Raw genomic sequence first — 144,179 nt, forward strand, 5'->3', positions numbered from 1 at the left:
CCAACTACAAATCCAACTCTATCTGAGCGTAGTGTCTTGCTAGTGCAGGATTCATGTACATCTTTCCATAGTTATTGTGTTCTTTATAGGTCCTAATACTGTCCTTTTGAAAATTAAAGCAACATTCAGAGGAAGAAGACTTCCTATTAAAAACGAAACATACCACAGGCTCTGAAAGCAATTCCAAAGGAGGGATTCTGAAAAGATTTTGAAGATGACTGCTTTGAAAAACAACAAAGTCAACATTTTGGGATGGATGTTAAATGAGACTCTCATTTTCATTAGTCTGGACATCAGGTGATGAATCCTTTGGCTAAGGCAATACAAAATACTAAATGACCCTTAGTCCTATGAAGCCCCCATATGATTCTGCAGCGTTAGTGGTGAAGTGGCAGAAAAGGAAGCTGAGGATATTAAGAGCCACAATTTTTAGACTATCCATAAACATTAACTTAAAAGTGTTAGTACTCTGAATGAGAGACCATTGTCCAATGATCAATTAGTCAACTTACTACTAGAAAAACAGAATCACATCAATATTGACATATTCACTATAAAGGAAACCAGATCAAAGGATATGAACAGGCAGTTCTCAGATAAAGAAATTAAAGCTATCTATAATCATATGAAAAAAATGCTCTAAATCACTCTTGATTTGAGAAATCCATATTAAAACAACTCTGAGGTACCACACCATACCTATCAAATCAGCTAAAATGACAAAATAGGAAAATGATAAATGTTGGAGAAGATATGGGAAAATCGGAACCTTAAGGCATTGTTGGTGGAGTTGTGAACTGATCCAACCATTCTGGAGAGCAGTTTGGAACTATGCCCAAAGGGCTATAAAACTGTGTTTGATCCAGCAATACCACTTCTAGTTCTGTATCCCAAAGAGATCACAAAAATGGGGAAAAGACCCACACATAGAAAAATATTTATAGCAGCTCTTTTTGTGGTGACAAGGAATTGGAAATTGAGGGGATGTCCATCAATTGGGGAATGGCTGAACAAGTTGTGTTATATGAATGTAATGGAATACTATTGTTCCATAAGAAATGATGAGCAGGTGGACTTCAGAAATACCTGGAAATATTTACATAAACTGATGCTGAGTGAAGTGAGCAGAACCAGGAGAACATCGTACACAGTAACAACAAAATTGTGGAATGACCAACTTTGATAGATTTAGCTTTTCTCAGTAATGCAATGATCTAAGACAATCACAAAAGACTCATGATGGAAAATGCTATCCACCTCCAGAGAGAGAACTATGAAGTCTGAATACAGATAGAAGCATACCCTTCTTTCTCTCTCTCTCTCTCTCTCTCTCTCTCTCTCTCTTTTTCTTTTGGGTTTCTTATTTCTCGTGGTTCCTCCCATTCATTCTAATTCTTCTTTACAACATGACTAACGTGAAAATATGAATGTATATGTACAGCCTATATCAGATTGCACTGGATCTCCTCCATCAGAGGGGTGAGAGAAAACCTTTAGCAAGCATCCACCTCTCTGTGGACGTTTACTGTCAGAGAGTCACTATTCTGAGTAACTTCTATTTTTACATCTCTGTTCTCATGGCAAGAAAAAGTATCAATAGAAAGCTGAAAAATACACTGGAAAAAGAAATTTGGAAGATTGAACAAACAGAATTTTGTTACTACTTCATTAACTTTAAGAGATACTTTTAAAAATCCAAACTGTACCTAATAGTTTCTAATTTCTTAAACAATACTCTTTCTTGTTAATACTTTGAAATGTTTGTGTTCATTGATAGATTAATTTTATTAATAATAAACATTATTATCATATTATTTAATTAATTAAAGAAATGATTATTAAATTAATAAGAAAGAAAAACAAGTTAATACAATCTTTTATTTTAATTCAGAGAAAGGCTTTTTTAAAGAATAAAAACATCACATATTTTAAAAAATCTTAGTGTCAATTCATTAAAGGTACAGAAATACAAAGAGCTATAATGCTGAAGACAAACTTCATCTACTTCACAATTTTGCCTCTTGCTGATCTAGCTACTAGGAACTCTGAAAGGTTCAGGTTCCTAGAATTGGTAAATATTTACCAGTTTGCCAGCTAATTGTTCCATATGTTCTATCTCCTCTCAGGATCTATTCATGTAATACTCTAGATTTATACCATCTTTTCCTCATAACTGCTCTGTGTGCTAGGTAATACAAGTAACCTACTTTACAGATGAGGACGCTCAGAGTAGTGAGGTAATGATTGAGATCACATGACTAGTAAATGGTACAGCTGAAACTCAAATTTCTAGCTCAGAGCTCTCTCCACTACGAGAGAGGTTCTTCTGGAAGAGAGGAAACCAGTGGTGATGCATGTGAGGTATTTTAGGAATTTTTCCTTCCAAGAACTGCATTTATGTAAGTAATAATAGTAACAACAACAACATAATCTGGAAAACAACATAGAAGGGGGGAAAAGGAAGCTCAGAAGGGGAGATGGAAATAAAGAGAATAATTTTATTACTACCTTGTTAAAGTTAATAGACTTTTTTATGGAAAACCAAATAATTGAAGATTATACTTTTGGGTACAATCTGTTTAATTTTTTTTGTATATTTGGATGTTTTTGTTTGATGATGGTTGTTAAGTTTATAATAATTAAATTTATTTTAAAATGTTTTGAAGACAAACAAGAAAAAGATGATAGAAAACAAGAAAAAAATCATTTAATGCTTTAACAAAATACAAAATAAAGCCACACAATTACAAAAGGAAAAAGAAAAGAAAGAAGACCCTTCTGGTTTGTGTAGCTCGAATCCTTCCTTGTTTCTCTTTGTCACTCTCCTGAACACACCAGATTGACACACTGCCAACCATCATGAATCATTTTCCACTTTGGCAGATTGGACTTTGTAAATCTCTTCAGACTTTCCAATTACTAACTTGAATTTGCAGCAGCAACATCTCAAGAATATGTGTATTTTTGTTCTTGAGTCATTTGAGGGCTTATAACATTATAAGAGAGTGTTACAGTCAATCTTACTTGGGGGTAGGGCTGAAGGGAAATGCTACTTCATTGTATGAAATTCAACTCCAAACCTCAAGACTTTAACTAGTTTTGATGTTCCCTTCTTACCTGTAGTTGGAAATAAGCTCTGACTTGTATTTAGATCTCTTCTTAGATATTTGTAAGTAAAGATGATTCAAGTGCCGTGGGAAAAGAGTACAAGCTCCTGGAACTGGAAACAGTGTTCTGTGTTCAGCAGTAGACTTTAGGTAAAGGAGGTGATGGTTGAGCAGTCACTCAGATGAGAAAGAATGGTTCCTTTCCTGCATAGCAATGTACTAAGGAAAGGGTGGGGGACCTGCAGCCTCGAGGCCACATGTGGTTCTCTAGGTCCTCAAGTCCAAACTGAATCAAAGTTTGGCTTCAGTTGAAGGGCTGCACTTGAGGACCTAGAGGATTACGTGTGGCCTTGAGGGTGTAGGTTCCCCACCCCTGTAAAGGGCTGAGTAACACCAGTAAAGAGGGAAGGGAGGGGTACCTGATAAGGCAGCTAATGGTTTGGATGATAGTGTTAGCTGAATCTAATAAGACGAAACCTAGTAGGGATAAATATAAATTTAAATTTATATATCATATTATATAAATTATTGTATAAATATAAATTTAATTTAAATATCAGGTACACCAGTATAAGTTGAGAAGAGGCAGAGGTAGGCAATAGTTCTTTTGAAAAACACCCGGAGTTTTGGTAGATTGAAGCTTAATATGTCAATATTGCGATATGGTTAGCCTTAGGCTGTGTTATGAGAGGTGTTGAAGAGAAGCAAGAAATTGGGGGGAAAATCTTTGCAGCAAGTTTCTCTGATAAAAGACTCATTTCTAAGATATATAGAAAGTAGATTCAAATTTGTGAGAATAAGAGCCATTTCCAAATTGATGAATGCTCATGAGACAGTTTTCAGAGGAAGAAATCCAAGCTATTAATAGCCATATAAAATGCTCTAAAGCATTAATAATTAGAGAAATGCAAATTAAAACAATTCTGAGGCACTACTTTATGTCCATTACATTGGCAAAATTGACCCCCCCAAAAAAAGAAAGAAAATGACAAATGCTAGAGGAACTGTGGCAAAATAGATACATTAATGCATTGTTGGTGGAGTTGTGAACTTATCTGGCCATTCTGGAAAGCAATCTGGAACTGCCTCCCAACCTAATAAACTGTGCATACCCTTTAACTCAGCAATGCCACTACTGGATCTATACCCCAAAGAGATCAAAGGAAGAGGAAAAGAACCTACATGTACAGATATATTTAAAGCAGCTCTTTTCATGATGACAAAGAATTGGAAACTGAGGGCGTGCCCATCAGTTGGAGGATTTCTGAACAAGTTATGGTATATGAATAAGATAGGATACTATTGTGCTGTAAGAAAGGAAAAAAGATGGTTTCAGAGAAATCAGGGAAGATTTGTATGAACTGATGCAAAGTGAAGTGAGCAGAACCAGGAAAACAATTTATGCTGTAACAATGATATTGTAAAACAAACAACTTTATAAGACTTAGGAACTCTCATTGACACAAGGACCAACAAAAATACTAGAGGATTCATTATGAAACATGCTACCCACCTCCTAATAAAGAGGTGATGGACTCAGAGTGCAGACTGATGAATATTGTTTTTGAACATTGCCAATGTAGGAATTCGTTTTGCTTAACTGCACTTGTTTATAACAAGTTTTCTTTTTCTTGTTTTTTCAATGAGTGGGGAGAGGGAGAGAATTTGGAGCTGAAAAATAAAATAAAATTGAGAAAGAGAGAGAATGAAAGAGAGAGAGAGAGAGAGAGAGAGAGAGAGAGAGAGAGAGAGAGAGAGAGAAGAGAGAGAGAAAGAGAGAGAGAGAAAGAAGAGAAAGAGGAGAGAGAGAAAGAGATAGAGAGAAAGAGGAGAGAGAGAGAGAAAGAGAAGAGAGAGAGAGAAAGAAGAGAGAGAGAAAGAGAGAGAGAGAAAGAGAGAGAGAAAGAGGAGAGAGACAGAGAAAGAGAGAGAGAGAAAGAAGAGAGAGAGAGAAAGAAGAGAGAGAAAGAGGAGAGAGAGAAAGAGAAGAGAGAGAGAAAGAAAGAGAGAGAGAGAGATTGTCCAGAAAGAAAGAGGAAGGTTCTTCTGCACTTGATTAGAGTACAACTGTAGTACAGTGTTCAGTTATGAATACCGCATTTTAGGATGTATGCTGATAAGCTAGAGCGTGTCTAGAGGAAAGCTACTAGGATGGTGAAGGACCTTGAAATCACTATATATGAAGACCTGTTGAAGGCAGTTATGTTTAGCCTGGAGAAGAAGAGATTTTTGGGGGACATGATTGCCGTCTTAAAGTATGAAAAGGACTATGGAGTATAAAATGAGCTAGAGAAAGAAATAGCAAATCACCCCAATATCTTTGCCAAGAAAACCCAAAATAGGGTCACAAAGAGTCAGACACGACTGAAGCAACTCAATAAGAACAACACCAACAAAATGGAGTGGAAAAGAAATTAAACTTATTCCACTTGACCTAGGGGTCAAACTAGGAGTAATGGTGGAAATTGCAGGCAGATTTGGATGTCATATAAATCTAGCATAGATGCTAGTGGCATTTGCTGCTGGAATTCACAGAGACTTAGGCCTCCTAGCCCTCCCTGTTCTGTACCCAGTCGCGAAGTCTTTTTTTTTTCTTTTTGGTGAGGCAATCAGGGTTAAGTGACTTGCCCAGGGTCACATAGTTAGTAAGTGTCAAAATGTCTGAGACTGGATTTGAACTTAGGTCCTCCTGACTCCAAGGCCAGCACTCTATCCACTGCACTACCTAGCTGCCCCTCCAGTCATGAAGAAACTTTATGACTCTGTCCCCTTCCCCATTACTTTTTGTAATTGCTTCATATATACTTATCATGTATATATATATAAGTACATATTTTTACCCCGATAGAATATAAGCTCCCTGAGGACGGGATTGTTTTCAATTTTGTCATTGTGGTCCCGGGCTCAGCATGGGGCTGGAACATTACAGATGGTTAATAAATGCTTGTATGGTTAATAAATGCTGGTTGATTAAAGGTAATCTATTATCATTAGATTCTTCTTTATGTCTGACCTAAATCTCTTTTAAAAGAATTATATTGGCTCAGGTTCTTTAAGAGTCTAGCCAAGTTAAAAAAAAAAAGAAGAGTCTAGCCAAGTGCTCAGATTCTTAAAATCTAGCCAATAGCTCACAAATGTTCGGATTCCTTAAGAGTCTGGCCAATGTGGCAAATCTTTAATAAACTTTGTCTTTGGCTGAAAAAAAAGAATTACATTAAAATTTTATTTTAATTTATTTCTATGTCTTCCTTCTCTCCTCACTCCTCTGTCTTCCCCTCCCCATTGAGAAAGCAAGAAAAACAAAATCACCTATCACAAATATATATAGTCAAAGAAAATGAATTCCCAAATTGGCCACATCCAAAAAAATATTTCTCAATCTGCATCATGAGTCTAGGACCTTATTATAGGAAAGTGGATAGTATATTCCGTCAAGAGTCTTCTGAAACTGTGATTCTGACATAAATTGCTTAATACTATGAAGTCTCTCATGGTAGTTTGAAGAAGTTGCTTCTTTTGAAAGCTTAGTAAAAGGATAGTTACCACTTGGAGATTTGATAGAGGTAATGAAATTTGCTTTACTAAACCATGCAGTTTAGCAGATTATAGGAAACTATAGGAAACAGTTTCTGAGTAACCAAGTAAAAGTTATTCTAGAACTTATCTTCACAAGGAGATTTTTCTAGCAAGTAATTGATTTGAAGCCTTGCTTCACTGGTGCCCATGCAAAGTCAGTTTAATGAGGAGAAGGTCCCCATGTTGTTGAGTGGTCCCCCGTGGCAGATATATGAGAAGACATGGATGAGTCACGTAAGATGAGCTGGCATGGACAGATTGTGATCTAGCTCATTGGAGAAAGTAGCCACATGGATGAGATCACAGACCCACTGGAGTATGACAACAATTGATTGGGAAAAGTTTATGGAAATTCCCCCTTCAGATTTCTGTTTAAATGGGACCTGTCATTAACTTAGCTTAGAAGATCTTTCCTTATCTAGGAAATGCATGTTACAAAGATGTTACTAGTCTTAATGGTTAGTAGTTATAATAAAATAGTTTACATTTATGTAGTGATTTTATGGTTTACAAAGTGCTTTCCTCAGCACAATCTTGTGAGGTAGGTAAAAAAAAACATTGTTGTCCAGTCATTTTTCAGCCCTATTTGACTCTTCATGACCCCATTTGGGGTTTTCTTGGCAAAGATACTGGAGTGGTTTGCCATTTCCTTTTCATTTTACAGATGAAAAAACTGAGGCAGTGTTAAGTGACTTACCCAGGGTCACACAGCTAGGAAGTAGATGGGGTCAGATTTGAACTCAGAAGAATTAGTCATCCTGATACTAAGATCAGTGCTCTATCCACCGCACCACCTAGCTGCCCCTATTGTTTTACACATGAGAAAAGTAAGACTTAGGGAGGTTAAGTGATTTTTTTTTTTACCCAAGATTACACAGCTGGTAATTATAAACACCAAAACTAGATGTTTGGTCTTCTCACTTCGAAGTCTAGGGAACTATCTATTACACCATGAAAAAGTGCTATGTACTTCAGATGAGTATTACCAAATCCTCCAGAGAACACAAAAGCAACCCAATGTACTACTGCATCTTTGGTGTGAGGCAGAAGAGAGGGTGCAATAGTCTATATACATATAGGGGATTCTAGGCAATTCATTCATATTTTAAGAATACCTTTGCAATCTTGGGAAAGCTTAAAATTTTCCAATATTTTATCAAGTTAAAAAGAAAATATAACTACTCAATATGGAAATTTTGTCAACTTTAAAATTAGGCAAAGTTTTTTGTTCCATTAGTCATAGAAGTTCTTTGTTCTCTTTGTCTTTTAAAACAATTTAAATAACAACAAACTTTCTTACATATTAAGTCCTGGTGTTAAAAAAGAATCTAAAATCTTGGCTTCAAGTTTTTTTGGCTTCTACTAAACACTTTGGTTGCACACTGCCAACACTTGACAAGATGTTTCTTTGCCATCTCCTGACTTTTGGCAAAAAGCCTTTACTTTTCTTGCCCTCAGTTTCTTCATCTATAAAATGAGGTCAGATTAGGGGATTGTCAAGGTCCCTTCTAGTTCCACATTCTATTACTGTGGAGCTAAGTTAAAAGTCTCTGGGGCACTAGAATGAGTCTCTAAACTCTGCTGCTAGAAGTTGTGGGGAAGATGAGGGGAGGAATTGTTATTGCCTGCCCATACAGGCAGTGTATATCATTTGGTTTTTCCCATCATGGGTTGACCTTGAGGCAGATGCACACCAGGCCCTCTTGTTGACAGGTTTTTCAAGATATTTGTTTCTTCCATAATCAAAGAGCAAACAAATTTTTAAAAATCACCAACAACCTACCCCCAAAAGAAAGAAAGCCCTGACAATTCTGTCCTCCCACCCCCTATACAAGACAGTGAATAGGATAGGATCCTTAGCATAGGAGGGAAATTAGTACTTGAATATAGCACCCTGGTTTCTGCTTCTGACATTATATCAGACTTTGTGTTTTTCAGTCATGTCCGACTCTTCATGACCTCCTTTTTGAGGGGTTTTCTTGGCAAAGATGGTGGAGTGGTTTGCCATTTCCTTCTTCAGCTCATTTTACAGACAAAGAAACTGAGGCAAACAGGGATAAATGACTTGCACATGATCACTCAACAGTAAGTGTCTGACACTGAACTTGAACTCTGGAAAATGAGTCTTCTTGACTGAAGGCCTGGCACTCTCTCCACTGCTGCCCATTATCAGAATAGATTACATTTAATCTGGTATATGTTATCTTCAGAATCATTATCATCATTATCATCACCATCAAAATCTAAATGCTTATGGATGATGCTATTTTCAGAATAAACATGTTTTCTGTTTGACAGCCGCTATACCTGTAATAATCACATCCTTTCCCTAACCCTGTGGCTCAAACAAAATAGGGATGTCTGAAGAAAAGAATGTTCTTAGCTGAGTTTTCTTTAAAGTTAGCTCCTTCTTCTAAAGGGCAGTATGCTCAGAAGAGAATTGACCCTATGAATCCACTCTTGGACTCTGTATCACAAAATCCCAGAATCTGAGAGTTGAAACGGGCCTCAGTGTCATCTACAATCCATCTCAGTGTCCGCATGGGAAAGGAATCCCCATTGCGATGTACTCAGGAAGTAATTATCCAGCATGCGCTTGAAGCCCTCCAAGAAGAGAAAACCTACACCCGTTGAGGCAAGCTGTTTCACTTCTAGATAGCTCAAATTATTAGAATTTTTTTCTGACATCCCAGCCTAAACTGAACTCATTGCATCTTCCAGCTAATGCTATTGGCTCTGCCCTCTGGTACCAAACAGAACAAGTTCAATCCCTCCTCCAAATGACAATCCTTCAAATGCTTGAAGATAGTTATCATGTCCTCAGTTAGTCTTCTTTTTGAGCCCATTTCCTTCAAGTGATCCTCAGATGATACGGACTCAGGGCCCTTCCCCTTCCTGGTTGCCCTCTTCTGGACATCCTGTGGCTTATCAATTTCCTGCTTAAACTGTAGCTCTGAGAACTGAGCACAGTGCATCAAGTCCAGTCATTCCCAGTGTAAAAGTCATTCTCCTCTTCAGAGAAAACAAACAAAATAAAAATTGGCCAATTCTGTCTTCCCTCTTTTGTTGGTTTTTGTCATCATTATTCCATCCTTCCAAACAAACAAACAAAAAAGAATCCTATCCTTTTTTTGATTGCCCTCTTTCTCTAAGTATTAGCAAAAACAACAGTAACCCCCAAACCCTTTTGATTGTCTTTAATTTCCCTCACAGTCTCAGCTCATTCATTCTGAGTTTTAGTATTTTTCCAGGTCCTGGTCATACATGCTTCCATCTCCTATATATATATTTTTTTTTTGAAGTTTTTTAGGCAATTGGGGTTAAGTGACTTGCCCAGGGTCACATAGCTAGTAAGTGTCAAGTGTTTGGTCTGAGGTCAGATTTGAACTCAGGCAGGGCTGGTGCTCTATCCACTGCGCCACCTAGATGCCTCTGTATATTTCTTTTTAAAAATCTAAATGGGCTGGTGTGTTCTTTGGTCTTTTTTGGACAAATCCCATTTTTTCTTCTCCTTGGAATTGTTTGCCTTTGTCTCTTCAGAATTCCTTTCTTGTGTGTTTCCCTTCCCTCCAAGGCTGGCCATCCCTGAATCAAGACAGGATGTGGGATGCTGCTAATCTTTTATCCGAACTCTTTAAAATCTGTACATGTTACATACGTGCTGAGGTTTTCTTTTTTTCTTAATTGCAAACTCTAGGAAGGAGGGAACATTTTTTACCAAGATTTCCATCATTGCCTTTCCAGCAACCAGTTCCTCTCTATGAGTGAAAATCAGATCAAGAATAAAATTTCCACCTTTCATTCTTAAAAACCTCCACTTGGCCTTGCCATGCCTCCAGGGTATCACCTTCAGGGGTGGGGAACCTGTGACCTTGAGGCCACATGTGGCCTTGTAGGTCCTTGGGTGCAGCCTTTTGACTGAGTCCAAGTTTTACGGAACAAATCCTACTATGGGGATTTGTTCTGTGAAGTTTGGATTCAGTCAAAGGGCAGCACTTGAGGACCCAGAGGGCCTCAAGGCAGCAAGGCCGAAAGTTTCCCATCCTTGCTGTATCCTTCCTTTTTTTATATATAGTTAAGCTTCTAGAAAGAATCCTCCATCAATTGTCTCTACTTTTTTTTCAATACCCACTAATTTCTCAATCTCCTCCAACCTAGCTACCATCATTTTACCAAAATGCCTCCTAAATGATTATCGGTGAGCTTTTAATTGCTAAATACAATTACCTTTTCTCAATCTTCATCTGTACCTCTCTGCAGTTTTTGACACTACTGAACACCTTTTTCTTCTAAGTACTTTTATCAATTCTTGGCTTCTGTGATTCATTCACAACATACAATTAGTTGTTGTCTTCTGTATCTAGGTTTGTTCATTTCTCTCCTTTACATGGCCAACCTGGTCCATGTTCTCATCACCTTTCACCTATACTACTGCAGTGGCTTCCAAATGGGTCTCCCTGCCTCAAGTTTTTCTGGATGTGGATAGCATTTTCATCATGAGTCTTTTGAAATTGACTTAGATCATTGCATTGCTCAGAAGAGCTAAGTCTATCAAGGTTGATCACTGCACAATGTTGCTGTTACTGTGTACAGTGTTCTCTTAGTTCTGCTCAGTTCACTCAGCATCAGTTCATGCAAGTCTTTGCAGGTTTTTTCTGAAGTCTGCCTGCTCATAGTTTCTTATGGAACAATAGTATTCCATTACATTCATATGCCACAACTTGTTCAGCCATTCCCCAGTTTCCTCAGTTTCCAACTCTTTGCCACCACAAAAAGAAGCTCCTGACTTCTTAAATTATCTCGCTGAAATCTCCTAAATAGCTTGTTTCTTCCTGGACACTCCTGCCTGCCAGGCAGCTCTCCTTAGAAGTATTTCTTTGAAATATTTTCTAACTGACCTGAGTCCAGTCAGATGTTAAACATTTTTCTGCATTGAGAGCTAGGTCTTTGTCCCCTTCCATCCCCCAATCAAAGGCTCCTCTTCTTAATACTAAAACTTTACCAATGTTGTTATATGGTTGTGAGTCATGAAACACTTCAGTCTTCGAAGAAGTGAAAATGAATTGTCAGAGGGTACTCCAATGTATCTATTTCTCCCAGGATCAAAGAGAAAACCCTCTGTTTCACATTCAAAGTCATTTACATCCTAGCCCCCTCTTACCTTTCCAGTCTTTTCATAACTTATTTTCCCTTCCAAGCTGCCCCATCCCACTCTGTGATTCAGTGACATCAGTCTCCTTGCTGTTCCTTGCACAAGATACTCCATCTCCAGACTCTGGGCATTTTCACTGGCTATTCCCCATGCCCAAAATACTCTCCATCTTCATCTCCACTTTCTGACTTTCCTGGCTTCCTTCAAGTCTCAGCTATCACCCTATTTTCTATTTAAAAAAAAAAGCCTTTCCTGATGCTCCTTAATGCTAGTGCCTTCCCTCTATTGATTATCTTTGATTTATCCCGTGTATGTATTTAACCTCTGTCCATCCTCTGCATGTATATTGTCTATGCATAGTTGTTTCCACGTTGTCCCCCTCATTACATTGTGAGTTCCATGAGAGCAGGGATTGTCTTTTGTCTTTCCTTGTATCCCCATGCTTAGCACAGTGCCTGGCAAATAGTAGTCACTTAATAAATGCTTATTGACTGACTGACTGATTGACTGATTGGAGAGGCACATGGTATGTGTGTATAGTTTGCAACATATTACATATGAAGAAGTATGAGGAACTGGAGTAAAGGATGACATGAAGAAACATATGAGCAAAAAAGACGGACTGGTCATATGGTGAAAGCAGTAAGATAACCAAGGGATTCCTTCACCTATTCCACTGGTAACCAAGATGTCAAGAGAAACTGAAAAAGGCCCCCAATATTTTGTGAGTAAATCCACTGTAGTGAACTTATGGAGACCTGTTTGCCTCAGTTTCCTCATTTGTAAGAGAGGGATAATAATAGCAACTACCTCACAGGGTTGTTGTGAGGAGAAAATAAGATGATAATGGTGAAGTGCATAGCACAGTGCTGGTACATAACAAGCACTATATAAATGTCATTATTGTTGTTATTGACAATTGCACAGATCAGTCAGGCATGAATGAATTGTGATACGTGCTGTTGAAAGAGAATACGTATACTGATGAGCTCATAGATCCATTTCATGCTTTGGTTCCTTAGGCCTAGGGTTGCAGGGATTTCCAAGTTTAGAAAAAGATGTCAAATTTATCACAGCTCCCTCATATTCAGGTTCCAAAATGGCTCAGTTGTACAAGTCTGCACATACAAGTCAGGGCACTGACCTACAATTTTCCCTGACTGTTCCTGGACTAACTCAGGGCATCAAAAGATCTGACAATGGTTATGTTTGTGAAGGATCCTAATGATTTCTACAGCAAGTTCTAAACAGGTGGCCTCAAAACTGGCCTAGGAGTAAAAGGGCTTGGGATCATGACCAGAGCAGGCCTGGTATCAGCTTCAACCTCTACCTTGCCCTTCATTCCTCAATATCCCAGTCCAAGCCCCAAATTACACTGTAACTTCCTGTTTCCTCAGAGAAAGGTAGCCATCAATCTGGCTATCAATTTGAGCTAAGAGAGTTTGCAAAAACCCTCTGCAAGACAGGCAAGAAAAAGAAGGATTAATTTATGTTGGTCATTGGAATGGAAAACTATACTAGAAAAGGAGAAGACTTTGGAAAAGGGAGGAAAAAAAGCTTTTCACCCACTCTGCACTGTGACCAGAGAATTAGGTATTACCACAAGAGAATAATTACCCACAGCCTCCCAAACTTTTCTCTAAAGGAGGCATCCCAAGTTTTGTAGACTTCTGGAAGAAATAGATGACTTGGCTTTGTCCTTATTGCCACAAGATACTTTCTTATTATGTGATGATCAATTCACCGTCTGGAAACTAGCTACCCTGCCCTTGGTGCTCCAAACCAAGCCACATTCCACACAAGTTATGCATTTTAACATCTTCTGTAACGAGCAAATAATGACCAAACCACTCTGGCATTGAAGAATTGGGATCAGAGGGAGGAGAGAAAGAGAGAAGAGAAAAGATGAGAGGAGAGAAGAGGAAAAGAAAAAGAGAGAAACCCTTTTCTTCTGCTGCATGGTTTAATTTTGACTCAAATAAAGAGAACTTTTCTAAAATTTTTGCTTAGAGGTACCTGAATGATACTTTAACCTGGAACATTTCTTCATTTAGATCTCAAAAAAGGAAGTAGGGAGAGAAGAAAATAGAAAATAGGCAAGAATATTGGAATTCTGGGGAGAGGAAAGATCTGTTACAAATATAACTCGGGGTGGAATATGAACCCAAGGAGGAGAATTTCCAGATAGTATAAGCTAAAGGGTTTGCCAAAGCCTAATACTGTCCATGACTCTCTGTCTCTACCTTGCTACTCTCCTTTCTTCTCCCTCCTCCCCCAGGCTTTTTGGAAACATGATAAATATTTGGGAAGTGTATCTCCCCCCTCTGTGTCCTACCCTACTTATGTCCCTCTCACTTTGTCCTTCCTTTTCATTTTGTTTTCCTTATCCTTAGGAAGAAAGGAAAGAACAGAAAGAAAGAGAAAAAGAAAGAGAAAGTGAAAGAAATAAAGGGAGAGAAAGAAAGAAAGAAGAAAGAAAGAAAGAAAAAGAAAGAAAGAAAGAAAGAAAGAAAGAAGAAAGAAAGAAAAGAAAGAAAGAAAGAAAGAAAGAAAGAAAGAAAGAAAGAAAGAAAGAAAGAAAGAAAGAAAGAAAGAAAGAAAGAAAGAAAGAAAGAAAGAAAGAAAGAAAACAGATGGGGAGAATGAAAAGAGATCCATCCTGGAAGCATAAACAATAACTTTGAGGTTTCCAGCTGCAGCCAGGCAAAGACACTGAAGGGAAGGGGCTGTCCTGAGCCTCCTAGAGTCAAGAAGATGAATGACTTTTGTTGTGGTTTGGTTTGATTTTCTTTGTGCAGTGACTTGTGGGATAGAACCCTGGGGTTTGAAAATGCTTCCTTGGGGCAGCAGGTCTGTTTTATAATGATTTGTAAATACAGGAAGAGGACCATGAATGGGTGCAGGGTTGGCCTTCTCCTCCCCCTGCTCCAGTCCCCAGCTTCCTGGGCACCTTTGCAACCTGCTTTTTGCCCCCAGCCAATTATGCTTCCCTGAGGTTTTAAAAGTTGAAATACACACCCGCAGTTCTTTGAGGGGTGAGGAGGGGTGCAAATGTGTTTCTAGGACAACTGCTTTTGTGGTGAGGTCAGTGTTCCCTGAGTTATTACCTTGCTTTACTTGGCCTGCGTGAGAGGCAAGGATGCCTTACAGGAGCGTGTTTTTGAAATGTCAGATGTCTGCTTAGTTACACCCAGAAAGGCAAATTTAGTCCAAGGTTCAGTTCACATAGGAGAGTTTTCACTCTGTAGTGAGCTTGTTTGCCCTTTTTTTACCCCTGCTACCTGCCCTGTTTAACCAGGAAGGAGTGTGTTTTCCCAGTGTCTGTATCCCCTGCCTGGCACATGGTAAGTGTTTAATAAATGCCTGTTGACACACTGATAGTCGAGGCAAGGGAAGAGGGAGAGGCCAAAGCTGACGTGAGAAGGGTTCTGTTCCTTCTCTCTCACAGCCCTCAGGGCAGGAGGGTGGCTGGGCCTGAGGGGAGGAGGGACAGAAGGCTTGAGTTGCCCTCTTCTGGCTGTCACCCAGCTGAGCAGTGAGGGCCTGAGCCTCTGGAAAGGAATGGCTCAAGGAAGCCAAGAGAAAGTGTGCAGCCTGGGGCTGTGTGAGGCTAGTGTGGTCCTGCGTGCCAACAAGCTCAGTAGGTTTTATCTGACAGCTAATTCGGCTGGTAGGGAGCTGCCCGGCTGGCAGCCAACCGCAGCAACTGGCCCAGAGCAGGCGCGCTCCAGCAGAGGTTAGCGACTTTTGAATTCCCCACTCAGTGGAAGGGAGGGGCTGCTTCCCTGCCACTCACTTCCTGGGCTGGCCTGGGGCAGGAAGGCAGCATGCAGGGCGTCTGGCCAACTGAATCTGTAACTTCTCTTGGACGGGGGTTCTACATTCCCACAGAGGGCGGGGAAGTTAGTCAGTAGTGTTGGAAACAAACCTGAGATCTCCGGTCTCCTGGCTCCTCATTCCTTCCTCCCTATCTCTTCTCTCCTCTTCCTCTTCTCACCTTTTCCCCAAAACTAGGGTAGCTATTTTCAGCCAAGTCTCCAGCCCGTACTCTTTTCCTGCCTTCATCCTTTCCTGGGTTATTCCTCTCCCAAGACCCTTTCCCAGAAGCGGGGTTTCTTTCAAACTCTGTGATTACTCTAATCACCTGCATGGGTAGGCTTTCTGTAGGGATTTGGCTTTAAGACTAGGATTTTTATAGCTTTTTTTTCATTTTTCTTCTCCCACATTCAGGTCCAGCTGATCTGGCCTAGTAGCTGCTCTGGGAATCCAAGCATTCCATCTTCTATCTCAGTACTCTCACCCATGGGGGCTGCTCCCGCATGTCTGGAATCTACTCCCTTCTCAATCAATCAACAAGCATTTTTTTAAAATGCAAAAATGAAACAGTCCCTGCCTTCCAGGAGCTTATGGTCTGTTGGGAGAGATGCGTACACACTATTAAAATACTTTTTTTCCTTCAGGCTCAGCTCAGGTGTTACTTCCTCTTTTAAATTTTCTTGACTACCTAAGTTATTAATTCTGTCTCTCTCTCATTAAATTATCTGATATTTACTTATTCTTATATATATGCTGAATGGTTTCAGTAGAATGTAGACTCTTTGAAGGCAGAGGGTGCTTATTTCTTAGAATGTACTCTAGTAAAGTGTCTTTCACAGCGAAGGTGCTTAATAAACATTTGCTTAATTTAATTAAATTGACTTGAGTTTTCTGTCTCCTCTGTTTTGAGCAGGTCTGGCACTACATAGGTAGCATAGTTTTCTGCCTACTTGATGTAATTGGAAGGGTCCAGAAAGCTATTCTGGCCCAAAATATCTTTTCCATAGTCTGACACATTCCGGAAATTCACACCAGTAGACTAATTTCGTTGGGTAAGACACCCTAAGGACCATGTTAAAAATGAAAATACTAGTGACAAGGGGTAAGGATCAAACCTATTGGGACCTATTTAATAGATTATTATGGCTTAGTTTATCAGATTAACTAGCCCAGATAAAATGAGAAATAGTCAACAGAACAACAAGCATTTATTTAGTGCCTTTTACACGCCAAGTAATGTACTTAAGTGCTGGGGATACAAATAAAAAGCAAAAACAGTTCCAGAGGAGACTATATATACATATATACATACATACATACATACAAACAAACGCACACACACATATACATACACACACATTTTAGAGGAGAAATCACAAGTAACTGAGGGGCAGGAAAACAACAAGGCAACACTAGTGAGAACAGCTTAACTCTCTCAGTAGGGAAATAAGATCTTAGTAGTTGGCTCAAAAGAAAGCATAAGCTTTCAGCAGAGAATTATGGAATCTGCCTTCTGTCATCTGGTGCAATACAGATGAGCTCCAGGGAAAGATGGAGCCCATCATGGAAGCCATTTGGACATTTGGAGAAAAGATGAAGTCAAATGTTACCAAAAGCTTGAGTTAGCCTTACCTGGTTAATGAATTTACTTCAAACAAATTGGAGAGAAAATCACAGGTTGGTGGAACTAGAAAGGACTTCAACATCTTCTAAACTGATTCTCTCACTTGAGGCCCAGAGAGTGGAGGTGATTTGCCCAAGTTTGCACAACTCATTAGTGGCAGAGCTAGAATAGGACCCCATGGCTTTGGATTCTTTTGACTTGAAGTCCAGTTGCTCTTGTTCAGGAGCTTGTAATGTGAAGCAAAAAGCTCTTTGTACATATATCCTAGAAACTCCGTGTATATTCAAGATTATCATGACACTTTAATTGTAATGTCTCTATAGGTGACATGTGATTCTTTTCTCCTAAAACAAAGGTCTCTAATCCACTTTTTTTTAATATGGTCACCCTCAGATTTGACATTTTACCTCCCTTTTCTGTGCATTTGCACTGGCAGTCCCCCATCTCTCCCTTCATGCCTATATACTTCATTCTCATGACAGCCCAACCTAGAAAGGGGCCATTGGGCCTCTACTCCAGAGTGTTGATGTTGGGGAGGGGTCATTTCCTTCTCCTGGTGGTAGGTGGCTTGGGACTGGTCAAAGACCACTGTGAGGAGAAAGCCTCCCTATATCAGCCCCTGGAGGGAGGATGTATACTTTGCTTGGTCCTAGACCACTCACCATTCTTGATGGGAATCTTCCCTAATAACTGTACTAGCTCTACTGCACTTGCTCAGGGTGGGTCTGGCCTGGAGATTCATGCCACGTGAGATGCCTGGAATCAGTAGTCTTGTCTGTATATTCTGGCTTCAGGCCATCCCCACTTCCCAATTACATTTCTGCCAGATGCTGCAATGCTTAGTTATGACTTATGTCCTCATCTTTACCTTTCAGGATTTTTCTCTCCTTTCAAGGCTAGCTCAGGTGTCATCTCTGTGAAACTTTCTCTTATCACCCGATCTGAAAGTGATCTCTCTACTCAAATTTCTCCAAAACACTTTGTTTGAGTGTGTTAGAAAGTGAGTGAGAATTCTACCTTTCCTTTGCCTACCCTACACCCTGCCCAGAGAAAAGGAAGGGGGCAGAGCTGTAGAGAAAGAAGGAAGAAAGGGAGGGATAAGAAGGGAAGCTCAAAGGACATGCAGAGGTATTAAGTCACACAGCTTGGAGTATGAACAAAGGTGACAATAATTATGAATCTTGTTCACTATTGGAGGCAGCTTTTGACTATTGGTGTTCCTGTTCATCCTTTTCTCTATCCCCTTTCCAAAGCGGCACCCATTGAGAGGTTCTCTTTCCTGTAGGAGATGGGGATGTTGAGTATCATGGCCTGGCAACTCCACTGGGAAAATTGAGGTCCCTCAACTGGGGAATAGTTGCCTTTAACAGTCCCTATACTAAATAAATTCTTCCTCACTGAGTAATTTGGTATGTTTGCTGGGCCCCTGGTTCATCATTAAAAGCTAGAGCCCATGACACAGTGCAAGTCAGCTTCCTTCTTCAGTATACAGCATATTCTTTATTTTTCTTAGACTGCCTATTTTCAGCCTTGATCCCTAAGGACCTTTTTTCCTCTTAGTATTTCCTGTACCTGACTCAATGCTTTGTGTGTAATAGGTGCTTGATGTGGAAATGGGGGACCTGAGTTTGAATCCCAACTTTGCCACTTATTTCCTGGTTTGCTTTGGGAAGTCAGTTGGCCTCTCTGGACCTAATTTTTCTCATTTGTAAAATCAGGGAATTTAGACTCGATGACCTCAAAAGATCCTTTCCAGATCAAATCTATTATCCTGTAACATTATGTTTATAGAATGAATGAATGAATGAATGGATGGATGGATGGATGGATGGATGAATGAATCTGGACTTGTTCCAAATCCAAAGTGCCAAAAAGTAAGTCTTAATGACTAGTCTTCAGAATGAGCTCTGTCCTTCAGTCTATTTGTAAAGCAGTGATGCATTCACTACAAAGCCCCTGTAAGTTGAAATTCTTATAATTTTAGTTTGAATTTATCTGAGGTCAATGTTCAACTTGAATATTGAACAAAATTGTAGTTCTTAGGAGAAGCCATGCTTCTTGTCTGTGTAGATTCTTTCCTGTTTCCCCCCCTGCTCCCAAATTGAAAACATAGACATCTTGTCACATTATTTATTCTAAACTTGTCCTTTCATCTGAAACAGCTTTTCCTACCCCCTGCCCATCTGCAAATTCTACAGGGGATTTGTGGGCTGGGAAAGAAATGAGGATTTGCTTCAAAGAGCCCTCATGTAAGAACTGAGGTATTTTATTGGACTTGGTCCTAAGAGAGGTTATTTTCTTTCCCTACAAGTCCTGGAAATTCTGATTCCTCTGGCATGAGAAAACACCAGTTTCAGTCATTCTGAATGGAGACACCACCCAGACCAACCAACCTGGAAGTTGGCCTTGTCTTTAGCAAGTGGCTGGGGCATTATTCACACAGGAAGTTTCAGATGGGACTGAGTGTGAAATGGGAATCAGAGCTGGCATCGCTCATCTCCAGTAATGGAGACCTAGCCAGACAGTTGAATGGTCAATGTGTTCTGAGACTTTTCCTACTGACTGAGGGGTTTAGAGATGTAGCACAAATCCAAAAGAAGAGGAAGGCTGTTGTGTTATGCCAGGGCTGAAGCATTTCCTGGGCAGAGTTAGTAATATTAAAACCAGACAATGGAAAGAATGTTTTGAATCCTTTGATTCATTCTAACTTAGGGAAAGGTGCAATGGCAGCACCAGATTCACATTTGTTTTCCTTCTGTGGGATGATCTGAAAAAAAAATTTGTTACTCGTCCAAAAAGAATCACATGCTCCTCTGCATTTCCTATTGCTTTTATTCATGTCACACACAAAACATACCTACTACTTTTATTTGAATGAGTGAGGCAAAATAGGCACCACATGAGAACAGCACTCTATTGGCATTATATAAATAAATATTAAATAAGTTACATTTTGCATAATTCCCCATGTACAGGTACTGAAATTTGTTATAAATTAATTAATTAAAACGAAAATAGATAACATCTCAAACTATTGATTGGTAGATTGGATACCGTTCCCTAGTCTCATTCCAACCTTTCAGTGCCCAAATCTTAGATAGCTTCAATGTGCCATTATTTAGAACACAAAGTAGACCTTCATCACAGCACTTAAGGCCCAAGCCTAAAAATTGTATTTGGGATATATGGGCAGGTTATCAACAATTTGAATTTGGTGGGTTAGACCATAAGACATGGCGGCATGGTTCTGTTTACTCCTCATGCCTTGATGGGTTAGGTTGGGTCACTCTACTTTTAGACTTGTGGTTCATCTGGGAATTTAGGGACAAATTAACATTGAAGGTTGGGAACAGTGAATAGCCATGTATTAGCTATTTCCTTGTAGTAGTGTGGGCCTTAAGAAATGAACCCAAATCCATGTTGTAACCAGGACATGGATATCAGCAGAATGTAAGCTCCTTTGAGGGCAACAATTGTTCTGTTTTTTGTCTTTGTATTCCAGGCACCCAGGCCTTCTTGCGTTCTGAACTTTCTAGTGCAGAGCACACAGTGGCAAGCTATGCAACCTGAGAATACTTAGCAAATATTGGGGGAAAAAGACAATGACAATGTCCATAAGATTACCAAGGAGAAAAAGAAATCTTATTCCACATACATGATCATTTACCTCATGTGCATAAACTTAGACCCAAGTCCTGTGAGACCGATTCTTTCAAAAGGTCATAGATACAGAGCTGGAAGGGACCTTAGATGACATTTGGTTCAACCCTTTCCCTCCCTCCCCCCCATTTTGTAGATGAGAAAACTGATGTTAAGGGCTTTTTCATGGTCACACAGGTAATTTAAGTAGTTGGGCTGGGTGGGATTCAACCTCAGGTCCTCTGATTCCAAGTTAAGTGCTCTTTTCACTGAACCATATTTAAAGGGTTTGTCCCTTTTTTCCCCGTTCAGTTGTGAAAACTCCCTTCAAAGCAGCTGCTAAAGGAAAAAGGAGGGAGCATTTGCTGGAAATAATTTAACGTCCCCCAGGTTCACATCTCCAATTTGCCTACCACCAAAATTTTGCAGTGTTTAATTAGTTCATTTGTACAAAAGTTTTCTGAGAGGTAGGTCAGAGTTGGTGGCCCTAGTTATAGGTGAAGGAAGTATGAAGGTTGAGTCACACTGAATGAGCAGTGTTCTTGGGGTGCAGGGCTAACTAGGCCATGCTGTTTCCTGTGTGAGTACAGCATGATTCCACAAAGGTCCTTCTAGCTGTAAATCTATGATTTCAGAAGGATTTCATATGACAGGGAGGGCCTGAATAGTAATGCCTATCTTACCAGAACAAGCTACCCAGGTAGTTTTCTTTTATCCCCTTGGTAGTCATGCTTTAAAGACATTTGCCTGAGATTTTTAAAAAATAGCTTGGTATTATGTGATGTGGCAATGGTCAAAACCATGCGTCCATTTTATACAGTAAAACACATTCTGACTAATGGCCCAAACAAGACTTTGGGACTTAAGGTGTAAACCAAAGCAGTGGCAGTAGAGAAAGTTGTGTAAAAGAAAGAAAATATTAAGTTACCCTCTAAACCTGATCAAAAAGGGGGATGATAAGAAAAACAGAGGTCATCTTAAGCTTAAAGCAGAATGCTTTTTTTTTTAAAGATCATTCTTTCAATTTTCACCAACAAAGAAAGACCTTCTAATGGGTTATTGGTAATCTCTTCTGCCAAATACAAAAAGCTGGTTTTCTCTATCATACTGCAGAGGTTCATTCAAAAGTGATTTATTTTCTTTGGTCAAAGATTAGTTTTAAAGACTGAAGAAATATATGTGCATGTAAATACATATGTAGGCATGTTTTAAACAAACACATGCCAGAAAGCATTTAAAAAAAATATTTCAAGATATTTTGCGGGGGTAGTGGGGATGGTGTGTGATTTAAACAAGTCTTCCTGGCTGCTGGGAAGGGGGTCTTGTATCTGCAATTATGTTCATCTATAGTTAAGCAGGTTTTTGCCTAGTCATATCAATGTAAACTAAGGCATATTGCTCCAAAGTAGAAGGAAGAGGGAAGCGGGCCTAAGAGAAAAATGGTTGGATATTCTCCTAAAAATTTGGAGGAGACAGTTTAGAGCTGGTGTTCTTAAGCTTTTTTTTTTGTGCCATGGACCCCTTTGACAGTCTGGTAAAGCTTACCGACTCCTCAGCAATGTTTTAAACGCATACCATAAAATACATAGGATTATGGAGGAATCAGTGATATGGAAAGATAGTTATCAAAATATTAAAAAAAAATAAATTCAGGGAACTGGGCTTAAGAATCCCTATTTTAGGGTGATCATTATAGACGTATCAGTTTTAGTTGCTTAAACTAGAAATCTTTGATCCGGTCCTTCTTAATTACTTTATCCTCCTCCAAGTTCTAACTTGTTTGCAAAAGGGAAATCATGATATAGTAACTCATGCTGAAGAAGGTTTAAATGTTTACAAAAATGATCTCATTTGTTCTTGCAGCATACTCTGAAATACTGAGGGAGCAGGCATTATTTTCCCCATTTTGCAGGAGGGGAGAAGAGGCACACGCACACAAAGTCAATGATAGGATCAAGGTCATATATACAATTAGGTTGTAGAGCTTAGGCAAAGACAGATTCTTCATTCCTTATCATGATATCATGGAAAGAATACTGGAGACTGGGTTCGAGTTCTACTAGGTGACTAAATTGCTGTTTGTGGCAAGTAAGTCACTTAAATAATCTCTGTGCCTTAGTTTTCCCATCTGTAAAACAGGGATAATAAGACTTACCCTACTGGCCTAATAGGAATTAGGAGAGAATGAAATGAAATAGTGGATATGAAAACAGTTTGGAAAATTAAAAGCACTATACAAATATAAAGTATTATTTTTTCTGACTAGGCTATGATGCTTCTGAATATATTGATTTTCAGCATTTAATTCTTAGTCACTTCTCCACAATGTTTTGCATGTAAAAGTACTAAGAATCCACATATGCCATGGTGGCCAAAGTCATGACAGAAACATCTTGATGACAAACTGAAGCTGATTTGGAGGTAGTAAAGGACTATCTGTTAGTGCTTTATCATACCAGACATGAATACTCATTAAAAAGAAATGAATAAACAAGTGAATGTGGCAAGAGACATACAAAAGACCATTGTGCTCACTGGTGACTCAATATCCATTCCTTATAATGATGTCAGAGTCAGGAACAGTGCAACAGATTACTAAGGGAAGCTGAAGACTCTTATAGGCTTTAGATGTAGAGGAACCTTAGAGCTCAATCATTTAATCCTGGGGTTCTTAACCTATTTTATCGTTATTTACTTTGTGTCAAGGACCCTTTTGTCCTTGGTAAAACCTATGGACACCTTCCCAGAATATTGTTTTTAAATGCATAAAGTAAATTTTTTTTTTGTTGAGTTGTTTTTCAGTTGTCTGACTCTTTGTGACCCCATTTGGGGTTTTCTTGGCAAAGATACTAGAGTGGTTTGTCATTTCCTTCTCCAGCTCATTTTATAGATAAGGAAACTAAGGCAAACTGAGGCAAACAGTAAGAGACTTGCCCTCAGCTGACACTCTATCCACTGTGCCACCTAGCTGCCCACAAAGCAAAATACATAGAATGATAAAGGAAACAAATTATATTGAAATATAGTTATCAAAATATATATATATATATATATATATTTGTTTTAAAAAGGTCAAAGACCCTAGGCTAAGAACTATTGATTTAACCCAAATCCCTTACTGTATAGATGAGAAACTACAGAAGAGACCTCCTATGAAGGTCTTTAAAAACAGGAAAGAGAAGTTTGCATCAGACAAAATTGTGCTGGAAAACAGGTGGATGGAATGCACATCAACTCAAGATCCCTTTCAGGCTTGTGACTGCTTCTAAGAAGAGATGGGTTCTATCTCGTCTTAGGGGAAAATCCTTTTCCTCCATTTCAAGGGAGGCAGATTTGTGGAAAGGGAGGAATAATGGTATGTTCTATATTACCCACTAGGAGAGTAGGGTGTGACTCAACACCTTGTGTTATTCGGTTATTAGAGGATCTTATTATTTGGAGTTGGAAAGGACCAGTGCCACTGCAAAAGCAATCTGAAATTTGGAGAACTCAGCAGCACGCGGAGGAAAGGTCACCTTTCAGTCAGCCTCAAAGGCGCAGTTTGTGGCTCCCAAATATTCCGACTTCTTCTTGTGCTTCATCCACATTTTCCGGAGGATGTTGGGGGTGCCACAGCCAGTTCTGCCTGTCAGCGGTACAGAGGCTTCTGCTCCCTGGGGAAAAGCTGGATCATCTTCAGGTATTTTCCTGGCCAGTCTTCTAGGTCTAAAGAGAGGGGTGGAGGAGGGAACAGAAAGAATTTCTACTCTTTGCCTCATTGCAATCATATTGAATCTCTTTCCTTTTGCATCTGGAATGCCCCTTTCTGGGGAAGGAGGAGAAAAATTCTTCTGCCCCTGTCATATTACCTTTTCCTCAGGCTGATGCCAGCAAGAACAGAGGTGGCTAGATTATTCCCGTGGAGCAGGCTCTTTTCTGTGTTGAAAAAACTTCAGTCCTTCCTATTGTCTTAGCCTGACATTTATAATCTGACTGCAACCTACCTTTCCAGCCTTTATCAAAAGCTGGACTTATAATTGTTATTCTATAGTGCAGAGTATGTATGCAAGCCTACTTACACAATTATTTGTTTTTGTCTCCTCCACTTCAATGGGAGCTCATGGAAGGCAGAGACCATTGCTTTTTTTTTTTTTTGATCTCCTTGTATCTCCAATGCTTAGCACTGTGCCTGACAAAGGTGCTTGATTTTTTTAAATCAAAATCTGTTTTTTGAATACTACGTGGGATATCAAAGAATAAAATATTGTGCCCCTATCTGTAAAGAGTCTATGACAGGGGCAGCTAGGTGGCGCAGTGGATAAAGCACCAGTCCCCTCAGGGGGACCTGAGTTCAAATCCGACCTCAGACACTTGACAGTTCCTAGCTGTGTGACCCTGAGCAAGTCACTTGACCCCATTGCTTCACAAAAAAAAAGAAGGTCTGTGACAGTCCCTTCACACCCCCCTACAATAACTGTGACTATATAAATAAAGACCACTTGAAATGACAGCAAAACTCAGGAGAAATGGATGACTTTAATTTTAATTTACAAATTAATTAATTAAAAATTAAATTTAATATTAACTTATCAGATCATAGATTTAGAGTTAGATGGGGCTTTACAGGCTATCTAGCCCATCCTGTCCCTTCTGGCATAAGTGCTTGTTGGCCTGATGGACTGAATGCACTCCCACCTTACTCAACCTGTTCAAATCTTCACTTTCTTCCAGGCTTCATTTAGATGTCTCTTCCTTCAAAAAAAACCTCTGATGCCCTGAGGTGATAGTATGACCTTTCTAGGGTCAATTTTTCCTCGAATTTGCCTTTGCCCCTATCATACTCTACCTTCAATCAATAATCAATCAGCCAGTATTTATTAAGTGACTACTATGTAGGGAAAACAAATAGAAAGAATGAAACAATTCCTATTCACATGGCGCTACCTTGTATCATGTTTATTTATTGAACATTATATTCCCCTCTACCCACTGCAAACTATGGGGGTGCTAGAGGATTCCTAGTTCCTGGTACAATGGCTTGAGAATGGTTTTGTGGGTCAGTTGTGTCCGAGTCTTCATGACCCAATTTGGGATTTTCTTGGCAAAGGTAGTAGAGTGGTTTGCCGATTCCTTCTCCAGCTCATATTTCAAGATGAAGAAACTGAGGCTAGCAGGGTTACAGAGCTAGTATCTGAGGCTAGATTTGAACTCAGGAAGAGGAGTCTTCTTGATTCCAAGCCTGAACTCTATTCACTCTGCAAATACCAGCAAATGGCAGATGTTTACTAAATGCTTGTTGAATGGAACTGCATGGGGTAGGTCAGGTGCTTCAAGGTCTCAAGCCCTACTTCTATCCTGCTCACATTGAGGAGGCTTGGCAGGGCCCAATAAAAGCAAAGAGATGCAATATAGCCTGGTTCCCATTCTTTACAGAGTGAGGAGGGCTTCTTTTCCTTCCTTATCTATACCTGCTCTGAGAGGTGGGGATTTTTAAAAGTTTCCGTGGGAGGCTAGGGGAGAAAAAGGTCTAATTTTTTTTTCTTTTCAGCGTCTGGTGTCATGGAACTAATGGAAATGTATGTGTATTAGAACCAGGGGTCCAGACTGTTTTCAAATGCTATGATTTTCATTTGTCTGCTTGTCTACCAGTAGAAATCAACTGTGACTATTGGCATGCAAAGTAATATGCAGCTCAGTGCCATACTTTGGGGAAAGTCTCTTAACATAAGACTGGGGACCCAGCTGCTGTGATTCTTTTGGCTTCACCCCCAGGTGTTGGCTAAAGTCTGAAGTCTGTTTTTAAATCTTTCTGAAAAATTCTTCTAGTTGGCCAAGTAGTTTTTGTTCACACTGATCTCATCAGTTTTTTTTTTTAACTGTTATATAGCATTTATTTTCTGACTCATTTTGGCATTTAATTGTATCAGTCTTAGATTCATGGTTGCAGCCGTGTTTCTCTTGTTTCTTTGACTAGACTGATAACTCCTTGCAGGTAGGCCCTCTTTCACAGATGTAATTCAGTTTGACAGATATTGACTGCCTGATAGTGTAAGGCACTATGCTAGGCACTGGGAATAGAAAGATTTGCAATGGATAAGTCCCAGCTTCCAAATTTGATTTCTACTGCTAGATACTATATGTATATTATATTATATACTATATTACAGAGAGAGAGATCATTTGTAGAGAAAGCAAATGCTAACAACTGGGGTGAAGGAGAAGGACTAATTAATTAAGGAGGTGGTCCTGGTGTTGCCTTGATGGGAGATGAGGCTTATGGGAGGTGGAGGTGAGAAGGGAGTACGTGGGAGATGGCCCTTGTGCATGCATGTTGCACAAAGGTGAGAGCTGGTTGTTCAATTTGGCTGGAATGTAGAGTGTGTAAATGGGAGTGATGTAGACTTCTACCTGTCTTGGTATTTATCATAGTACTACTGAGCACATACTAGTGTTTTAACTTGACCTAAATGAACTTGATTTGAATTAAAGAATTTTGTTTAGCATCTTCCACCCTTAATTCACAAGGTAATTTTGATACCAATACTTTCATTTGGGGCTCTAAAGGGGACATAGTTTGTATTTATTTATTCACGTAGTTATTTTCTGTAGTTGTCTTCCTCTTTAGAGCATGAGTTCCTTGAAGACAGACTTTTTTTTGCCTTTTTTTTTTTTTGCATTCCCCAGGCTTTAGTTCAGGGCCTGGCACCTAGAAAATGCTTAATACATGCTTGTTGACTGGCTTTGAAAAAAATTCACAAAAAATAAAACCAAATTGATATATATATCCATTACCAAAGAGTCTGAGCTCTAAAACAAGCACCCAAGTTAATGGAGTTATTTCCATCAAAAAGTACTTCAGCCCAATCCTAGAGAAATAACTAATGAGGCAGCTCTAGAGAGAGGAAGTTTACCACCCTCATTTGGAGGTGATTTATGATGGGCAAGGTTTTTGAGTAGCTTGATGACCTCTGACCTAGCCCACCTGCTACTCCTTCCAGACAGGCATTTGCCACGAAGCCTCAAAAACTCAGAGAACTTACTCTTTTGTCAGACTGCGATCACTTTCTTCTGCTGCTGCAATTTCATTGGCAGGAGGCTGTTTCACGGTAATCCTGGGCACTGGTAGTGAGGTCTGAGATATCTGTGCCATGCAGAAGGATGAAAGAAAAGTGTCAGGATATGGCTATATACCCATGTTTCTAATGGCATTGATTGAACTTACTTAAAGGGAGACTTTGTAAATTGAATTTTTAAAAGTGCAGAGAAAGAGCAGCAGAGAGACAATCATTTAATGAAAGAAGAGTTTTGGCACTTGGAGTCATCTTTGACTATTCCTTCTCCTTCATCCCTATTATTTGAATTTATCATCAAGTACTATTGATTCTTCATTTGAAAAGACTGCTAGAAAAAGACTGCTAGGTACCTCCTTTACCATCCCACAACAATGACCGGGTGAAGGCCTTTGTCACCTCTTATCTGGACTGGCATAACAGCTTCTCTGACTCCAGTTTCTGAAGCAATAGCAACTCATATTTGTATGTATCTAAGGATTTGCAAAGTCTTGCTTCTGAAAACTCTGTGATAGAAGGAGTGCAAGTACTAATATCTCTATTTTTGTTGCTATTGTTGTTTTCATGACCCAATTTGGAGTTTTCTTGGCAGAGATACTGGAGTGGTTTGCCATTTCCTTCTCCAGCTCATTTTACAGATGAGGAAACTGAGGCAAACAGGTTAAGTGACTTGCTCAAGGTCACACAGCTAGTAATTGTCTTGAAGCCAGATGTGAACTCAGAAAGCTGAATCTTCCTGACTCTAGTCCCAGAACTCTAACCACTGTGTCACCTTGCTGCCACCTCCATTTTACAGAGAAGACAGAAGGAGATTAACTGACTTTCTTGGAGCTGTGCATCAAAGTGGAGCTTATGTTGAGGTTTTTCAAGATCTCTTCACACCTCTGAGCTCATGTCATCTTAAACTGTGAGCTTGACTCCAATCAATCAATATTTATTAAGTGCCTATTATGTTCCAGGCACTATACAAAGTGCTGGGGATGCAAAAGAGGCAAAAGATAGCCCCTGTCCTCTAGGAGCTTACAATTTAATAGAGGGGACAACATGAAAACAAATATATGCAAAGCAAGCTATATACAGGATAAACAGGAAATATTAAAAAAGGGAAAAGGAATTAAGAGGAGTTGCAGAAAGCTTCCTATAGAGGGTGGGATTTTAGTTGGGACTTAAGAGAAGTCAGGGAAATCAGGGTTCAGAACAGAGGAGGGAGAGCATTCCAGGCATGGGAGACAAACAGAGAAAATACTCAAAGCTTAGAGACAGAGTGTCTTATTCATGGAACACCCAGGAGGCCATGTTACTGGAGCAAAGAGTACATGTTGGGGAGTAAAGTGTAAGAAGACTTGAAAGGCAGAAGGGGGCTAGATTATGGAGGTCTTTGAATGCCAAGTGGAGAATCCAAGGCAAGCAGGCTGCATGACAGATATTGTTTTGTTTTGTTTTGTTTTGGCTAGGCAATGGGGTTAAGTGACTTGCCCAGGGTCACACAGCTAGTAAGCATTACATGTCTGAGGTGGGATTTGAACTCAGGTCCTCCTGAATCCAAGGCCAGTGCTCTATCCACTGTACCACCTAGCTGCCTCTGCATGAGAGATATTAACATCTAAAAAATGAAAGAGGGGTTGTAGAATTTGTTCAGATACAAAGGAGTCCTTGGCAGAAAATTTAAAAAGGAATTCTTATCTTAAGTGATTAGCTGAGGTTTTCTTATGAAAGCCTCATCACTCTTTCAAATGTAACTGGTAATTAACCAGCTATTCTCCAAATGATTTAGTGAAAGACTATTTCTTCATGGGGTAATTAACTTTATCAAGTTAGTAGGCATTGGACAGATGCTTGTTGATTGATTGACTTGGCAAACTGAAGGACTGCCCGCCCCTCTTCCCCACTACAGGCCCCCTAGTGTGAGCTAGTGACAAGAGGGAACAAAAACATCCCCTGTGTCTATTCGTGACCAACTTGGCACCATTCCCTACTGTATTAGACCAGTTGCATTAGAACTGAATTGTCTTAAGAGAGAGTTGTTAGTGATATGTAACTATCCCTTGCCAAAAGAGATTATATGGTAAGGTAAAAACCAAGTGGTTTTAAAAGCAGAGAAGTTTTCAATAGTGAGATGCCTTTCTATCATTCTTAGGTCTAAAACAAAGGACACTCAGTGTCCCTGTTCATGGCACATAGGAGGACAGGCATAGCACAGCAGGTATAAGTAGCTTAATTTATCTTACTTACCAGAGATTTTCCATATGCTCGATTCCCACACAAAATTAATGGTTTGGGTTCAGAAATCCCCACTGCAGAGCAGAACAGAAATAGCATTATCATTCAGTGGTACCATGTGTCCTGCCTCCCTCTATTTCTGTGTATGATTCTCATAGCCAACACTCAATGTAAAGACAGTTGAGGACTTTGTGCTAGGTGCTGAAATCAGAAGGCAGGGTGAGGATCTCCAGGAAGGCAAGTGGAAATTTTTTGGGTGTCAAGTAAGATAATAACCTTTTCTCTTAGCACTTTTTTAATGGAGAAGTAGGAAAAAAAAAAAAGGAATCACCCCCATGCCCCTGTAATTTAGTCCTGGGGTCTAGCATCATAGGAATTTTTCCAATTTGCCTTAGAGAAGTGGAAATTCCCTAACTCTGTCAGATAGTTCAGTATTACTAACCTTAGAAGTATATCACAGTGTCAGAGAAATAAAGAGTTGCAAGGCACCTCAGAGACTGTCTATGATAATAATAATAGCCACATGTTTTTTGTAGCACTTTAAGTTTAGCAAAATACTTTCCTTATAATTACCCCATGAAGAAGGCAGACTGATTGAATCCCTGATCAAAGCATGTCAATAACGTCCTGACAAGTAATCATCCAGCTGATTCCTGGCGATATCTAGCAATGGGGCACTTCGCTACCAAGAAATCAATGGATCAGTGATCACAGGGTCTCCGCGTATTCTTTCTTTGAATAAGAAGGACCCTTTCTTGTGTCAGAGTTACTCCTTTGGAGGAGGAATAGAAGAGTCCTGTATGTATGTTAGATGAATCTTCATCTTATAGGTGTCCTCTACTTCCTGACTTATCAGGCCTTCCAAGATTAGAGAGCATCCTATGAAAAAAAGGATCCATGGTCTTTCAGAAACAGATGTATCTACTGAGAGAATCTTGGTAATTTTAAACCATGATTATGTCCTAGAACAGTGATTCTCAAAGTGTGGCCCAGGGATTGAAACCCTTTTAGGGAGTCCATGAAGTCAAAACTATTTTCATAATAATATGAAGACATTTTAATTTCTAATATACTAAAAATGTATAGATATAACCTACTTAAACAAAAGCTGTTTTGGGAGGGCTCCTCAATAATCTTTGAGAGTGTAGATGGGTAGGGGCAGCTAGGTGTTGCAGTAGATAGAGCTCCAGCCTTGGAGTCAGGAGGACCTGAGTTCAAATCTGGCCTCAGACACTTGACACTCATCCCTATTGCCTCACAAAAACAAAACCAAAAAAAAGAGTGTAGATGGGTCCTAAGACCAAAAAGTTTGAGAACCACTGTTTTAGCATATTCCAATATGATTTCCAATTCTCAATACCACCTCTGCCAACTATTGCCTTTTGGAATATGGTGATAGAATCAACGAAAAGAAAGATATAACAATTTAAGAGAGTAGTAATGATAGCTGTGGATATCTTCTGATTCTTTTTTACTCAGATTGAAACATAGATCAGACCAGAGAGGGGATAGAATTTTAAAATGCATTTTAATTGGATGATTTGATAGTTAATTTTTTGATGAGGGGTGCTTATTAAGCTCCTTGAGGTAAGGACAGCTTTCCCTTTTTTTTTCCCCCCAATCTTTACATTCTCATAGTCTGGGGTAGCTAGGTGGTACAGTAGATTGAGTGTCAGGCCTGCAGTCAGGAAGATTCATCTTCCTGGGTTCCAATATGGCCTTACACACTTAGTAGCTGTGTGACCCTAGGCAAGTCACTTAACCCTGTTTGCCTTGGTTTCCTCATCTGGTAAATGAGTTGGAGAAGGAAATGGTAAACCACTCTAGTATCTTGGCTAAGAAAACCCCAAATAGGGTCACAAAGAATTGGATATGACTGAAAAATGACTTGACAACAACAAATTTCCAGAGCCTGACACTGACTTGCCCATTGTAGGGACCTAATAAAAGTTTGTTGAATGTGGTATCCCTTTTGCATCAAATTCCTAGTGCTTCCCACATATTACCCTGCTTATTCTCACAACATCTTAGTAAACTAGGTCACAGGAACATAGGGTTTAGAGGGCCCCTAATGGTTAATTCATACCTCTTCATCCAGATTAGGAAACTGAGGACCAAAGGACAAAATGTTACATACCCTGTAAATAGCAGAGCCAGGATTCAAATCTAGGTCTCTGTCTATAAATCTAGTGCTCATTCCATTACCCATTAAGCCATACCAGATGCTTAGCTGGAGTAGATGAAATGTTACTGGATGAAGTCAGTTGCCATTTTTAGAAATCCAAAAAAGTTTTTACTGATTCAAGAAGGACAGTAGACCCCCTTCCTTTCATGCTGGATAAAACTGAAAATTCGGGAGCCTTGTCCTTTAGTTCATAATTAAATTTAAAAAAAGGATGCTTAGATCTGAGGGCCTGTAAAACTCCATCTAATTTGTATCTGGATCAACGTGGACCCTCCTTATGATGGGAGAACTGAATACTTGGACTCATTTTTAAATGAGTCATCTTTTGGAGGGAAACAGGAAAGAATATGTTGGCTTGGAAAATCTTCATGCAAGCACATCCTCTTTCTCTCTTCTCCCTTTTCCACATATGGCAAGGCTGGCATCTTCTGTCATATTGAGGATCTTGGGGAATGAGATTCCTCCAATTGCTCAAAATCAGACAGATAAATAGACTTCCCTAATCTGTGCCAGTATTTGAATTGCTGGGATGATCTAGGTGAGACTCCCAATCCTCGTTGCCCCACATATGATGGGCAGATGCTCAGAACTTAAACCTATATAGACCTCATAGATGCTCAGAAGGGTAACAGGGCTTACTTACCATGTCTGCCTGTGTTTTTGGCCTGGGGCTGTCCTTGTGGCCCATTCTGGAGGCGGCCAAACCTCCTTTCTTCGCCTTCTCGGCAAAGGACCTGGAGTCGATCATTCCTGTGGGGCAGCAGCTCCAGAGGCCCATGGATGTGATAATCAGTCACTGCTACCACCTACAGGGTAGAAAAAGAACTGACTTCTTCATACCTTTCGCTCTGAAGAGTTATGGTCATCTCTTTGCATGCCTCCAACCACCCTAGGGAAACTTTTATGCAGAAGGTCAAAATTTTTTTTTTATTGATGAGGAGTTTTGTCTTTTTCCTGAATCTGGTTAAAGCTTTTTGTTCAGTTGTATCCACCTCTTTGTGACCCTGTGGACCACACTGTCCATGTCCATGAGGTTTTCTTGGCAAGATATTGGAGCAGTTTGCCATTTCCTCCTCCAGTGGATTAAGGCAAATAGAGGTTAAGTGACTTGCCCAGAAAGTAAGTGTCTGAGGCTAGATTTGAACTGAAGTCTTCCTGACTCCAGGCCCAGTTTTCTATCCACTGAACCACCTACCTGCCTCCTCTGGTTAAAGCTTGGAGACTTAAAAATGCCTAGAAGTTTAATACTTTTTTAATAATTGGGGAAAACTTTCCTTTGCCTTAATGTTGACTAAAAATATTCATGGGATCTGAGTGGGAAGAACCTGAATAATTTTCTAGTCCAGGGGTGGGGAACCTTAGTGGAGTTAGGATTCAGTCAAAGGGCCACACTTGAGGACCTAGATGGCCACATGTAGCCTCAAGGCCACAGGTTCCCCACCCTTGTTCTAGACCAACCCTTACATACTCACTACCTCTTTTCTATTCCTTTGTTTGACAATTTTTTTTTATTTATTGTAATGAAACCTGCCTTTCTGAAAATTCTACCCATTGGTCTTAGTTTTGAACTCTGAGGATAAGAAATCCTTCTTATATACTGTGATTAAACTATTTCAATGCAACTCTTGGTCCCTTCTGAAATCTCTTCTCTGCCTTAAACATCCCCAAATGCTTTGAAAAATCCTCATATGGCATGAATTTGAATCCATAAGGGTTTTCCTTACTGTTTTCTTCTTTTATTTGTTTGTTTTTCTGGAAAGAAGAAAGATCTTTACTCTGGAAATGACAGGGGAGAAAAATCACTAACAGGAAAGTGTTACCCAAGATAAGCAAGGAGATAAGAGAATATGTAGGTGACCTTAATGGATTCAGGTCATATGTCTCAGTTGAACTATATCTTCCGCTCTTGATAGGACTGGCAGATGTGATTGCTGAATAACTGCTAGTAGCATATGAACTAGAAAGATACCACAGAATTTGTTGTTGTTGTTCAGTCATGTCCAATTCTTCGTGACACCATTTGGGGTTCTCTTGGCAGAGAAATTGGAGAAGTGTGCCATGTCCTTCTCCAGCTTATTTCACGGATGAGGAAACTGAGGCAAATTGGTTAAATGACTTTCCCAGGGTCACACAGCTAGTAAGTATCTGAGGCCAGATTTGAACTCAGGAAGGTAAGCCTTCCTGATCCAAAGCCCAGGGCTCTATTGGGTCACTACAGAGAAAGGCAAATGTCATCTTGACTTTCAAAAGAGGGAAAAGAAAAGAGTTTGCAAATTATAGGCCAGAGAGCTTGATTTCAGTTCCTGGGAAAATTCTTGAAAGGACCATTAAAGAGGTGGTTAGAGTCCATTCAGAAAAGGAAATCTGAGAGATTACAAAGAGGCTACACGAATCGTTAAGAGCAGCTCATACCAGACTAACGTCATTGCATTTTGGGGGGAGGGTTATTAAACTAGAAGATGAGGGGGAGGCTGTAGGTATAGTTTACCTAGATTTTAGCAAATCTTTTGATAAAATATCTCATACTGTTCTCTAGAAGAAGATGGAGAGATAGGGATTAGGCAAACAACACCATTAGATGGATTCAAAACTGATTGAATGGCTGGAGTCAAAGAGTAGTTATTAAAGCTTTAATGTCTATGGGGCAGGAGATTTTGAATGGAGTACCTCAAGGAGCTGTGCTTGGTCCTGTGCCATTTAATATGATAAAAATCAAGGGCTTGGATAAAGGCACAGATAGTATGTTCATCAAATTTGCAAGTGGCACAAAGCTGAAGGGATAACTAATTATGGATGACAGAGACAGAATTTGAAAGGCTGCTGAAGGAAGGCTAAGGTGTTGGGCTTAATCTAATACAATGGAATTCAATAGAGAGAAATGGAAATTCTTACACTTGGGTACAAAAAAAATCAACTCCACAATTATAGCCTAGGGGAGGTATGAATAGACAGAAGTTGTCCCGAAGAAGATCTGGGGATTTTAGTGGACTGCATGCTCAAGAGTTGTTGTCAGTGTAATGTGGCAGCCAAAAAAGCTAGTTCAGCCCAAGGGGTTTAGCTTCCAGTAATAGTGTAGAGAGCTATATTTTAAGCAGGACATAGATAGAATGCTGGATAGTGTCTAGGGGGGCAACTAGGAATATGAAGGGCCTTGACAAGTTCATGACATATGAAGATCAGTTGGAGAAACTACGCATGTTTAGCTTGGTCAAAGAGGAGACTCGGGGGGAACCTGATATCTGTGATCACATATTTGAAGGGCTGTCTAGTGGAGGAAGGAGGAAACTTGTTCTCTTTGGCCCAAGGGGTCAGAAGTTGTTTTTTGTCCTTCATTCTTGAAGAAGGCCATATTAGGGAGGTGATGCCATGACGTGCAAGTGAATTGGATTTAAGCGTGGGAGAGCTGTGCAAAGTCACCAGCTTTACTTTTTCCTCCAGAGCCGTCTGGGTCCAGTGGCGAGGTATAGATGGAGATGGTCCTAGAAGCAGTGGGAGGCCTTGGCCTTTTTAAGCTAAGGTCTTTAACATGTCTCAAGTGTGTCTGAGGCATTGCCATTCAGTGATTAAGGCGAGGTAAGAAATGAGGCGAAGAATGGCCTCTTTACCTAGTCAGAAAAGAAGAAAAATCAATCTGAGAGGAGAAAGACCTTCAGGGTTTCTGACCAAAACAGAAAAAACTGCTTTTTACCAGCCCTTGTGATAAGAAATGACAAGAATGCATATATTCCTGGGGAAAGCAAAAGTTCTGTCTTAGCCCTATGGGCCAGGGTCTTAGGAGTCTGAGCTGTAGTTATGTTTTCTGAAAGACAAACTATCTTCAAGTAAAACCTAAAACTCGTCTTATGATGATCGGAGTCTCCTAGGTCCTGATTGTTCTGTCTTGGTCATGATTCTCAAGTAATGATTCTCAAGGCATGTTTGGTAACTGCAAGCATGTTTCTATTGTTAGAATTCCAGAGCCACTGTTAGAACCTCCCAGCCCAAGATGACATTCTGTCCATGGGGATTACCTAGTAGAAACAATGGTTGGAAATTGCAGGGAGGCCAATTTTGGCTGGCTTTTAGGGAAAATTTATTAACAATTAGAGATGTCCAAAAGAAGAATGGTTCATCTCAAAAGATGATGGATCTCTTTTCCTTGAAGGTCTTCAAGCAAAGGTTGGACGACAGCTTGTTGGGGTGTTATGGTAGGGCTTCCTTTCAAGTATGGGTTAGACTAAATGGTTACTGAGGTCCCTTTCAACTCTCCAATTCTGTGATTCTTCCTGTGGGTGTGTTCCAGAAAGCTTATGTCCCTTCCAATATGTGGTGCCCAGACTGAAGCATCATACTCTAGATGGAATTTGATCAGAAACAAACTGGTGTGGGACCATCACCCCATCATGAATCATTTATTCACTCAGGAATAATATTTACATATTTGTTTCTACTTTCCATGTTTTGGGTTGAAGTGTCTCGAAAGTATTTGCACTCTATAGCTATGGAAAGGAGGCTCTAGTAAGTCATTTTGACTATTATAAATACCAAAATTAACTACAAAGGGCCTATGAAGGAAGATGTTATCTGCATCCAGAAAAAGAACTGATAGAGGTATGCAGAATGAGTTTACACACACACACACACACACACACACACACACACACACACACACACACGTATCTGATGGTAGCCATCTCCAGGGCAAGGAGAGGGGAGAAAAAAAAAGGAAAAAAAGAAAAAAAAAGAAATTTACATGATAACTTTATTATATATTTAAAAGGAGTAGCAAATTGTTCATAATAGACTTGCAGTTTCATGTGTGTTTTTTTCTATTATACTGTTATTGAAATGTTTATTTTATTCCATAAATTAAAAATAAAATAAATACAATTTAAAAAAAGAAAGGAAAGAGACTCCAAAGTCCCCCTTGTGGCCACACATACCTTCCTCACTCCTATTAATTATTCTAGAGAATTATTCAAATGGCAGTTAGTGAAACAAAGTTTAACTTGGTCTTATGGTGGGTAACTGAGCCTTAGTCCAGCCTTCAGCATGTTAGAGCACAGTTTATGGCTAGCTTCTGTTGCTGGAGACAGTCATACAGCAGGTACTTTTTACTTCTCATATCTCATCTGTGTTTGTTGCATCTAAGAGCAGTTCCAAATCTTCTGAGATCCAGATTCTTACCCCACCCATAGAGTAAAAGGGAACAGAATCTATTTCAGCATTTGTGATCTCTTTGGTCAATTTTACCATCAATATATCATTGTTTAGGGAGTTGATGTATAGCTACTTTGGTTTATCTAGGTCAGGAAATGAACCATGCCATGGCCCAGTTTAGGTTTCTGACTCAGTTCCAGCCATTTAGAGCATTTGCATCTCACTATTTGCATTAGAAGAAAGTCGTTTTTCTTTCCTGGATGTAATAGAAAGTCCAATGTTCATAGAATTCTGCAGTGAACCAGGGAAATGTCAGACCTTAATCCAGGTTGAGTGGCACCACTAATCCACTCTCTGAGATAAATTGCTCATTTTGTAGCTGCAAGCCTCTGCAGTGGGTGGTCCTGCACACAGTGCTCCCAGCTCAGAACCCTGCATAGCCCCTTTTTTCTCAACTCTTCCTCTTTTCCATTAGTCAAGCTTAAGGGACTTGGCTCAGGTCATGTGACTTTGCTCTGCCAGATCTGGCCCGATTAAAGCTCTTGGCATGATTAAAGACAGTCTTTTTTTTGGTGAGGCATTTGGGCTTAAGTGACTTGCCCAGGGTCACACAGCTAGTAAGTGTCAAGTGTCTGATCTGAGGCCGGATTTGAACTCAGGTCCTCCTGACTCCAGGCCTGGCGCTCTATTCACTGAGCCATCTAGCTGCCCCAATTAAAGGCAGTCTTAAAGCCAAGGTGCAAACAGAGACCCAGTAGGTGCTGGGCATTCAGGGCAAAATTTTCAACGAAGTCAATTAACTTCTTTAGCTTAACCATGAACCAAAGAAATAGGTACTCCCTTATAAACTGGTAAGAGAAAGAATCCAAATAACTTTTATTTAGAGAACTACTTTCCCAATTTAAAGTACTTTAATAGGTAATCTAAGTTTCTTTTCCCAACATTCCTAGGAGGTAGTGAAGGGGAGAAAATACCCATTTTGCAGATGGAAAAATTGAGACAATCCCAGCTCTGTTGCTTACTAGCTGTATGATGTTAGATAAGTTGCTTAACCTCCTAGACCCTCATTTTATTTCATTTGTCATAGCACTTTCACTACCTGAATCACAGTTTATTTTGAGACTCAAATAAGATAATAGATGTAAAAAACATGAAATAAAGTTCTTGGTGAACTGTGAGCTAGTTTAATTGAACCAGTGTGGTCATATTATTAAAAGAACACTGGGCTTGGAGTCGAGAGGAGTTATTGTAATATAACTAACAATTATATAGCACTTTGGGTTTCCAGGTATTTTACATGTATTATTTCATTTGGTCCTCTCAAAATCCCTGTGAAATAGGGGCTATTATTTTATTATCCCCATTTTACAGATGAGCAAAGTGAGGCTGAAGAACCTTAAGGGACTTGCCTCAGTCACACAGCCAGTAAGTATCTGAGGCAGGATCCATACTCAAGTTTTTCTGGCTCTCCAGTCCTGGGATCTGTGTGCTATGCCACCAGCCGCTTGAAGGCTGTGCCCGTGTTTGTGAAGTAATGGAGTTAGAGCTGACACTCAGAATTTCTGGATTTTTGTTCTTTTCAAATATCCTTTGGTTTCCCCAGCACCCCTTTTGATGCATTTCTCAAGTGATACTGGAGCCAAATCTAATCCTTTAACATCAGAAAATAAAGGTTTTTTTTTTTCCCACAGCTATGGTGGGCTAGGTCAAGAGACTGGCTGCCCTCTTACTAGGTCATCTGCATGCATGTGAAGTACTCAGCCATGCGGAGGCATACGTGAGGCTTGCCAGGTTAGGGGGTGTGCCTGCTTGCTCTCCAGGTTATCTGCTATTTTGCTTCCTTGTCAAATTAAACCTGTGTATCTAGGGATGCTAAAAGAATTTAGAAAGAATAAAGGTTTCTTGTCTGTATTTCGGAGAGAGAAGATATGAAAAGCACATCATTTTACCCTTACCTCCCTCTCTTTTTTCTCTCCTGACCCAAACACCTTAATCTAGCTATGGTGCTCAAAGCCATACAATATCTTGGGGTTATTCCATGGGGGCCCAGAGTAGAGCACATTAAACCCACACCAGGAAATGGACCGCTGAAAGGTTTGATTGTGTGGTTCTTTGCTCCTGAAAGGCTGATTTATTTTCTAGTTTCAACAGTACAGCTTGTTCCTGCTGCTGGCTTCAAACCCGAATAAGGACACCCTGATCTTTCTTAGCAGTAGGGGTAGAGAGGAGGCAAGGGTCTAGGGACCCCATTTCTTTGATATGCATGTTCCTTGAGTTAACAAATGGTCTCCTTCCTGAACATAGAGCAATAGAAGCTAAAGACTTTGACAAATACCAAAACACCAGTGTATAATGCAATCAGATAGCTTGGATATATATGGGAGGGGTCCTTTGGTTCCTCAGTTTCCATTTGGTTGTCAGTCCAGGAGATCAGTTAAAAAAAAACAAACCCAAAACAACAAGGCAGACTTGGAAATCAAGTGTGTAAGGAGGATGTGCCAAGTATAAAATGTGGGGTTCTTGTGAATTAAGATCAGAAGAAAGTGTGGCTGGTAATCACAGGTCTCAGAACGAGTCCTGAGTGGGAGAGCTATGAAAAAAGGGATGGAAAAAAATGTGGAAAGAGAATTCTGAACAAGTTAAAAATTGGCAGTAAAGTCTGTCATATAAAAGAGAAGCATATGGCTATATTGCAGCTTGAAGGTTTTAGAGCAGATATAAGAGTGGGTTTCTGAATAGAAGGATTGGTAAACGTGGAATATTAGTGACAGTAGTTTTGGAATTTCTCACAGAGTCTTTAAAATAGGGTAGAGTGTCATCTGTTTGGATGGCTTAAATAGGGTCTTGCCTAGAAGACAGGAGAATGGACTAAATTAGTGTTTGCCCTTCTATGGACTTCAAGATACAGCCTTATTGCTCAATTGAATTCAACAAGTATTTTTAAAGCTCCTACTATGTGTAAATCATCGTGTTGGGGATACAAATAAAATTAAAAATAGTCCCTATCCAAAAGGAATTTACATTTTCCTGAGTGATGTGTATGTCTGTGAATTTTTATGCATACAAGGTATCATTAAATTATTTTGTACTTTGAGACTTAATTATTGGGTATGAGAGAAATGATTATTTCTCTCTCATATTAATAATCAATTATTAAAATTGGGGACACCTCAGTATTTCTTCCCCCCCCCCCATTTCCTTGTTCAGTCTCTCAAGGACAGAGCTGATGGAAGATAGGATTAACACTCTCCTCATTCTGGGTATTGCTACTCCACCCAAATAGCTCAGGCTTAGAAGGGGGATAGAGATTCTTTGTCTAGATTGCCCAGTGCTGGGGGTGGTCTTAGTATAGGGATAGTGGCATGATGTCACTCTCAGTCCCTCATTGGAGTGAGCTCATGTCTCTTTGTAAAGTCCGCCTCTCACTAATTGTTAACCAATCAGAGTCGATAGACACCCTCAGGAACTCTCTTCTTCCAATTTAAGTTGCCCAGAGATTATGTCTCTCAAACTTTTTAAATGCCACAGATGGATTGGTGATTTCACTGAAAGGGGCATTCCCTGTACGGTGCAGACCATAGGCTAACTACACTTTCTTATACTGAATGAGTCAAGTCTGAGGCCTGTAAATCTACGATAGAGGATCCACCAGGTGATCAAGGGGCCTTTATATCTTAGCATTGCAGAGATACCAATGGAAGCATGGCCAGCTATCTATTTTTACAGTCATAAATTTCTCTGATGCAATCATTTACATTGATTTTCCTATACAATTATTTCTTGGTAATATATCATAGCCTTCTCATACCCACCAGGCACCTCTGCAAAGTCCTTTGAGTGAGCCATGGCTTTATTTCTAAAGGCATTCAGACTATCCCATGCTTTGCAACCTCACAGTATCATCAGAAGAACATTGACGTTAAAAATGATGAGTCTTTGTCTCAGGGAGTAGAGATTGGGGTTATTAAAAGCAATGTATGACTTCCCCAACGTGATCTAATGAATTATCCTATTTAATTACAAGCTCACTAGTCTATTGTCTATACATAGTATTTGACCAAGACAGGTATATTCATGGGTTCTATGGGTTGTCCATACAGCTTATATCACCAAGGCATTCTGCACCCATTTGTTTAGATCACAGATCTCATTTAGGAAGCTCTGAAGTGTTCTGGAACTTGAAACAATGAGCTTAATGTCATCTTCAAACAAGAATAACTGACAGGGCAGCTAGATGACCCAGTGGACAGAGCAAAGGCCCTGGAGTCAGGAGGACTTGAGTTCAAACACTGGCTCAGACCAGACACTTGTCACTTACTATGTGACCCTAGGCAAGTCACTTAATCCCAATTGCCTCACCAAAAAGCAAAAATAAAAAAATAAAAAAATAAAGAACCAAGGGTCACTTCCATGTCACACTGAGTCACTGAAGTAGGATGTGTAGTAGCATGAAATAACTAAAGATAATAAACAAACATCTATTCTGTAGACTGAGCAAGTAATATACCTTGCATATGTGTTATTTTTTTTTATTTAAAATTTTTTAAAAAAAATTTCACTTTTTTGGCTAGGCAATGGGGTTAAGTGCCCAGGGTCACACAGCTAATAAGTGTTATGTGTCTGAGGCCGGATTTGAACTCAGGTAATCCTGAATCCAGGGCTAGTGCTCTATCCACTGTGCCACCTAGCTGCCCTGTGTTCTTATTTTTCAAATGTATGTAGATACAGTTGTGATGAATAAAATAAAACTAACTTAATTTGTCAGCATTTCCAATTTAATAAGAGTTGCTTATCCCTAATTAATGGATATTGCTACTATTAGTTTGGATGCTGGAAAATGTTTTAGTGTTAAAAAAGGGTCTTCATGCTCAAAAATATTGAGTGTCACTGGGTTAAATGACTTCTTAGGTTCTTTTTAACCATCTGATACTGAAATCAAAACTAAAATGCAAGGTCTATGGAAGATCTTGTATTGGAGCAAGGCCAACAACATGTTTTCTAAACATAGAAATGACCTCTAACAAGTTCTGATGATAACAGCTTTTAATTAGAAAGTATTTTCTGTTCAATGATACTATAGGATAGGTACCCAAAGTATTAATATCTCCCGTCTCATAAGTGAAGAAACTGAAGGCTAGGGAGGAAAGTGACTTGGCCAGGTACATAAAGATATATATCTGTCTTGTAAGTGTTAGAGGTCAGGCTGGAACCCAGATCCTCTGACTCTAATTCCAGGGAATTTTCCTGTTTGCTTTCTCTAAGTAGCCAAACTTAGGAAATGAAGTTAGAGATAGAAAATATCACCCACAAAGGCCAATAGGCCTCGTCTAAGGGAAAACTGAGGGTAGATTGAATATCAAGATGCAAATGCTTTTCTTTGTCAATAATCAGTCAGTAAACATTTATTAAATACCTGCCACTATCTGGCATTGTGCTAAAAACTAGGGATAAAAATAAGACATAAGACAGTTCTTGCTTTCAAGGAGCTCACAGTCTGATAGGGTGGACAACATAAAAACTATGTACAAACAATACATACAGGAAATAGTGCGTTTTAATTATACAGTTGTCCCAAAAGTTTTAGTGCAGTTTAAGCTTAAAACTGCACTAAGACCTTTGGGACACCCTGTATATTCTTCTTTAAAAAGCAAATATTTTAAGGAAGGAAGAATTGTAAATCTTAGTTACATTAAGAGTGTTTTCATATTTTGAACCTTCTTTAGTTATTTAGAAGATGTTATGATTTAATGCTTTACATTTTGTAAAAAGTGATTTATTATATACTTAATACTAAATTACTTAATACTAAACATCAACACAACTACTTAAATTTGTTTTATAACAGCTTACATTTAATTAAGTTAATATTGATGCATAAAATATCCTAACTTTTCAGTCATTCCCTCTTAGAATCTCCAGTGTTTTACATTTTAAAAGCTATTTACAGTCACCCTTCTAGTCTTTGCAAAGCAAACTAGCATAGTTTTGTGGACAGAGACACAGAAATAGAGAAGGGAATCTTTTGCTTAAGGAAACGATAATGTGGGTGATTCCTGATTCCTAACTTTCTTTCTGCAGTCATGAACTACCTTTGGCTAGTTCAAATGCAGAGTAATGAAAAACTTTTTGATGAAAGGGAAAGGTCTTCTGTAACATTTCCTCAGACAGTAAATCACCCACAATTCAACCTTTTCCCTCACCATTAGTGATTTTTTATCACTTCCCTTGTGACATTTTGAATGGCAGGAATATAATTCTTTTAAAGTGTGGCCTTTAGTTTTTTAAGAAAGATCAGGAAAATTTGATCCTTTGCTGTACAATCAAGAACCCTTCAGTAAATTAAAACCCAATCTCATTCCCAAGATACACTTTTTAAAAAAATGGAAACAAATCAAGTACAAGAGAATAAAAGATGAAATTTTCTTACGCTTTTGGTCAAAAGATGTTGTGAGATTTTGACTTTTCTTCTGGCTGGACTGGACACTGAAAAGTGAGTTAAAGAAAACTCATTAGAGAGAACATAGGATTATAGCATCTAGTGATCTTGAATACCTTTTTCTTTGGAATCTCTATTGAATTCCTGGTGTTGGAATTGGGTAGAGGGAAAGAAAGATCTGGGAAAGTGAAGGCAGGGAAAGGCAATGTGATATGTTAGTTTATTGAGGAAAGCTTTGAAGGTGAAAAAAAGGTTTCCATTTTGTTGGCAATGATGTAGACCATGACTATAGAATAAACACCATTGGTAGGTGAAAACGCATTTAATTGATGTCATGACTAGGTAACATGGTGTAGTTAGTCCAGGACAGAGTACAGACTGGTTTTTGGAAGATGGAAATGGAGAGGAATTGCAGCAGAATAAAAATCAACAACAACCATAACCACAGTCTTGACCCAGGCACTTCGGAGTAATGGCAACTAAAATGGTCTGAGGGTAAAATTCAATTTTGCTGCTTCTGGGAATCTCTTGAACTCTTTCTGTCAAAATATTTTGTTGTGAACAGAGCTGTGCCCCTTCTTTATCTAGCATTTCTTGAACCTGCCAGGCCATCCTGGCATAGTTTGGCAGAAAACACAAATATGTTAGGAAAGCTAGCATATTTGTTCACTTTGGGGTCATAGGATCTTAGACTGGTGCAATGGGGTATTGATCATAGGCCCCAGATCAGCTGAGTTCTCTTTATCCCACTTGATTAAATTATCCTCCTGTGAGATATGCCTTAACACTTTCTTGCCCATTATACCTGCACTTTATATCCTATAATTCATTAAATAGGCTAGGGGAAGAGGGAAGGAGCTCATAAATTAGGGGTCCCCTTATAAAGACCCTCATTATGTTTAGGATTGGATGGGATTTTAGAGGTCATCTAATCCAAGCCCCTCATTGGATAGAGGAGGAAATCCAGAGAGTTTAAGCAACTTGACCAGTCTACCTATAACAGAACGGGAATGCAAACCTAGATCATCCGAGCCAGATCCAGAAATTTTTCCTTAATAATAGGCTAATGAGGATACCAGGATCTGCTAAAGCCGTGCTGGTGTCTCTTAATAATAGCTAGCATTTAGATAGGGCTTTAAGGTTTACAAATCACTGAGTATATGTAAACTCATTCAATCCTCACAACCTGTATGAGGTGGGTGACATATATCTCCATTTTACAGATGAGGAACTGGAGACTCAGAGAGGTTAGATGACGTCACAGCTGGTAAGTGTCCGAGGGAGGATTGAAACTCAGGTCTTTCTGATTCCAAGTTATATACTCTATGCACTTAGCCATCTAGGTGCCTCTTCTTTCTCCTCCAGAGGAAGCGAGGAACAGGGAGGAGAAGTGGTAGTGGTCAAAGAGATGTAACAACCCCCTAGCTTCCTTCGGAAGCTCAGACTATTCTAGCGTTCCACCCATCCCCCTTAAATGTTTTATTTTAATGTTTTAGCTTTGAAAGGCTTGTCCCTAAGGCAATCGCTTCTAATGCTGTTGTCCAGCTTGCCTTGAAATAACCTGATCGCGTCTCAGCTCAGGAAACAAGCATTTCAACTTTAGTTTCTTGGCAGAACCGCAGCTCTCTTTTTTTGTTGGCTTTCAGTTTGAGTCTGTAGGTTTTCCCTCCTTATGATCCCATCAGGGGGCCTATCATATAGACTGACCCGCCCTGACCGAGGCAGGAATTCAAAGCTCATAAAAGCATAAACACTGGTTTTTCCAGCCATCTTTTCTGGGAAGGAAGAAGGGGTTTAAGATTGGTTTTTGAAGGAGGAGAAAGAGAGGTTAAGTGACTCGCTGGGGGTGTCAGAGCCATTGGACCAGGGCCTGTGGGCCCCTAATGAGCCTCCATGGGTAGGTCAGACTTTAAAGGTGTAACATTTAATATGGCTGCTTTGAAGAAGGGAGGGTTGTGTCAGCTAGCTGCTGGGCCCAATTACCCAGCTGATAATCAGTTTCAGCTTTGCAAAGGGAATGGTAACTATATTTTCTGAGCTTCAAATTGAGACACATAGTCAACTGTGCCTTATTGCTGAAGTCTATTTTCCTACAGGTGCACATAGAACATGTTGGGCGCCAGGTCTTTACAGCTGAAGACAATAGAGTCTCTCATCACCACCAGTGCGGTCCAGCCCGGGCCACAAAGCTGTGCCATTTACATAGGAGACTTTTGAGAGCAGCCAATCCCAAACCTTCCTCATCTACACTTTACAATAGAGGGAAGGAAATGAGACTCAGAGATCATAGTGAATCAGATATTTGACTTGAGAATTAGGAAGTTTTGTTGTCATTCAGTCACTTCAGTCAGGTCCAACTCTTTGTGGCCCTATTTGGGGTTTTCTTGGCAAAGATACTGGGGTGGTTTGCCATTTCCTTCTCCAGCTCACTTTACAGATGAGGAAACTGAGGCAAACAGGGTTAAATGACTTGTCCAGGGTCACACAGCTAGTGTTTGAGGTCAGATTTGAACTCAGGAAGATGAGTCTTTCTGACTCTCATCATTGTTATCTACTGCGCCACCTAGAGGCCCTGTGAGGATACTCCCTCAGTCATTTAACTAGCTGGATGAGCCTGGAGAAGCCACTTACCTTTCTGGGCCTTACCATTTGCCATCTGGAAAATGAGGGGGTTGGATTCAACACCCTATGGTCCCCTCTAATGCTAAATCTTATGCTTCTATGAAGTGAATTGCCCAAGTTCATACAGGCAGGACAGAATCCAGATTTGAACTCAGGTCTTCAGACTGAAATCCAATATTCTTTCTACTATATTTTACTATAGGCATGCATAATAAGATCTAATATGAATATGTTTTTGTGGAAGAATTGAGATGATTCTGTGATTCTGCCTGTAATTCTCCACCTTTTGTGACTTGTCAAAAAATTATGCTGAAATAACTAATTCAGTTACTATTTATTTTATTTTTAATAATATTTTCTTGTCCCCCAATTACGTGTAAAAACTTTTTTTTGAAGTTTTGAGTTCCAGATTCTATCCCTCCCTCCCCTTCACCCTCCATGAGACCGTAAGCAATCTGATATAAGTTGTACCTGTGCAATCATGTAAAATATTCCCGTATTAGTCATTTTGTGCAAGAAGACTTGAACAATAAAAAAAAAGAAAGAAATTAAGAAAAAGAAAGGAAGGGAGTAAAAAATAATATGCTTCAGTCTGTATTCAGACAGCATCAGTTCTTTCTCTGGAAGCAGATAGCATTTTTCATCATGAGTCCTTTGGGATGGTCTTGGATCATTGTTTTGCTGAGAATAGCTATCAGTTACTATTTATTGAAACATTAGAACTTCTGGGGTATGGGACAATGGAATAGAATATTTGTGTTTTTTTAAATGGAATATTTAAAATGGGGATGATTCAGGAGAATCTAGGGCATATAGTTTTTGTAACCCTAAGGCAAGTGGAATGTCTTACCCTTTTATACAAACAGGGTCATGTAGCCTCCAGCTGCCACCAGCAAGGACAACAGCATATTCAAGTCTATTCCTGACTCAGGACAGAGAGGAACTGTGGATTCCAGGGGTAGTATTTCTTCCTTAAAATGGGTATAATCCATCTCAATTCTTCCTAATTGGTAAATAGGCTTCCTTCGCCCATTGGGATTCAAATAGAGGTACTTTGCTATGCCTTTAAACCCAAATCACTCTGACTTTCACTGATTGGCCAATAATGGGCTCCAGCCCAGGCCTCACTTAGTCATTGTTTGGGTATTGATGGCTCAAAGTGAGTGTAAATAGCAATTGTTTCTGTTCAGGCCAGAATCTCTGTGCACCTTCCTCTCCTAGATCAATTCTTTATGAAGGCAAACCAGGCCAAATGTTGCCTAAATTCTCACCTAGCCTTTCCTTACTGAATGGGTATTGCCTCAGACAAACTGAGATTTGGGAAAGACCTTAGCTTAAGAAGGCCGAGGTCCTTCCCCGCATCCCGGGCCATCGCCAGTTGTCCTGACCTATGTCTTGCCACCGCATTCTGATGATCCTGGAGGAGAGAGTGAGGCTGATGACTTTGCACAGTTCTGCCTCACTTAAATCCAATTCACTTGCAAGTCGAGACACCGCCCCATGATAGCATTGGTCCTTTTCGAGAACCAAGAATGAACAACAGTCCTTCGCTCTGGTCAGACTAGCCCCCTCACAGTATCAGAAACAGGGCATTCTCACTCCTGCTTCTGGGACTTCTCTCATATTATTCTCCCAGATTAGAATGACATTTCTTGGGTCATGGGATTACAGATTTAGAGCTCTAAGGGATATTGGAGATCTTTAGTCCAACTGCAGCTCAGAATTCCCCAGAACACAAGTCCAACCACTTAACTTTATAGATTAGGAAACTGAAAGGTTAAGTAACCTCTAACTTCTCTATCCTTCATCAAGTCCCATTCTTCTCTGAAACCTATTTCGTAGGTCTGTACTGTAATCTAGCCTTTAATTATTGGCTTTGGATGTTGGTGTAATGGATAGAGTGCCGGATTCAGAATCAGGAAGACCTGAATTCCAATCCTGCTTCAGATACTTATTGGCTCTGTGTCCTTGGGCAAGACATTTAACCTCTCTAGACCTCAGTTTCCTCATCTATAAAATGAGGATAATAGTAGTACCTATTTTACAGAGTTGTCATGAGGATGACATGAAATAACATGTGTGAAATGCTTAAAAGACCTGAAAATACTATAGGTATTCAGTCTTATAAGTCACGCTCACTCTCTGTGACCCCATTTACCATCTTCTTAGCAAAGATACTGGAGTGGTTGGCCATTTCCTTCTCCATCTCATTTCACAGATGAGGAAATTGAGGCAAATAGAGTTAAGTGATTTGCCCGGGGTCACACAGCTATTAAGTGTCTGAGGCCAAATTTGAACTCAAGAAGATGAGTTTTCCTGACTCCAGGCCCAGAGTTTTATCCCTTGTGCCACCTACCTGCCCCTAAAGGACTATATAAATGCTAGCTATTATTATTGTTTATTCTATATTTCATGGGTGTTAGTTGTATTGGTCCAGCTAGATGGTTAACTCCGTAAGTGCAGGGACAATTAATTTTTATGTATCTGTATGCCCTACAATGTTGAGCATGTAGTAGTCCCACAATCTAATAAATACTTATTGAATGATTGCTAAGCCAGTTTCAAATGGAGTACTTGAGAAGGAACTTCACCAAGGAGGCAAAACTGAAATTTCTTCAAAAACAAAGCTGAAATTCCCTCCTAGGAATTGTTATAATTAAATTTACAGTTATAAGTCTCCTTCTGCAGGGATAATACAGAAAATCTGCTCCTTGCTGAAAGCTTAAGATACCTGTAATTCAGATGGAGGCAAAATAAGGTAGGGCTAACAGAGTAAATTGGAGAGGCATGCATAGGGCCACTTTAAATACAACTTGCTGTTGGGTTTAAGTGTCCAATTTTTCTTTTCTAGAGAATGTCCTTGCCTTGCAGTGAATTGCCTCAGAATAAAAATGGCTCACATTTACATAGATGTTTACCATTTGCAAAGCACTTTCTCCACAGAAACCTGTGAGGCTGACATCCATGTTGTGTGTTAAGGCTGTCAAAGTACCTTATATGCTTTATTTCATAACCTTATGAGGCATATTTTTAGGATCATAGATTTGAGCTGGGAGGAACCCTACAGGTTATGTAGTCTGACTCCCTCATTTTACAGATGAGGAAAATGAGGCTCAGGAAGGTCGTGACCAAGGTCACGACCTTCACAAGGTCACTCAGCTAAGAAGGAATAAAGCTTGAGTCAGACCCAGAGCTCTTCCCACTGTATATGTGGCTATAGGTCACTCCACGTGTTACATTCTTGTAGATGAATATATTGGGACTCAGACAAAGTAAGTGATAGTCACACAGCTAGTAAGTATCAGAACCATGAGTCAGGATCAGTTTCAACAAGATGAACTCTGAAGTTCTTTGCATTATACTGCATTCAGTAGAGGTTCTTAACAAGGGTTAAGGTGAATTAAAAATATTTTGACAACTGCATTGTAATATAATTTGTTGCCTTTGTAACCCTATGCATTTCAAAACATGATTCTGAGAAGGGTTGTATGGATTTCACCAGAATGACAAAGGGGTGGGTCCCTGACTCAAAAACTGGTTAAGAACTCCTGATCTAGAGCCATACATTTAAGAAAATAAAGAATGATTGTAATATCTATCAGGATCACTCATTCTTAGTTAAAAATATGTTCATTTCCTTTAAGTGTAAAAGGATCTTTTTAGATGAGGAGACCAGGATTTAGATGAGGAGTGGGATTCAACCTCACTTAAGAATTGCAAACAAGTCTTCAAGTCTAAAATGCAAATGGCAGTCTGACAGCTTGGCTAGCCATCCTCCTTCTGAGTGACCTCAGCCTCCTGAGAACGGAATCCTAGCTGTTTTTCTCCTTCTGATTTAGAAATATACAGTGTGTCCCAAAAGACTTAGAGTAGTTTTAAGCCATTAAAACTTCATTGTTACATAAAGTTACATTCCCTGGCAGTACCTGCATATTCAGACTGAGTCTTTGGCTTCCCCCCCCCCCCCCCCCCAACAAGAAATGGCAATGTCACTGTTTACAAGAGAGGAAGAAAGAATTGTCTGGATGGGAAGTCACACCAGCAGACAGCTCACTTCATTTAAGCCACAGTGCCTTAGACCTAACAATGAAATCCAGAGCTACGCATGAGTGACTGGCTTGTACTCCAATATGGTAGGGAGAGAACAGAGGATGAAGGGAGAAAAAAGGGGACTATTCCTTAAAGGAGGTAAAGGAATTGTCCAGTAATAAGATGATTTCTCTGAGTCAGCTGAGCAGTTGCACAAATCCTTCCTCTAGACACTGAACACAAGCAGAGTCCCCTGACTTGGCCCATAAAGATCCAGCCACTTTACAGTTTGGCCACCCTTATCCTCCCTCCCTGGCTGTTTTGGGGATGGGCAACTGTGGGGCTCTCAGTATGAGCAGTACACAGGTCAGCAGATTACTTGACCTCTTCTTTTGAAATATAACCCATTGACTAGGGCATTTCCTCCTATGTTTCCCCTGGATGTTGTAGTGAAATTATATTTCTGAACCAGCTGCTTCTTGTTCCATTAACTCCTTAGCTCTTTGGGGAAAAAAACTGAAGATTCAATAGGGCTGTCCTGGGGATTTCATCTTTATTTCTCTTTTCTAAAACAATGAATACCTTGGGGTTGCAGGGACTGAACAGTTCTCGGTGGTTTTCTAATGAATTGTTTCTCAGTAAGGAATCTGTGCACCTAAATGTTTCCTCCAGAAAAAAAAAAAACAATAACAACAACAGAAACCCAACGATCAGATGTCACCGACCTGAGAATAAAGCAATAATCTAGCATCTCATTTTCCTTACCCTTCCACTGTATTTAAGAAAGACAAGAATGTGCAAGGCTCTCTTGATGAGCTTAGCTTTTTTACTCACCTTTGGATGAAATCACAGTGGTGAAAACTTCTAAATTTTCATCACTGCAGCTGTAAATCTGATGCATTTTCTTTCAGTCGTCTCTCCCTGAAGCGTGTCCTTTATCTGGCGACGGCTCTGAACTTCCTTCCAGTCAAGAGGTTTCCCTAATCCAATCTGCCTCTGTGATCATTGTCCAGGTCCACAAAAGACAGGCTGATGCTGTGATCTCATCTCATTCCAGATTCTTCATTGCAACATTTTCTACTCCCATCTGTCTTTTTATGAATTCTATTATTGCAAACATTTGCCTGAGCAGGGGAGGCTTCAGCCTCCTCCCAGGCTCAGATGGAACATTTTTATTGTACGATATGTCTGCCGCAGTGAATTTGTGAGACTTTCATAAAGTGAACGGGGATAAAGTGAAATAACCTAGCCTGTTGTATGTGTGTGGCGGGGGTAGGGGTAGGAGGTGAGAGATGCTTAGCTATGGAATTTCACCAGATAGGTATCATAAATGTCAGTACCAGCAATTGTCCCTTATTTTCTCAAGCTTAAGATTTTGCGAAGGTTTTCAGTTTTACCACTAAGGTTCCTTTGTTAGCAGGACTGAAAATTCAATACATTTTCATGTTTACTTGACTTTTATTAAAGTTTCTCTGTTAAACACAGGAATCATTTCTGTAAACCATATTTTCATGCCTGTTCATTATAACACTTGTGTTTTCAGCAAGCTGGACTTTTTGGCATCCACATGAAGCCTCAAAGACTATGCTAGGGATATGATCCATTCTAGGGGGAAGTTATAGGATAACTTATCATATAGTTGAACACAGCACTTAGTACATTGCTATAGTATGTAGTAAGTGCTTAATAAATGTTTTTTGACTGACTGATTTATTGATTACATAAACATACTTTACCTGTACATATGCTTTACATCAGGACTAGAAAATCTGTGATAACATGATAAGTATTTGTTCACTTACACCATCATCATCATCATCTTCTTCATCATCATCATCATAACTAGCATTTGTATGCTGCTTTAAAGTTTGCAGAGTCTTTCACAAATATTAGCTCATTTGAAGCTCATAACAATCCTGTGAAGTTGGTGATGTTATTATCCCCATTTTACAGAAGAGGAAACTGAAAGGGTTGTATAACTTGCCAACAGGATTACAACTCAGGTCTTTCTGATTCCAAATCCAGTACCCTACAAACAATATGTGTGTGTGTGTGGTGTGTGTGTGTGTGTGTTAGAGATCATACTCCCAGGGCACTTTTCCGCACAAGCCTCTATAATATGAGATGGTCTAGGTAAGCCTATTAGCAGATGCCCCTTCAAGCACACTATCTGGAAAATGGTCCCCTCAACCAGCAGTGAACAGGTAGTTGGGAGTAGGTGACGGTAGTGCTGGAAGAACTCTCCCCACCACTCCTTTCTATAATCCTTTCTGTGGGCCTGGTAGTTAGGGATCCTTCCTTTCTCCAATACTTCACTTTCTTAGATTTGTTCCTGGAAAAATTACAGAAGAACAGACAGAATTGCATGAACTTGGAAGCAGGGTTGGGTTGGAATCTGATCTAGTGGAGGGTGGATTTCCTACACAGTGAAAATCATAGATCCATCTAAGTGTCTAAGCCTGGGAAAGATTATATCTTAAACCACTATCAGCTAATACTTAATCAGTTAATTCCTTGGGGGGGGGAGAAGGGATTAATTGACTGTTATCTGAGAGCACAAAGGGAGTGCCTAGAGCCTGGGGTCAAAAAGGTGCTACCAGGGATAGTTATTGTTGTGTTGTTTTTTCAGTCCTGTCCCCATTTGGGGTATTCTTGGCAAAGATAATGGAGTGGTTTGCCATTTCCTTCGCTCACCTTGCAGATGAGAAAACAGGCAAATGGTTAAGTGACTTGCGCAGGGTCACAGAGCTAGTAAATAAATGTTTGAGGACAGATTTGAATTCAGGTCTTCCTGGCTTCAGATCCAGTTATCTATCCACTGACCCCACCTAGCTGCCCATGGGTAGCTGAGCCCTTGGAGTGGTTTAAAAGGGGTATTAAAAGTTTGGGAGGTGGGAAGGACTGGGGGTGGGGAGAGTGGGAAGGCACTGATCTGTACAGAAGGCCCTGGCAATGGGAATTAAATCTTACGATCCTGGAATGAGTTCTATAGGTTGCTCACCCACAGCGTATACAATGAATGAATGAAGCATTTATTAAATGCTTGCTATGTGCAAGGCATTGTGGATAACCACAGAAAAGCAAGACAGTCCCTGTTCTCAATGAGCTTCTTTTCTAATGGGATGGGTTGGGGGAGACAACACATATGAAAGTTTCAGCTGCAAGTCACATGAAAATATTCCATGATTCTTGGGGTGCAATGGCAAGGCAGCTGGTAATGGTTCTTTGTTAGGGTCATTTCCACATATAATCATGCTTCATTTTCAAAGATGTCATTGCTGCAGCCTAGAATTACTCATCCCATTGTTTTAAGATCAAGCCCAATAATTGCGCCTTCATTGATATGATGCTTTCATTTTCATAGACATACTGGGTAGCCAAAAGAAATTTTAACTATGTTGGGGGCAAGAGGAAATCAAAGAAGTAATGATTGGTGCTTGGAGTAGAGGGGACGTTGGTAATAGAAGAAGGTGAGAAGAACTCAATGCTTCTTTTGCTTCTGCTTTGTTTACCAGGGAGAATGGCCTTTGGACTGGAAAGGATAGAAAGGAAAAAAGAGAGCTGAGACCAAATATAAATGAGAAGATAGACAATAAGATAGAAACTAGCTGCCCTCAATGTATTCAAGTTATCAAGATTAGTGAGCTATAGAAATTTTACAGTACTGAAAACTGGCAGATGTCATTGCTTGAACTGCTTTTGGTGGTCTTTGAAAAATCGTAGAGGAACAGGAAGGTTCTGCAGGAGTGGAGAAATGGTATCTTCATTTTCAGCACAAGGACCAGAATGGTGATATCCATTCTTGGGCAAATTCTTGAACACATTATTTCATGTTCTTTGCTACTCCAAAATATGCTGCTATAAATATTTTATTATATATGGGGCCTACCTTTTCTTTCTTTCTTTTGAATCATTGATCTCCTTGGAGTATAACCTAATAATGGAATCTCTGGGTCAAATCAAATAGATATTTCTAAGCACAATTCCAAATTGCTGTTCAGACCTGATAGAACAATTCATAGCTCTATTAACAATGTGTGTGACCCCTTCACCACTAACTATTCCCATCTTTTAGCATATTGAACAATTTATTGCTTGTGAGGTGAAACTTCATCACTATCTTGATGGACATTTCTCTTACTATTAGTGATTTTTTCTTATACTTATCTATAGTTTGGAATTCTGAGAACTGTCTGTTCATATCCTGTGACCACTTACTTATTGGAAAATGGCTTTTGTCCTCGTATAAAAACCGTAAACAATTATTACTAAAAGTCTGAACAGATTAGGCCAGATTAACTTTTTTTTTTTGACATGGTGAGTGGATTAGGGGAATGCTGTAAACATAATATGCCAATTCCTTGTAGGCTGATGTACAGTTAAAGGGATTGAACTGATTGAATGCCCATTCCCAGAGAATCATCATTAATAAGTAGATGGTTATTTGGAGGGAAGGGCAGCTAGGTGGCGTAGTGGCTGCAGTTTGGAAGACTCATCTTTGTGAGTTCAAATCTTCTCAGACACTTACCAGCTATGTGACCCTGGGCAAGTCACTTAATCCTGTTTCCCTTAGTTCCTTGTTGGTTAAATGAGTTGGAGAAAGAAATGGCAAACTATTCCAGATCTCTGCCAAGAAAACCCCAAATGGGGTCATGAAAAGTTGGACATGACTGAAAAACAACTTGCCAACAAAAAACTTAGAAGGAGAACTACAGTGGAGTGTGCCAGGGATCTTTCCTCAACCCTGAAAGGTGATAAGGAGGAAGTGCCTTCCAGACATTGTGGATAGATTATGCAAATGCATGAAGGAGAGAGGTTAGAACATAGCTAGCACTCCAATTGGGTAAAATGTGGAGAGGGTGAAGAGCAACGTGAAGTAAGACTGGAAAAGAGAGGTCAGGGTCAGAGTATAGAGGTAGTTAAATTCCAAGCTGGGGAATTCTTATTTAATCAGAACAGCAATAGGGAGCCCCTGAAGGTTTTTTTTTTTGTAGGGAAGTGAGACAGTTGGACATTAGCCTTAGAAATACTATTTTGTCAGCTATGTGAAGTATGTTGGATGAGGGGAGACTGGAATCAAGGAGACCATTTAGGAAGGGATTACAGTAATCTAAGTGATAAGTGAAGAGGCTTTGAACTATGATGGTGGCCCTGTAAGTGAAAAGAAGAGACTAGGTGTAAGACATATTGTGGAGGCAGAATTGCTAAGGCTTAGCAACAATTGGATATGGGATGCGAGGGATGTGGGTCATGGATAACTCCAAAGCTATGACAGTGCTGTGCTAGAGCAGGCTCCTACCTGCTGGAAAGAGCCCACTGGTAATTTTTGTGTGTGAATATTTACATCTTGGAAATAACTATCTGAAATTATTGGGATCTTGGAAGTAAGATTACAAATCTGGGGTAGATTTATTGTTTTGTTGATTTCTAGATTTAAGAAATTGATGGAGAAAAAATTAATGCAAATTAAGCTTTAAAGTATGTTCTGCATACATTCCAGCCCCCCCCCGAGCTGGTTGTTAAACATTTACCAGCATACCCTTGAACCCCATAGGTGACTGGAACAAACTCTATTTCCTGTCCCCCACTGACCACTCCTTAATTTCCATCCTCCTCAATCTTATATCCCTCCCCCCACAACATCCCACTCAAGATCTACCTACCCTTTCCACTGTGTTCTCTGGAATGAATGGTCCATAGGTAACAAACTTACTTTCATCTTAAACCTTTTTCTTCCTTATTCCTTTCTTCTTACTCCTTCCAAGATCCTTCTGATGATATGGCATCGGGGGCCACCCTTTCCAGCACGGCTTGCACTTTCATTTATACCTATTCCCCCTCCTACTTGCCTTCTTGTGGGGGGTGGCGGGGTGCAAATAAGGGTGGGGAAGTTGGAATACTCCTTACTCCCCACTGCCACTCCCAGGCTTCTGCCCGACCACCATCACCTTTCTCGTTTGAAGTTCATTAAATCTATATTTATCACTCAATCAAGATTTTGGTAGCTGTTATCTACCAATCTCCTGGACACTCACTCTCCTTCCTCAGTGCCTGGCTCATGGTCTTCTTCTCTTCCTCAACTACTGCCCTTATACCGGGTGACTACAACATACATTGATATTCCCTCAAACCCACTAACTTTTCAGGTTCTCAGCTTACTCATTTCTCATAACCTATTCCTCCATTCCACTTCAGCTACACACAGAGATGGTGATGCCCTTGCTTTTCCCCTCATCCGTACGTGTCTCACTTCCATGTTCATACACTCTGATCATACTCTTTTATTATTCCATCTTTCCCTCTACCTTATGACCCCTAACTCTTTTCTGCAACCTTGCCATTACCCTACCTCCTCAGTCCTTTCCCAGGCCATCACCCTTTCACTGCCTACACTTCTCTCCCATCCTTAATCTGAGCCAGTTCAACTCTAGACTATCCTCTTCTCTTGGGTTCCTTATCCTTTTATCCTACCTCTCCCTGCCAAGTCCCAACCTTGTATTATCTCCACCACCTGTTGCCTTAACTCCTATTCACCTACTGCTGAATGAAGCTGAAGAAAATTGTAAAACCTTATTGACTGGATAGAAATATGTTACTTAATCTCAACCTGGCTCCCAAGTGGCAAGGCCATTCTTTTACAAGATCCTTTTAGGTGATTCCCTAGCCCACTGACCATAGAGGCTTTTCTAAACCTTTGCATCCCTCCTCAAACTTCCTATGGTTCTTCCTCCTTCAACTCTCTCAGCTGAGAACCTTGTCTCATACTTCACTGAAGAAAAAAAAAATCTGAAGCCCTATGCAAGCTTCTTTTCCCATCCTTTTCCTTTCACACAATTCAGATGCCTTCTGCTACTATCAGGAGATACTGTCTTTTGTAGAGGTGACACTTTTTCCTAATGCAAACCCTTTTATGTGCACAAATGATTTGACTCCTTCCCACCTTCTCTAGTAAATTTCCCCCTCTATCATTCCTACTCTCTCAGGAATCTTCAATCTTTCCTTGTATACTGGCTTCTTCCCTATTGTCTTTGTCCATCCCTATCCTCAAAACCCCCACTCGATCCTACCTTTCCTGCTAGCTGTAATCCTATATCTCTTTCCCTTCATGGCTGATCTGGAAAACATTCTACAATCAGCGCGTCTGCTTCCTTTCCTCTCACTCTCTGGAGGCTGGTTTCCCTCGTACCCTTCCAGGCTTCTTATCACTTACTCCCCTCCACTTACTCTGCAATCCAATACCACCAGCCTCTTTACTCTTCTTTACACATCACTCCATCTCTTGACTCTTGACATTTTCACTATCTCCCATGCCTGGAATGCTCTCCTCATTTCCATTTTTTGGCATTCTTCAAGTCTCAGTTAAAATCCCTCTTCCGCAAGAAGCCTTTCCTGGTACCCCTTAATGCTGTTTCTGTCACATGTGACTGTGAACTGCTAAAGAGAAGAGACTGGTTTTGCCTTTCTTTGTATCCCCAGTGCTTATCACAGTGCTGGGCACATAGTAAGTACTTAACAAATACTTATTGATTTGACTTGTAAGATAGTAGTACCTTTAACAGAAATAGAGAAATTTGGAGGAGGGGTGCAGAGGGAAAGATGATGACTCGTGTTTTGGACATGTTGAGTTTGAGATGTCAATAGAACGTCCAAGTAGAGACATCCATCCAATTGAAGGCAGGGCCTGTTTCATTTCTGTGTTTGTATGTTCACCTCCTGGCAAGTGCCTGTCTCATAGTAGGTGCTTAATAAATGATTGTGGAATGAATGAATTACAGTTTTAGAGAGCTTAATGTAAAGAAAGACTTATTAGCAGTTAAAGGTGTTCCAAAGTGGAATGGGATGAGAGGAGAGGCAGCAGGGTATTATTCTCTCAATGTAGGTTTTTAAACAGAGACTGGAAGACTGTTCTTTGCTGTTCAGTCATGTCTGACTTTTCCTGACCCCATCTGGATTTTCTTGGTAAAGATGCTAGAATAGTTTGCCATTTCCTTCTCCAGCTCATTTTACAGATGAGGAAATTGAGGCAAACAAGGTTAAGTGACACAGTTAGTAAGTGTCTGAGGCTGGATTTGAATTCATAAGATGAGTCTTCCTGATTCCAAGGCCAGTGCTCTATCAATTGCACCCCCTAGTTGCCCTGACTGTTCAATAGGGTCATTATAAATGAGATTCTTGGGCTGGTACAGATTTGTATGAGACTGTCTAACTCTGCAATCTCTTCCAACTCTGAGATTCTGTAATCTTATTTCATGCTCACAATGAAATAAATAGGGTAGTGATGTGCTGATTAACATTTAACAACCAGCTCTTCTGAAAAAGGTAAAGGGGGGGGCACAGCTAGGTGGCACAGTGGACAGAGCACTAGCCTTGGAGTCAGGAGTACATGAGTTCATATCCAGCCTCTGACACTTACTAGCTATATGACTTTGGAGAGACAAATTAAGTGGCTAACAAGATTTGCTTTGTTGACCCAAGGAACTTTGTTTCATGGGATAATAACAATAATAATAAAAGCTGGCATTTACATAACACCTATGTGCCAGGCACTGTGTTATTGTACCAGGTACACAGCTAGTAAATATCTGAGCCCAAATTTGAACTCATGTCTTTCTGACTCCAGGCTCAGTGCTCTAACCACTCTGCTACCTAGGTACTGGGACACTGCCATCTCACCTGTTAGTACTCATGACAAGCATCAGCAAAGAGATAAGCATGAAGATAACTTCAGCTTATATGTGGAGTCACAGAGGATTAACAGATAAGGAAATCCTATGAAGACCTTGCCAAGATTCTCTAAACCAAGTCAACGTAATCACTGATGCTTGCTGCCTTGAGTCAGAGGTGGGCATAGAGGAAGAGAGTGAAAAATGTACTGGAAAATATAGTTAAGTTTTAAAAAGTAAAAGAAATCAAGGGCTTATACTTTGAAATCTCCAAATTATGTATTATATGTTAAATATTAAATATGTAGGGTCTTAGAACTGAAAAGGCCATTTAGTCTAATCTATATTTGGAGGGGCAAAAACAATCTCTTCTACACATCTTCAACAAAGTGCTATCCACCTTCTCCTTAAAAGCCTTTAATGAAGGTAGATCAGTCCATTCCTGAGGTAGATCAGTCCATTTTTGGACACCACTAATTGTTAGGAAGTTGTTCTTTGTGCCAAACTACTTTCTTGCAGTTTTTGCTTGTTATTCAAAGTTCTTCTTTCCCTTTTCTTTCAAACAGAATAAATCCAATCTTTCTAGGACATGATAGCACCTTAAATGCCTGAAGGCCTCTCTTCTTGCCATTTTGTCCATAAGCATAGTAGAATGGGGACTGAGCAATGAGTACTGGGAGCATGTGGACATTTGGTGAGCCTGCTTCTGGACATGTTCCAAAATGGAGAATAGTGTCCTCTGTGACTCATAATTATACATGGTAGGAAGCAGGCTCGTGAAACCAACATCCATGTTTTCCCAGAAATGGACCCTTATATGCCAGTCTACTGTCTCATTAGTATACCTTTCTCAAATCATAAATACTTTCTTCAGGAAAAGGGTTGGAATGCATCGACTATATGAAGCATGTAATATCATATGACTGACTAGTTATTAATAAGGTAGTCATTTTAGAATTATCTATGTGCACTTAGTACCATTGATTAATTAGAGCAAAGGTCCAAATTAGTATCAGATTTTAGAAGAAACGATGAAAACTTGGAAGACACCAGTTTATAATTAAACATCTCCAATTTGACTTATGTAAAAAGGTATTGGTTCTGGAAAATGGGAAATGTATAAAGAAAATATATTGTTGCTTATTTTTACCATTTTCTGCAAAGTTTTACTTGATGTAAAGTGACCACCACATTAAAGAAAACAAAGGAGTCCAGAAAATGCATTAGGCCAGAAACATTCGATCTCCTTGTCAAGAAGAGATTCACAGCAGCCAAGAAGGGCACCGGTCTAAAATATGCACATTAGAAAACATTACAGAGGAAGATGGTGGAAGATTCTGGCCTCATAAAACAGTGAAAAGCTGGGTTGGATAAAAAAATTTGCAAAAATCTTTGCATGAAATCCAAACGAGACAGATCAGTTCAAGAGCATTTACAGAACAACAAACAGATTTTTAAAAAATGGAATAGATTTGCCACTATTTCTTTTGCAACCTGTTTTCATGATTTATGACAGTAGAACTACCACATTTGGATTCTTAAATAGCTTGGTCCCTGATGTGCTATGTGTAGAAGTAGAAATAGCACTGAAAAAGAAACTGATAGGGTCAGGTAGGTGGCTCAGTGGATAGAACACTGGTCCTAGAGTCAGAAAGACCTGAATTCAAATCCAGTCTCAGACCAGACATCTGACACTTATTAGCTGTGTAACCCTGGGCAAGCCACTTAATCCCATTGCCTAGCAAAGAAAAAGGAAAAAGAAAAGAAAAAAAACCTTAAAATGGTGGCAGCTAGGTGGTGCAGTGGATAGAGCACTGGCTTTGGAGTCAGGAGGACCTGAGTTCAAATCTACCCTTAGACGCTTGACACTTACTAGCTGTGTAACTCTGGGCAAGTCACTTAACCCCAACTGCCTCACCAAAAAGAAAAAAAAAGTTGATAAATCAAATTTCACTTTATTTTTTGCTTTTTGGCCAGGCAGTGGGGTTAAGTGACTTGCCCAGGTCACACAGCCAATAAGTGTTAGGTGTCTGACGCTGGATTTGAACTCAGGTCCTCCTGACTCCAGGGCCAGTACTCTATCCACTGTGCCACCTAACTGCCCCTAAATGCTTGATTGATACTTCCCTCTCCTCCTACTTCTCCTCCTCCTCCTCTTTCTTCTCCTTCCCCTTTCCCTGCTCCTCTTCCTCCTCCTCCTTTCACAATCACTCCCTCAGCATTCAGTATCTTCTGGTTCTTGTTTATCTGACTGTCTTTTCTATTAAAAACAAAAAAACAAGACAACAGTGCCAAATATGTTTGATGATGACTGCTTTGCAGAATAGTTTGAGATTTACCACTGGTAGGTCCCTTCCCTCCCGCTCTTTTTCATTATTTCCCAAGAAGTTCTTGACCTTTTGTTCCTCCATATGAATTATATTATTTTTCTAATATTGTAAAGTAGCCCTTTGGTATTTTGATATGTACGGGGTTGAATTTGTAAATCAGTTTAAGTAGTATTATCATTTTTATTATATTGGCATGGACAGCCATGAACAATTAACATTTCTTCAATTATGTAGCTCTATATTTCTAGAAAGATTATTTTAAAATTAAAGTCATATAATTCCTGTGTGCTTTGGTGGGTAGACTCCAAAATATTAAACATATTTTGTAGTTACTTGGAAAGGAATTTCTTTCTGCTAGGTTTTGTTGTAAAACATACAGTAAGTCTGATAATTTTTTGTAATTTATTTCATATTCTACTACTTTACTAAAATGATTTTTAGTTGAGGCTTTAGAGTTCTTTAAACAAATCATAATGCCCTCTGTAAAACAAATGCTACTTACCATATTAGTACATTTATTCCTATACTTTTTTAAATATTTTAAATAGAAGTGGGAATTGTATCAAAAGCTTTTTTTGGGCCTAGTAATATAATCATAATTATTATTGTCATTGTTATTAATATGGCATATTATGTTTATGATTTTTCTAATATTGAACCAATCCTACATTCTTGGTATAAATTATACCTGATTATAATGTACAGCATTTTAATATGTTTTTATTCCCTCTGACAATAGTTTATTTAATATTTTTGTGTTTATATTCATTAGAGTTATTGGCCTATAGTTTTCTTTCTCTATTTTATCTCTCTTAGGACTCCTAGGACCATATTTGTCTCATAGAAGGGATTTGTAGTAGCTTTTCTTCCCTATTTTTGCAAACAATTTCTGTAAAATTGGAATTAATTATTATTTGAATGTTTTATAGAATTCCCTTGTATATCCATCTAGTTCTGTGTTTCCTTCTTTGGGAATTCCTTTGAGGCCAGTGGATTGCTTGAGTTCAGGAGTTCTGAGCTGCAACAGAGCTAAAGCTGAATTGGGTGCCTACAGCAAATCTAGGTGTGAAGGACCACCAGGCTGCCTATAGAGGGGTGAATCAGCCCAGGTCAAGGATGACTAGGGTGATTAGGATAGTAAGAGGTTTGTAAAACCATAGGATATGAAGAACAAATGAAGATATTTAGCCTACAGAAGGGAAGACTAGAGCAGGCATGATCACTGTTTTCAACTATTTGAAGGTGTGTATTATATAAGATCAAACTTTCTTTGTTGCTTCAGATGACAAAATAGTCTAACTGATGGAAGTTACAGGGAAGCATATTTTGATCTAGCCTAAGAAGGACCTTTCTAACATCTAAAAGTTTAACCGTGGAACTCGGACTGCTTCATTAGGTAGTGAGCTTCCTGTTCCTGACTATATCCAACCAGAGACTCAATGGTTATGTTTCTGGGGAGTTCTAGAGGAGATTCTTAGATGGGGTGGGAAGTTGGAATAGAAAACCTCTTAAGAAGTGGTTCAATGCTTTAATTCTAAAATTCTAAAGTACTGGGATTCTCTGGATCTTGTGTCTAGCTAAACCAGGAAATTCCTCTTCTCTAACCCCTTCCCCTACTTTGAGCACCAGTCATCAAGTTCTTTCTATTTAGCAGTTAGAGAGGTGGTAAATACACAGTACTGAGAAGTGTGCAGGAATAATCACCATATAGACATACCTCCTAACTCATCTTATACTTCCTTTGCCCTGGCTCACAAACATTTTGTACCTGTTTATTGTTATTGTTGTTATTGTTATGTTTGTCCTTTGTTCCCAAAGAGGACCATGACATCAGGGAGATGATGACATGGACTTGCAATTGACTTTGCTTTGAGTGAGGAAAGGCTGTGCAAGGTCACCAGCCTAATTTTCTCCTCCAGAACCATCTGGGTCCAGTGGCCAGATATGCATCAGGACTACTAGAGAAGGCCCAGGATGTGATGGGAGACCCTGGCCCTTTTAACCTAAGGTCTTTTCAGGTTCTCACTTAGAGTGAGACAACACCCATTCAATGAATAGGCCTCTTTAAGAAGTGAGTCAAAGGATGGCCCCTTTAATAAAAAAAAAAATCAAACTGAGAGGGGAAGACCTTGGGTTGCTGGCCAAAAGAAAAGTTGCTATTTACATTCATTCTAAGCCAGGAGGGCCCCAAAATAACCATTAAGTAGTTTAAACAACCTCATGGACCCATATCTTTTCAAGAGGAGAAAAATTATCCCTCTCTTCCTCCCCCAATCCACATATAAGTGGAAACCTGTCATTCTTGAGCAGATTTACATGAGCCTGATATACCTTACACAACAGGTTAAACTTGGCCCAGTAATTTCAAAAAATATCTCTAGTTATTCTGAAAATTTTCTCATTTATTTCAGAAAGTTGGGAGGTAAATTGCTTGAATCATTTTTGGTAAGAAAACTATTCTTCCTCTTTTCTTTTTAGGAAAAAAAAATGATTCAGTGTCAAACCTAATGAATGTACTGTCCTTTGTGAATGAAAATAATTCTCCTGAGCCATCATTCATAGGGCATATACTACTTGGAGCTGCTTTTCTGTTCTTTTGTGTTGATAAATTTGTGCTGATTCATCAATCTTGTCCTTTTGTGGACAATGTCAACACTTGGGAGGCAGCTGGCTGGGAAGAGAGGTATGGTATATGGTCAAGCAAAGCAAACAGGTCCTTATAGGAATTGACCCAATGACCTTGGCTTCAGTGTATTCAGTTCTGGCTAATTGAACTAACTGGTCATTGACTCACGCTAAACAGTAGAAAGACAAAAGGTAAAATTCTTCTCTGAAAGAGTTTAAATGGGGAAGAGAAGTAGGTACCAATTGGATGAGTTTGGAAATGCCAAAAAGATATGTTGTGAAGAATTAAATGGAATACTTTCTTTTTTTTATGTAAAAACCCCTAATAAACTTTTAATTAGAGGCTTTTTCTTTTTATATTTTGTGGTGTTTTTTTTAAACAGGACAAGTGACAAATTACATCAAACATCTGAATGTCTCAAATGTCCAGGTTATTATACAAAATGGAATACTTTCATGAAACAATTGCATTCAATTTATTAAATGACTTTGATTGGAAATATATGCTAAATGCTGAGGAAGAGCAAAGTTTAGATAATATACAACACTTGCTCTCAAAGAGCAATCCAGAGTCTTGTAGGGAGCATAATTCTTTCCTTCAAATTCCTCTTCAGGATTCTAGCTTCAGACCCTTCTACATAGAGTAGAAACAAGTATAATACCTGTGCCTCCTGTGATACAGTGGAAAGAATACCTGGAGTTAGAGAATCTGGGTTCAAGTCTTGCCTCTGTCATCTGTGTTCAGTCATGTCTGACTCTTCATGACTCCATTGTGGGGTTTTCTTGGCAAAGATACTGGAGTGCCTTGTCATTTCTGTCTCCAGTGAATTAAGGCAAACAGAGATTAAGTGACTTACCCGAGGTCACACATCTAGTAAATGTCTGAGGTCAGATTTGAACTCAAGTCTTCCTGACTCCAGACCCAGGGCTCTATTCACTGAGCCACGCAGCTGCCTCATCTGTGTAGCTATGGGCAAATCACTTCACTTTCCTGAGCTTGAGTTTTTCACCTGTGAAATGAGGGCTAGAACAGATGATGGCTAAGGTCTCTTCTGGTTCCAAATGACGACTTAGTGGAAACAAGAGTATTCTAGTTTCTACAGGCAGTCTGTGCTCAGACCACATGTCTGTAGGAAAGGGGAAAACCCTTTTCTCCTGTACTATAGTTGAAGTATGCAGACCCACATTAACTCAGGCCTGTACTCTGCAATAGGCTGCTGGTGGCTCTGCCTGCCTCAAGTCCATCCTCCATTCAGCCACCAAACTGATTTTCATAAAGTTCTGATCCAATGATGTCACCCCCCCCCAAACTTCAGTGACTCTCTATTACTTCCAGGATCAAATATAAAACCCTCTGTTTGGCATTCAAAGCCCCCTCCTACCTTTCCAGTCTTCTTACACTTCGCTCCCTGTCCTATATTCTTTAATCCAGTGACACTGGTTTCCTTACTGTTCCAAGAAGAGCTACCCTACCTCTTGGCTCTGACCTGGAACTCTCTTCCTCTTCAACTTTGTCTATTGACTTTCATGGTTTCCTTTATGTCCCAACTAAAATCCCATCTTTTACCACCCCCTCTTAATTCTAGTGCCTACCCTCTGTTAATTATTTCCTATTTTTCCTTTATAATGCTTGTTTGTATACATTTGTTTGCATGTTTTCTTCCCTTTAGACTGCGAGCTCCTTGAGGGCAAGGACTACCTTTTGCCTCTTCTTGTATCCCAACACTTAACACTGTTCCTGGCACATAGCAGGTGCTTAATAAATGTTTATTGATTAATTGATTGAAGTTCTGTGACTGGTGACCCAAACTACCTTTCCTCTTCTGGACAGCATTGCTGGATGACTGCAGGAGCATGGAATTGTCAGGGACTGTGATTTTCTCTCCTCCTCTTTCTGACTCCCAGTACCATAAGGATGAGTGAGGATATCCATGGTGTTTCTTCTGGAAAATTGTGCTGAATGGGAAATAAAACGCCTTGCAGGGCATGAAGAGACATGGGATTTACTTAACTGAAGAGACATTGAATGGGAGCATTGGACAAGGTCTTGCCCTTTCCCTTCTGTGGGTTCCTTCCCATTGTTCCCTCATTTTGTATTTTCTTTAAAACTTCCCAGCAATGCTGAGGCTTGAGTCTGAATGAAAAACAAGGTAATACAAAAGTCAACATGACAACAATAACCAAGTCACTGCCATGGAATATCAAAAGGTTTGGGACTGCAGTTAGACTACTAAGGGTGCTGTGAGTGAATGAGCAATTCCTGAGTTTAGCACTGTTTTATTTTGTGATCTTAGGAAATGTTTGCTTAAACCTTATGAGATGATTGTTTACTTCTTTAAATTTTAGCTATTGACACATAGGTAAGAAGTTTTTTTGGTCGGGTTATAAGATCTTAAGGATGATTCCCTCATTTTATAGATGAAGAAACCGAGACCCAGAGAAGTTGTGACATTCGCAAGTTCTCATAACTAGAAAGTAAAAGAACCACGACCTGAGTCTAAAATAATTTATTTTGCATGACTATATATATATTTATAATGGGTTTTGTTTTTCTTGTCTTCTCAATGGATGGAGGTAGGGAATGGGATAGGAAGAGAATTCAGGCCTGAAAATAAAATTGAATTTAAAACAAAAAGGAGCCTTTGAAAAAGCAGAATTGTTATGAGCACCTAATCAGAATTGGAGCTGTCCAGCCCCTTCATTTTATAGATGATGAAATTGATTCCTAGAGAAATTAAGCATCTTGGCCAAGGTAGTAATATTAAGTAATATTTGAACCCGTGTACTCTGATTCTAAGTGTTTCTCTCTTTCTACTACCTTAATCACTGCCTTTTGAACAAAGGAAATTTTCAACTGTAAGTTCAGAAGACCATTATATTCATTCAGAAGGTAGGATGAGCTTGGCCCTCCTTACTCCCTCCCAGGCCAGTTTTCTGTCATTCCAGGCCTGCAGATGTGGTCTGGAAGCTCAGGGTTATGGCATAGTTTCAATTGTTTAAAATCAGGAGAGGGAAAGGCAACACAATAAACCATCACTGCCATTAGCTTTTGATTTATCAGGCCACATGTCCCGCTTGTGCGACGGATGTCATTTACATCAGGCTCGACTGGCTCACGGATGTGAACACGATCAACAGATGGGGGATTTCATGGCCACAAATGGAATAGTTTATCCTCTCATTGTTCTTATGTCAGCAATCACGCCAAATCCATTACCCACCAATGAAAAGATCAGCGTACCCCCCCATTCAGCTGTCAATCGAGCATAGGCTCCATTGAGGAGATTTAGAGTTTTAGGAGGTATTACAAAAATAATAGTGAGCCACATAAAAATTATGTAAGAACAGTTTGAGATGCCCATTCTTAGCTGAGGGATTTAGAAGATTTTAAAACGGAAGGAAGGCCTACCGATTTACTATTTTCTTTAATGTGAAGTGATGCTCTGGAGAATACTGACTTTAATACTGCAAAGTTTTTAGGGTGATGGCTTTATTATCTGGCTATAAAAAAAATCACAGTTATTTCCTCAAATCCGCTGGATTTTGAAAGGAAAGAACATGTCAGATTCATGATGGGATAATCTCCTAATATGTTCCCAACCTAACTAATACCTTGTGGGAAAACTTCCTTAGTGTAAGTAAATATCAGTACCTATGGGATGATTTACAGAAGTTTTCTTATAGGATGGATACATATGTGGTATCTTTATTGTTCTGTAAAAGAAAACTTGTATTTTGGATAGATTCTCAACCTGGTGTCAGGTCATTATCACTACAAGATTCAAAACAATGGACCTTTGGGTTCCATCTTTACCCTTTGACAGGCTCTTAATACAACATTCCAATTTAAGGCTCAGATTTTAGATTTTCAGAGCATCAATTGGAAGACTGGGGACATTGGGTCTGTATCTATATGGACACACACACACACACACACACACACACACACACACACACACATACACATGTTTGCCCTGAAACATACCTGACAAGTGGTCTTCCAGTTTTTGCTTTAAAGATCTCTAGTGAAGAGAGCCCACTACTTCCTAAGGCCAGTTCTCTTTTGGATGGCTCTAATTATCATGAAATTCTTCCTTAAATTAAGCCTAAATTTGTCCCTTTGCAATATCCATTATTACTCCTACTTCTAACCTCTGGGTCCAAACTGAATAAGACTAAAACCTTTTCCGCTGACTTCCCTGATTCTTCTCCTCTCCAGGCTAAACAGCCCTAGTTCTGTCACCCTGTTTCATAAGGCATGATCTGGAAGCCCTTCACCTTCCTGAATAAAAAGCATTTATGGAACACTTAAACTCTGCTCACTTAAACTGTGCTCAAAACTGGGATAAATATACATTAAAATTCAGACAGGGCCTATTTTCCAAGTGCTTAAATTCTAATGGGAGGAAACAATACATACAGAGGAATTGCTGACCAGGAAAAGATGTTTTGCTCAAAGGGATAATGAGTGTAACAAGAGGGCAGTCAATTGATATGTCCTTTCCTTAGGCAATGGCAGAGTTGATTTGATTATAGTTCTCAGAGCAAGATGTACAAAGGACAATTGGAGATGGGGGGTGGGGTGGAGAGGTTGCATGTGGCAGTAAGGTGGAAAATGGCTGGAATAAAGATGAGAACATACGGTACCAGGGAAAGCAACTTTTTCTATAACATAGTACTCAGAGCTATATACTTGAACCTAACACTATATTTGAGATATGATCCTACTAGGGTGGGTAGAGTGGGGCTATCACCTCCTTGGATCGTATACCTCTCCTGTATTCAATTGTAGGTATTCAATAAAAGTTTCTTGCTTGATTGAATCACTCTTTTATAGAATTTAACATACTATGAAGGTGGCAACCCCTACACATTTTAGTAGATAATCTGCTCTAGCCAAAAAAAAAAATTATCTAGCAACTAACTTTCTGGTGGCAAACCTCTTCAAGACTTAGCTGGTTCTTGGAAAACAGATAGAGGACTGGACCTTTACTTAAAGACTTTCCAGCTTAGTAGGTACTGTCAGCTTTGCTAGTCTTTGAAATATCAGAGTCATTTCCATGCCATGAAGAAGCATCAGAGTAGGGCTGCAGTAGATGGAGATTTGATGCATTTTCTTAAAATGACCTGTTATTGGGTCCAAAAAATCAATTCTGATCAGCTAGTAATCAGCCACAATCTGAGTTTCAGTTATATGCATTGAGAAGGGAAACTATTACTTTTCTTGAAATGGTATTGAGATATTACATGCTCTGTGACAGTTACAAGCGAAGCATAAAACATCTCTGAGAGGGAATCCCTAGAAATGATAAGTCTCCAGATAAACTAATTTTCAGTGGATATTATGTTGATCAAATCAAATCTTAGAGTATTGCAGGGCTTCCTCAATGAGATCCTTGATTATTCAAAAGACATTGGTTTAACAAGAAAAAAACAAATGGAAGAACGATGCTTATTTAGCAGAGCATGACATGTAGTTTGATGGTTAGTTGTTTGAGTGACTTACTTCATTACTACATGTTTCTTGGTTAGGTACTGAAGATGCTCAGAAATGATCAGGAGGTAAAGAACTGGATTGCATCTAGGAAATGGCAAAGTGCTATCAACGATTCCAAGCTGATCCCTAACTCAAAAGCCTGTCATTTCAACATCAAGATTCTCCTGGTGATGCTGTATGTTGGAGAATCATGGAACATCATGAATTCTGAGTGATCAAATTATGGGTGATCCAATGAAAGGTGGAAAGACACATGGTGAGTGCTCATCCCTATCCAAGCTCTGACCACAGGTTACTCCACATTTTCTGTTCTATTGCCCTTGAATTGAATCTGGAAGAAGTCACAGAACTCTACTAATTGAGTCCACTACAAATTTATGTCAGCTGATCTTAGCTGGGCCCCCACTGCTGCAGTCAAGTCTTTTATTGTTTCCTTACTGATTCTCTATCTCATCTCCTACTGTGGCTGTCATAAACTTTCTCTCCTCTTCTCAGCATACCCACATCACCCTCTTTATCTGTCATCTCTCTTAGCAGAGGATGTCATTTTGTACTTCATTGAGAAAACTGAGGCCATCTCTTTCGATCTCTCCTCCCTATTTCCAAACTTCAGATCACCTCAGCATCATTTTCCGTCCTCTCATCTTTTCCTTCATCTTGGATGATGACTTCTCCTTGCCATTTTCAGTCACTCTACTTGTGCCTCTAGGCACCATACCTTTTCAATCATTCTCTCTTTCTCCCTAGTCAAACAGATTCATTGTCTTATGCTTCCTTCAGTTAAGGTTGAAAAAGGTTAAAACCAATTTGTAAAAAGACTAAATTTGTAAAAGACTAAAATTGAGTTAGCAAAATCCTACACTTACAAAACTGTAGGGCTACAATTTTTTTTTTGGAATTTCTTTCTTTTTTTTCTTTTTTTAATTAAAAAAAATTTTTTTTTCCATATGCTTTTGAGTTGAAAATTTTTTCTTCCTTTTTCTCCCCCCCCCTTCCCAAGACGGTGCACAATCTGACATAGGCTTTACATTTACATACCCATTAAACATATTTTCACATTAGTGAAGTTGTAAGTAAAAATTAAAACCAATAGGAGGAACCATCAGAAAGATGAAACAAAATTCAACTTAAGGTAAAAATAAGTGAGAGCAATCTGGCTTCCATAGTTCTTTCTTTGGATGTGGACAGCATTTTCCATCCCGAGGCCTCTGGAGATGTCTTAGGTCCTCGTAATGCTGAGAAGGGTTCAGTTTAACATCCTTAGTCATTGCATAACGTGGCTGCTATTGTATACAAAGTCCTCTGGGTTCTGCTCACTTCACTCAGCATCAGACCATATAAGTCTTCCCAGGTTTTTCTGAAGTCAGCCTGTTCATCATTTCTTATAGCACAATAGTATTCCATTACATTCATATACCACAACTTGCTCAGCCATTCCCCCAGTTGATGGGCATCCTCTCAATTTCCAATTCTTTGTGTAGGGCTACATTTTTAAAAAGTCACAATGGGCTAATGGAGGAGAGAAGATTTACATGTCATAAAGATAACAAAAGGTTCAGCATCAGTTAAATTCTTCCACAGATAAAATCTTTTGGGAGGTTTTAAAGATGCTGAATTCCCTTATCCTTTTTTGTTTGTTTGTTTCTTACCTCAGGAATATCAAAAATCTTCCCTTAATATTATCATTTCATGAATCAGATTTTAGCTAGGGGAGATTAATAACATTTCAAACTTAACACTACTATTACTAGCTACTACTACTGTTACTACTACTATTACTATTACTACTAATACTACTGTTGTATTAAAACAACAAAGAGAAAGACTTTAAGAAATACAAATGCAACACAATGTGATCCTGCTGTTTCTTGATTATATGACCACTCCTTCTCAGGGACCTTTGCTAGTTCTTCATCCATGTCACGCTGACTAACCATGAATATCTCTGAATCTTCTTTTCTTCTCTCTCTTGGAGAATGTTGGTTGGTGATCTCATCAGCTCCAATGAGCTCTATTACTATCACTATTCAAATGACTTGTAGATCTATAAACTAGCCCAGGTCTCAATCTTGATCTCTACTTCATCACCAATTCTATTTTGGGCATATTGAACCAGAGGTCCTGTAGACTTCTCAAACTCAACATCTCCAAAACAAAAGTCATTATCTTTCCCCCTAAACTCTGCCTGTTCCCCAACTTCCGTATTACTGTTTAGAGCACCAACAGTGCTCTCTCAACAGTCCCAGTCACCCAGGCTCACGATTTTGGTGTTATCCTCAGCTTCTCCCTTGCAGGCACGCCACATGTTTAATCTTTTTGCCAAGTTTTCTTATTTCTCCCTTCACAACATCTTCTATATTTCCTTTTATCTCTTCTCACTCAGCTACCACCTAGATGCAGGCTCTCATCACCTCACGGCTGGATTATTGCGACAGCCTTCTGGTTGGTCTCCCCACCTCAGATCTCTTCCTACTCCAATCCATCCTCCACATAACTGTTGAAGTGATATTCTTAAGCCACAGACTTGATGATACTATGCCTGTACTGAAAAAGCTTCAATGTTAAGTATGATTTCATTTGATTGGGGCATCCAAGTTTCTCCAGTCATGCCACATACTGTTTTACAGGAAGTGCCTTCTCTCATCTATCTGGTTTACGAAGTTTAGTTTCTATTGTTTCTATAATTTGTCTGTATGAAGCAACAAGACACTCCCTCTTGATTCTGGCTGTACCCCATGCTTGGAATACTCTCCCTTCTCATCTCCACCTCCTGGTTTCCCTAGCTTCCTTTAAGTCCTAGCTAAAATCCTATCTTCTACAGGAAACCTTTCCTGACCTCCCTTAATACTAGTGCCTTCCCTCTGTGATTAAGTAGCTTGTTTGTACATAATTGGTTGCATGCTGTTTCCTCTGTTAGACTCAGCTCAAGGTCCATCTCTTTTAAGAGGCCTTTTCTGGTTCACCTAGTTGTAAGTTAACCTCCTGCCCATAACTTTGTATTTAATTTACATGTGTTTTGTATTTCCTCCTCTATGCACGTGTATTTTTTTCTACAGTAGGATATAAGCTTCTTAAAGGAAGAGCCCATTTTGTTTTAATTTTTGTATCCCTGATACATAGCAGAGTGCCTGGCATGTAATAAATGCTTGTTAAATAGAATTAATAGCTACCATTCATATAGATCTTTAAGGTTTGTAAGCTTTACCAATATTATCTCATTTGATCCTCCTAATCACCCTAGGAAACAGGTGCTATTTTTCTGTTTTACAGATGAAGAAACTGAGACAAACAGCAAGCTAGTAAGAGTCTGAGACTAGAGTTGAATGCAGGTCTTCCTGATTCCCTAGAATGTACCACCTAACTGCTTAATTGAGTCTAATTAAATTGAATTCCTGGCTTCAACTCCAGCATTCTAACCATTGCTTACCACATTGCCTCTGAGGTCTTTTCAGCCTTCAGGATGATGACTCTATGTTCATTAAAATATTCGCTATATATCCTGGTCTTAAAAGCCAGTGGAAATGACAGAAACAGAACTACATTAATCAAATAAAGGAAGGTACTTCCTAGTGTTATGGTATGTGACCTTGTAGCACCAACAAAGGAGAAACTTGCACTCTCCAGCTAGGTCAGGTTATGACTAGCATTGGCTTGAAATCATTATTTTTAGAATTTCTAGTTTACTTTTCTGGCTTTTATTGTACTGCTGTGAAATATGTAAAGTTCAGTCCAAACCACTTGTGCTTCCTTTTGGTGTCACCTCCTGTGTCTGTCTGTGTCAGCTCAGTTGGACTTTACTGATCCTCTCCAGAGGGTTCCCAATTAGAGCTGATGGATCTAATCATGCTGATCACAGGGTCATCCTCCAGAAAGGGAGGCTTTACTTCTCAGGTTGAGGGAAAAAAAAAGTCTTAAAAGTCCCCTGGTCGACAATTGATTTGTAAAAGATTTATCAACCTATGATCTGCCACAAGCCTCTCCTTTATTTTATTCTTAAGAAATGGGATTAGATAAAAACTACCTGATAAAATGATTAGTAGAGTTGTAAACAGATGGTGAGACTACAGAAGCCTCTAGTAAATGTTGGTCACTTCCTTTTATAAAATCTTGATATGTTTTTAGTTTTTCATGGTTACCTTCCATTTCTCTTTCCTCTCTGTTAATCCATGCTCTTTTCCTCTTTTCAGAAGACACATTTACCATTTAAAACATCATTCTAGTTCTGGGTCTGCTTAGTGCTTAGGGCTGATACTTTGTACTCCACTGATGGATGTACACTTGTACCCTGTTTTTGTACCCTGTCATTGTCTCTGGCCTGCCAAGTGCCTAGTCAAGTGTTTGACACATAGTGGGCCCTTGGAAAATGTCACTGAACTAACATGCTAACTCTTAGACCACTAATGCTTATCTTTTTTTGTCACCTGGGATAATCCATTTTGCTGTTAATGTGCAAAGTAGCAAGAGATTAGGGTGTTTTAGGATTAGCAGAGCTGTTTGTGGTCCTGTAATGCTTCCATGGATGTCCTCATGTAGCATGGTATTTGCATATTGTTGCCATGGATCTCTTTTCCAAACCAGATGAAACTGTAGACAGATTGTAATCAACCAAGCAAATTGTGTTGATGAATTTTCAAGTCTGAGATATATTTTAGAAATGCCACTAATATAGTCTCACCTCAAAACTATTCATTCTTTCTTTATCTTACTTCCTCCCTCTATTTTTGTCTCTCTACTTCTTTTTCTCTTTCTGTTTCTTTCTTTTGCTTTCTCTCCAGTTCTCTGGTTTTGTTTCTTTTCCTCTTCACCCTGTTCTGATCCCTAACTCATCTGAACTCCTTATTTTCCTTCTTATTTCTTCCTCAAAAACCTCCTTTTTTCCTCTCTTCCTTTAACTAGCCATAATGGATATGTTTGCTATTTGTTCTACTTATTAAATAAAGCTGTATAATCTTTGCTCTTTTCACTTTAAAAGTACATGAGTTGACTGAGGTATCACCTCACACATGTTAGATTGACAAAGTTGGTAAAAAAAGGAAAATGTCAAATGCTGGAAAGGCTGTGGGAAAACAGGTACATTAATGTGCTATTGGTAGAGCTGTGAACTAGTCCAGCCATTCTGGAGAGTAATTTGGAACTAAGTCCAAAAAGCCATTAAACTTTTGATCCAGTAATACCATTACTAGATCTATACCCCAGAGAGATCAAAGAAAGAGGAAAAGAACCCAAATGTACAAAAATATTTATAGCAGGTCTTTACATGGCAAAGAAACTAGAGAGGGGGGGTGTTCATTAATTGGAGAATGAGCAAAGTTATGGTATATGTATGTAATGGAATATTATGCTGTAAGAAATGATGAAGAGGATGATTTTAGAAACACTGGGAAGATTTGTATGAACTGATGCAAAGTGAAGTGAGCAGAAGCAGGACAATTTATACAATAATAACAATACTGTAAAGATAAACAACTTTGAAAGATGTAGGAACTCTGATCAACAAAATGGAACCAACCACAGTTCCAGAGGATGAACATGTGCATAAATTAAATTTACATATATTACACATGTGCTTTAATGTATACTCTGCATATATATGTATGTGCATATATTTACATATATGTATATATAGGTGATGTATGTGTGAATGACATTAATGTGAGAATTTGTTTTGCTTGACTGTACACATTTGTAATCGGCTTTATTTTTCTTGCTTTCTCAGTAGTTGGGGGAAGGGGAGGTTGGAAGGAGAGAATTCAGAATTGAAAATAAAATGAAATTGAATTTAAAAAAAACAGATGTGTTGAATGTTTTATATTCTTCTAAGGCGAAAATACCTTGTGTATATGGCCCTCAAGTCATTTTCCTCCCCCTCCCCAGAGGATCGATAGCCCCTCAAGTGTTATCATGTATTACCTCCAGGTTTTTTAAAAGTTGCTTACTTATTAGTCCAAGGTCTTCAACTGCTCTAATCCTTGAATGTTTGGAGGACTATTCTGAGCATGATAAGCAGAACAATGCACCGTGGGTTACAGCAATAGTGGCTAACCAATGTCATATCATCCTGAAGAAGAGATGAAATCAAGTAAAACACTGGATATGGCCCCTGCCGTAGAGTTTCGCTCTGCCTCCCTTAAAGATCCAGGAAAAGGTCTACAACTACAGCTATCCTTCAGGTTTCTATGTAGTCATTACATATTAAATATAGAGCATACTGTCAAAATAATAGTCGAAACACATAAAAGCTAGGTTTAAATATAGTTGACAATTAATCAAGGAGCTTTAAAAGATGATAAATAATTCAGGTAAATGGTAGAGTGGAAAACTTTGGAGGATTCCTTCATAAAGTAGCTCCCCAAAAGTTGGAAAGTGAATATCTATGAGCTAATTCAAAAGACTAAAAGCAAACCATTCTTTTTTTTACTTTTGATTAATGGGAAGACTTTTGGGAAAGGATAATGTTTTGTGGACTAAAGTATTATGAAGCACACCACTAACCTTTTATACCAGTGCTATATAAACAAATCATAAACGGAGTGAGGTTAGAACTATAATTTTCTAGTCCCACAGTTTATGCTTCATTAAAAAAATAATATATCCCATTTACCACAATTTCTATTACATTTCTATCTTATCCTTAGGATTCTCTAATCACAGTATTTTATTCAGTTCTGGGCACCACATTTTAGGAAAAACATTGACTGACTGGAGCATTTCCAAAGAGTGAATAACACAGACAGAGAACTGGAGACCATGCCATACAAGAACTGGTTGAAGGATCTGGGAATATTTTAGTTTAGAGAAGAGAAGGACTGGAAAGGATGGACTCTCTAAGTATTTGAAAGACTGTCAAGTGGAATAGGCATGAGACTTGTTATACTTGGCCCCAGAGGTTAGAATTAGGGGCCTGGAGTGGAAGCTGCCAACAGGCAGCTTTACATTAATCAATTAATTCAATCAATAAACATTTATTAAGTGTCTATTATGTGTGAGGCACTGTATTAAGTGATGGATAGACAATTAAAGCCAAAAATAGGATCTCTGCTTTCGAGGAGATCATACTCCAATTGTCTAGACAACATGCAAATAACTATGTATGTATAAAAGACATATGGTGTAAGTGAGAGGTGATTATAGAAGGTAGGCCCTAGGAGTGGAAGGGACCGGCAGAGGCCTCTTATAGGAGGTGGGATTTGAGTTGAGGCTTAAAGCAATCTGGAGAAGCTAGGAGGCAGAGCCGAGGAGGAGCATTTCCTGTATGGGAGACAGCCAATGCAAATAGATTATAGAATAAATGGAAGCCCATTCCACTGAAGCAGCTCATTCCACTTTTAGACAACTCTATCAGGAAGTCTTATGGTTCCTGTCTTCACAACATCCCTTCTATACTGTCCCCTTCTCTTCACTCACATGGCCACCACTGTGATGAAGGGCTTCATCACCTCACACCCAGGATATTGCAATAGCCTGCTGGTTGACCTCTCTGCCTCAGATCTCCACTCCAATTCCAGCTTCCACTCTGTTGTCAAAGAGATTTTGTTTTTGTACCCAGGATCTAGCAGAGTGCCTTCTGGGCTGTAGGGGCACAATAATAATTGGTTTTAATTGGTTGAATTGAATTTGGTTGAATTGGTTTGAATAGAATAATCTTGTGACTCACAAACTTTTTGCCACAGTTGACCCATTCACTTTAAACACAAGTTTTGTGGAACTCCTTCAGTAAAATATGCTTGACGATATTACATACATAAGACCAATTTAAAATTTTAAATTCAATTTGCTTTCTGTAAATGTTTTATAATCGAGACTCATACTATGAAAGCTTACCTTATAAGAGGCTTCCTAGCCATTTTTATTTTCCTATTTAGTGACACCATTAAGCATTTTAGGGAATTGTTTTAGGGATGTCAGATGCCATTAAATATAACTTGCGCAGAAACAGGAAGTTTTTCTGCAGTAATACCTAAAGCTTAATGTTGAATTTGACTGCATTAAGAGAAGCAGAGGGTCCAGAACAAGAGGTTCATCATCTTGCCTGATGAGATGACACCTGTGATATTGCGTTCAGTTCGGGGCACTGCATTTCAAGCAGGACTCTCACATTCTGGATTATGTTCAGAAGAGGGCAACTGGGATGTTGAGGGGACTATATTGTCTCATTACATTTTTTTTTCATTAAAATGAGTTTTGTTTTAAAATTGACTGTTTCTGGGGCAGCTAGGTGGTGCAGTGGATACAGTACCAGCCCTGAAGTCAGGAGGACCTGAGTTCAAATTCGGACTCAGACCTAACACTTGACACTTACTAACTGTGTGACCCTGGGCAAGTCACTTAACCCCAATCGCCTAAAAAAAAATAAAATTGACTGTTTCATTTGCAAGTACCTTAGTAATTCTGTTATAATTTAGATTAAAAAAAAACTTTGGTTACGCAGCATGCATTGCATCAGAAGTAAACCCATATTAGGCATGGTTATTGTTGCCATTATGCTACTTTGGAGAATGTGTTGCTTAAACTAAGTTCATGTGTGTTTGTTTCATTGTTAGGCTCTTGGTCATTAACACTTTGGTTTTCTTTTCTCTTCATACTTTCCTAATTCCACCTAATTATCCATAATGAGTTTCGGTACAAAAGATACCTTTATTAGCCCTTCAGCCCCCAGACTATACAGCAATTATTTGAATGATATAGAAACAAAAGGTATCAATTTAAAAAGCTATCTAAAATCACATGACAGTAATTGATGTTACTGTCTTGCATGTAGTTTCATGATGAAGTTCCATGGCGGATGCTAGCTACTGTGTTGTTCTTAGACAGCATATTTGTGAATAATGAATTTAGTTTTGGGAAAGGCACAGACCAGATAGCCTGAGAGAGCAAACACTCTTAAATCTGTGATGGCGGGGAAAAGTCAGCAGCATCTCTCCCCGCATAGCTCAACTTGGATCTTTAAGAACCACCTTTCTGGGAAAGAGAAATTTGGTCTATCCATTCATTCAAGATGTTAGTGAATCTGTGGAGACTGCCAGCCTGAGGGCCAATTGTGATGTAGATGATTGTCCTCTGGGAGCTATACCAGAGACCTGGGAGCCAATTTACATGGGTAACTGAGCAGCTGTCTGATGCTTATGAGTTTCTGATTCATCAGAGAAGCAGGCAACATTTGAAATGCTGACCCAAAGGTGAAAAACCTCTTTTCTTATGGCCAATCCCCAGACTGAGTCAGTGCCTCATTGGAGTACAGTTTCTATTCTAGACAACCATTAATCTTTCTGAAGGTGAAAAGGTCAGAAAAGCAATTTTCACTCGAAGTGTTTTTTTAATAGCAGAAGTAGTATCTCTGAACTGCTCTTAATGTTTGTGTTTCTTTGTATTGTACCTTCTTCAAAGTTTTATTTGAAGATGACACACTAATTTCATGCCACTGACCATTCATTCCCCTTCTGCCCAACAGCGTCCAGAACCCCCATGACAATTCTGAATACAAGGCTGCTCATAAATGGTATGTTAGCAAGAGATGACAGAGCAGAATGAATTACTTGTTTATTGGAGGATTTAATAATTGAGCTTAATATTGTGGTATTTTGTGAAACACAATAGTGTTTAATGCTTTAAATGTAGAAATATACAAACTATAAAAATCCTTGGATGGATCCTTGGTTTCAGACACGTGGGTATTGCCTTCTTAATGCATTTCACAACTACTTCATGTCGTCTTATATTGTGTGACTTTTACCTGTTTTTTCCTATGAATTCTCCATGGAAGTTCTATTCACTATGGTAAAGGCTTCCTACATATTTAATTTTATTTTCCTTAGCATAATTAACACTGAATCTAACACAAATTACATTCTGATAGTTAAAATGAGAAAAAAAATGTTCCTATCCTTCAACATGAATGAAAGCAGACCAAAACAGGCCCAACGCAGGTAAGGACTCAATTTTAATATAAAATATCTTTTTATTTTAAGGAGAGGTTTGGGAGAAATTACTCTGTGCTTAATTTAATTACATGACATGATAAAATCTGACATGAATAAAATCTTCCACTGACTATTTTTTAGCATGCTAGATCTTCATTTGAAAAATGAAAATAGAAGGAAAGAAAAATGATTAGTTGGCCATGACTTTGTTTAGAGAATAAAAATTTATTGGATTCAAGAGAAGAAACTATAATCTTCACTTCTGTGAATTGGTGACCTTAAATATACCTTGTCCTAAGTGAACTTGATCCATAACATTTCAAATTTATGGAACTGAAAAATATGGAACTCATATTTTACAAAATCTGAAACCTCAAACTTGAGGAATTTTCAAACTAGACTTCTATCTATCATGCATTAAGTAACATTGCCAAAATGTTCTCTGCAAGAGGGAAGTCCTGTTGGGTATTATAAATACCCAAAAGAAGGGGTCAAAATTCTGGGAATGCCAAAGATGGTCAAGGATCTTCCAGAAACAGAATAGATCCTTAATTTGACCTATTCAATTCAATTCAAATTCAAAAATATTTATTTAGCATGAATATGTGGCAGGCAAAGAAAGCTGAGGAGATGTGACTAATGGCAGAGAGGAAATCCATAACTAAGAAAATTATTATATTATGATAAAAATGGTGTAAAGGGAAAAAAAACCAGGGGATATAGTTCTAGGTGGCATTGTATTGTCAGCGCTTCCCCCCCCCTTTTTGGTGAGGCAACTGGGGTTAAGTGACTTACCCAAGGTCACACAGCTAGTTAGTGTCAAATGTCTAAGGTCAGATTTGAACTCAGGTCCTCCTGATTCCAAGGCTGGAGCTCTAACCATTGTGCTACCTAGCTGCCCCTAGTCAATGCATTTTTACCACTCTAGCATGTCTTGGAGCTGGCTACTGTTTGAATTCCAAATTTTCAACTCAGTCTTTTGGGATAATTTTTCCCTAAGAAAATGCAGCTTTCATTTTACAGTGGGAGTCAATGAAAAAACATAGACATAAATTTACAGAAATGGACAATTTTCAAGGAAATTCACTCTCCTACAAAGAGATACCTTACAGAATTTGAGTTGATCCTATATCTCACTCTTGTTGGCTACAGAAGGAATCGACATTTTCATATTCTCAAATGAAAGGAATTAAAATAAGAAATTGTGATTTCCTAAATCTGTTTCTTTAATCCTAACATTTAAATTCTCCTCCATTGATGTGACTGCCAAGCACAGTTACTTGTGATTCACATTTAGACATCTGGCTACTCTTAGTAAAGGCAGTGAACATTCAAAAAAGAAAATTTAGTATTTTTAGTTCTCAGATATTTTTCATATGATATTTTCTGAATTTAAAACTTCATGTTGGTGACCAGAACACAATTGTCTATTAGAAACAGTGAATCATAGTATTTTTTGGACAAGATAGAACCTTAGAGATCATTTAGCCCAACACCTTCGATTCATATTGTAGAAATTCAGGTCAGTAGGTGTGAAATGATTTGTCCAAGGTGGCTGAACTGAGACTAGATCTTAGGTTTCCTGAATTCCAATCTACTGCCATTTCTATTATACTATATGACTGCTTAAATATATTAGTGTATCTTAATTAGCTACCTAAACTTCTATTATCTCTGTGTTTTTAATCACTATGGAAGATTTCAAATATGTCACTCATTTGTAGTTTTTTCCATGCCGGCTGTATTTTGAGACATTTTATTCAAGCTTTACAGAGGTTTTCTGAACTTCTTTCAGACTAGTGGAAAAGACATAGATGCTCTCTCCTGTGCCCATTCCTATCTGGTAGCATTAGAACCTGAGAAGTTAGTTAAGGGGATATCTTATCTATAAAGTGGCCTGGCTTGGGATATTGAGGCTCTCTTGTTCCTTTCTCAAGCCTAAGTGAAATTTGCCTTGACTGTCCTGTAATTAAAACTTTATCAAAGAAATAGTAGGCCTGATTCTACATTGGATAGATAATAGCTATTCAATTACCTTAAGGCTACAGACTCTAGAAGACATTAGAGTAGTGTAGCCATTGGGATGTGCAGTCATGTCTCCTTCCTTTATTTTTCTTATCAATATAATATTCATGTGTACATTATTTAGTCACACATGTACATTTTGAAATGTTAATAAAAATAAAAAAATATGATTCATAGTGCCAATATTATACTGTCCCTTTTCAGGACACTAATGCTGCTAAGACCCTAGCCAAGGAGAAAACGGCTGAAGAAGTTTTCTTAGGCTAGTTGTGACCGAGGGGAACAATTGCTAGATATTCTGGGTTCTTATCTGTAAGTCTGTATGTGGTACCGGGCTCTGATTCAATTGCTCCTCTTTAAATGAACTTATTCTGGACTAAAGATGCATTTTACAGCCCTTTGCTTCCATAGGTGAATCAAATGTTCCTTTCAAAGAACATTCTGTTCACTAGTTTAGGGGTTTTTAACCTGCGATCTCTGAATTTGTTTTTAACAAATGTATTGTTAGCTGTATTTCTATAACTGCTTTTCTTTGTACTCCTATATATTTTATTGTATGCATTCAAAAAGGTTAGTCTTGAGAAGGGATCCATGGGCTTCACCAGAAAACCAAAGGGGCTCATGGCACAAAGAAGGTTAAGAACACCTACACTGGAGCATCAGTAGCCTTAATATTGCTTTCTTTTGATTTTACTTGATCCTGTTCAATTTCAATGTTCCTGGAATTTTTCTTAAACCAAAAGGTGCTAGACATAAAAGCATAACTTCATGGGGTCCTCCCTTCTTTTCGATATTCTAGTGCTCCCTTAACTTACTAGATGGCTCTTGAAAAATAATTAATATCAATTTTTTTAAAAATTGGAAATAAAATCTGATGGATTTCACCAGATGAGCTACTCAGCTTGTTTTTTTAAAGTGACAACCACAAGAGTTTGTACCTGGTTCAGGCTGCAGGTGACAAAAGTCATGGGAGAGAGGGAAAACAAAAGACTAGCAGGATTATGAGAAGCAAGAAAGAGGGAAAAGAGAAGGAAGACAGAACAAAGAGGGGAAAGGGGAAGAGACAAAGGAAGAAGGAAGAGACAGGGGAAGAGGGGGAGAAATGAGACCATCTTTTTTATCCTTTTGCTTCTTCTTCTCAGATGGCTCCTATTTTATGTAATTGCTTCCTCAAAAGAGAAAAAATCCTATGCCATACTTCAAAAACAAAAAATTGAATAACTTAAAACTCATGAATTCCAAATTTCAAAAATACCAAATTTCTCCACATGTCATCTGGCAAATAATTTTTGGTGTGTTAATGGAGGAGACAGGAGTGGGCTACTCCAGAGGGCCAGCATGGATGGAGAAGCAAAGGCTTTGTGGGAGTTTTCCTAGCTTGCTTTGTGGAGGTAGCCCGACCCGAGGGATGAAGGCAAATTCAATGAATCTTCCTCAGACGAGATCCATCCATTGAAGACGTTATTGCTAGGTGTGCTAGCAGCAGCGGGATGATCTGTAGGTGAGAAAAGTTCAAGATCTTGGGAGGGCAGCTTCTGTCTTCTGAACTCGTTCAGATGATGGTAATTCTTTGTGTTCAAGTTTAAATTAGTACAGCTTCATCGAAGCCTCAAACAGAGCTGACAATTCTTCTTCTGACTGAGGGCGTGGCGCGAGTTTAGTTACTCTTTCCTGAAATAGCAAATCAAAGGGGTTATGTGGAATCTGGAAAAGTCTAAATGCCGTTAAATTATACTGAACTGATCTGGTCTTCAGAAAACAGTGATTTGGCAACAAAAGAACATGGCCTCTTTTTTTCTTTTCCAAATCTTTTGCTGGATATACGACTTGACAACTATTAGGGCAACTAGGTGGTGCAGTGGCTTGAAGTCAGGAAGATCAGAATTCAACTATGGCCTCAGACACTGTGTGACCCTGGGCAAGTCATTTAACCCCCTCTTGCCTCAGGTGCTCAGCTGTAAAATGGGGACACACTGAAGAAAGAAATGGCAAACCACTTTGCTAAGAAAACCCCATGGGTTTCTCCATGGGGGTCATGTAGAGTTGGACGACTAAATGACAACAGTTTATTACTTGACATTTATAGAATACGTGGGCTCCTTACAGCCATTATCCAGTTCCTCATAATGACTCTGTGCACAGGTATTATGAACTACATTTCCAGATGAGGAAGCAAGCTCAAGGAGATTAAGTGATTTTCCCAAAACCATGCAATCAATAAGTGCAAGAATTGGGACTGTAATCATACACTTTTTACTGTCCCACAGTTGCCTCCTCTTTTGCTGTCCATTCCTCCAAATAGGAGACAAATGCAGGAATTTTCCTGTTTTGTATGAGTTTTTGAAAGGTGTGTCCTCTTTCCCTACCACACTCCACTCTGCCTCTCTGTCCTGACCCCCAAAAGACCAACTAAATAAATAACCAAAATTCCAGTCAGTGAACTATGCCATACTACCTAGAGTCAGAGGGATTACCCTAAAGTGGGAATAACTTTGAATTCTTCCCAAGATCACAGATCTGGAGCTGGAAGAGAGGCTATCTGGTTTTGGCCTCTTATTTTACAGCTGAGGAAACTGAGGCCCAGAGAGTTAAGTGACTTGCCCAATGTTGTACACATGAGAGGTGGGATTTGAACTCAGGTTTCATTATCTCCAGAGCCAGTGTTCTTTCCACTGCATGTTACTAATATTAAGCTATTTCCTAGCTCACTCTTCTGCCAGGGAGTGAGTGGTTGTGTCTTCTGCACACTGCAATGTTGTATGTTGTAGCCAGCCTGTGATGTGGGTTTGGCCACAGAGATCAGCCAAGTTGTTTCTTCCAATCGGAACTGATGGACATAAAAGACCCTTTCTCAAATGCTAGATATATTATTCAGGTGATATATTATTCAGGAATTAGCATGTCATTCTTACTACATTAAATCTTACCTACAGTAATAAGGGAAAATGAAAATTGAATTAGTCTTTCATAATTGCAAAATTTAGAAGTTACCGCAGCAGCCTTGGAAGTTTTCACTTATAACCTCATGGATACTGTAAAAAATGAAGGAAAACAATGCCATGTGATTCCAAGGCCCCTTCTGGCTCTACAAATGTATGAATTTATACATATGTGTGCTAGAGAAGGAAGGAAGGAGGGAGGGAGAGAGGAATAAAAGAAAGAAAAGGAAGGAAGGAAAGGAAGGAAGCTTCAAAGGAGTGAAGAAGGGAAGGAAGAAAGAAAAGGGAAAGAAAGAGAAAGGACAATATATAGAGAAAGGAAGAAAGAAGGAAATAAGGAAGGAAAGAAAGACCCACATCAACCTCAAAGCAAAACTAGTTAAGGGTTCTTTTGAACTGGCAAATATTCACCAGGTGACTATAAAACAATGACACGAGTTTTCTAGTGGTTCTTATAAACAATCTTATTTTGCAGTAAACAATCCTATATATAGTCATAGCTAGTAGTCAGAATATACAATTTAGAAACACTATTTTAATCCAGTTAGCAAACTCATTTTGTCTGAGGCTGGCAAAAATAAACAGAGTTGGCTTTGGAGTCAGAAGGACCTGGGTTAACTGACTTTCACATACTGGCTATGTGACACTGGATAAGTCACTATTGCAGAGAAGATGCTAATTGGCACTGGTAGAAGTTCTTCACTACCAGTTTCCTACAATGATTTTTTAAAAAAAGTAGTTTTGCTCAAGCTATTTTTCACAGTGTGACATGACATGTTAAGCAATCAGAATAACTACTAATTAACTTGCTACTTTAGTGGATGTTCTTGAATTTTCAACCCTCTCTGAAATTACATTTTACAATGAAAATGTGAGAGCTCTAATTCACATGGAAGAAAATTGTTGATTTGTTGCTGGTGGTTGAAAAGGTCATGGCTAGTGACTAAAGCCAGATTATCAAGAATATCTCCTGATACTAGATGTTGCATATGGCCTTCTTTTGACTCGCTTTGTCAGTTTTGCTTAATAGTATTGTTTTGATTGTTATGGTTGTTGTTGGGGGTGGGGTGGGGTGTTCTGGTATTTTGGTCCATAGCTGGTATAAAACAGAAAAGCTCATTAATGAATTTTTTAAAAAACCCAGCAGGTCATAATATACTGATTTAATGGAAAGAGAGATTTGGAGATAGGGGAAGCAGTAACAAATCTTACTTCTACTTATTACCTATAAGACATGGTTAAATCATTTTATCTCTCTGGGCTTCTGTTTCTTCTTAGTAAATTTAAGAGGTTGGACTAGATGATCCAACCTCTAAGGTCCTTCTTTCATCTTTCATTTCTATGATCCTAAGATCAGACAATTTAATGAGAAAATCACAGACTTTTGTTTATTTATTTTTGGTGATAAAATAGCAAACATTCGTGGCACTGGATTAACAAAAAGGTAAGAGGCAATCATTTTTCACAGGTTCCCTTGTGGAATGAGTATCTCTTTAAATGTCCTATCTAAAGTCAGAGGCTACTTTCTAAATCAAATTATGGCTACTTCATTCCCAAGGACAGTCCTTGATTTTAGCCACCTAGCCCTGGTTGAGTACTGTCCAGTGTGAAGGGTTCTCTTAAAAATTATCCTGCTTGCTCTTTTTATGGTGGCTAAGAATTGGAAATCAAAGGGATGCTCACCATTTGGGGAATGGCTAAACAAGCTGTGGTATATGATCGTGATGGAATATTATTGTACTATAAGCAATGACAAGCAAGCTGACTTCAGAAAAACCTGGAAAGACTTATATTAACTGATGAAAAGTGAAATGAACAGAACCAGAACTGCATACACAGTAACAGCAATATTGTTCAATGAATTGTCAATGACTTAGTTATTCTCAGTGATACAATGATTCAAGAAAATCCCAAAGGACTAATGAAGCATATTATCTGCCTCCAGAGAAAGAACTGATATTGTTTGAACACAGCATTGTTTGAAGCATGCTATTTTTCACTTTCTTTCATTTTTTTCCCTTTGAGTCTTCTTGGACAAAATGACTAATATGGAGATGTTTTACATGATTGCACATGTATAACCTATATTTGATTGCTTACCATCTCAGGAAGAGGGAAGAGGAATGAGGGAGGGAAGGATAGATTTTGGAACTCAAAACTTAAAAAAAATGTTAAAAATTGTTTTAACATGTAATGGGGGGAAATAAGATATATTTTAAAAATTACCCTGCTCAATACAAACTGAAATAGTGGCTCAAAGAAAAAAGAGAAGAGATTAAGTCCTCCCAAACTATTTGAATATCTGCCTTAAATAGAGAAATATTAAGTGGCTTTAAATTATGGTGTTTAAAATATGTTTGTATGTACATATATTCAACCATGTATATTTGGAGTCAAGGGCTTTTAGATATGACATAACTTGGTATAACATATTTATATTAGCTATAAATATGCTGAGGAAAGAAAAATTATTAGGCTTTATCCCCACCCCCACCTCCAACCCCATTTGACACATTTTGTTGACTTGACACTTCCTAGTATACACTCCCTCTCTCTCGCCTCCCCCCATCCCGGAAAAAAATCAAACTCTCAAAAGTACGGTCCTGGAAAACTGTTGAGCAAAACTGTAACAAGTTTAATTTTAAAAGTACCTCTTTCCTTAATAAAACTACAGAAACAACTAATTTTCCTTAAGGAAAGGTTATAGTGAAACTTTGAAGTAGTGAAATTTTCAAGATATTTTCACCCTATTTCATGAGAGAGACTGTCAAGAATACTTCATGGATGGGGGAAGGTGGGAGGTGGATAAAAGAGATTTTTGTTAATTGAGGGAAAAAAATACTATATTCAGGAAAACCCTACAGAGAGGAAGGAAAATTTCATTGCAAAGCCAAAGCATCTTGGGCGTCTTACCTCGATTCTCAACGGACAACCCTTTGGTTGCATCATAGAAGTATCACATAACAACACCTGGCTTTGTGTTTGTGCAGTTCTTTATGGAAAAACATAAAGGCAAAGGGACATTTGGTATCTCCTCCCTCCTCCCTCCCCTTTGTCCCTCTTAAGAAAGGTCTGCACTGCAGGGTGGGCTTGCGAAAGAGAAGCAAAGTGTCTCCAGGGAGACTCTTGGGTTTCATTTCTTTTCACACGAACCAAAATGAATTTTTTTTTCTCCTAAAAAGAAATAAAACTTTCAAATACTTGCATCTCGTGGGGAGGACTCCGAGGACCGCCTGGCTTACCTGAGGCAGTGTGCCTTTGACTAGCGCGGGGATATCAGCTTTGGAATAGCCAATGGCGGCTAAGCCATCATCAACATTCAGATCAAACAAAAATTTCCGGAGCGTGTCAGCCAAAATAAGCCCAGCGTCTTTGATTTTGGCAGTGCGGATGTCGGCTCCTGAAATAAGACATAAAGGCTGGACTGTAGGATAGAAAGAAGGGAGGAAGCCTGTTCTGAGCTGGATTTAATCATAGTATCAGCTTAAGACCTAATTTGCACATAACTGTCATCTCTCTAACCCCAACGAGAAGGGCCAGCAATATTGTCTTCGCCTGAAGTTAGAACAACTTGTAAAATATGGCATGAAACCAACCAGGCGTGGCGACGCTGCCAAGGAAACATGTAATACCTCTGGCTAAGGCAGACAAGTTGGCAGATGGAGCCAACTCCTTTTCCCGCCTCGCCGGAACTATCCTTTTTGAAAAATGACCTTGACCAAAAACAAACAAAAAAACCCCCAACCACTCAAATCCTTCTTCCGAAATCTCCCCAAACTTGTCCTTGGCTTGGTGGGAGGGAAAGGAAAAGAGAAAGGGATGAAAAGAGATCAAAAAAGTAAGCCGGGGGGGTGGTGGTGGAGAGAGGCGGTGGCTTGCATCCACTAAGAGGCTAAGACACTTTTGTAGGAGAAAACTTGACAATCGTCAATTTCAAGGACTGGAATTTGCTGACATCTAGAGGTGTGTTCTTTTAATTTCTCATCGCTCTCCCCCAGCAACATTTTGATTCCTGAAGGTAGACGCTTTGAAAACACCTTTATCTTCAGCAGAGATACAGAAAAAAATACAAGAAAGGCCATGAAAATAAGAGCAATTACAATAAAATAGAAAAATAATCAGAACATACATATATGTATATATACATATACATACATAAAAACACACAGATATGTTACATTGGAGGAAATACCTTCTGGTTCTTATTATATTCAATCAGTTGTTTTCATTAGATTGCAAGCTCCCAAAGGGCAGGGACAGCCATTAAATAATAAGAAGCTATGGGCCACGTACGTAAAGATTCTCTGAAATGACAATTTCTACTGTGGACATTTATAATGAGGAGAGGAGATATTAACAAGTCTAAAGTTTGGAAGGAGAGATTCTGATATTTTTATGAATTCATTCTGTTCATAATTCCTAGGAAAACAGGTCTGCAAATAGATGAAGGTATACTATACCCTCAGATAGGGACACACGTAAAGGACAGAAGAGCAAAGGCGATTTTATTCTGTTTTTCAAGACCTTCAGGGAGTAAGATTCCATAATCACCTTCTTAAATTCATCCCATGGTCTAACCACCATTATTATCAAGAAATTAAGACCTATATAAATATGAAGCATATTATCATTAAACCTAACCATAATCTCTCATGCTTCAGTTTAAGCTGTCGGTAAAAAATAAGAACAAAAATTAACCATAGTCTCTATATAATGATTTTTCCATCTTGATGACTGTTTTAGTAATCCAGTTGTACCTTCTGCTATACTTTGAAAGTTGGCAAACTTGGGAGACAAAGTATCTTAGGATAATGCAGGGAATTATTTGAAGGAAGAAAAAGGAAAGTTTAACAAGGTACAGAAAAATCTGTGGATTACTCATTTTAGAGACTAGTCCCTTTTTGGCAATGGAGATGACTGCATCAAAAGACAGTAATGTATATTTCCTTTTGTTAGAAATCAGGTTATAGCTTAAAACAATAATTCAGATTTACAGAAAAAATGAAAATAAACCCAATAAAATGATATAAATACTAACTAGACATAGAGCAGTAGGATGGGAAGGCAGCGTGGCTATTGAGTTATTCAGTCAACCTAGGTTTGGAGGAGCTGAAATGTGGCTTAGGCAGGGGGCTGAAATATGAGAGGAGTATTTTTATAGCTTCCCTGATTCTGGGAGGGCAGCCATGAAATATGCCATCAAAAACTCTACATTTCCTTGTGAGGTATATTACAATGTAAAAATATTGGTGCTGGATGGAAACAGTCTCAGATCACTTGAAGAATATTTTTTTAAAGTGGAAGAAAAAGGGGAAAATATAGGGCAGCTAACTGGCTGGATAGAGCACTGGGTCTGGAGTCAGGAAGACCTGAGTTCAAATTCAGCCTCAGGCTCTTACTAGTTGTATGACCCTGGGCAAGTCACTTAACCCCATCTGCCTCAGTTCCCTCACCTGTAAAATGAGTTGGAGAAAGAAATGGCAAACCACTCTAGTATGTTTGCCAAGAAAACCCCATGTGAGGTCACGAAGAGTTGGACATGATTGAACAACAACAAAAGGAGAGTTTAAAATTTCAAAAAGGGCCTTAAAGCATTTTAATGACTCAATAGAGCATGGCATAAAACAAACTTGAATAAAACAAAAGTTATATTTTTGTAACTGAAGCTTTATATTGCTGAAAGGACAAATTATTAATTCTTAATACACAAGTCTTACCCAAAAGGGGAGCTAATTTCTCAACACTTTCATTAACTTTCTTGGATGTTAATTAATTTTAGCCTCTAGATTATCTTTGCTAACCATAACTTAAAGTTAACAATTAGGGCTCCTCCTCCTTACAAAGTCTGGATACATCACAAAGCCAACCCGGTCCCAGTTTGGGGCTAGTACATCCCAGTGAAAGGGAAAAATGAAATAGAATACTTTTCCCCCTCCCCCCCAGTGATGAACAAAAACGATCACAGGAAAGTCAATCTTCCGCAGCAAGTATGGCAATATCAAATTGCTTTGTGACAATGCTCATTTACTCGAGGTTCCTTTGAGTAACATAATATGATTAATACAATGAGAATAAGGGAGCTGAGCTCTCCGCATACTCAATGCACACCCAGGGTATCACCTGGAACCCAGGAAGGATCACAGACACAGAAATGTACAAGAGCACAGACAAGAAGTAGAGGGAGATAAACAGCACAGAGTTCAAGGAAGTCTGGCACTTACTGTTAACTTTTAAAAGAATTGGAAAATGAAGCCAGAATAACATGATGACATATTCTGGCTAAATAAATACCCTGGCTAATAGAGAGTTAGCATTTCAACAATTTTCAGTTCTTTGAAAATTGTTAATATACTTGTGCTATATATAAAGTTTCCCAATTAGATAATAAAGAATTGGGAGGGGGATGGAGAAGGAAGGAGCAAGGCCCCAAATGAAAATGTCATTGATGTCCAAAATAATTCTGAGGATCTTTCAGGGTCTGAATTACCAAGGACATCAATCATACAATATATAAATATTGTATCAATACAATATCACTCCCCAAAATCTTATTATTTGGATTTATTGGATATGGGATTCTGGATAAATGGGGTTTTATGGTATAGCCTGGATTTAATTTAATTTGTTAAAATTCTTTTTATCATTTGTCAAAAATAGATATAACAACTGCTTGCGACATCAATGGAAGATTAGGAGTTGTGCTTTTGGGAGGGAGGGAAATTGGTGAATACTATTAATTGCTGTGAAATGAGTGGAAACTTTCTATTTAATTGCTCATGCTTCTAGGATCTAGAGCTGAGAGAGAACTTAAAAGACATATTACCTAATTCCTTTGTTTTACAGATGAGGAAACTAAGGCCCAGAAATACTAAGTGTCTTGTTAATCACATTAAAGAATTATAGAGTTGGAAGGAAACTTAGTGGTCATAGGATCACAGTATCCCCGGGTCTAGAGCTGAGAGGGACCTCAGAAGTAAGAGTCTAAATCCCTGATTTTACGGATAAGGATCTAAAACCCAAAGGGTCTCATGACTTGTCTGGTGTCACACCAGCTCTAAATGGCAAAGTCAGGCTTTGAACCCAGATCCTTGGACATTAAAGCCAAAGCTATTTTTTTGTTTTTTCAGTACTTTCAGTCATGCCTGACTTTTTGAGATTCCATTTGGGGTTTTCTTGGCAGAGATACTGGAGTAGTTTGCCATTTTCTTCTCTAGCTCATTTTACAGATGAAGAAACTGAAGCAAATAGGGTTAACTGATTTGCTCAGTATCACACACTTAGTAAGTGTCTGGGACCAGATTTGAACTTAAGATGAGTCTGACTCCAGGCCCAGCACTCTGCACTATGGCGCCACCTAGCCACCCCAAAGCCAAAGCTGTGTAGTTCATCTATTTATCCAAAGCAAAAAGTCCCTCTCTAAAATTTCTTAACTGATCGCCCTCTGGCCTCTTTGAATACTTCACAAGAAAGCTTTCCATACTTAGAAACTTCTTTCTTTTGTTTAGCTGAAACATCCCTGTTGAATAACTAGTGTTCTTATCATGTTTATTGATATATAGTTTGGGAACATTTAATAAGAACGATCGCTATTGTTCAGTGACCCCATTTGGGGTTTTCTTGGAAAAGATTTTGGAGTGGTTTGCTGTTTCCTTCTCCAGCTCATTTAACAGATGAGGAAACTGAGGCAAACAAGGTTAAGTGACTTTGCAGGTGTCACACAGCTAATAAGAGTCTGAGGCTGGATTTGAACTCAGGTCTTTGATACAAATTTATTTATTTTTAGTTTTCAACATTCACTTCCACAAGTTTTTGAGTTCCAAATTTTTGCCTCATCTCACCCCTCCCCCACCTCAAGATGGCATGCATTCTGAATACCCCTTCCCCTAGTCTGCCTTCTCTTCTATCTCTCCCCCCTTCTCTTATCCCCTTCCCCTTCTATTTTCCTGTAGAGCAGGATAGACTTCTGTATCCCATTTCCTGCATTTCTTATTTCCCAGTTGCATGTCAGAACATTTTTTTTAAACATGTGCTTTTAAAACTTTGAGTTCAAAATTTTCTCCCTTCCTCCCTCCCCACCCACCCTCATTGAAAAGGCAAGCAACTCAATATAGGTTGTAGATGTGCAGTCATGCAAAACACTTCCATAGTAGACATTTTGTGAAAAACTAACTCTGTTTCCCTTAATCCTATCCTGCCCTCCCGTTTATTCTATTCTTTCTTTTGACCCTGTCCCTCCTCAGAAGTATTTACTTCTGATTACCCTCTTTCCCAATCTGCCCTCCTCTCTATCATCCCCCTGGTCTCTTGTCCCCTTTTCCCCCTATCTTCCTGTAGGGTAAGACAGATTTCCATCTCTAACTGAATGTGTATGTTATGAACTCAGGTCTTTGAACAATCACTAAAAATACTAATAAACTCTTATAAGGAATGGGACCAGTAGGCAGAAGGCTAGTCTTCGCCAGCCACTTTCTAGATAGTTATACCTGGGTAAGTCACTTGATGTCTATAAGCCTCAACTGACCCATCTATAAAATAGGGATAATCCTTTACTTACCTGAAGGCAAGAAGAAGAAGCAGATGATCACTCATAGTCTTTCCCAACTCTAAAATTTATGATTCCATGAAATAATGTTATAATTTAAGGTGAATTTTTGATTTATTTTGTGATATCAAACTCTTCCCTCTCAACAATAATCTTAGATGATTATATACAGTTTTGCCAATGGCAAACAACATTGAGAAGTTTATGTCACTTATACTTATAAAGTAATAGATTTGTGAATAGCAGGATCATACCCAAAATCTTTGCAGTCTCTAAGTGCCGCTCAGGAAACATTTGTGCCGTGAAAGTAAATACTGCTGGGGATGTGAGTACCACAGAAAGGCCATGTGGCTGCAGGGAAAAAACAAAACAAAATACCAAAAAATGAGGAGTATTCACAGATGTAACAGTTTGTTCTTCAACCAGAAGGATGTAAACACTGACCTGTTTATCATGTGATTCAAATAATGGAACATTATCCCAAAGCTATCAAAAATAGACAATGACTTTTTAAAAAAATTACCACCAAAGAATGATCCACATTATAATCCTTTGCTTTATACATCTTCACCAAACCAGAAATTGGGTAAGACATCCCATGGCTGGAAACAAAAGAAATTTCTCATTCAGATACATGAATGTGATCATTTCAAGTCTCTAAATTAACAATAAAAATTTCTATCACGAAAAATTCTCATTTAGGTATGGTACTTTATAAAAGATACTAATGAAATGGACTATATGATTACCACATAAAATTCTGTTTCATGTAAGCCTGCTCACTTCTCCTCACCCTTCCCTAGTTGACCTGGGAAGCTAGAGATACTACAGCTAGAGACGTGCCTTGTTCATGAACAAAACCTGTCAAGTATTTCAATCCCAATGCTTGTAGTATTTTGTGAGAAATGGATGTTGATACAAGAGGAAAACAAAGTACCCATCTGTCCCCCTAAGCTTAATTGCCCTTCTCGTCTCCAAAGATGAGATGGTATCACCCAGAAAGCTTCTTTAACCAAATATAATGGAGTCTTTAATGAGTAACCTGATGATGCTTCCTCAGTACACACCCCTACAGGATGTTGTCTTCATAGGAAATGCTACAGAAGAAAGGGAACATTGAGAATGCAATGTGTTCCTTAGTAACACATTACAGTCATCACTGATATTTTACCAAATGCTCCATTTAGAGAGGTTGGATAAATAGTTCTGTACAATTATGAAAGACTCCAGAATATTTCTAGTACTAGTAAATGTACTAATTAACCTGCAAGATTATATATTCCATGTTTTTACCTATGCGTTTTGTTTTCTGTTTTGTATTATATTATGTGTATATGGAATGCCTGGTTTCCTTCAAAACTAAGCTCAGGCACACCTTCTACATGAAGCCTTTCCTGATCTCTTCTGCATGGTTTCTAGTGCCCTTCCTCCCCCAAATACCCAACAATAAAATATCAGCACTGGTATCACCACTTGGAAAAAGACCTGCCTGAGAGAAAGATAAGAAAAGAATGTGACATTCTGTAGGAAAAAAAGTTGGTTGAATAATTCAAACTAGTTTCCTAAATCAAACCAAAGGGAGAAATATTGTTCAATAAATGGTTTTAGTAGAGGAATAATAGATATGATATCACATTGGCCATTTTGTATAATATTCTGTGTGTGTGGATACACACATATACATATATGCATATATAAATATATATGTGTGTATCTGTATCTATTTATCTATGTATATAATATGTTTCCATTAGAATATAATCTCTCTGAGGTTAGGCACTGTTTAATTTTTATCTTTGTAGCCCCAGTACCTGGCATACAAGTAGGTGCTTAATAAATTCTTGTTGATTGATGGTTTATAAGTTTTTTGAGCAACTAGGTGGTGAAGTGGAGCCTGTTGCTAGGAAGACCTGAGTTCCATTCTGGCCTCAGACACTTCCTAGCTGTGTGACTGTAGGTGAGGAAACTGAGGGAAACAAGGTTAAGAGACTAGGTAAGTCTCTTAACCTTGTTTCCCTCAGTTTCCTCATCTGTAAAATGAGCTAGAGAAGGAAATGGCAAACTGCTCCAGTATCTCTGCAAAGAATACCTTAAAACGGGGTCATGAAGAGTTGGACACAACTGAAAACAACTAAAACAACGTTCTTTGGGTATAGGGATAAAGCTTTATTCATTTTTAAAAATCTCTCTGAATACTTAGAGTAGTATAGGCATTTAAATGTAGAAATTGAGTTAAATGGAGCACTATTGGAGAAGGTTAGTTCTACTAACTATTTTTTTTTCCTTTTGGAGATAGTGGAGAGTAAATGTCTTGCCTGAAGTCAACAATTAATGACATTAACTTATTCAACAAATATTTAATGAATATCTACCGTGTGTGAAATGATATCTCAGATGTAGACAGCAAAATTCATTTCATAAACTCATGGGTTTTATAGTCTAATAGATCAATATAAACTATCTATTAACTGAGAAAACATTTACAGTAGGTTAAGTTGAAGTTCTCACAATAGTATCTCTAAATTTGCCCACTTGTCTTAAATCTAGATGTTGAGATGAAAAAATCAGATCTGGGCTCAACTTACCAGAGATGAACTCCAGCATTTCCAAAGCCAATACCAGCAAAAACACTTGCCAAGTGCATGTTTGACCTTGCCTCAAGGTCATCAGGATTTCTGACAGCTCTGTGAACAGAAGAAATAAATACCCAACATTAAAATATCAGCACTGGTATTACCACTTGGAAAAAGACCTGCCTGAGAGAAAGATAAGAAAAGAATTCTGTAGGAAAAAAAGTTGGTTGAATAATTCAAACTAGTTTCCTAAATCAAACCAAAGGGAGAAATAATGTTCAATAAATGGTTTCAGTACAGGAATAATAAATATGCTGTCACATTGGCCATATGAGACAAAAGCACATATGGAAGAAAAGCACTGACCCTTAAATTTTAAGACATTGCTTTAGTCATTTTTCTTCTTCAACTGTAAATGATGATGACTAAAACCACAGGCTAAATGTGTGTGTATGTGTGTGTGTGTCTATATATACATATAGACACACACATACATATACAGACATATACAGACACACATGTATATAAGACATATGTAGGTGTGTGTATGTATACATACATACATAACATACATACATACATACAAGATTATAATAGAACTCTCTCTGGAGTCAACAGTTGCCTCTGCATACCAGGGAGCTTGTACAGACTAGAACATATTCTTTTATTTGTGGTTGCTTCAGGATGGATCCATTAGGAAACTCTTTTAGTATCTTTAGAAACAACATACACCTTTAAAATTTGTGATGATAGAACTGAGATATTATTATAGTAAAAGCTGTTCTTTACTCTTCATATTCTCAGTGTCACCAGAGAAACAATGAATTTTTTGAGCCTCATTTTCAAAGCAGCAAAATCCTCATACAGTACTTGAAAATATTATTTAGAGCAGTATAGCGGAACCCTATCAACTGAGCTTTTTTCTCAATTTGTTAGTCATGATTTTATCTCATTGAAGGTTTTATGCTATAAAATAATGACACAGCTTCCCACCCCTGCTCCTTTTGAATGGTTAGGTATTCAATGCTGTTCTTCCACCAAAACCCTATAAAAGATCCCCCATTTTCTTTTATAGAAGGCTAAAAATAGCTGACTTGGGAGGTTTATATGTCTCAACTTTGCTTCTCATTTTTCCTGAATAAGTCTCTTATTGTCTAATCTATAAGTCATCTTAAAGATGCAAGAACAAGAGCTAGTTGTGTCGTAGATAGGTGCTGGCATCTCTTCTTTCTGTAATATTTATGCTAGTTTTCAAAATGCTAATAAAAATTAAAAGGAAAGAGAAAAAAATAGGGACCTGGAATCGGAGTCAGGGAGACTTGGATTCAAATTTTGTCTTTGACACATACTGCCTGGGTGATCCTGAGCAAATTATTTAATCTTTCAATGCCTTAGGCAACTTTCTAAGTTACAGAATATGTGGCAATCAATCTGCCTTGGAAGAGAAAATTTCTGGGAGCTCCTTACAACAATGAAATTACAATTCTGGTCCAAAAGAAAGAGTTGGTATCTTACTACTATAATGTTGGGTGTGGTGCACCATCAGTTTCCTAAGAAGCATCATTCTCATGGAAGACACCAGAGAAATGCTTCTGGGAAGAGTAAAGGTCTCAGAACTCAAGCCTAGCAGAAGCCAGTGATGCCGGGTCTGGACATGAACTTGCCAGGACTGATGTATGGAGGAACTGAGCCTAATCTCTATTCTTCCCCTCCATGTTTGGTGAGATTATGCCTCCAAGATATTGGGGAAAATGTTTGTCTGTTTGTTCTTGAGATATCATTGAAGAAAATACCCTTTTGTAAAAATTTATCCAAGGTTAAGCCATTAAATGAAACTGCAGTGCTAGTCATTGGGCCCCTCAAAATTCAGCCTAAAGTCACAAAGAACTGAGCTCAAATTTGACCTCAGGTACTTATTAGCTGTTTGACCCTAGGCAAGTCACTTAACCACTATTTGCCTCAGTTTCCTCAATTTCAAAATGGCAATAATTACAGTACCTACCTTGCAGGGTTGTTGTGAGGATCACATGAGATATTTGTAAATAGCCTGGCACATAGTAGGTGCTGCATAAATGTTTATTATTCCCTTCTCCTAAACTCTGCATCCTTCCCCTTCACTCCTTCTTTCCCCATGCTGAGCATTGTTCTTTGCACACAGTAGACAATAACATTTGTTGTTATATAAAATCAATAACAGCCATACTGGGTCATCATCATGGTCTATCTGGCTCAATAATCTCTAGTAAAATGTAAACTTATTGAGGGCAAATATTGTTTTAATTTTTGTCTTTTTTTCCCAGCACCTATCTCAGTATCTTCAACATAGTAAGTGCTTAAGTATTTGGTGAATGAATACTTTCTTGCTAATAGGGGCCCCAAGGAATGTTCATGATTGTCTTGCATGTCTAACTACAACCATGATGGTTATATAGATATTAGACTCTATTAGCAATTATTTATGGCTAGGCGCTTCATAAATTCACCTAAACCTTTTAAAAATTCATTTACATTTTTTGCCTTTACTAACTTCCTCTTGATTGCAGCACCATAGTTTATGACTCAGTGTACTAAATATCACAGGTAAATAGAACACTAGAATCAGAACAGATGTTAGAAAACCACTAGTCCAATCCTCTCCTTTTACAGAAGGAGGAACCTAAGTAGTAACTTCCTTTTATTTATCCTTACCTTGTTCAGTTTCCAAAGAGTGTCCACTCTCATCTTGACTAATTACTGAATATAGCACTTTAAGATATATAAAGTGGTTTATATACATTATTTCATTTGAGTCTTACAACAAAGACAGGTACCACAAGTATTACTATCTTCATTTTATAGGTGAGGAAACAATTTCTAAGAGGTTTGATATGTCCATGTTTAGTGACACAGCCAGTGTCAGAAGAGGGATATGATCTCGGGCCTTCCCAAATCTAGGTTCAGCACTCTGACGTGCTATGCTGCCTTACAATGCTAGCATTCTGGGACATGCTGAAAGACTTGTGATGACCTCATCCATACTATTCAATATTTTATGGATTTTGGTCATGTTCCCTTCTTGGCCTTTTAACCTTTGCCTTTCTGGTTTGGAGGATCCTAGTCTTTTAGCCTATCCTTATACATCAATCCTACCATACTTTATACCACTTTAGTGGACATTCTCTAATTCCATTATGCCCTTCTTGAGGTCAAATGACCAGAATGATGTGCAGTATTCCAGAAGCAGATTCCTTATGCTTTCGTATAAGGTAGGATAATGTTTTAGAATCTATATAACAGGCAGAGCCTACCTCTTCAGATATTTGGCGACAATTTGAAGTGCCTGTATGGCCCAGACATCACTTATAGGGTTGCTGCCCTGGTAAGCTGGTCGATTGACTGGATTTGAAGGGCAAGGGCTTCGCATGTGGTAAGGAAGGGCTGTGTATGATTCCAATGCATGGCTGGAAAGAAACAGTAAAGTAACTGAATGAAATGAAAGAGCTGTTTTGTCTCCATACAAACTAAAAATTATCACTTTGAAAATTTTTAACATTTGTTCTACTGTGGATATGCTGTTAGACCTTCTGTTTATGAGCTTTTAGCTACTGATGGTTTTACCTACCATAGGGGTTGGTAACTGGTGGCTCTGAAGCTCTGTAAGTCTTTAAATACGTATATTAGGCTTCTTTAGGCAAAACAAACAAGTGAAATCATACTTATGTATTGACTCATTTCATTAAAGAGCAAATATTACGAACCATGAACAGAATTGTTAGCTTTGGTGATAAGTAGTGCTCAGGCCTAAAGTTCTCACCACCAATTCCCAACCTCATCTTTTCCAAAGCATGAAGCCCTCTTTGGGGGTACCCAACTCCTCTTGCTCCCCTTTGATGTCAACCTTTTTTTTCCTACCTTCACTTTCTCTCCTGTGCCTTACCCTCTCTAATTTAAACCTCACGCCCTTCTACTTCCAAGTTGACATTTAGCTAATTTAATAATCTTATTTTTATTGCTGTTCAATCATTTTCAGTTTTTTCCAACTCTTCATGACCCCCCCTTTTTTTTTTTGGTTAGGCAATTAAGTGACTTGCCCAGGGTCACACAGCTAGTAAGTGTGAAGTGTCCAAAGCCAGATTTCAACTCAGGTCCTCCTGACTCCAGACTGCACCACCTAGCTGCCTCTATGACCCCTTTTGGGGGTTTTCTTGGCAAAGGTGCTGGAGTAGTTTGCCATTTCCTTCTCCAGATCATTTTATAGATCAGGAAATTGAGGCCAATTGGGTTAATTGACTTGTCTAGGGTCACACAGCTAATAAGGGTTTGAGGCCAGATTTGAACTCAGGAAGATGAGTCTTCTTGACTCCAGGCCTCATCCACTATCTATCCACTGTGTCACTTAGCTGCCCCAATTTTACTTAGGCACTAATTTTATTTTACTTATGTACTAACAGGAAAAGAACGCTAGTCCTTAGACAACAGACTCAGTCTGTCATCCTGATTATACTGTAAATAGCAGAACAGAAATACTTTAAAAAAAAAAAAAGAAAAAAGTCACTTGACAGTTTATATATGGTCCTTACCAAAGTACATCAAAACCACTGTTAGCTACCACCCGTGGGGGCATGTGAAGTGTATGTAAAGGATCAATTATTCCTAGGGTGGGTTTGATAGCTCTGGAGGCAATACCTAAAACATAGCAATTATAAGAATGAATTAAATGCATGAATATAATTTTTAAAAATGAAACATTTTTGTAAGAATTCTGAAAAAAATCAAAGAGATGAAATTCCTTACCTTTATGTCAAAGGGGAATGTCACATAGTGAAATTACACTGGCAAATAAAAGAGAGGTCACTCAGCCCTTTAGTTTTAGTTTTAACCACTTAAGACTAAAATGTCACACTGGGATCCAAGTATTACACTATAGAGGCTGTGCCCCATTTTAACTATGACACAGGTCACAGTGGCTGCTGCAATAAACAACTGGCTAAGCCCTCATTTTGCTAGGCCTGATGTGACAAGCCTGATGTGACACCCTGAGCCAGAGTCCAGGAAAGAAACACTTGGGCAAAATTAGACTGGTAGTGAAATGTGACTGTAGGAGTCGTTCTTTTTTGTTGTAGTTTTTGTTGTTGCTTTCTAGGGAAGGGGAAAATGTAGAAAGGAGCAAAGCACACATCACAAATACATAGTGGAATTTCTTAGCTAGGAAGATGTCTCATTGGTAGGGAGAAGATTGGCATCTCTCTACAGCTATTTGGTTACAAATAAACCAAAGTGACCTTGGATAGCTACTTATTTGTATATTTATATTGAGAAGAGAAAAAAAATGTAGATATTAATACGCTCCTCTTTATTTTTCTTATATCAGGATTTTATTTCTAAAGAAATTTTGGAAAGCAAGAGAGATGATAAAGCCAAGACTTACTGATAACTTACGGACGTTAATGTTCTTACCAGTTTTTACTTTTAAGTGCTCGTAGTCAAAAATGGCAACCCCTGTAGTCTCACTCCCAGTTCCAGCTGTAGTTGGGACTAGAACAAGAGAGTATCACTATCAGAATGCAACTCTACAAGGGCTTATGGAAACATTTAATCCAGCCTCAGAAAACAAGGGACAAAATGACATGGCAGCAGGTCAGCTCTCCTGACCTCCCTCATTCATTCACGTTAACAAAGCCTGTATTAGTTAGTGGAGGTGCATTATGGGAAGCTCCGGAGTCTTTCACACCAGTGCGCCAACAGCCACAGCTGTTCACTCGCAAGCTGCTCAGCATCCCTCATGAAAAAACTCAAATTTAGTCTTTCTGAAAGGCATCTCCTCTGGCAACAAGCATGACAATGTTCTGCTTTTGCTATGCTTCACGGTTCTGGACATCCTGTCAAGGTTTTAAACTTTACTAATCACCCCTCTGTGTGATGCTGACACAGTTTTCACCAGGGGGTGCCATTTGCCAGACATCAATTATCCTTCTTCCTGCTGATACCTAATTCATGTCAAAACACTTCGTTTGTCATCAACGGAATCCCACCACACATCACATCACAATGCTCCTTCACAATAGGCAATGGGCTGGGGGTGGAGGTAGGAAGGACTGTTTTTAAGTGTAGATGTAAACATTTCAGCTAAAAAACGCCATAATATTGATAAGCTGCCCATAAAAATAGGAAGGGGAGAATGGCATAAAGATGCTAAAGTATTATGTGACTAGAGAGAAACCACTGTCAATTGCATTTGCATGTCCATGAAGAAACGGTAGCAGATGCAATTCACAGCGGCTCCCATAATGTAGCTGATGGTACCCACATGTCACTGCAGACAGACAAAGCATGAGGGCAGCTGAATGGTAGATCATATGGGAGAAAGAGTTAGGCCAACAGCAGAAAAAACAACGAATGGTACCCTTTACCACCTCAGTAGCCAGTAAGATGGATAAAGACAGAGAGAGGTTAACAGCCAACAGGAATAAAATAATCGGTGTCCAAAAGCATAAACTTATTTGGTAGAACGGCATGGCATTGGGTAAAGAATTATCCTTCCCATATGGCTACTACTTTATGATTTAAATTTAGGGATTCTTCCATCCACAAGTTTTCTTCATTTGTGGAATAATAAAGATCGTAGAAATCAGGCTCTAATATTTAATAATACCCATTTGTTTTCATCACTAAGCTGTCAAAATCCTGAAGTGAAGTCAAAACAAGGATCATCCTCATGAACTGTCTTTTAGGAAATTGGCATTCTTAAATTCTGGATTAAATAACGAGGTATGATTCCCTTCTCCCTCCCCCCAATGCATTGAAGGTGAGGAGGTTAAGCAAAAGGTGTGCTTTACCTGCAATCAGTGGCTTAAGAGTCACAGTGACAGGTTTTCCTTTTCCGATGGGATCATTGACATAATCTAAGAAATCACCATCAGGGCTGGATGCATACAGGTTGGCAGCTTTACAAGTGTCTATGGTAGAGCCACCCCCCACAGCAACATAGGCATCAAATGCTCCTCTTTTGGCAAATTCAATAGCTTCCACGAAGCTTGGAGGAGAAAAAAGAATCTTGTCATCTTTCATCAGAAATCGGTGTTCTTATTATTAAATGCTTCTGTTTAAGGACAAGTATTTATTACATGCTTGCTATGTTTCGGGCATTGTGATATCTGCTGAGGAGACAATGACCAGGATGAAACAGTTTCTGACCTTGACAAGTTTACATTCTACTTCAGGGAAATAACATGGAGAGGCAATATGGTGTAGTGGAAAGAACACTGGACTTGGAATCAGAAAGACCTCGGTTCAAATCCCATTAGCTGTGGGTCCCTGGGCAAATTAGTTAACCTTTCTGTGCCTGTTTCCTCATCTATAAAATGAAGGAATTGAAATAGAAGTCCCTTTGAGCTCTAAAGCTGCAATCCTACAGACATGCACACAGAAGTTACATGGTAAAGAGTTTACAGAAAATAGAAATGCAGTAATAAGATGATGGGGAACACTAACCTAGGGTCCCTTGCAAATGTTAAGCAATAAGAGTGTGTATTTGCTATCAGTTGAGGGAGACAAAATTCTCCCCATATTTCACCCCTCCTCCCAGAATTACCTTTTATCAGTTGGTTCCACCCTGACGTTATCGTAAACTTTAAAGTTTATGCCATTCTTTGTTAAGGAATTCATGACTACTTCTACTGGTGGCAGCTGGGAAAGGTTCTTATCTGTCATCAAACAAACATTTTTAGCACCCATATTCTGAAGGTCCTATAACACAAAAAAATAATAATTCTGAAGTGATAGCTGGATTTGTTAGAACCACGGCTCTCTTAACAGGTAAATTTGAACAATTCAATTCCTAGAATGTCATTTTTTTCTAGTTATCACCAATTATTATTATTATTATTTTCAATGAATGCCTATAAAATAAAATGTAGACTCTTAAATACTTACCATGCCTACTTCTTTTGTCACTCCTGCCCCATATCTAATATTTGAAACTGCCATCTGTAAGAAAAAAGTGCAGTTGTGACAATACGATACATGTGTAAATGTGTATGATGATGATGATAAGGATTTAATGTAAAAGCTTTAACATAAAGTTCCCATCTGCCATCCCCTCTTCCCTCACAATATTACTATTACAAATAGTAATTAATAATTACTAATAGGCTATTAAAATAGTAGTCTCAATATGGAAATGTTTTACATGATTGCATATATGTAACCTATATATGATTGCTTATCATCTTGGAAAGGGGAGAGGAGGAACTTTAAAACTTTAAAAAACTTTTTAAAAATGTCAAAAATTATTTTAACATGTAATTGGGAGAATACACACACACACACACACACACACACACACATACACACACACACACAGAGAAAAGAGTAGTCTCACCCTGCCTTCAGCTTTTTCCAGTCTATCCTTCACATAGTTCCAAAATAAACTTCCTAAAGCACAGTTCTGATTATATTACACACTGCTCTGCTCAAAAATCTTTATGCCTATAGCATAATCCCTACTGCCTATAGCATAAAATGCAAACTTCTTGGTGTGGAATTTAAGACCTTTCACAATCTAGTTCCAACCTACTTTTCCATCTTATTTCCTATTGCTCCCCGCTGTGCACTCTATGTTCTAGTTGATCAGCTAGACATTTTGTCTCTCGTTTTCATTTCCTGTTGCCTAGAATGCATTTCACCTCTGCCTTTTCATTATTTATTTACCTGAACTCTTTATTCCTTTAAGGTTTTCTTTTTAAAGGCAATTGGGGTCAACTGACTTGTCCAGGGTCACACAGCTAGTCTGTGTCAAGTGTTTGGTCTGAGGCTGCATTTGAACTCAGATCCTCCTGAGTTCAGGCCCAGTGCTCTATCCACTGTACCACCTAGCTCCCCCAAGGTTTTTTTAAGCATATGTTTTTCAAGGAGCCTCTGATCTGCTTCCCTTCCCCAAGTAAACATGTCCTCCCTTCCCCCCTCAAATTTTTCTAGTGTCCTTTTGGCGGGTCATTCTTCCATCATACTCTTTTACTTATCTGTGTACATGTTATTTCCTGCCTAGGAGAATACGAACTCTTGTGAGGGTAGAAACATTTTTTGGGGGGGGAGGTGAGGCAACTGGGGTTAAGTGACTTGCCCAGGGTCACACAGCTAGCAAGTATCAAGTGTTTGAGGTCACATTTGAACTCTGGTCCTCCTGACTTGTGCCACCTAGTGGCAACAATGAATAACTTTTCATACTTGTATTTGCTTAGCTAGCACTGGGGCTTTGCACATAGCAGGCTCTTGGTAAATGCTTGTTGAACAGGACTGAACCTATGACATATTTAGTCTCACAGTATTAGCTGAATATCTATGGAACTGTAATCTTTTCATGTCTGTATGACAGAACAGAAGGCTTCTAGACATTTGTTATCTGTTACATAGAGCTTCAAGAATTTGCAAAGTGCTTTATACATGCTATTTCATTTGGTTTTCATAATAATGCTCTGCTGCAACTGAGGCAGAGAGAAATTTAGGTGACTTCCCCAATGTCATACAGCTAGTATCTGAGGCAAAATTTGAACACAGGTCTTCCTGACTATAGGTCTGACACTCTATTCTCATACCACTTTGCTGCCTCACAAGAGATATCTATGCTAACATTATACCCTGAATGTACTTTGTACTAGAAAGGGTCCCTACAATTACAATGAGTTTATTTCAGTCTAATTATTAGCTTTGAAAATATAAATATTTTATGATTACAGTAATTATAACCTTAAAAAATCACTGCCTAGCTAGGTTGCACAGTGGATTGAGTGCCCAGAGTTGGGGAGATCTGAGTTCGAATTTGACCTCAGACACCTACTGGGTGTGTGATTCTGGGTAAGTCACTTAATCTCTGTGTGCCTCAGTTTCCTGATCTATAAAATGGGGATAATCATAGCAACTCCCATGTCTGTTGTGAAGATCAAATGAGATAATAATTGTAAAGTGTTTAGCCATTGTAGATTACATGAATACTATTATGTTTTTATTTTTTTTTTTATTAGAAGTGATATTGGTCTCTGTGGTGGCCTTGCAAACAAATGTGTGAAGACAAGCTCAGCCAAGTTTGAAGAGGCTCATTTACCAGGTTGGCAGCAGGGTGATCATGATTTTTTATTTTTTTGCTATAGCCATTATAAATACAATCTACTAAGTTGTAGAGGTTGCTATATCTGTCACAATGATGACTTTACAAATGCCTGAACTAATGAAGCAAACTTTAAAAAGACACCAGATAAACTAAGTATTGTTTTCTCTGATCACTCATAAGAAAGATTAAGTTGTTTTCTACCTCAAATGCATAATCTGTTGTTTTCTCAGAAGCAGGAAGTCCAGGAGCTGGAAGAGAAGTTGAATGATGAAAATCAGCATCAAAGTGGGCCTCAACAAAAAAATCGATGCAAGTTTCCAAACATTTAAGTTGGCCTTATGTGAATCCCTCTTTTTTTTTTAAAGAAAATGTTGTGTCAAGTTTCACTCTTGCAATTCTAATTAAATTTAAAATACATTTGTTTAAGTTTACCCTGTAGCCCTAGACTGATGCTGTTGGAGGCATGGCTCTAATGCCAACATTCTCTTAGTTCATGTTCGTTTTGGGAAGGCAGTCAGAAGTCATTTAACACTTGAAAGAGGAGGCTTACTTTGCCCTAACACAGCAAAGACACAAACAAGGATACAGTGACCCGCTTCGCTTCCTTCTTTGGATAAGGCCCAACCCTATTTCTATATGGAAATGCACTGGTCAGTAGGTCATCAGGGTATGGCGACTCATGTGCTCTTAAGCACCCACTGAGTCCCACGTGGCTGGGACTTTTTTTAGCCCTTAGATGATCACTTCCCAAAGACAGTTGTGTCTTCTTTTAGATAAAATCTCCCCTTGGTGTGGGTGGGAGGAAAGAAGCTATGTCCAAGAAGATGCCAATTACAGATGCTTATTTTGAAAATGAATAGAATGATTTTAAATCTTCTTCATTGGATATGTTATTAACCATGCAACTTAAAAACATGTCAAAGATTATACCCTAGGTAAAATGAATTGATATAGCCAGCCTAAGTAATGAATAAACAAACACCTTATACAAATGTTATAGCTCAAGCCCCATCTCAGATTAATGTAGGATTAACATCCTTAGTTACTGGGATGAAGACTCATTATTAAACTTCTGGGAGAACTGGAGAAACAGTAGAAATTAGGTTTTGGCAAACATCTCAAACTGTAGGCCAAGATAAACTCCAAATGTGTACATGACTTAAAAATAAAATGTAACATCATAAACAAATTAGAGGAGCAAGGGGAAAAATACCTTTCAGATCTATTGCTAGGGTAAGAGTCTGTGACCAAATAGAGATAGAAGATCCCTCAAAATAAAATGGACAATAATGATTATATAAAATTTGAAAGGTTTTTTTGCACAAACAAAACCAATACAGCTAATATTAGAAGGGAAGCAGGTAGGGGCAACTAGGTGGCATAGTAGATTGAGCACCAGCCCCAAAGTCAGCAGGACCTGAGTTCAAATCCGGCCTCACCAAACACTTGACATGTACTAGCTGTGTGACCTTGCACAAGTCACTTAACTCTGATTGCCTCACCAAAAAAAAAAAAAAAGAGATGGGTAACGGGAGAAAAACATCTCTGTAGCAAGTTTCTCTGACAAGGATCTAATTTATTATTTTTAATGACCTTAATAATAGTTATCATTTATATGGTACCTTCAGGTTTGCAAAACACTACAAATCTTACTCATTTTATCCTCTAACAACTCTGGAATATAAGTACTATTATTATCCCCATTTTACAAATGAAAAAATTGTGGCAGAGGTTAAATGACTTATTTATTCAAAGCCACATAGTTAGTAAGTGTGAGATACAGGATTTAAACTCGGTCTCCTCAACTCCAGGTCCAGAATTCTATCCACTGTACTACCTTTCCACTTGAATGTATGAGTTTGAGTCATTCCCTAGTTCCCAAATGGTCAAAGGGTAAGAACAGGTAGTTTTCAAAGGAAGAAATTTAAGCTATAGTCATAATTCTCTAAGCTACAAATATTCAACAGGTGCCAATCTGCATTGATTGAGGATATTTCCTATTTAGAAATTTCCCGAATCAATGAAATCACAGGTCTAGTCCTCCAATGAATGATGGTGATGATCATGATGATGGTGATGACTAGACCTGTGATTTCATTGGGAGCTCTGGGTAAGGAACTTCTATCAGTACAGATTGGCACCTTTTTGGTAACTTCTAGTCTTCAGATAATTGTCTAGGGCACTAAATTCTAATAGTTTCTACTATAATACCTTTTCCACTAAGGTCTCACTCTGATGCTTTATCTTGGGGGGTGGGGAAGGTGACCCTGGGTTCTCAAAGGCCATGCCAGTAAAGTGTGAGCTCTGGTTAGACCTGTCAAGTTAGAAAGACTTTGAGTAGGGGCCTGGGTGATAATCTGAGAACCAGCCTGTCTAAATTGGTAGAGCTTCATCACCAAGTTGGCAGCAGGATGAAGAAATTTTTTTTAGCATTAGCAGCTCTGGAAGCCCATTTACTAAACTGTGGACATGATACACTCTGTATCAGTGAAGGGTGTGCCCATCCTCAGGAAATCCAATGCTTTGAAGCATTTAAGTGTAACAGCTTCTACTGTAAATACACAATTAGCCAATCTGGTCTGTAGTTTTAATGGACAAAGATTTGTAGAACAATATTGGTTACACTTTTATAGCTTCTTGTTGTTGTTGTTTGTCCTTCATTCTCAAAGCAGACTATGACATCAGGAAGATGATGCTATGACTTGCAAGTGAATTGGATTTAAGTGACGGAGGGCTGTGCAAGGTCACCAGCCTCATTTTCTCCTCGGCAGCCATTTGAGTCCAGTGGCCAGATATGGATCAGGATGACTGAAGATGGAGCTGACTTTGAAGCTTTTTAAACTGGTGTTTTTTTCCCTTTTTTTTATGGAGGAGATGCTAGACCTGCAATTTCTTCAGGAGGAAGACTCAGTTGATGTACAATTTGCCTATAACTTATGGCCTTAATAAACTGTCTGAAACACCGAAAGGTTGTGACTTGCTAACGGTTATATCCTACAGTACTTGATCATGTCAGAAGCAGAATTTGGACTCAGGTTCCAGGTTTTCCTGATGCTAATACCGGCCTTCTAGCCACAATACCACACTTCCTCTATTACATTTCCCCCTTCAGAAAAATTAGGGCACAACAGAAGCTGAATCCTTAATGTCTCTCTAAGAGTTGATTCAATATTTTGAAGTGGGAATCAAGTGATCCTTTGTTAATTCTTACCAATAGTTAGAAGAAAATAATTGTGAAAAAGAAAAGACCTCTATACTTTTCAGGAGGCCCTAATGACTGAGTCATTCCTCGGCCTGACAGAAGAGCTAAAATCGGGATTCTGAATTAATGAATCAAGCTATGAGAATGAGCTCCAAATTCTTTGGAGTTAAGCTTGGAATGCTGAGCCACTAGATCAAGATGGAAATGCGCTAGTACGTCTTCCTCTTTGTGCCCCTCCTTTACAAACTTCTCCGTTGTTTTCAGCTGTGGGTTTCATGCTGTTAGGCGCCTTCCTTACCACCCCTTGTCATGTTGCTTGGGTTTGACCTTTCTTTCTAGGGCCTAAATCAGTTTTTGTACTACTAATTAATATGACATTTGATGGACATGCTGATGTTACAATGGGTATCCCGCTGGTCTGTTGGACAATGGACATTGTGAGGACAATGGACTTTGTAAAGGTTTAAGACTTTGTGGGAACAGGAAATTCTTACTTTATTTCAGAATTTTGGAGAAATGCAGTGTTATTTTAAAAACATGCAATATCATTTGATAAAAATCTTTAGTATCTTTTTCTTAGACAAGCCACTCTTGACTTTAGCTTCCTTTTCTGACTTCTATCAGAAGAAAATGTCATCTTGAATAAAACCCCTTTTTGATGAATTCAGCCCGAAGTTCAAATTCTATCTGAGCCACCATTTTCAGATCTGGCCAATCACTAATGTACACAGTCCTGTGTATATCACTTCTATCAAGAGTGAAACATTGTAAAAGTATATACTTAATACCTATCCTTAACCAGCATCATACACCAAGCTACAACTATTTACTAACATAATTCAGGGGTGTAAAACTATTACCAATTTTATAGGTACAGGCCATTTAACCTTTTATGTTCACAGACCCTTGGCCTCCCTCTTAAAGTTATATTTATTTTCTTGCTTTGCTCTTTGTCCTAATTTATAGCAAACTTGGTTTGCAGAGATTCAAATTGTAGCTATTTTAAATATAAAATACATTACCTTGGGAATAAGTGTGAGAATGAGTTGGACACTGGCATCTAAGGAAAAAGAAAAGAAGAAAGATTTATTTAAGGAAAACCTGCAAATCAGAAGTTAAGATACTTGATCATGGCAGTAATTGTTCTATTATATTCCACTGCCCAAATTCTATAAAATGAAAGATGGGTAATGAATGGCTATTTGTCAATAAAGCATAAATATATCTAGGGATCACTGTGGATAGCAAGTGGATGATCTCTGTAGCTACAGATGGATAGGGGCTAGATCATTTATTCATTCTCTCATTATGCACATTTATTTAACAAGTATTTACTTAGTACATATTATCCTGGAGATACAGTACCTAATATAATAAATATTCAGTAAATATTTGTATAATCTGACCCAACTGATAAGTATCTATCCCTTCTACAGTGGGAGGCTGGAGCCCTGAGTTCAAATCCCATCTTTAATGATGACCACTTACTATCCTATGGCTTTAATTTCCCCATCTGTAAAATGGTAGGGTTGGATTAGATGACTTCTGAGGTCCTTCCAGTTCTAAGCCCTTTTCAAGACCGACCCCTCCATCTATGCTCTCCATCTTATTCCCTCCCACATCTTCTAGGAATTTGTTTCCTAAATTCTTCTCATTCTCTTAAATCTTCAGTCTTTATTTCTCACGAACTCTTTCCCCTTATGCCTTTAAATCAGAACAGATCTTCCTTGTTAAAAACAAAAACCTTAACTTGACTCTACTCTTCTCTTAAGTGAATGTCCCTTTTGTTTCCTTCCTTTGACTTCCAAATTTCTGCAAAAAGTGGTCTGCCTCTTCTTCATTTATTTATTTTTCCCCACTTAATAGTATTTTATTTTGTCCAATTACATGTAAAGATAGTTTGCAACATTCACTTTTATAGGATTTTGAGTTCCAAATTTTTTTCTCCCTCCTTCCCTCCTCTCCTCTCTCCCGATGGCAAGCAATCTGATATAGGCTACATGTGTACATATTAAACATATTTCCACAAGGGGTCTACCTCTTCTTTCATTTCCTCACCACCTATTTATCTCCTGAAAGCCACGCAGCCTGGCTTCTGTCCCCATCACCCTGGTGGAATCTCATCACCCTAGTGAAACTACCTTCTTGACAGTGACTAAGTTAACTATATCCAGTGACCTTTTACTCATTCTCCATTCTCTATTCTTCTATAGAGTTAGCACATATGCATCCCTCCCCAACCCCTTTGGAAACTAGTCTCTCTTAGCTTCCAGAACTCTAATATTATGGTTCTTCTAATTCTCTGGCCGCTCTTCCTGTCATTTAAATAGCAAGAGTTCATCTTATACAGTATTTTAAGGTTTATAGAGTTCTTTTTATTATCTCAGAGGCCAATTCTTATTCTTCTGGGCAATCACTAGAGTATCTACCACAAGGACTTGTACTTGGTATATTGCTGAGTGGTTCAAATAATCGGAATGGTAGAGCTGGCGTGAATCATGAATGCTCATGGAATGGCAACATGTTTTTATAATAAATCAAGACTGCCACCTAGTGTTTTGAATGGTGAAACATCAATTTATTTTATTTAATTAAGTAAACATAATGGACCTCTTTGGAAACAAAAGTAAAAGATCTTGATGACTCAACTATTCACAGTCAATACTTTTCCTCCTCTCTTGGTTTTCATGGCATTGCCCACTTAAGTGGTCATCTGAATTTCCACCAGAAGAAAGATGAGGACAAAATCCGAACTCATCACTTTTCAGCCTGAATGCGTTTCCCCATTAGTTACACTATTAGGATCCATCCTAGTCCTAGCGTGGTAAGGTAGCTCACAGGGCCATCTAGTTTGATCTTGTCATTTTATAGATGAAGAACCCAAGTCCCAGGGACATTAAGTGATTGGCCTGAGGCCACATGAGAGGTGGGATGTGAAATAAAGTCTTCTGACTACAGCCAGCACTCTTTCCATTGAGCCAGGCTGCTATGTTTAGATTTTCTTTCCATCTTCTTTCCTCTTTTGCCTTTCTGTCATAGGGCTTGCCTCAACTGAAAGCTTTTTTTTTTTTTAACCTTCCTGAGTATTTCTATTGTATTCCTCTACTGCTTTTCCTCCCCCTCTTTTTCATGTTTCAAAATGTTGTTGTTCATCCTTCATTTTCTAAGAGGAACAATGTTTCAACTAAGGAAAGGATGGTGAGAATGTCCTCCTTTATAGGATGGCCTGAAATGATTTCCCTAATTTTTTACTAGATTGCTGTTGTTATGCAGTCATTCAACAATGTCTGACTCTTTGTGACCCAAAGACCTTAGAATAACAAGCCCCTTCTACTATCTCTGAGTCTGTCCAAGCTCATGTTCATTGCTTTCACAACACCATCTATTCATCTCATTCTCTGCCATCCCTATTTCCTACTGCTTTTGATCCTTCTCAACAACAAGGGCTTTTCCAATGAGTTCTTCTCACCATGTGGCCAAAGTACTCAAGCTTCAGCTTCAGTATTTGACCTTCCAGTGAATAGTTTGAGTTAATTTCTTTAAATTTTGACTGATTTGGTCTCCTTGATGTCCAAGGGACTCTCAAAAGTCTTCTCCAACACTACAGTTTGAAAGCGTTGATTCTACAGCACTTAGCTTTCCTTAAAGTCCAACTCACAGCCATACATTTCTACCAGAAAAATGATAGCTCTGACTATATCTTACATTCCAGGTTCTTAGTAGCTTGGATCTATAGTTAAAATACTCAACTTATTTCTCAAATTCTAAGCATTAGCAATAACTATAAGGACTGGATCTGAGATTTCATTGGCATAGGGAACTTCCAAGTGAGGAAACTCCCTCCAACAATGAAGACTGGCACTTCATCTTAACTATATATAGTCTTAGAAAGTTGCCTAGAACACTGAGAAGTTTAGGGACTTGCCCAGCCAGTATATATCAGGATAAGACTTGAACCCAGGTCTTTCTGACTCTGAGGTAGCTCTTTACTATGTGATGCTGCCTCTCGATAAGTATATATGAGCTGAACTATCCAAACGACATATTATTAACAACAAATATGAAGGAGAAACGTGGGCATAAAGCAGGATATCAGATCAACAATGGGAAACACATACCTATCAGGAGTAAGAACTGGAATTTTGTGTTTTAAGATGACATCATGATATTTCCCTCCACTCTCCCCAATACTTGACAAACTATTGTCAGAACTACTGAATATTAGCCAGAAAGGACCTTAGAGGATCTAGTCTAAGACATTCATTTTGGAGATGATAAAACTGAAACCCACAAAGATAAGTGATTTTGGCTAGTATTCACACTAGCCAAATTGTTTGAATCAGGCTGTTGACATTTGCATTTATTATTATTATTTAAATAGGGGTTGAGAGATACAGTCCTTGAGGTTGTATACGTTGCATAACATTCAGGGAATTCCTTCTTTCATTTATTAAGCACTTAGTATATGCTGGTCAAAAAGTGGGGCAGTGAAGCTAAACAAAGACTACCCCCCCCAAGTCCCTGCCCTCAGGGAGCTTACATTCTATTGAGCGAAAGAAGGTATATAGATAAGTTAAAAAACAACAACAACAACAACAAAGTAATTTCAGAAAAAAAGGCATTAGCCATGGGAAAGGAAATCACTGGGCAAGGCCTTTAACCTCTCATTACTTCAGTTTTTTCATCTGCAAAACAAAAATAACTGTCTTTGCACTAGGTACCTTGCAGGAATCCATCTTTTTTCCATTCATTTTTGGACAAGGCTGAAATTATGCTGAACCAAGTATTATTAATGGAAGAATCTGTTTCAGGAAACTTTCCCCCCCCAAATCTTGAAGTGCTATAAAAATTTGAGTTATTACTATAATATTCAAATACACAAATGGATGTTATCTATTTTGTTATCTATTCCTCCAAAGATGCAGACTGAAACTCATCCGCATCTATTTATGCTGTTCAACTTTTCTCCCTGTCCATCCATAACTTCAATATTCAACCTGCTGAAAGCTTTCGTCACTTAACTCATGAAATCTGGCTGTCCATATGTTAATCCATCATGGTTGTTACAAAAGAGGAAAATGAGGCCTAGAGAGGTTAAGTGACTAAGAATTGTGGAATACTAAAGCTGGAAGGGAAAGGGCTTTGGAGATCATCTGGGACAAACTTAATTTACAGAGGCCCAGAAGGGTTCAGTTATTTAAAGTTATGGAATATTTGAGCTTTAACGTTGTAGCCTTAGAGAGAGATGGTCTACAATGGAGTCCAGTCCCCATGAGTATATAGAGAGGAGAGAATTTAGCTTTATTCCTCCTTTCCTAACACTACCCCCTCACCAATACCAAAGAAAACGTAATAGTCCTGCCTTTTGAACAATAAACTCTAAATCAGAGTTCAGCCTCATGCCTGCCCAGCTGGGACCTTAGAGGAGGCAGGCTGAGCCCAGGACCCTAGTGCGATGGCAAATGGGAATAGGAAGAGGCTTCGCTGGACGATGCAAGGAGGGGTAGAGTCTGGGGCCACCCCAGCTCCATCTCCTAGGGCTGTCCGGGGGCCGCTGGGTCTCTTAGTTGCCTAGCAGGTGGCCCGTCCCCACCCAGAGCTCTCCCCAGGCTCGGTCGGGATCCCGGAGGCCTGCCCCAAAGCTGGGCCCGAGAAGGGGGCTAATGCACTCACGCCGCGCGTTGCAGCTGCCTCAGCAAGTGAACGACCCTGTCCCTGCCCGCTGCGGCCATGGCTGCCCAGGAGAGCTCTCAGCTGGCAAGCAGGGCACTGACAGACAGACAGACAGACAGACAGACAGAAGCTGCGTAGGTGCTGCAGGGAAGCCGCCAGCTCAGAGGCGGAGCCAGCCTGAGCCTCGCCTACTGACCAGCCCTCCATCCTCCCCCCGGTCCCCTCCCCTTCGCCCTACCCCCTACATTTCTGCCCTTTGCCTCTGAACCTGGGGCAAGCGGGCTGGCCATGCACCTGCCCCTTACAGGAGGTGAAATTTCCTCCCCATTCCCTTCCCTTCTCCCCAGCTGCAAGTCACCAGCAGAGCCACTTTTTTTGGTGATCCAGCTTGAAGTTCAAGGGGGAAAGTCCCTGCCTCCAGCTATTTATTGACACAACTACCTCAATTCCTCCGCCCACTGCTCATTCCATCCTCTGGCAGACGAGAAGAAAATCCAGGGAGACTTGACCTTTGTGGTTCACTGTCATTTCTTTGGATTAAGTATTAAAAAGGCCACTTCAGACTGCATTTAAGCACCTAACATATTAATGCAAACTAAACCCCCTTTCCTCCAAAAACTTTTGAGTTAAAAAAGAGGGGGAGGGAGAAATCTTAGTGGTTGAGGTTGCCCAGGGGGAAGGGAGGGAAAGAGGGAAAGAGTCTAGTCTCTGGACTTCAGTTTTTTCCTCTGTAAAATGAGAGGGTTGGCTTAGATGATCTATCTCTAAGACCCTCTTCCCTTACAGCTATCCTGTTCTATGATTGTAGGCCACTGAACCTTCCTGGGACTCAGTTTCCTCCTCTGTTAAAAAAAGGGGGGCAGAGGGGAGGAGTCGGGGGAAAAAGCTCTTTCCTTTTTATATTCCAGTAGCAGGAACTGTTCCTTCTAGGCCCTAGGCTCTGCCCTCAGAGAGTTTAAGTTCTAACGGAGGAAAACAACATGTATAAAGATAAGTATATAACTAATACATGCCAAAAAATACAAAGTAATTTTAGGTGCGGTCTAAAGTTCCACTTCTGCAAGAAGCCTTTCCTTGATTTATTATCTTCCTTCAGATTATTTTCCTTTTTACGCCATACACTTCTTGTTTGTACATTGCTGCTCGAATACTGTCACCCCTCAGATTGTGAGCTCCTTGAGAGCAGAGGGACTGGGCTGTTTTTTGTATTGCCAGCTCTCAGTTCAATGCCTGGCACATACAGTACAATAGGATCTTTGTTCTTCATGCTTGAAGAGGACCAAAATGACATCACTATCTTGGGGTCAAAGTACAGTGTATCCAACTGTAGCTGATCAGACCAATAAGGGGTTGGAAGGCTCTGCCACAGGTCAGGCACAGATAGCCTGACACATAGTAGGCGATTAACAGATGTTTGTTGACTGACTGGGAAGGGGGATGCACCAGTAACAAGGGGAATAAGGAAAGATCTCTTGAAAGCCCCCGAGCATCTAGGGATCCCATGAGGCAGAAGTGAGTGAGGAAAATAAACAGCGGGCAACAACAGCCTGGACAAAGGTCAAGAGGTGGGAGACAGACAAGACGTTCTACGTACAAGAAACAACACTAAGTGGACTGATCTGGGTGGAAAGTAGAGTGTGTGAGGAAGAATATTTGATGAGAAGTCTAAGATGGAGCCACATCACATTGTTGTTCAGTCATTTCAGTTGTGTCCAATCCTTCATGACCCTATTGGGGGTTTTCTTGGCAAAGATACTGGAGTGTTTTGCCATTTTCTTCTCCAGCTCATTTTACTTTATTTTTGCTTTTTTGCTGAGGCAATCACGGTTAAGTGACTTGCCCAGGGTCACATAGCTAGTAAGTGTCAAGTGTTTGTGGCTGGATTTGAACTCAGATCCTCCTGACTTCAAGGTCAGAGCTCTATTCACTGTGCCACCTAGCTGCCCCATCCAGCTCATTTTAAACAGAAGAGGAAACCAAGGCAAACAGCGTTAAGTGACTTGCTCAGAGTCACAAGCTAATAAGTGTCTGTGGCCAGATTTAAACTCAGATCTTTCTGACTCCAGGCCTGACACTCCATCCACCTTGATGAATTTTAAATGCCAGATTGAGAAATATGTATTTTGTCTTAAAGGCAATAGGAGCTACCAAAACTTCTTGAGCAAGAGAATGTCATGGTTACACCCTTGCTAGCAGTATATTCTACAAAGTAGGCTCTTATTATTTTAAAATTAATTCTCATTTTCCTCTCTGCTACCTTTAATTTTTCCACTTTAACAAAAATTTCTTCTGCAATCCTATTACTGACTTATATTGGCAGGAGGTTGAGACTAGGCAAAATAGTTTAGTATAACAGAGGAAACAGTCTGGGGAAAGTCCTTTGCAAAGCTTAAAGTGCTACAAAAACTTGAGTCATATTAAAAAGCAAATTAATCTGTGAGGTCAAGTTGGATGCAGACAGAAACCCATTCACATCTATTCATTCTACGCCACCCTGGCTTCTTTAGGCTATATATCCAATGAATATGAACTCTAGCAGGTACTACAGGATAAGAAAAGCTTTGTACAGCCATCCAAGGGTGCTATTTCTGGACCTAAGGGTGAAGAAACTTATCATTAGAATTAGTCACCAAATAGCAAATTTTTTGGTTCATAGCAACTCATGAAGATCACCTATCAACAAACAGAGCACTTATTTGTGTTGGTGGAGGAAGTAAAAATGAAATCAAATCTCTTCCCCCAACGTAACAAAAACTCAAGTGTTTTCAGCTAATAGCTGACATTTCTATAGCGTTTAATACTGGATCCTCATAGCAACCTTATAGTAATGTAGGGATTATTCCTATTTTGCAGATTAAAAAAAAAAGAGAAATAGTGACTTGTCCATGGTAACATACAGCTCATGTCAGACTGTAGCTATAATCAGGTGTTTGTTGATTCCAGATCCTATGCTCTTATCTCTGCACCACATTGCTTAGAGATAAATATGACACTAGATTTTAGTCTCTCATGCAGCCCCTTTGAAAAACTGTCTGCAAGCTTTTTTGGTTGTTTTAATTACGCTTTCTCAATTGCTTGGTTATAGTTGGTTCACTAAGCATGTTATTTCCAGGGCTAAGAGAAAGAAACTCCCTTAAAAGCCCTGGAAAGCTACCTACAAAGAGCCAGATGTCAAATGCTTGGCAAGCAGGCTGACTTGTCACTCTGGGGAATTTGATTTCCTAATTAAATGGCTCTGGTAAGGGTTGAAAGCTTCTTAAGTTAAAACAAACTCTTGAAAGGCCTAGAATGCTGCCCTTCCCATAGCAGGCCCTCATGTTCACAGATGGCTTAAAATAGTGTACTATACTGAAGAGAGTACTAGACTTGGAGCCGCTTTTAAGTTCAAATCCAATTCCACCACTTAGTAGCTATTTCAGTAGGTAACTTGATTAGTCACCTCTTCTTTCCAGTTCCATTTCCTCATTTATAAAATGACAGTGGTGAGACAGTGGTGATGGTTTACACTAACTGATCTCTAGGGTCCCTTTCAATTAGGCAAATTTTACTTGACTAGAATGTAAAAGGGAATATGAACATTAAGTTTAACATTTAAAGCTGTAGCCCTGGGTTCAGAGTTAGAGGACCTGGGCACTAATACTTGTGACTCTGGACTAAGCTTTTAACCTTTGAGTCAATGTCTTCACCCATGAACTGAGAGAACTGGCCCTAATGACATCTAAGTTACATTTTAAGTAGTATTGCATTTGGAATCTCAAAAACTTTTCTATTGTGCAGTCATGTAATTTTTGCTAATTTTCTTGGTGGGGGAGGGAGGAAAAGTATCTACAATTTTACCAGATTTCAGAGCTTCTGTTGAGGAAATTCCTTTTGCTGCTGCCAAGAAGTGGTCTGTGAGCACTGAAAAGTTAAGTGACTTAGGCATGGTCACATAGCACATAAATGGAATTTGAACTCGGGTCTTCCTGATTTCAAAGCCATTCCTCAACCCAGGGAGCAACATTGCCTCTACTATCTTGTATTCATACCATTCTATGGTACTTACAAAGGTAACATTATTACAAAAGAACAAACCATTGAACCTGAACTGGAAAAGGCCTTAGAGGTGGTTTCTAGTGCAGGCCTTCAAGTTTGGACTACCGCAACAGTCCGCTTGTGGGTCTGCCTGTCCACTTTAGCCATTAAAGTGATTTTTCTAAAATGAAGGTCCAGTTATGTTAGCTCCTCCTTCCCCTTCAACTTAATAAACTCCAGTGGCTTCCTATTTCATCCAAAAGCAAACAGAAAATGCTGTTTGGCATTTAAAGTCCTTCATAACCTACACCCCTCCTTACCTTTTCAGTCTTCTCCCTGCTCCCCAACATTGGCCTCTTGGCTGTTCCACGAACAACATACTCCATCTCTGAGCATTTTCTCTCGCTGTCTCCCATTCCTGGAATGAACTCCCTCTTCTGCTCTGACTACTCAACTCCCTGGCTTCCTTGAAAGTCCCTTGAAACTAAAGACCCACTTTCTACAAGCTTTCCCCAACCCCTCTTTATTCTAGTGTTTTCCCTTTTCATTATTTCCTGTATATAGTCATTTATCCTGTACATAACTTACTTTGTATATCTGTTTGTTATCTCCCCCATTAGATTTTAAGCTCCTGGAGAGCAGAGAATGATTTTGCCTCTTTTTGTATCCTCAGTGCTTAGTACAGTGCCTGTCGCATAGCAGGCACTTAATGTTTTTTAAACTGAATCTAGCTCTAACCTGACCTTCCAGCAGAGGAAACTGAACCCCAGAGAGTTGAAGTGACTTGCCTAAAGGATCTGATCAAATTTTTCTGATTCCAAATCCAGCTCTCTTTCCATGGTACTATGCTGTGTTCAATTCGGTAACTGCCAGAGATAATGCAAATTTATTTTCAGCAAACTGGGATATTTAAAATATTCATATACTTTTACTATGGATCAATTTGAATTTTAATTTAAAAAAGTTGATAGAGGTTGACTCTGACTAGAAAATGTGAGTCTGGCAGTTTTTGAAAATAAATAATAGACAGCTCCACTGGAATATCAGGGCTTCTGACATAGTAAAAATAGGAAGGCCTTCATCATATTAAGCAAATCCTCAGAGGAAAACTTAAGGGAAAATAGGGAGAATTGCTGCTGAAAAAACATCAGGGTCATGATCTATATTGGTAGCAGCACTCACACACTAGTGAGGTAACAAATCCAAAATATACGTTTATGGGACCTACACAGAATTACTTCCTAATCCCCTCTGAATTTTCTTCATCTTTTTAATGCATTTACTACATTTTAGTTCGTATTTACATGAAAGCCCACTGTATGCTCCTGACAAACTCCCTTCAACTGAAAATTCCCTATTTTCTATATTTTGAACCAGTCATTTCAGTAAAAGGATATGGGCTGTCTAAATATCCATTACTTAGGGATGTCATGCTAAGTTATTACACAGTAGATTCTAGCAATTTCTACTGTAGCTAAAACAATCCAAAATGGTCAAGGTAATGTAAGAAGAGAGCTTGGGGGATTAGAAGAACCCCAAGTCAGCTATGTTTACTCATACTTACTTGTATTCAGATCCCACCAATTAGGGTATTCTAATTAATGGTTTTTAACAAGTTCCCTCTCCTAGAAGCTTGCAAGTTCAACACTTATGTGGTATGAATGTGCAATCAAACACTATAGACTCAAAATATACCTCAGGTTTTTCTCCTTATAAGTATCCGCCCCCTCCCCCCCCAACCACAACAAACTGGTTTGGAAGTTTTGCTATATATTTACTTTCCACATTCACCTGGCAGTCAAGTGACTTCTGCCTGTTTTTGGGTGGCATATCTTTAAAAATATAAGCCCCGGGGCAGCTAGGTGGCAGTGGATAGAGCTCTGGCCTTGGAGCCAGAAGTACCTGAGTTCAAATCCGCCCTCAGACACCTGACATTTACTAGCTGTGTGACCTTGGGCAAGTCACTTAACCCCGATTGCCCCACCCAAAAGCAAAAATCAGACACAAAAAAAATTATATATACATACCTATATATGTGTATGTGTGTATATATATGTATGTGTGTGTGTGTATCTCTCTATATATAGATATATATATATATATATATATGCTCCCAAATAGACACAGTTTAGATAGGAACTTAACATTTATTAATCTTCGCAACTGGTTACTTTTAAACTTAATTCTGAACTCATAATATTACACCTTTACTAAGAATCTGAAATATATTCATACCTTCCTCAACAATCCCCCTCCTCCAAAAGTTACAGTTTAAATTTCAAAGTCCAGAAAACTATTTCAAGCCAAGCTCAAGTCCCAACTCCTCTACAAAATATTCTTTGATTACTTTGTTCCCCATTCATCTTTTTGAATGTCCAAAGCAATTAAATTTTGGGGCACAGAGCTAGTTGCTTAACAACACAACACCCAACTTCATGAGGGCAGGGGATCATGTCTTTATTTCTGTATCCCACCAGAGGCCTGAACGCAAGAAGGCACTCTCAAGACTGTTCAGCGATTGAACACATACTATAGAGGAAAATGCATCACTTCCTTCTCTTCCCTCCTTGACGCTGTCCTTTTCTGCCCCCCAGAAGAGGTGGCCCCCCTTTTCGCTTCCTTCCTGGGCCTGGTGGTCCTCCTTTCCCCTTGCCCCCTGGCCCTGGGGGTCGCCCTTTCCGCTTGCCCCCACGGCCCTTGGCCACCTTCCTCTTCTTGGCGGCCTCTTCCCTGTCCTCCTCCCTCATCTGCTTGTTGGTGGCCCGGGTCACGTCCATTCTGGGCTTTTTGCTGTTCATGATCCTGATCAGCTCCAGCTGACTCTTCTTTTCGGCCGCGAAGTCACCGATGTTGGGCTGGAACTGGCGCTTCCTGCCGGGGCCCCGAGGCGGCTTCTCCTTGGGCAGGCGCTCCTGGAAGCGCCCCACGGAGGCGGTGGAGACCTTGGCCACCTGCATGGCCTTGCCCAGCTCATCGCGGCTCTGGTAGCCGGTGGGGTGCATGCCTCCCTGGCTGGGCAGCTGCACCTTGTGCGCCCGGGCGATGTTGCGCAGCCGGTTCAGCTCGTTCTTGGCCACGCGCTCCTTCTTGGCCTGCAGCCGCTTGGCGAACTGGTCCTCGTTGGGGTCCGCGCCGCCAGGCACCTCGATGAGCCACTCCTTGGTGTCGTCGCGGGCCCGCTGGTAGCCCCAGCGCCGCCGCCACTGCTTGCTCGCCTCGTCCCACACCAGGCTGGTCTTCTTCCGCGGCCGGATGCCCTTCAGCTGCGCGAACTGCTGCCAGCGGGTGAGCGGCCGCGGCTTGGGCAGCGGCTTCTCGCGGGGCAGCCGCAGGCTGGGCTCGGGCAGTCTGGCCACCACCGCCTCCTCCACGCGCTCCGAGGGCAGCTGCCACAGCTGGTTGATGAGCAGCTGCACGTTGTCCCGGGCCAGCGCCCGCAGCTGCGCCTCCAGCCCTGGCCCGCTCCACTGCCGCAGGCCTGTCGGGGGGTTCCGGTCCGTGGCTAGCAGGTTGCCCAGGTCGAATTCGAGCTCCAGGTCCTTGTGCACCGTGATGAGCCGCAGCTTCTCCGCCTCGGCCCGCTCGGCCCGGGCCAGCAACTCTTCCGCGCGGCGAGCCTCCATGGCTGACCCTGGGGACCCGTAGCTGAGTAAACCAGTACCGCGCGCCGGGGCTCGGAACACGTGCGGCTCTGCGTACGCTCTTCCGGAAGTCAAAAGCTTCCCCTTCCGGTGCCACAGGAGAAATTCCGTGCACCGATACGCCAGAACATCACCGGCAGGGGGCAGCGTTGCTGTACTAATCAGACAAGACACCCGGCGACTTGGGCTGGGGCGGGCGGAGAGCTATGTCGTTGTGGGACTACAAGTTCCAGCGGCCCAGCTAGAACTACGGATCCCAGAATGCCTTGCAGCCCGGCTCCCCAGGTGTTAAGAGCTAGTGAGATACGGAGTTTGAATTATGAACTGAAGTCCTGCAATCTCTGATCCAGGATTTTCGCCACCTGACCACGCCACTTATAAATTAGAGAGATGAAAAAGTTGCAATAATTTTTTAAAAATGTAAATTAAAAAATTTTAACTTGACTTTTTACGTGGAAAAGACCCTATGTGAACAAAAATGATCTGGGGGACGGAAGCAAGCGATTATTAAGCTCCTACTATGTGCCAGTCACTGTGCAAAACACTTTACAAATACTATCCCGTTTGATCCTTATAACAGCCCTGGGAAGAAGGTGCTATTATTATCGACATTTTACACTTAAGGAAACTCAGGCTGAGAGAAGTTAAATAACTTGCCCAGAGTCGCACAGCAGTAAGTGTCTAAGGTCCAGTTTGAACTCGTCTTACTGATTCTGGGCTGAGCGCACTGTCCACCGTGGCTCCTAGCTGCTTGTGAAATTATAGAGCTCAGTTGTATACTAATTTAAGGGAGATGGCGAAGGAGGTGATAAAGGTATTAGCCTCTTTTTACAGGTGAGGAAATTGAAGCTCAGCTTGACTTAGTAAGAGCAGCTAGAGTGTTCGATGTAAAGAGCGTTAGATGGGATCCCCAAGACTGGAACATAGGTCTCCTTGTCTGTCTTATTCTTCTATGGGGCTTTAACTTTTGGTTAAAATACTGTCCTTTTGGGAATATGGGTTCTTTTTTGCCTCTGGCTCTTGATCCCACACTGAAACCAAAGAATTCTTATCATAATTTCTTGTTGTGGTTGTTTGTCCTTTGTTCTCAAAGAGGACCAGGACACAGGGAAGTGATGTCATGACTTTCAAGTGAATTGGATTTAATCGAGAGAGCACTTGTGAAAAGTCACCAGCCTCACTTTCTCCTCCTGAGCCATCTGGGCCCAGTGGCAAGATACTAATCAGGACAAGTGGACATGGCCCAGGATGCAATGGGAGACCTTAGCCTTTTTAAACTAAGGTCTTTCCCAGGTCTCAGTTCGCCAAAAGCAATAACCATTCAGTGATTAAGGCTTGGTAGGAAATGAAATATAAGAGTGGCTTTTTTAACCTAGTTTAAAAAAAAATCAGTCTGGGAGAGTAAGGCCTTCAGGGTTTCTGGCCAAAACAGAAACGGTTGCTAAATACATTGTTATTTGGCCAAATGTAAATAGCAACTGTTTCTGCTTAGGGAGTCAACGAAGATGGTTAATTTTAGTTAGAATTTAGTTCTAAATTTAGTTAGAGTTAAAATTTGCTTAAGGAGTCGACAAAGATGGATAATTCAGGCAACAAACACTAAACACTGGCTGTGTGAAGACCACTATTGGGTACTGGAAGAGAGAAAGATTTTTAGATTAAAAAAGCAAGACAATGGCTCTGCCCTGGTGAGACGTTTAGTCTGGTGGGGATATATCAAATGAATAAGTATAAAGCAAAATAATATGTCATTATTGTGTTAAAAAGGTATAAACAAAATACTTTGTGAGATCTGAGGGGATCTGGGCTGACTGGAGAGATAAGGGAAAGTTTCAAAATGGTGGGGATGGAGTTCACATTTGAATTGGACTTTTGAGGGTGGCTAGGGAAGAGAGGAATTCCAGGAATAAAAAATGAAGTTGATAAAGGAATATGGGAAAGTGCAGGACTTGTAAGAAACAGAGGTGGAAGAATCCTTAGGAGATGGTGAAAAATACAGTTTATCTGGAGCATAGAGTATGTGGGGGTTTCTTTATTAAGGGTAACTATATAGGTTGTAAGGGACTTGAATGCCAGGATGAGGAGATGGATATTTATTCAGTTGGAGATAGGGAGCTATTCAAGGATTTTGGGCAGAGGAATGGTATGACCAGTTCTATGCATAAGAAATAAAGTTGGCTGTAGCATGAAGGATTTGTTAGGGAAGGAGGGAGGGAGGGAGTGAAGGCAGCAGCTGGAGTCTATTGCAGCAGTCTAGGCAGTTGGTGGTGAAAGCCTGAGGATGGTAGCAGTAGGAATGGGGAGAAGGGATGAATGGAAGGAATGTTGCAGGTAACTGACTGGATATGGGAAGTGAATGGGAGGGCAGAGTCAAAGAGAACAGCAGAGTTGTGAACGTGGAAAATCAGATGGTATTCACTTCTGGGTACCACAATTCAGGAAAGGTATTGATAAGCTGGAGATGGTTGAGAAGAGGTCTGCAGGATGGTAAAGGGTTGGAAGACAGTCATCCTCGGAAGAGAAGACTTCTGTTTCATGCACTATACGTTCCAGGCAAATTGGCCTGCTACTTATTCCTCCTACATGATATTCCATCTCCTATTGCCATGCTTTTTAAAAAATTTTTTTAAAATGTATTTTGATTTATCAACAATCACTTCCATAAGCTTTTGAGTTTTAAATTCAACCCTCCCCTTCTCACCTCCCTCCCCAAGACAGTGCACAATCTGATATAGGTTATACATATACATTCCTATTAAACATATTTTTACATTAATCATGTTGTAAGGAAGAATTAGAACCAAGAGAAGGAACCACAAGAAAGAGGAAACAAAACAAAACAGAAGGAAAAAAAAAGAGCAAATAGTATGCTTCAATCCGTATTCAAACTCCATAGTTTTTTCTTTAGGTGTGGATAGCATTTTCCATCATGAGACTTTTGGAGATGTCTTAGATCCTTGCATTGCTGAGAAGGGCTAAGTATATTAAAGTTAGTCATCATACAACGTGGCTGTTATCATGTGTAACGTTCTACTGATTCTGCTCATTTCACTCACCATCAGTCCATACAAGTTGTTCCAGGTTTTTCTGAAGTCTGCCTGCTCATCATTTTTTTTTTTTTGACGAGCTGGGCAATGGAGTTAAGTGACTTGCCCAGGGTCACACAGCTAGTAAGTGTCAAATGTCCGGTCTGAAACAGGATTTTAACTCAGTTCCTCCTGACTCCAGGGCTGGTGCTCTATCCACTGCGCCATCTAGCTGCCCCCTGCTCATGATTTCTTATAGCTCAATAATATTCCATTACATTCATATACCACAACTTGTTCAGCCATTTTCCAATTCTTTGCCACCACAAAAGGAACTGCTATAAATATTTTTGTACATGTGGGTCCTTTTCCCATTTTTATGATCTCTTTGGAATATAGCCCTAGAAGTGCTATTGCTGGGTCAAAGGGTATACACATTTTTATAGCCCTTTAGGTATAGTTCCAAATTGTTCTCCAAAATGGTTGGATTAGTTCACAACTCCACCAACAATGCAATAGTGTCCCAATTTTTCCGCATCTTCTCCAACATTTATCATTTTCCTGTTTTGTCATGTTGTCCAATCTTATAGGTTTGATGTGGTACCTCAGAGTTGTTTTGATTTGCATTTCCCTAATCAATAGTGACTTAGAGCATTTTTTCATATGACTATAGATGGCTTTAATTTCTTTTTCTGAGAATTGCCTGTTCATATCCTTTGACCATTTATCAATTGGAGAATGACTTGTATTCTTATAAATTTGACTTAGTTCTCTATATATTTTAGAAATGAGGCCCTTATCAGAAACACTGGTTGTAAAAATTATTTCCCAGTTTTCTGCTTCCCTCCTAATTTTGGTTGCATTGGCTTTGTGCAAAAACTTTTCAATTTAATGTAATCAAAATTATCCATTTTGCATTTCATAATGTTCTCTATCCTGTTTGGTCATAAATTCTTGTGTTCTCCATAAACCTGACAGGTAAACTATTCCTTGCTCTCCCATTTTGCTTATAGTGTCAACCTTTATATCTAAATCCTGAACCCATTTTGACTTTATTTTGGTATATGGTGTGAGATTTCGGTCTATGCCTAGTTTCTGCCATACTCTTTTCCAGTTTTCCCAGCAGTTTTTGTCAAATAGTGAGTTCTTATTCCAGAAACTGGGGTCTTTGGGCTTATCAAATAGTAGATTACTATAGTCATTGACTACTATATCTTGCATAACTAACTTATTCCACTGATCCACCACTCTATTTCTTAGCCAGTACCTTGCCAGGCTTTTATACTTACATTTATGATATACTCCCTTCTCTTCTCTACATCTTAGAATTTTTGCCATTCAAAGTAAAGATTTAGGGCTATCTCTTACACAAGGTGTTTCTTTACAATTATCTTATTTACTTGTCTATGTAGTCTTCTCCCTTTCTGCTCATTGGAATATAAGCTCCTTGAAGTTAGTTTATTTTTATCTTTCTATCTTTGATGCCTAACATTCTCTAGCTACCTGATCTTTCCAAGTCAAGCTGAGCTTCAATTTCCTCAGTAAAAAGTTCAAATCTGACTTCAGATACTTACTAGCTCTGTGACCCTGGGAAAGTCACCTAATCCTGTTTGCATCAGTTTCGTCATCTGGAAAATGAGAAGGAAATGTCAAAACACTCCAGTATCTTTGCCAAGAAAACCCCAAGTGGGATCATGAAGTGTTGGATGTGACTGAAAATGAACAGCAATAGTCCAGATGCAAGGTGATGGCATGGAGCTTGCATCAGGGTGGTGGCAGTGTCAGAAGAGAAAAGAAGACATATGAGAGGTGTTATGAAGGTAAAAATTGGTAAGACTTGGCCACAGATTGGATAGAGGAGTTGTGTAGGAAGATTGAAATAAAGGATAAAATCAGAGAAATATATGACCAGAAAAACAGATAGTCTATTTGCATAGCAGTAGGGAAGAATAACAGATGGACATACTACATGCCCATTAGATGTCCATTCCACTGGCATCTAATTAATGTGACAAAAATGCAAGGAGGACCCCTGATGAATTGGGTGGACCATCTTCTCTATGGCAGATGTATGAAGTGAAATGAATGAGAGTTGCCCAGATGAGTAGACATGGATGGATTATAGTTTGCATTTTTGGATGGAGTGCCCACAATGAGGAAATCACACATTCACTAGAGTATTGATAAACTTGAGAGCATTCATAGAATACCAAGATAGTGAAAGACATTAAGACCATGCCATATGAAGATCAAATTGAAGGACTGTCTCCAAGCATTTGAAGGACTGTCATATGGAAGAGCGAGTAGACTCATTCTGCTTGTTCTTAAGAGGGCAGAACTAGGGGTAATAGGTGGAAATTGCAAAGAGGTTGACTTAGGTTTGATATAAGGAAAAAAATCTTAACAGTTACTGAGATTCAAAAGTGGAATGAACTGCCTTGGAAGGTCTTCAGTCATTGGCTGAGTAACTTTTGTCAGCTATGGTATAGAGGCAATTCTTGTTTAGGTACAGGTTGAACTAAAGAGCCTTTGAGATTCCTTGTAGCTCTCATAGTCTGTTCTGTGGTTGTTTAATATGTGGTAGTCTTTTCTCCCCAACCAGACCGCAAGCTTCTCTGGGGCAGAACAGGGTCTTAAATAGCTTTCTATGTCCTCTATGTCTTCAAGTGCAGCCCTTTGACTGAATCCAAACTTCACAGAACATATCCTCTTAATAAAAGGATTTGTTCTGTGAAACTTGGACTCAGTCAAAAGGCTGCACCCAAGGACCTAGAAGGCCACATGTGGCCTGGAGGCTACAGGTTCCCCACCCCTGGATAGATGCTTAGGAGAAACTCAATAAATACTTGTTGGTGGATTTATGTGGTCAGATGATTAGTGATTACAAATATTTACAAATAAAATGAAAAGGGTACAGTTATCCTTTCCACATCACAACTTTCCCCATCATGGTTTTGATATATCACAGAAGTTGGCATAAGAAATTAAATGGGAATTTTTGGGGAGATTTGCGGAAGCTGCACATGACACACGAAGGCCAGCAGACAACACAGAAAACGTTTAGAAACTCAGGAATGCACAAAATATATGTATAGTTTTGTATGATATCAATATATTTTATCTTTTAATACCATAATAATTCAGACTTCTTCTCTGGTATGAAGGGAAGGCCAAACAATTTTACATGACTTTTCCAGATTGGGGGGGGGGTGTTCTATGCCCTTAACCCCTGCAGTGTAGAAGGGATAACTCTATTAAATGTGAGATATATTAGCCATAGCAAAATCTGTATTGGGCTTTTGGAGAGTTTCCTGTTATCATGATAACGATACCTTATTTTTGAGGTTTATCACTTGCAGTTATACCATCTTTGTGTTGTTGGGTTAGCATCATTTGCACGTTCACAGAGAATAAACATGTTCAAAGGCCATGATGTCTCTTTACGGATGATAATGTGAGGCTGCATCTATTAGACTGCTGAATTTTTACCTCACTTGTCTGATAAATCACCACTTCTATTTGGAGAAGTTTCTAAGCTCCATTTACCAAAAAAAAAAAAAAAAGGAACTCACAAGCATGTTGTATTCTCAGTTTGGTGATTTGCCAGATGTCACCTGAGACCACTTCCCAAGCTGAAACATATACACAATTACATATTTTTAAAAAATCTTATTTGCTCTTTGATATCACCTCGCCAGCTAGGGAACCAGGACTTCCTCAGCCCTTCAAACTTCAGAAAACACCAAATGGTGTACTCTTCTAGTACTTGAAAAAAAAATGAAGTTCTTCCCTGAAGGCTAAATTACCTTCAAGGTTATATCTCCCAATCCTGTTTGGAGAGATCTTCTTCAAGGGATTAATTCCCTTTAAAGGATAGTCTGGGACAGGAGTGGGGAACCTGCAGCCTGGAGGCCACATGTGGCCCTCTAGGTCCTCAAGTACAGTCCAAAGTCGAATTCTCCCTTTGTGGAAAATTTGTTCCTCTTGGGCCCAGTAGAATAAGGGGGGAGGGTTCTGACAAGAACGGGAGGGGCAGTTCTTATTTCCCCATCTCCCTGCTACTACCATTTGTTGCACTTGAGATTTTAACAAAAGGGTAAACTGAGGCAGATCTCTGAGCAAGATAACATTTATTAGCAGAGGCAGGCTACCTGTCAAAAATGGGTCAATGGATTGCCTCCATTTATGCAAAAGGCCCTGAGTGAAAGGACTATTCCCCTTTTATAGGTATAGGTTTTGGCGAGTACAGAACAAAGAACAGAACAGGGTAAATGACATTATGAGATTGGGGTCAGCATGATTGGTTGCAGAGGTGAGGTGCAGGGAACAACATGATTGGTTGGAAGTTTGGTAATGGGGGCTAGCAACAACACTCCCCCTTCTTCTTTCAGGAAATTAAGAAGTGCTCATTGTTTGAGTCTATGTGTGAGATAGCAGCACAGACTTTTGGACAACAAACCACACATCCTTGGAGGATAGCTTGGTGAAGTAAAAATATCAGGCCCAACTCCCTTTCTTTCACACACATTCTCCAAGGTCAATTAAATTCCTTGAGGCAGGAGAGCTGGATTTTAAAACTTAACTCGTTACAGGCCAGCTGAACTCTGAGCTAAGTTCAGAGATAAAGAACCATCCCATAATCAATAATGTGATTTTTGTTCTGCCCTTTGTTGTATACTTATCAAAATGTATTGCACTCTCGATTTGGGATCTTTTGGCTATTTGAGGGGTCAAGAGACCTGCTTTATTGGTGGGTAGTGCCTCTACTATTAAGCATGCTTGCTGGGAGAAACCTGGCCTGATTTACCCTTTTGTTAAATCTCAAATGCAACTGCATAGAACAAGGAACAGAACTGTGAAGATGAGGAAAATAACACAATTTGTCATAGGGACGGCAGCATCATGGGAGTGAGGACAACGTGATTGGTTACATTAAGAAGAGCAGATTAACAATCATATGGGCCTAGCAACCACTCCTCTCTGTGTTAGAGGAATGCTTGATTGATTTATGGGCACCATCGGCATCCTGAAGGGATGGATAGTGGACCAAGGATAGTAGATTCCCTGGCTCTTAGGAGGGAGATAAGACCCTCCTTAATTGTGCAAGAACAGGCAAGGATGGATGTTATAATTTGTGGAAATGTACCAGGTCAGCTTGTAGGCCTTCAACAATAGCAAGCAAGTGTCATGGAATTTTTCAGGAGCTGAAGGTCCACCTACAAGGTTAGAGATAGTGGACCATACTCCCTGGTGTCTACCTGCATTCCTCAAAGGACAGCAGATTTCCTTGAGGCAAGAATAGAACAGTGATTAGCAGGAGAACTGAAGTTCTAAACTTAGCTCATAGGCAAAGAGATGAAAAAACCTGGCTTTGATACAAAATGGGGCAGTAATACAGAATAGGATCAGTTACAAAATAAAATTAATTACAAAATTATACAGAATCAATTCAATTCCTTCATCTTTAAGTCTGGTAAGTCTGAATACAGGACCAATGATGCCTTACTATGTATGTGTGTATATATGTACATATATGTTGAGACAGAGAGAGAGAGAGCGCGTGCACTTTTGTGCCAACTTGAATGCAAAAAAAGATCAGAAGTTTTGGTGCTGGCCAGTATGTATGTAATAAAGGCAGAAAAGTGGAAAAAGGTAGAAGTTGATAGTCCTTGTGGCTTTACCAATTTTTGTTGTTGTTCTTGTACCCAGGTCTATTTTCATGGTAACCAGGAACATTGTAGGAAATAAAGGAAGTCTTATCCTACCTGCTGTTCCCCCGCCTTCTACCCAGTCAAGTTCCTATGACATTTTAGGAAGTTGATTGACAATCAGGAATTTGACAGGATTTAAAAGGAATTTCCTAACCCCAAATCAGATAGTTGACTAAAATTGAAGGCAGCAGAAGTTAATCTAAAGTATAGAGTTGATCTTAACCTGGGGCTTATATTTTTTTTTTAATTGACTTCCTGGATGAGTGCCGTCTTCATGGCTTTAATCTTTTTGGAAGATTAAAAGTGCTATATTGCACCCTAGTAGACATTGTCATTGAAAAGGGAGTGTATAGCTGAGGACCAGTAGATGGTAGCAGAGAGCGGTGAATACAGCATCTGCGTCAAGAGACCAGGGGATCCTCTTCAGAGAGTAGGGATATGGAGCATAGCAGAGAACACCCAGAATCCAGCATGCAGAACTGAAGATAGAACTTTTGCTGGAGGGCAGTATGATGATATAATTTGAGAACCCTGGCATTTCTGCAGCCTCAGAGATGGAAGTGTGGTCACACATGTCCCTAAATATGTGCATTCTAGGGGCTATTACCACATCATGTTGTTTTGATTAGATCATTACATATAATAATATAATATGATATGATATGCTATACTATACCATGTTATACTATACTATAATATGTAATAATAATTAGCATATATATGTGCTAGTTCTTTAAGACTGATAAAGTACTTTACATGTATTTTTTCATTTGATCCTCATAACCCTGTGAAATAGATATTATTTGATAAGCAAAAAGACCTTAGAAGTCATTGTATCCATCCCTTTTGTTTTATAGGTGAGGAAACTGAGGCCCAGAGAAATTCAGTTTCTTGTCCAGGATCACATAGCTATTAAGAATCTGAGGCAGGATTTGAACTTAAGTCTTCTTGACTCCAAGGCCAACATTATCCATCATACCAAGCTGTGGGGTATATTTCTCTTCTCTCTCTTTGATAGTTTAACCAGGTAATTCTCAGACCACTGGTTCAATTCTAGCTCAAAATATAGACTAGATCTCCAAGTTCCCTTTCAACTTTAAAAATCTTAGGAGCCTAGAGCTTTTTACATTTGGTCAATGTTTATAGAAATCATCTAGAATGTGTTGTGGGCAAGTGAATTTCAAATTCAAGATGGTAGAGTTGCCATATTTCATGTGGAAAATGAGCTAAGTAGAAGAGTTCCAAGAATGTGGGAAGCAGTAGAACCAATGCTCCTGTTGATCAAAGCATGCAGAGGCTGAAGGATTCCATAGATGTTAGTGGCTACTATTTTATTTAGCTGAGAAGGATGCTCTGGCATAGCTGTTCTCCCTTTTCTGGTGTTTTCTCTCAGGCAAAGGAGATATGTGGTACAGTAGGGAAAATACTGAATTTGTAGTCATAGGATCTGGATTCAAATTCCAACTCTACTGTTTACTACCAGTGTGACCTTAGGCAAGGTCTCTTCACTAGGTCCCAGTTTCCTCATTTGGAAAATGAGAGGATTGGACCAGGTGACCTCTGAAGTTACTTTCAAGCTCTAAGTCTATGACCATATGATATGTGTTCAGAAGCAGTTGTATAGAAAGGGTAGAAAAAATTACATCAGAATTGCATCTAGATACTTTAGATATTTAGATTAGCATGCTATCCATTCACAGCCCATTGAGATCTATCCTGGCCCGTTTGTTTCAGTTGTCCTCCTTGTAAAAAGAAGAAATATGGATTTTTTTCAAGACTTAATTCAATGAGTCAATTCATTAGCAATCATTTATCCACACATTATCTGAAATGGTGAAGATATAAAGACAGAAATAAACATCTGCCCCCAAGGAGCTTATATTCATTTGTCCAAATATTCATTCATTCATTCATTCAACAACATAACTATTACTAGCTCAAGAAGCCCAGTTTAAGCAACATGCCTTAAATCATACTATGGCCAACTCTACTTGGTAAAGCTGGCATTGGGTGTGGAATTCATTCAGTATGCAAAAGGTATCAGAAATGAGCTCTCTGTTTATGTTTGAAGATCTTTGTAAGTTAAGAATTCTCTTCTTAAAATGTGTCTGGTGGTGGATACCAGCTTTTGCATGGGAATAAATAGGGAAGGCCTGTTAGGGCATATGATTAACTCTCAGGGCAGACCACTTTCTCTCTAGGGTGTTTTTTTTTCCTCTTTAGAGGTTATTGCTATTAAGTGATTTGCCTGGGGTCACATGGCTTGTAAATATGTGAGGCCAAATTTGAACTCAGGTCCTCCTGATTCCAGGGCCAATCCTCCTGATTCCATTGTGCCACCTAGCTGCCCTTCTCTGTAGTTTTTTTTTCAGCTTTCTTTGTAATTAAGCATAGTTTCACTAGACGTTACAGTGGGTAAAAGTGCTGGACTGAAAGATCTGAGTACAAATCCTGCCTCAGATACTACCTGTGAGACCCTGGACAAAACACTTAACCCATTTTAATCACATCTTCAAAATGGTAATAATAATAATAGCACCTACCTCCCAGGATTGTTGTGAATATTAAAAGAGATAAAATGTACAATGTTTTACAAACTTTAAATTACTATATGAAGCTTGCTATTATTATTTCTTACTAATATTCTATCATATTAATGTGCCACAATTTATTTAGCCATTCCCCTACTGTCAGACATTTAGGTTGCTTCCATTTTTTCCCAATTGTGTATAATGCTGCTATGTGCAAATCTATAAGCAGTCAATTCTTTATTTTGCATGAAATCAATTAATTTAAATACAATTTTTGAGAAAATATGGTTGTTTTTATTGATGCTTAACGTTCTTCTAATGCCACAGTTAATAGGGAAATAAAGAAGAATCAGCAGTAGTAGGTTCCATATAGGACTATTTTCACTTATTGTTTAGTACATAGGTTCCCAGAACCTCGCTGGTTGGAAAAAATAAGTCAGAGATTTAAAAAAAAAATCAACTCTTCCCCAAGCCCTAGACTTAGGAAAAACTTTTAGATACAAATTAAAAATACTCTTCATAGGAGTCACAGTCTGCTTATGAGATGGCTGATTTTCATTTCTGTTAACCACATCATTCTTTGGATAGTTTTAAATGGAGGAAGATACTTTTGGTGAATGGTAGAGTTTAAGACTTTTTGACATTCTCCAACCTACCTTGTCCTTGCTTATGGTGGTAAAATTATTAACAGGGACATAATTTTCAAGGGCTTTTTTCCCCCTTTTTGCTAAGTGGTGAAGTGGATAGGGCTCCAGATCAGAGTCACAAGGACTTGAATTGAAATCTGGCCTCTGACACTAGCTGTGTGACCTTGGGTAAGTCACTTGACCCTGTTTGCCTGTTTCTTCAGCTGTATATTTTTATGCCAGTTGCTATTTAAAATGTGGATATTTCATATGCTGTTAATAGCATATTCAGAGCCAATATACATATAAACATTACTTGGCAGTAGAAATGGGGCTTAGAAATACTTGAATAGATCTGTGATCTGATACTTTCAGTGATAGTATTGCAGTCTATCCATGCCTGCCTAGCCTGTGGGACTCTTGTCTCAAAAAATTAGGGCTGTCCAGAAGTGGAATGGGTTGCCTTTGGAGTTGACAGATTTCCCTTCATGGGGGTTTTCAGGAAGACTTAGGACCTCAAATGAGTTATAGTATAATGGGGATTTCTGTTTGGATCTGCTGGGCTACTTTCCAACTAAAATGCTTTGAGAATTCTCACCCTTTTGGGGGAGGGGGGCTATTGAGGTTAAGTGACTTGCCCAGGGTCACACAGCTAGTAAGTGTCAAGTGTTTGGTCTGAGGCCAGATTTGAACTCAGATTCTCCTGACTCCAAGACCAGTGCTGTATCCACTGTACCACCTAGCTGCCCCTGAATCCTCACCTTTTGGAGAGAAAACTAACATTATGCTTAAGGGCCATTTTGTCTAACTAAAAGAGCTGAAGTGCAAGTTAAAAAAAAAAAGATTTGATGCAGTTAACTCCTTTTAGCGGGAGAGTTAGCACCTCAGCGGAACCAACCCCCAAGAGGCTCAATAAATGGCAGAGGTGAGAACAACCCAATGGGGAACAGGCTTAGCAGAGACTAGAGGAGAGCGATGATGTCACCAGAAGACAGCAGCAGCCTGTAGCTTCAGAGATGTGAGTCGCCTCCTATGCCCTGCCCACATGTGTTCCTTATATGTGTGCCACTCATGTGTGATCCCTATGTTTATTCACTCTTCGTAGTGATGGTGTGCTTTTGTGGGAGAGTGTACCCCAGATCTGTGAGTGGGTAATATTTCATCACTGCCTTTCTTACTGTGTTATTTTATTAAATGCCTTTGCTTTGAACCACATGTGGCCCTCAAGGGCGCAGGTTCCCAACCTCTGATAACTGTACCTCCTAACAGGCTAGTGAAGGGAAATTCATCACTGAGGGGTTTTTGAGCTATAGTTTTGAGTAAAAAAAGACCTACAGAGTGTCTTGAGCCTGAACTAGCTTTTAAAAAGTTGTATGTGTGTGTGTGTATGTCTGCGTGTACCTCAAGTGTTACATATGTGAAAGTACTTTGAAAAGTATAAATAGGTAAACAAGTGTAAAAGTATTATTATCATAATTATATCTCCTACTTATAAGGTAATATAACAGTTGTGATTTTTAAATAAAGGCAATGGAGCAGCTAGGTGGCACAGTGGACAGAGTGCTGGGCCTGGAGTCAGGAAGACTCATCTTCACTGAGTTCAAATCCACTCTCAGACACTGACTACCTCTGCGACCACTTAATTCTGTTTGCCTCAGTTTCCTCATCTGTAAAAAAAACTGAAGAAGAAAATGGCAAGCCACTCTAGTATCTTTGTCAACAAAATCCCAAATGGGGTCACAAAGAATTGGACACAATTGAAAAACAGCTCAACAACAGCAAATACAGGCAGTAGAGGATATTTACTGTGTTTTACAAAGTGCTTTCTTTGCAACAGCCCTGTGAAAGAGGTAGCATCGTATTATCTCCATTTTCTAGTGAGGAAAACTGGACTGCAGAGAAATTAATGATTTTAAATCAGAATCTCATCTGGATTGGACTTCAGAGACAATCTCAACTGAATGCTCTCTCAAAAGGAATTCCCTGGATAACACTTTTGTCAAATGTTTGCCAGTCTCCCCTTATAGACGTACAGGGATGGGGGATTCCTGCTACTTTTGCATTACTCTTTCTTGTTGTTGTTGCTGCTGTTGTTGTTCAGTTGTGTCCAACTTTGTGAGCCCGTTGGGGAGATTTTATATGTGTGTGTGTACATATAAATAAATAAACAAACAAACAAACAAACAAATAAATAAATAAATAAATAAATAAATAAGTATATATATCTTTTTTTTTTGGGCTAGGCAATGGGGTTAAGTGACTTGTCTAGGGTCACACAGCTAGTAAGTATTATGTGTCTGAGGCTGGACTTGAACACAGGTCCTCCTGAATCCAGGGCCAGTGCTCTATCTACTGTGCCACCTAGCTGCCCCCTATTTGGGATATTCTTGGCAAAGACACTGGAATGGTTTGCCATTTCCTTCTCCTGCTCAGTTTATAGATGAGGAAAATGAAGCAAACAGGGTCACACAGCTAGGCAGTGTCTAAGGTTAGATTTGAACTCAAGTCTTCCTGACTCCAGGCCTGGCACTCTACTGCACCACCTGGATGCCTCTCTAGAGGTTAGGAAGTTTTTCCTTGTATTGAGGCAGATTCTGTCTCCCTGCAACATCCGCCCATCGGACTAGAAAGGTTGGGTGGTTCCAAAGGGACTTGCAAAATATCAGCATATATCTTTTACAGTCATTTACAGTCACTTTTAAAAGTATTTTTGGTATTGAAAGTTTAATTTCAACTCGCAACTCAAGGGAATTTTCATCTGAGCTTGTGGCTTTATTCTTGTATGTTTCACCATGGTCTCAAGAATATATTTCCAGAAAGCAGAGGTGAGGCATTGGACAGAAAGAATGACAACATTTTTCATCTTTCTGTTAACAATTAGAAAAAATTTTAAATAGGAAATGAGAAAGGAGTAATAATGTTATTGGTTTGGTTTTGTCTTTCCTTTTAGACTAGGTCTTCCTGTCTTACCCAGGCTAAAAGTTCAAGAGCTACTCATGGTCCCAAGCCCACTACCAAATGGCATGGGAGCTTCCACACGATCTATTTCTGACCTGGACTGCCTGGTGGCTGCCAGCTCCCTGGGACTTGCCATATTAATGCCCTTCTTAGTGCAGTCGCTTGGTAGGCATAGATCACTATGGTGCAGAATACCTGCCTTTTTGAGATCTACCAGCCTCAGCCTCCCCAGTAGTCAAGATTAAAAGCCTGAGCCACCACACCCATCTAGTGTTAATGCTCTTACAAACTAGAGACAAAAACATCTAAAGCATAAGTCTTGCCACCCTTTGTTTTGTTTTCCCAGAAAATTGACCTGCTTTCGTCAATGAAATTTTCTTACAGATTTTTTTCCACCATTACTTTTTGGATTTTATATCACCTTAGATTTTTTCCCAAAACTTTTCTCAACTACCTCCAGTTGTCAACAGAAATTATTATGGGAATGATTCAACCATTTCCTTATCCCTGCTGTGAGCATAGTTACTATGAGTATTTCTGTCTAGAAAACTCAATGTACCTGCAATTTAATAAAATAGCAGAAAAAGGCCCTTAAAATACTTATACCATTTCCAAATGATTCCTGTTTGCTGATTTATAATTTTAATTTAGGAGTGCTTGAAGTGAAAGTTTCATTCTGATGGCATTAATCACAGCCATTGTAAAGATTGCTTAGTCATGTGTTCCGGCTTCAGTCTAGAAAACTGCATAGAACTTGTACTAATGTAAAACATTTTCATTTTAAAGAAGAAGAAAGAAGACAGCCCACGCTCAGGCTTTTCACAGTGCCTAAGCAAATACAGGGCTTAAACTGAGCCCTCTTCAGCTGAGGGCAAAGTGCTGCATCTCCCAGGATATCACAAATCAGAGATACGATGGCACCGGAGTGATGCGAGTGGGCAGTGTGGTTTTCTGTGGGCCACAATTTTGATGTCACCTAAATGGGCAAATGTAAGAGATGTAACCTCATTCATAGGACTCAATTGCCTGTGAGAGTAGAGTTAGGCAAGAGACTTCACCTTGAAGGAGGAGGCAGCCCATGAATGAATGGTCAGTTCAAGTAAAGGAGAAGGAAGTTCCTAGAACAGGTATGGCAGGGAACTTGACCACATCTGAACACTAAACATCTAAGCCCATGAAAATGTCAGAGCCATTTGTTAAATTCATTTCTCTTTTCAGGGCCTTTTACTTCACAAAACTCTTGTAAAATTGCATGACTTAGAAAACTAAGAGTATACTGAGAGACAGTATGGTATCGTGGATATAGTTTTATACATAGTATAATATATATAATATATATTATATATAAAACAATATATAGTATAATATATACACACACACATATATGTGTGTATATATATATACACACTATACACACACACACACACACACACACACACACATATATATATATATATATATATAGTATGGGTATAGTTTTATAGCCTGCAAGTATTTGAATATCAGGCATCTCAAACTGAACCTGTCCAAATGGTGGCCCATCACTTCCAGAATCAAACACGAAGGCTTCTGTCGGGCGTTTAAAGCCCTTTATAACCTGGCCCCTTCCAATTTTTTTCAGTCTTCTTACATTTTTCTTCTCTCCATGTACTCTAGGGTCTAACAGCACAGGCCTGCTTGTCGTCCCTTGCACATGACATCTCTATCTCCTGATTTTGTGTCTTTGCACTGGATGTCCCCTGTGACCGGAATGCTCTTGGCTTTTCCATTTCTGTAGGAGGACTCTCCTAGTCCTCCCAACTGCTAGTTCATTCCTCTTTGAGATTACCTGCATATTTCTCAGCTAGGTGGCACAGTGGATAGAGCACCAGGCCTGGAGTCAGGAAGATCTGAGTTCAAATATGGCCACAGACACTTTAGCAGTATGTTTTCTTCAGTTTTCCTATCTGTAAAGTGAGCTGGAGAAGGAAATGGCAAACTAAACTACTCCAGTATCTTTGCTAAGACAACCCCACATGGGGTCACGAAGAGTTGGACATGTATGAACAACAACAGCCTACTTGTTTAAGTGTCTCTCTTATTAGAATTTGATCTTTTTGAGGGCAAGGACCTTTTTCTTTTTTTCCTTTCTTTGTTTCACTACCCCCAGCACAAAGTAAGCATTGCTTATTGACTGACTTTTCCATTGGGTTAAAAGTTCAGCCAATATGAATCCTTCAGTTTGACTTGGTAATCTAAGGTCAGAGGGGCAACTTAATGGAGTGGATAGAGCTCTGGACTTGGAGTTAGGGATACTTACTAGTTGTGGGACCACGGACAAAATCACTTAACTTCTGAGCCTCAATTTCCTTATCTATAAAATGAGGATAATAATACCTACAGTACCAATCTCAAAGTTGCTGTGCAGCTCAAATGAGATAACTTCTGTGAAGTGCTTTACAAAGTTTAAAGCACTGTGTAAATGTCAGTTATCATTATAATCTCACTTTACACTCTGTATGGCCAGAAATGTTCTGTTAGGGGCTATAGATAACATTTTTCTTTAATCTTGTGCTTTTGCTTCACATTTGCCTTTTGGAATATTCAAATAGATTATTGATGTTGCCAGTGAATAATGCTTTAAACTTATCCACAACTCAATACGACCAATTTATTTGTGATTTCATCCTTCCTGGCTGTCCCCTTCAGATAGCAGAAAACAGCCCATGTATTTGGCTAAATTCAACCTTTTACTGGATGCCTACTTTCAGTGTGTACATAGCATGATGGTGAGGGGAATACAAGGATAAATAAGACTTAGTCCCTGCTCCTCAAGGGCCTACCATCTTGTCAGATGGAATAAGATATGTCCACAGAGAAACATAATGCAAAAGGGGCCAGATAGATTCATAGTGATAAGAGTGCTGGGCCTGGAGTCAGGAAGACTCATCTACCTGAATTCAAATATGGCCTCAAGACACTTACTAGCTGTGTGACCCCTGGGCAAGTCATTTAACCCTGTTTGCCTGTAAAATAAGCTGGAGAAGGAAATAGCAAACCATTCCAGTATCTTTGTCAAGAAAACCCCAAATAGGGTCACAAAGAGTTGGATACGACTGAAACAACTTAATAATGACAACAAAAATGGAAGCCCATTCACAAAGCAGATCTTCAGTTATGAATCATTCTGTGGTTTTAAGAGCAAATTAATGAAGGAAGGTGAAGTAGCTCAGGGGAAGTTAATGGGGGCAGATTAATGATTTTAGCTAACTTGATTTGTAACAATCTGACATAGTACACTATACCATTGTGCTAAACAACTCATTAAACTCATTGAAATGGCTACTTAAAAGTCAGCATCCAGATAGCAAAACAATTTCCTTATCTAAATTTGGTGGGAGTATGTATGTATATGTATGGAAAGGAGTTGAACCTTAAAGCCCCTTCTAGCTGGAGGGTTTTATGCAGAAGATGTTTTCCCTTTGCTTTCCTCCTTTGACTTTCATCTTGTCACATCTGGTATTATCACATACTTCTTAATCTGCAAAAAAAGGCAGAAGAGAAAAAAGAGAAAAAGAGAAGTACTTTAGAAAAGTGCTAAAAGGATCAGTGGGGAATAAGGAGGTGATTAGTACCTCCCAGAAATGAATGCTTTGAGAATAATTGCATTTTCCTTCTTTCCAATTTTCTCAGAGTTGTGTAAGACAGTTTTATCTCTAATGAGAACAGGCTTGTTAGAATTTTCTCTAATCACCAATGCTGGGTGCCATCCTTGAAGCAGATTGAAGGGGATTCACCATGATTAGAAAGTAGTTAATAGCTGACATGTCTAGAATTGTAACATTTACAGAGGGCTGTACATGCATATTATCTCATTTGCACTGTCTCATTAGCTCTATCCATAACACAGATTTTATGCTAGGAACATTTTCTTGAATATCAGCTTTCAGTTTAGTTCCCAATTTTAAGCAGTCTCAAGAGAGATATGAATTACAAATTCTTTATTAGGCAATTATATTATTTTGTTAGGTTAATAAGGGCAGGTTGTAATACTACAGATTAGGGTGCCCACAATTTCTTTAAAAAAAAATCAATTGACAAATTTTGTTTTGATACATCATATAAATCCCCAGAGTACTTCCAGTCAAATCTACAATAAACAATCCTTGACCAATTCTGAAAATGTAAACAACGTTATGTTGTAGCTGTTCAGAAGTGGAGCAGTAGATATGTTTTGTTATCTGTTGTTTGGGTCCTTCATTGGTTTTCAGATTTCTCAGAGTTTAGATTTCTTTAGTGATCCATTCATTTATCTTTCTGTAACCCTTATGCAAATTGTTCTTTTGGTTCTGTTTATTTCATTTTGTAACAGTTCTTAAAATTCTTTCCATGTTTCTTTAAATTTCTCTTATTTGTTGTTTCTTAAATTTCTTAAGTCATGATAATATTCCATTACACTTATACGCCAATTATTTGAGCTATTCTTTTTAAAAATTAATTTAAAAATTTGAGTTTCAAATTCTCTCCTTTCGTCTAGTCTCTCCCTCACCCATTGAGAAGGCAAGCAATATGATATTGATTATGTACTTGAAGTAGTGCAAAACATATTTCCGTATTAGTTGTTTTGCGGAAACAAACAAACCAAAAAACAAGAAAAATAAAGAAAATGAAAAGTGTGATTCAAAGTATACTTAGTTTATCAGTTGTATCTCTGGAGGTGGATAACATTTTTCATCATAAGTCCTTTGTAATTGTCTTGGATCATTGTATTGATGAGAGTAGCTAAGTCTTTCACAGTTGATCATCATTAGATGTTGCTGTTACTATGTACAGTGTTCTGGTTCTTCTCCCTTCACTTTGCATCCGTTCATCAGATTTTCTGAAACCATCCTTCTTGTCATTTCTTATACAATAGTATTCTATTGAAATCATATACGACAACTTGTTCAACCATTTCCCTAACTGATGGGCATCCCCTCAATTTCCAATTCTTTGCCAGCACAAAAAGAGCTGCTATAAATATTTTTGCACATATAGGTCTTTTCCTTTTTCTTTGATCTCTTTGGTATTTCATCTGTTCTCAAAGCAATGATCTTTGTGCCCACGGTTTTTTGTGATGAGGAATTCTGCTTTTTTTCACCTGAAGTATCTCAGTTGAGATCTAGGTAGGGTGTGTGTGTGTGTGTGTGTGTGTGTGTGTGTGTGTGTGTTTGTGGTCTGGCAGAATGTTAAAGTGCTAGAATCATAAAGTTGGAAGGAAGCTCCTTTTATAGATGAGGACATTAACACCCAGAGAGGTTAAATATTTTGCTCAATGTCACAGCTAATGTAATGGAAGAGCCAGGATATGCCAGACTGAAAGAAGAGAGGTAGGTAATGTCCAAAGATGTTGGCAAGAAACTCCCATTAGCAATTCACAAGGAAAATGGAAAGAGATATTTTGGCAGATTCTTGCTTTGGCTACTCCCCAATGTAAATATTTATATGACTATATGATACTATCTCCTGATAGCCTTTCTTCCTCTGGGTCATGGACATTTAAAATGATGGCAAACCATCCACTAAATGTTTGCGAGTGGTAGAGAGGGAGGTGAAGTCCTCTATGTTCCTCCCTGCCCCCCCAATCAAACTGGTATTTCAAATCCCTTGGGGCCAAGGTCAGGGTCTTGTGTCCATTAGCCTCTTGGGAACACCTGGAATCATGGTGAAAAGTGGAAAGACCACTGGATTTATAGTCAGATGACTTAGGTTTGAAACCTGGATTTGCTACAATTTAGAACTGGAAAGATATTACTGATCGCTTAGTTATGGTATACCTGTATGGTATAGGGAGAGAATGCTAGGTTTCAAGCCAGAGGACTTGAGGCTCCATCTTAGTTCAGCTATTTACCATTGGATGCCCTTGGACAAGGCCTGTAACTTCTCTGCTTCCCAGTTTCCTCATCTGCAAAAGAGGGGGTTGGGCTAAATCCCACTTAGTCCTTTCCTACCTTTAATCTCAAAACAAATTGCTTACCCTCTCCAAAAAGAATTGAACTAGGTTCTTAGCCTGAGGGTCCATGAGATTATTTTTAAAAATATCTTGATGATTATATTTCAATATAATTATTTCCCTTTATAATCCTATATATTTTGTTTTACTCATTTTAAAGCATTCTTCTGAGAATGAGTCCATAGGCTTCATCAGACTGCCCCAGGGGTCCATGCATGACACAAGAAAGGTTAAAAAACTCTGGAGTAGATGAAGTCTGGAGTCTCTCCAAATCCATGAAATTAGGCAGACCAGGGATGCTACAGCACCGGTTCTTCAATGTTTAAAGCAGCTCCCTTTGTGGTGGCAAAGAACTAGAAATTGCAAGGATGCCCATCAATTGGGTAATGGCTGAACACGTTGTGATAAATGATCATGATGGAATACTACTGTACTATAAGAAATGATGAACTCAATGATTTTAGAAAAACATGAAAGGATTTGCATGAAATAATGAAGAGTGAAATACGCAGAACCGAGAGAATATCGTATATAGTAATAGCAATATTGTTTTAAGAATGACTTTGAACAAATAAGTTATTTTGACTATTATAAATACCCAAATTAACTAGAAAAGACATATGAAGAAAGATGCTATCTGTGCCCAGAGAAAGAACTGATAAATAGAAGTAGGTATATAATAATTTTACATATATATGTAATATATATGTATACATGCATATCTGTGTCTAATGATGGCCATCTCTGGGGTGGGGAAGAAAAAAATTTACGTGACAATTTTGTTGTATATTTGAAAGAAATAGCAAGTTTTGCAGAGTAGATTTGCAATTTCATGTGTGATCATCCTTTTTATTGTACTATGTTATGGAAATGCTTGTTTTGTTTCATAAATTAAAAATTTAAAAATGTCATCTAGAAGTTGCAAAAAGAATTGCCGCCCCTCCCCTCCCTTCCTCCCCATGTATATTGTACCCTTCAAACAAACCTTTTCAAGTTTATTTGAAATGCTTGTGGGCTATTGATCTTCTTGGGCTTTT

At 39.2% G+C, this 144,179-nt stretch overlaps 3 protein-coding genes and 1 long non-coding RNA gene across 6 annotated transcripts; 1 reads left to right on the top strand and 3 right to left on the bottom strand.

Annotated features, from left to right (window-relative positions):
* Window positions 1–23,957: 23,957 nt before the first annotated feature.
* VXN (vexin) lies at window positions 23,958–51,669 on the bottom strand. Its single transcript, XM_021002167.2, has 6 exons — window positions 51,429–51,669; window positions 43,935–43,990; window positions 33,012–33,174; window positions 30,196–30,257; window positions 27,934–28,034; window positions 23,958–24,619 (listed from the first exon to the last, which is right to left on the bottom strand). Exons 1-6 carry the CDS (start codon window positions 51,493–51,495, stop codon window positions 24,433–24,435), a joined length of 636 nt encoding a protein of 211 aa, XP_020857826.1. The 5' UTR covers window positions 51,496–51,669; the 3' UTR covers window positions 23,958–24,432.
* LOC110219056 (uncharacterized) lies at window positions 24,399–75,445 on the top strand. The gene is made up of 3 exons (XR_002327498.2): window positions 24,399–24,593; window positions 69,745–69,965; window positions 72,093–75,445. It is a non-coding gene; the product is annotated as an uncharacterized LOC110219056 (long non-coding RNA).
* Window positions 75,446–79,221: 3,776 nt separating this feature from the next.
* On the bottom strand, window positions 79,222–114,840 carry ADHFE1 (alcohol dehydrogenase iron containing 1). Of its 3 annotated transcripts, XM_021002098.2 has the most exons (14): window positions 114,665–114,839; window positions 110,014–110,051; window positions 105,991–106,037; window positions 103,617–103,670; window positions 103,276–103,430; window positions 102,521–102,717; window positions 101,142–101,219; window positions 100,265–100,370; window positions 98,993–99,145; window positions 95,718–95,816; window positions 93,656–93,734; window positions 93,387–93,483; window positions 87,833–87,990; window positions 79,222–83,322 (listed from the first exon to the last, which is right to left on the bottom strand). In XM_021002098.2, the coding sequence occupies exons 1-14, from the start codon at window positions 114,721–114,723 to the stop codon at window positions 83,239–83,241; spliced, it is 1,404 nt and encodes a 467-aa protein (XP_020857757.1). In that variant the 5' UTR covers window positions 114,724–114,839; the 3' UTR covers window positions 79,222–83,238. The 3 variants fall into 3 exon arrangements, with proteins under 3 accessions (XP_020857757.1, XP_020857759.1, XP_020857758.1); XM_021002100.2 differs by lacking the exon at window positions 87,833–87,990 and having other exon boundaries at window positions 114,665–114,840; XM_021002099.2 differs by lacking the exon at window positions 105,991–106,037 and having other exon boundaries at window positions 114,665–114,709.
* Window positions 114,841–120,805: 5,965 nt separating this feature from the next.
* RRS1 (regulator of ribosome synthesis 1) lies at window positions 120,806–122,399 on the bottom strand. Its single transcript, XM_021002160.2, has one exon. The coding sequence runs from the start codon at window positions 122,299–122,301 to the stop codon at window positions 121,225–121,227; it is 1,077 nt and encodes a 358-aa protein (XP_020857819.1). The 5' UTR covers window positions 122,302–122,399; the 3' UTR covers window positions 120,806–121,224.
* Between the last annotated feature and the right edge of the window lie 21,780 nt (window positions 122,400–144,179).

Source organism: Phascolarctos cinereus, unplaced genomic scaffold, assembly GCF_003287225.1.
Source record: "Phascolarctos cinereus isolate Bilbo 61053 unplaced genomic scaffold, phaCin_HiC Scaffold_4;HRSCAF=312, whole genome shotgun sequence".
NCBI lineage: Eukaryota > Metazoa > Chordata > Mammalia > Diprotodontia > Phascolarctidae > Phascolarctos > Phascolarctos cinereus.

Bases quoted from the DNA above. Each gene is read 5' to 3' on its own strand.
- VXN (XM_021002167.2), bottom strand. From the start codon at position 51,495: ATGCATCAGATTTACAGCTGCAGTGATGAAAATTTAGAAGTTTTCACC. The intron at 33,175-43,934 runs GTAAGAAAATTT...TCTACCCTGTAG, and splicing joins AACATCTTTTGACCAAAAGC to GTGGTAGCAGTGACTGATTA. The intron at 24,620-27,933 runs GTAAGTTCTCTG...CCCTCTCTTTAG, and splicing joins GATCGCAGTCTGACAAAAGA to ACCTAGAAGACTGGCCAGGA.
- ADHFE1 (XM_021002098.2), bottom strand. From the start codon at position 114,723: ATGGCCGCAGCGGGCAGGGACAGGGTCGTTCACTTGCTGAGGCAGCTG. The intron at 93,735-95,717 runs GTAAGTTGAGCC...TTTTGTTTCCAG, and splicing joins AATGCTGGAGTTCATCTCTG to CCATGGGATGTCTTACCCAA. The intron at 83,323-87,832 runs GTAAGCCAGGCG...TTGCTATTTCAG, and splicing joins TCAAAGGCACACTGCCTCAG to GAAAGAGTAACTAAACTCGC.
- RRS1 (XM_021002160.2), bottom strand. From the start codon at position 122,301: ATGGAGGCTCGCCGCGCGGAAGAGTTGCTGGCCCGGGCCGAGCGGGCC.